Below are 103718 nucleotides of genomic sequence, written 5' to 3' on the forward strand. Positions count from 1 at the left end.
GGGAAATTCACACTTCCAGCAGTATCCTTGTGTTGAAAAATAAAATAATAAAATAAAAGAAATAGAATACAGAAATACCCAATATAACGTGTTGATATAGAGTATTTAAATAGTGCTACATAAAATACACACTGTAATAAAAATTGGGTAATATGCAAATGTGGGGTTGGGGTTTAATGTGGGCTTTTACTCCCCCAGGTGGCGTTAAAGAGCCTCATGGCATGAGGAAGAAATGAAATGAAAATAAATGATCTTCTCAGTCCGTGGAACAAGACTGTGACTGCAGGGTTTAACCTGTCTCTTTACCATAAACCCCAAAATCATTTGGAAACCTGTGTCTAGGGTTAAGGCAACTTCATTGCTAGTATAATATAGCTTGCATTCTTTCAAATGTTGCAAACTAGCTAACATCACTGAAGATAACTAGGTGATACTAGGTGATAAAACTACATTTATTTTTCAGGATATGAAATCCTTGCCATTTCTTTAGCCAGCTGAAAATGATAGTTTTTAAATTTAAATCTTCAGGGTTCGTACACCTTTTTCATGGCCAAATTCAAGCACCTTTTAAGGACTTTCAAAGCCAATTTTTCCAGTACCACTAAAAGAAGGATTCCGGTGTGAATCATGTATTTGCAGATCCACAAATATATATATGTAATTCACATATGCGATTTATACGCGTCAATTATTCGAGACAAATCTCTCCTCATATACAGTGCATCCGGAAAGTATTCACAGCGCTTGACTTTTTCCACATTTTGTTATGTTACAGCCTCATTCCAAATTGTATTAATTTAATCTCTTATCTCAAAATTCTACCTAAAAGACTCCATTATGACAATGTGAAAAAGTTTTTTTTTATACTTTTTTGAATGTATTAAAAATAGAAAACTAAGAAATCACATTTACATAAGTATTCACAGCCTTTGCTTAATACTTTGTTGATCCACCTTTGGCAGAAAATCCAGCCTCAAGTCTTTTTGAATATGATCCCCCAAGTTTAGCACACCTATCTTTAGGCAGTTTTGCCCATTCTTCTTTGCAATAAGTCTCAAGCTCAATCAGGTTGGATGGGAGACGTTTGTGCACAGCCATTTTCAGATCTCTCCAGAGATGTTCGATCAGTCTGGACTCTGGTTGGGCCACTGAAGCCAATCTTTTGAGATCTTGGCTGTGTGCTTTGGGTCATTGTCCTGCTGAAAAATGAACCTTCGCCCCAGCCTGAGGTCAAGAGCGCTCTGGAGCAGGTTTTCATCCAGGATATCTCAATATATTGCTGCATTCATTTTTCCTTCTATCCTGACTAGTCTGCCAGTTCCTGCTGCTGAAAAACATCCCAACAGCATGATGCTGCCACCACCATGCTTCACTGTAGGGATGGTATTGACCTGGTGATGAGCGGTGCCTGGTTTCCTCCAAACATGGCGCCTGGCATTCACACCAAAGAGTTCAATCTTTGTCTCATCAGACCAGAGGATTTTGTTTCTCATGGTCTGAGAGTCATTCAGGTGCTTTTTGGCAAATTCCAGACGGGCTTCCATGTTCCTTTTACTAAGGAGTGGCTTTCTTCTGGCCACTCTACCATACAGGCCTGATTGGTGGATTGCTGCAGAGATGGTTGTCCTTCTGGAAGGCTCTCCTCTCTCCACAGAGGAACGCTGGAGCTCTGACACAGTGACCATCGGGTTCTTGGTCACCTCCCTGACTAAGGCCCTTCTTCCCCGATCGCTCAGTTTAGAAGGCGGGCCAGATCTAGGAAGAGTCCTGGTGGTTCCAAATGTCTTCCATTTACGAATAACGGAGGCCACTGTGCTCATTGGGACCTTCAAAGCAGCAAAAAAAATTCTGTATCCTTCCCCAGATTTGTGCCTCAAGACAATCCTGTCTCTCAGGTCTACAGACAGTTCTTTTGACTTCATGCTTGGTGTTTGTGCTCTGACATGCACACTCAACTGTGGGACCTTATATAGACAGGTGTGTGCCTTTCCAAATCATGTCCAATCATCTGAATTTACTGCAGGTGGACTCCAATTAAGCTGTAGAAAGATCTCAAGGATGATCAGTGGAAAAAAGATGCACCTGAGCTCAATTTTGAGCTTCATGGCAAAGGCTGTGAATACTTATGTAAATGTGATTTCTTAGTTTTCTATCTTTTATAAATCCAAAAAAAGTTAAAATAATACTTTTTCACATTGTCATAATGGAGTATATTGTGTAGAATTTTGAGATAAGAGATTAAATTAATACAATTTGGAATGAGGCTGTAACATAACAAAATGTGGAAAAAGTGAAGCGCTGTGAATACTTTCCGGATGCACTCTAGGTGTTGGTTAAAAATGACTGTAATAAGTAGCTTATTTTTTCAGTTGCAGGAAGTTCTTCCCCTTACAATTTACCAGTGGGAAACGCAATCTTATTCTTTAGGGTGGCCCATAATAAATGTCCATAATTGATGTGTATTCCTTGTACTAATACACATTTCATAGTGCCCTGTTAAGCGTAACATGCACCTGTCCTCTTGGGCGCGACAACGCTTCAACGGACTAGGGCATACAAACTAATGCCATCTGCCGTTAATTACGGGGGAAGAAATGCAATAGCAAAGCGAAACCTCCAGAGAGCAGTGTCAGCGTCATTTTTAAGCAGACTCGATGAAAACACAGCAACAATTAAGCATATACAAGCACTTTTCAATCCTTGAAAACACATTAAAGTTTGAGCATTTTCAAGGATTTCAAGCACATGTATGAACCATGAATTTGGCAGAAGATAACTTCTAGAATACTTTTTATGTCAGGCAAAGTGCAGTCATGGGAGGGTGTGCTTTACTTGTCATGAAACAATACAATTTTAGGTTTTTGGTTTTATATATTCAGTCTTAAAGATCTGTCTCATTTTACCTAACAATTTTCAAATTTTCTTTTTTATAACTGCTAAATTTTCACATTATATTATAAATAGTATTCATGCTGAGTATGTATCGTATTACTGTACTGTGCAGAGCGTCTGAAGATGCTGAGCATGGCACACAATTCTTTTGCCTCATGGCAGAGGCCAATTTGAGAGCAAGGATTCTTATTTGGTGCACACATCAGCCCCAAACAAGAGAATTAGTGATCCTACTGTACGATCAAACTTAATGGAGGTCAAGCCAGAGTCATTTTTCCCCCCATAATAGATTACTTATCTATTGATACACATAAAAATGTCCTAATTCATTACACTCTTCAAACACAACAAAGACACTCAAAAGTTTAAAATATTTTTTTTTAATCATCTACCTGGTCATCATCCTTTTGTTAGTCATGACAGGCTTCACACGCCAATGAAACAGATTTTGGTTGGATTCAGTGATTTTTAATACACTACTCACAAAAATTGAGGATGCAGCGGAGTCCAAAACATTTTCAAAATCTTTCCACATTGAAATTAATTGAAAAATAATTATTGGTTCCAGACTGTCTGGAAAAAAAAAACGGTTGGATGAAAAAAAACGGTGTACGAGTAGCTAATATGTAAAATAAGCCAAGAAATGGTTCATTCATGCAAATGTACCACAAAATAAGAAAACCAGGTAGGACCAGGGCAGTGCCCTGGTGGGGGGAAAAGTGGGGCGAAGCCCCCCCCCGGAGCTCATGGGTTTTTTTAAGTACTTTCAATGCACTCAGATGACAAAGAAATAGACAAGACAACAGCATAAATTTTCAATGTATATTGAACTATCCCATATAAAATTACAGTTTAAGTCAACTCAAAATCAGTCACATTAAAAAACATTTCCCCAACGCCACTATCTTAATTGTAAAGAAGATGGTTCCAGTGGCAAGGGAGACCCTAGACGACCGGCATCTTTCTACAACTGCAGGCGGCTAACGGGATCCAGGTCTGTAGGAAACCGCCTCAAAGCGTGCCGCCACCAGCTTGTGAAGAATATCTTCTCATAGATCCTCTGCTTCCTCTTCCTTCCTTCCTCAGTCATGTTCTTTTGGCCTAAAGCTGATTGTATGTCTTTGAGTTTGGCTTTGACTTCTCTTGAAAGATCCTTCTTGTGGTAGATGGCCATGATGGTGGGAAGATAGAGTTCTTTATCTCCTCTGCCAAGAAATGCATAGTAGAAGATGGTAAAGACATCCATGAGGCGTAAGGTGGACATTGAAACATTATAGTTTGAAAGCCATCGATGGCTGACAAATCTCTCTGGCATGGTGAAGGTGATGCCTGTCAGAAAGCAAATTTCTTGAAGAGCTTCCTTCAGATCGGTTGACCACTTGAAATCGTTGAAGAGATCATTATGGAGTCCTTCAATCTTGTACTCAAATGGCTTGCAAAAATGCTTAGAGGCGTTGTGGATGTGGTGGCAGGTATCCCCATCTATGTCAAGGAGATGTGGTGCTGGTCCCTCTCGCAAACGCGTCTCAACTCCAGATTTGGAACCCCGCATCACTGCACATGAGTCCATCAACACAGACACCAAATTGCTCCAGGGAATATTGTTCTTGGTCATGAGGGCTGAGAGTTCATCAAAGAGAGATTTGCCGTCAACTTTAACAACACTCAAAGATGCTAAATGTTCCACCACAACAGACTTTGTCGACGGGGAGAAATAGCTGACGAGAACACACAGGACACGGTGTAGATTGTTGCTGGTGGACTCATCAATGTTCATTGAAAAGTGGGAGGATCTTAAGTTTGTTAAAGTCTCATCAAGCATAGTATGGGCAAGGCCATACTTTGTTTTGTAGGATGCACTGGTTCTATCCATGGACAGTCCATTCAGAGCTTTTGGATCCCTTGCCAGTTCCTTTGACAGTGTGATGAGCTTTGGGGCCATGGTGAACGGAAGAGAATTTTCGGCCAGCACTCCCAACAGCATTGCCTGAAGAATAAAAGAAATTTAACAATAATCAGTAAACAATTAAATAATTTAAATAATTATTTGAATTATAATCCAAAATGTCATGCGACCAAAGTAAATAAAAAAGGATTTAGTCTAAACTTTCATGCACATTCACATGTCAGAGTATTTATTATGGTGACAAAAAAATGTTGAAAATTAGCTACAAACCATTGGAAATAATATTTACCATGCAATAAATCATTTAATCAATCATTCTTAATACATAATGGATAACAAAAACATAAAATACCTCATGCAGCAAGCTCTGATAAAAACACAATCATGCATTCGACTAAGATCATCTCTGTAACTGCATACATCAAGACACTCAACATCTTGAAACCTAAAAAGTGCAAACATGCAGCATTCATTTGAGTTTGTGTCAATGATTAACCATGTTATTAATATTAAGTAAATTATGTACCATAATAATATCGTGGCCATTAAGAAAATCAATGGTAGAATATCATACAAGTACTTAATTTAAAAAATATAAATACTGACAATAGTTTTGATTACTATTAGGCTTAATAATATTTTTAAATTTCCTAAATCATATTTTAAATGTAATAATTTATTTCTTTAATAGCAGCGTATCCAAGTATTTGATAAATGAAAGTACAATAAGTATAGGCCCTACAGTAAAGTGTTGGTGTAATGTACACATGAAAATCTATTATTGTAATTGTTAAATATTTATGGCCATTTTTATTACGTTATAATATTTTCGAAAAAAATGGGAAAACTGTCAAATAAATTTGAAAAGTTTACCACCTACCTCAAAATTCACGACTCTATCAGCAACTGGTACAGGTTGTTGGGGTGGATCACGTCTCTTTATTACCGCTTCCGATTGTGATGTCAATAAGGGATGGAGGCCGTAAAGTTTTGGAGTTTTCGTTTGGGCACCGAAACTTCCAGCGATGGAATAATTTGTCGTTCTTGACTGGAGTTCTTTCACGTGTTTTTTGCTCTTTGCGTGACTTTCAAGAGCTTTGAAACCTCTCCCACCATAGTCGATGGTATCATGACACCAAATGCAAAGTGCTTTCCCGGCACGATCGATCTTCCGAATAAAGTCATTGAACAAATTCGTCACAGTCTTCTTTCCAACATTCGTAGATAATTCCTTCTCCAACCAGTCCCATCGAAACTTGTTTTTTACAATCTTATCAATTTCTTTAGCTCGCGGAGCATCTTTGCGTTCGATCACGGACATCTTTCTTTAAACACCCGGCAAAAACGTGTGAGAAATGAACAATGGCACACTCCTATAACAAGCGCGTTTATTGGTCAACACGAGACTTCAACCAATCGCAAGTACGTTTCATTTCAGTTACGGAAACACTCAAATGGCATGCTGTCGAGACGAAATCGTTTTTTTTTACCAATTAAAACACCGGAAATTTTAAAATTTTATTTTTGGAGATAAAAAAAGCGGAATTCCGCGAATTAGCGGAAAAATCACATCCCTGATATTAAGCAGGCCAACGCTCATTTAAGATTGAAATGCATAGAGGATACCAGCGCCAAAATAAACCTCCATCAAAGCGCTGACATTCCTTTACAAAATTAAGCAAATACAACAATTCTATCAAATTCTTTGGAAAGTTTGTGGACAAGCGCCCTTGATTTCTATGAAAACACAATTCACAAAATCCGTCTTTCCTCATTGGAAGTCAATGAATCCCAGCCCCACTCCAGGAAATGTTCAGATTTCAAAGTAAAGCGTAATTATGTACAATAATAACATTGGTAAGAATTGATTTGAAAAACAGAGTGAATGACCTCATCTGTGTTCATTCTTTTGCGAGTGTCAGACCGAACAGTTAAACATTATTCTACTAGATGGCAGACGGGACAATCGACAAGCTTCCACCATCTCAATGTTAACTGAAGAAGCCCAATGTTCTACATTGAATGAGTCGTTTTGTGAGTAAATAGAGACAGGACCTTCCTTATGTTACTCAATTGGATATCACGTACTAATGACTCTTGTTAGGTCACAGGACAAAACGCTCACCTTGATAAGTATTGTTTGTGGTATAGAAATGTCAGACGCGGTGAGGTAAGAACCGGGTGGCAAAGGGTTGGAGAATTCTGGTAGATTCCCACGGAAATTGAAGTTGGTGAATTTTGGAAATTTAGATGGCGATTTAGTTTACTCGGAACTAAATGATTCAAGAAGAAACACAGAGAATGATTGGCTGCAAGTAGACAAAAAGTCGTCTCCAATTTCTTAACGTACCGTAAATTCTGGACAGCAAGCAACTACATTTTGAACACTTCAGCTTACAATAGGATGCGGCTTTTTGTTTTTTCTAGGCCAATGGTGTCCGGGGCGACTTTGGCCAGATGCGGCGGGTTGCCTCGGCCGGTGTGTAACGAAACAATGGGATTTCTGCTCAGTGCTCATGATGTTAAAGTGAAGAAATTCAATAAATTTCAGGAATAACTAACTACCTTGAGTAGGCAAATCCCTCATCATCTAGTGACACGAATGAATTGATAAACAAGATTCCTACTCTCCTTATAGAGTAAGATTGTCAAAATCAGCGGGGAAATGTCTAGTAAAGAAAAGTAACGTATAGTGCCACAATCAAGACACTTGTTTGACGTTTGTGCCTGCAGCTGTCAATCTTAATCAACTAGCACAGCAGTAAATAATACTTAAATTGGCATTAACACATAAGTGTGTGACAAAATCATTCTCAAAACAAAAGTCAACAATACTGACTAAAATTCAGAAGCCCGATTTGATTTTTGTATGTAGTAGTAGTAGTAGCAATACTTGGTCTCCTCTCTATCACTTTGTCATAAGCGCAAGGGAGGAGAGATCTTAAGATCACGTGACTCCACATAAAAAAAAAAAAATCAAATCGGGTTTCTGAAATTTCGTCAGTAGTTTTGTTTTGAAAATGTTTTGGTCACATTACTGCGTATATGTTAATACCAATCTATTCAATATTGTCTGCTGCGCTAGTTGAGAGTGACAGCTGGGGACACAGTCCACAAATGAGTGTCTTGATCACAACACAATGTGGTTACTTTTCAGTACAGAACATTTCCCCGCTGATTTTTCTTTTTCAAAGCAAGAAATGGATGTAAATGAGTTTACAATCTATTGTGGATTTTACAAAACAAAGTTGAGTTTCTTCCTTAAATTAAATGAGGTACAGTCCGTAGCCCGGAATTTACGGTACAATGACCGCTATTGATGTGAAAAAGTCCATTTTAACTTGACTTATTTATTTTTTTTAAACCCCCACGCCGAAGCACAACAACATATTGATGACGGAATACCTGACTGATGCAGTGGAGCCTCACACTTTGTTTTGGCTTCAAGAACTTTTCTTATGGTATTTTTAAATCCACCTTATGGAATTACCAAAAAAAGTGCCTGTCCCTGTTTTTTTTAATGGGACTAGAAAGTAAGAGCTAGATTTGTGTCAAGTTACTTAAAACCTGACTAGCACTTTCAAACTTCAACTTTTTCCTTGAATTCCCATGGAAAGTTTCCAACATTTATAATTCCTGGATTTTGAATAAGATCCTTGCCCTCTCAACGATTTTCCAGTCGGTTCGCGAGGGCTCCGTCATCGTAGCCTGAGCTCGCTTCGGCACAGAGTGCTGTCCACGGATAAGGCAACGAGCACGCGGGCGCCGTGAGTTCGCCCTTTGAGTGTCAAAGCTCGTCTTTTTCCATTTGTCGAAAGGCCTCCAGGTCGTCCCGCCAGTCGGCCAGCAGCTGGTCCGCAGATTTGCCGGCTTCGGGCTCAACAACGTGGTCCTCGTCCTTTCCGAGGTCTTTGTTGGCCTCCGATTTCTCAATGTCGTCACCTCCGCCGTCCCGTGCGACTTTTGCCTCCGACACGGAGACCGTCGTTTCTGCTGTCTCGTCTCGGCAGTCCTCTGCCGCCTCGTGAACATTGGCACCTGAATAGTGAGGTGAGTGTTGGGCAAGGACACAAAAAGATGTGAGACGCTCAAAAATAAACCATCGTGACATTTGCAGACAATTCATAGCATTAAATTTGTCTTTCTCCCCCTCCCAAAAAAAAAAGAGAAAAACACAAAAGGTTATCTGGGGAATCTGGCAGTATTAATATTCCCCTTGTTTTCTTTAACTACACAAGAGTACACACTGATCTAGAATCACAAGGTTGTTGCCAACTCTACTTTCATTCGAAATTAACAGCAATTAAACACACTAAATCAAAATAAAATGAAATGTGGTCCCCTCTCAAACACAATCGGGACAGCACAGATTGACTCAACAGGCAGAAGAGATTGGGCGAGGTGTGAGCATGAGAGCACCTAATGGGTGGCTACCACCCGCTTATGATAATTTTGTTTTATGCACATTAACCGACTATCAGATTTCAGTATCGTATTTTATTGTTCTTAATCCGGCTTATATGAGAGTAATGTGTGTATTCATGTATAAAACGCTTCCCCCCCAAAAAAAGTACTCAAAGTTTGAGTGCGCATTATACAAAAGGTCTTAAGGTTGTATGTAAGCATATTTGTGCAATGGTTGATTCGTTTAGAGAATATTGCTGACCACAATCGCGAAACAATGATTGCAACCACATCTCTCGACTCACAAGAAGCTTAGTTTATTTTTACTAACAATATCCAAATCACTTGTGTGGACATAATAGTAATAAGTACAATAATGATTGATGGTTAGTGCGCAGAGGTGAGGCGCCTCTTCATTTCTAACCTTAAAATTTTTTAACACTGAAATGTGTGTTAAGCCTTGCCGTTTTACGCAATTACCAATATCTTAAGTTATACAGTTTCAATTCAGTCTCCTTTACATTATTCAATTATAAATCGGCACCCGTTAAATTGCAACTCAGGCTGCGTAGAGCAAAGATTCTGCATATGATGCCTCTGTCAAGCTCATTCTTAAATTCATAGAACTCAAGAAGCTAACTGAAAACTCACCATACCAGAGACAAATGTTGGAGAATGGGGAAAAAAACAGATAGTCATCCATAAAGATATAAATCAAACCAAAAAGGCACTATAAGGGAAAAGACTCTTTGGTATATTTGATGATAAATCGGTCATTGAAAATTAAAAAAATATTGTAAATTTTATGTTTGTATTGTGTTCATAGCTTAAGTTGTCAATATATGTTTTTATCATGGCTGCACATATTCGACAACATTCGTCACAATGCTTAGTTTGAATTGAAGAAAAAGTGAAACAACATTTTATACTAAACAGAAATGAGGAGAGCCAAGACACACCAGCACACATCATACACAAATAAAGATGATAAGCAGACTGAGATGACGAAAATCAAAATAAATAAACAATGCTAATAGTTGTGGCACTTCGTCCAGACTTGCAACTTGTGAACGCTTTTGATTGGTGAGAAGCAAATAGAAAGAGGCACAAGAGAGTAAGAAATGTGAAAGGCAGCCCGGAGGGAAGATCACAGACAGCACAATTGAAAATGTGTGGGCAGAGAGTAGTCTGAAAAGAGCGGGGGTGAGAGGGAGGAGAAAATAGCTTTGCTCGTCTGCAAAGCCGGTTTCTTGTGAACTTAAATTCATTTTTGTTTACAACTATAATGTTTTTTTGCTTCACTTTAAACGGACACTGTGCAGTGACTTCTTTGGCCATGCATACAATCCCTGTAAATCAGGAGTCTCCAAACTTTTAACATTTAATGGCGAACATATAACCAAAACCACTACGTCTTGCATTTGTTGGGAATGTAATACAACTTAAACCATTCCGTCTTTGTATTTGTTGTGAATGTAATTGAACAGTAATGCACGCCGTATACAAATCACTTTTGAGCAGGTAACATGTTTATTTTGCCTTTTTCTATTCAAATCGCTCGTATTGAAACTGTTATGCACTCTACCATAAAGCTTATTTCTGCATAATAAGCTTTACGGTAGAGTGCATAACAGTTCTCAAAAGTGATTTATATACGGTGTGCATTACCGTTCGATTACGTTCACAACAAAAACAAAGACGGAATGGTTTAAGTTGTATTACATTCCCAACAAATGCAAGACGAAGTGGATTTGGTTATATGTTCGCCATTACATTCCCTAAAAGTGATATAAAAGTGAGATAAAACGAGGTAAAAGTGGTTGTAGTAGCAAGGGGATGCAAATCTCGGCAGGGATGCATTTCTCGGCATAACACCGGGCTGTAGAAATCATAACCGCTCAAGACACAGTCCCGTGAAGATCAAGATTTCAAGCTATGGCACCAAGCCAATATGTTATTATTGTAATAGTTTTTCATTTTTATTTTATTATCTTGTTATGAAATGAAAATAAATGTCAAGAAATAAAAATGGATTATGACGAGCTCACTACGGTGACGGGAATCCATGTCCACTCCTTGACATCTCGAGCACAACTAACGTGTGCTCGGCAAATCGCGCTGTATATACGCGGAGAAAGGCGTTTGACCGTCACACGCGTAACACGATAATTTCACATAACACCGCGATACAGGCGCAGAACATGCTGTGACCGTGCTCCACCCACGATTACCCGCTGAAATTTCGCGTCCTACCCACGTGTAACCACGCTCTGGCTCCGGTCATAGCACGTCGTTCCGCGTCATTTCCGCGTCATTACCTCGTGTGCCGCCCGGGGTTAACATTTGGTCTAAAGTTTTGAGCAGCGCAAAACTTTTTCGCGCTGCCAACCGCGTGTGAATTTCCGACCGCGTGTAAAGCACTGCTGTATCTCGTCTATATGGCGATCTCAAAGCGTCCAACACAGTCTGCTTCACGGGCAGAAATTTCTGGCCGTGATTCAGCCTCGATACGCCCGTGAAAGACTTGGTGACCGGGCCCTAAAGTTTTGAGCAGTGCAAAACTTTTTCGCGCTGCCAACCGCGTGTGAATTTCCGACCGCGTATAAAGCACTGCTGTATCTCGTCTGTATGGCGATCTCAAAGCGTCCAACAGCGTCTGCTTCACAGGCAGAAATTTCTGGCCGTGATTCAGACGCAAACGGCTGTGTGACCGGGCCCTTAGTCAGTATGTGCAGAGGAAGAGTTACTCCACTGTTTATTATCAATTACCTCTTTCTAGTAAAAACAATGGAGCTTGTAAGCAGCGCGGCGGCTGAGTGGTTACCGCGTCCGCGGCAAAATTCTGATTTCATGGGATCAAATCCAGCTACCAGCCTTCCTGTGCGGAGTTTGCGAGTTCTCCCGGTGCCTTTGTGGGTTTCCTCTGAGCACTCACACATTCCAAAAAAATGCATGTCAGGTTAATTGACCGAATCTAAATTGTCCCTAGATGTGAATAAGAAAGTGAGTTGTCGGTCCATGTCGGCCTCTGGCAACCAGTTCAGGGTTTCCCTTTCCCAGTGCCTGAGGACAACCAAGATGGGCTCCAGCACCCCCGCTACCACACTGAGGATAAGCGGTGCAGATAATGGATGGATGGACAATGGTGCTTGTTTTCCCATGCACGGGAATTCCAATTAAGTGTTAACGCACGGGTATCAAAGGTTTTTCTTCTGACTGCCAAGTACAGAAAAAAAAACAGTATTAAAATAGCTTTCAAATTTATTAATTTGAGTTAAATTGCTGATATGTACCTACCAGGAAAGTAGTGACATCAGTTTCCCTATCAATTTTTGAAACTGTTTCTAAAATGTCATCATGGTTAGTTGTGAAAATATTGTTGGTCGGTCTAGAAAAAGCTTCGAGTTTATAGAATTTTAAGTAAAACTTTTCCCACATAAACAAGCGGTTTCTAATTTAGATAGCCTTGCAGTCTGTTTGGATTTCATTTTTTTAACATGCTGCTGGCCACTGACACAAGACGCATGGCAGCTTGCAAATAAGCTATAAAAAAAAAGCTGACTTTTGTTTAAACAAAAAAGAAACAATTATAAAAGTGCATATATCTTTTTATTCAAGTGATACTTAAAAACAGCTTGCGGCAAGCAAGCTTGGCCTCTTATTGGGTAAATTGCGCAAGAAAAATTGAGAATTTTTACTGAGGAAAAATGTTTAAACTGTAATATTACGCAAAATATAAGAAATTTCATTTATTTGGTGTAATTAAACAGGGTGCACTTTACTGTTAAAAAGAAATTATGGGATTGGACTAGCAAAAGAAAGCAGAGAGGAATACTTACTGCCCTCAAACAGACTTCCGGGAAGAAGTTTACCTTTGAAAATGTCAGCTGTTTGTCCACAAAATGAGAGGGTCAAGTGGGGTTGGAAAAGAGAGGAAAAGGCAAATGAGCAAGCAGAGGGGGAAGAAGTGTCGGCTCATATTGATCAACCGATGTAAGCGCAGTCAGCGGCTTGGAAGTGACTCAAAAATTGCTGGGAATGGCGGCGGCTCATCTTTAATTCACGATACCGAGAGGTTAGGAGTGACGAAAATGAGCAGCACTGAAGAGCTATAACGTGACGCAGACAAACAAAAGGGAGGGGGGCCACCCACCTCGGTCTCGGGCTTTGTCGCTGAGCAGAACCTCCACTTGCTTGTACTCTTTCAGTGCCTCCCGCAGGATGTTGCCCTCCTTGTGAAAGAGGAAAAGGAGAGGCAGAGTGATGTCGTCCGTGTTGCGGCCGTCGCCGGCCATCTGGAAGAGTGGCGCCGTGTCACTGCTGCTTCCCTCATTGTCGTCTACAGGACAAGGCAATTGGACTTTTTCAGGCATTTAACAATCGATGAGACCTAGTGAAAGTACCATATTTGCCACAATATAAGGCCCACTGGATCACAAGTTTGCACAAAATAATAGTAAAGAAAATAATAATACCAGAAGTAAATGGAAGGAGAGTAAAAGGAAGATCGCGGTTGACATGGATGGATGGTGTTATGAGTGCACTGCAGGAAAGAGGTCTAAATCTAGTGGAAGCAAGAGCTCTTGTTGGTGATAGAAATGAGTGGAGAGGTGTTGTAAAAGGATGGTGGGATGTTTGGACGCGTTCTAAGGGATGAAGGGAAAGAAAATGATACTAATTTAGTACAAATTCAGTTAAATTAATTCATGTTTCTGCCTTGCAACTAGCTGGTAACTAGTTCAGGATGTCACCTGCCCATTACCCAAAGATAGCTGGGAACCCATTCCCCCCGACCCTAATGAAGACAAGCAGTGCAGAAAATAGATTGATGGATGGATAGTTAATGTTTCATCGCTTTTTTTTTTTTTTTAAATGACAACCAGAGTAGCATTAGTGGCTTCTGCTGTTGAAAATAATTGTCCACAAGTCCAACACAGGAAAAACCTAAGTAACTGCTCGTCACACACAATTTATCTGACCGTCTGCCTTGGAGCTAATCCGTTTAATCAGCGGCTAATCTTATCAGCGGGTTCATTTTCCTCGTTACACACTCACCGACGACGATGCCTCCAATGGCGCCGGCATTTTGGATGTGCCGCGCCTTCTCCGCAAACATGCACTGGCCCCTCTGAAGCAGAGCGATGTTGCCCTGGACGTATTCGCTGTTGGTGATCTCAGTGCAGCCAGTGTACGGTTCTGCCACGGTGACAAAACCTCGTACCTACGCAAGAGAGTAACTCGTTATTTTCTTATATGCTTGCATTAATGCGTATCTCTAAGACTTTCTGTAAATGCAGGTTTCTTTTTCAAAACGTCAAATACTTACAGAAATATAAAAATGTAAGTTCAGTCAAGGGACATAAAACATTCTGTAAGTTATCTGTTGCAAGATTCAAATCACATTTTAGCTACCATATACACTCGCATATAAACAAGCCCCCCCAAACTGCTTTAAAATAGCTAAATACCGTAAAATTCAGGTTGTAAGCCGCGACTTTTTTTCCCAAAATTTCAACCCTGCGGCATATGCAATGATGCGGCTGATTTATGCATTTTTTCCAACGGCCGCCAGGGGCGCCTGAGCAGTAAAGGTAAGAGTAAGACGGGTGGAATATATGTACCAAGGAAGACACAAGTTTAAAATAACTTAGCGCTTCGTGCATTTATAAAACTAGCATTGACAGACCCTCGTCATGGAAAAGAGCTCAATCGAAAGGAGAGGGCTAACTACTATAATGGGGATAATTTTACTAGATTTGCATACTGAAATAATGTGGCTAAACGAACGGACTACAAGACAAAGCAGAAATGTTTTAGGTGGATTTATCTAATGGCATTATCATTTGTTTTGGAGTAAATATTTTACACAGTTCGATTTTATGGATTGTCCTTGATGTAAAAAATAATTTTCCCGGACATTCAAAGAAGTTTAAGGCATCCACGGGATGTAATAGTGAGTTACGCCGGCTTTATAGTTTTCAGGTATCTTGTTTCCAACTGATCGTGATGTTTCTCAGATTGGTATATTTAGAAATATAAATGTATCTCATATCTCGAATCCCAAGAGTTAAAGCTTTCCAATGATATGCGGCATGACATGTATCAGTGACTGGTAACATCGTACGGACACGTATTTGTTTATCAAAAGTCCGGCGGCCCACCGGCGGGCTGTCGAAACGATAAGGCGTTACGGTACCAGGTTTTTAAAACTATTTCTGTCTACCGTTTTCTTTGTAAATATCTCATGTTTCAATGTGTGCACATGCGGCTTATCGTCAGGTGTGGCTTATGTATGTGCAAAATGTTTTTCCTTTAAAAATTGGTGCGGCTTACAATCAGTTGCGCTCTTTAATGGTGCTTAAAAAAATACATAACCAAACATTAAAGAAACATGTACCTAAAATTATTTAAATGTGTAGATATGGAAGATGAATATACTGAAAATAAAGCTAAAATAAAACAATTAAAAACCATACTCCGTATATTTAAGCAGACACTGGTACAACATTTTCATATTTTGCTGTCAGTTTATTCTTCGAAAAGATCGTTCTTGTCACCGTTTTCCACCTCTCCAAACCCTTATTGTTAACTTTTTGGGACCCATTATTATGTGCTAGATGGCAAGAAAACAAACTAAATGAGAATATGATGTGATCCCTTTCAAGCACAATAGGGACAAAAACGATTGACTAAACAAGAAGAGATCATGAAGGCCACGTAATAGCCATTGGGTGGCTATGCCTGTCTTACGCCCCCTTGTGGTCATTTTAATGCACATATAAGCCTACTCCGATTGTATTTTTAGTTCTAAATTCGGCTTATATGCAAGTATATAGGGTAATTCAAGCTGTGTACTTTAGGTTGAATTATGGAACCAGTTATACTATAGCTTATTCCTAATCAGAATTTAGTATGCATTGTAAAGATATTTTCGAATCCAGTACATCCAGCGTACGAAATATTTAAGTGAATGGAACTAAAGTCCTTTCCTAGATTTCTCAATTAGGGCAATTTTCAAATAGTCGTTTTTCAAAATGATGACTGAATTAAATAATTCAGCCCTATTTCACATCTTATTGTAATAGCCAAGCACGGTCTCTTTATCAGGGGTCACCGACCTATTTGATGAGAACTACATGTAATTACTATGTTGTTACTATTTTATTGCCAGGTTGTAATTATTAGAAGCAGTTAAAAGACAACCATTAAGACACCATGCCAGTTGGAAATCACATTTCTGAGAAAATCAAAATGACCCATCACTTACCCATGTCCACGGGCTACTCAGGTGTTCTCAGGGGGCTACTTAGTGCCCATGAGCACCATGTTTGAGATCCCTGCTCTATGTATTGAAATATTATTTTACATAACAGCAGCTCACCCCTGTGGAGCTTTTGGATAAGTCCATGCCGAACTGCGCAGGGCCGGCAGTCAGAACCACGCGGCCGAAGAATGGATGTGAGACGATCTGAATGGCTCTGGGAGGAAGCTGCTCCTTCTGCTGCTGGCTAGAAAGCTCCATCATTTCCTGCATGAAGCGGACACCGTCCTCCGCAGCAATAGGACTCACCGCCTACATGTTATGAAAAAGGCACAGAGTGAGTAAAACATTCTGGTCAGTGAAAAGAAAAATATACATATTTGTCAGTGTTACTTGGACTCGCAATCCCGTTAAACGAGACTATCACTTTGTCAAGTCAAATCAACTAAAACATGTCTTGAAAGGCATCACAAATCAAGTGTTAACAAGATTCAGATGTCATCACCACCAACAGTGAATCATTGTTATCCAAATAAAGACGATGAGTGAATCATGACTCATAGCAGTACGGGAACAATATTGTTAGTCTCACAAGAGCGTATTCTTCTCTATACCTGCGTGGCGTGCTGCACTAGTTGCACCCTCCCATCCTTCAGGTGGATGAGGCTAACCCCCATCCTCCTCAGCAGCTCCAGATGTTCTGGGTTGTTTGCCATGAAGTCTTGGGCTCTCAGAGGTGGGGCTCCCATGCCGGGTTCCCTGCATGAAAAATCAAACAAGCAGCTAAACAGTAAACCCATGCCCTCATGAGAAGCTTAAAATGATGATTAATGAATTGTCAAAGGTATTTGAGACAATGACCTGTACGTAACAGGTCGTGGGCAGCTCTTGTCCACCGCACTCCGAATGGGTTCCCTCAGGTTACGTGGGAAAGCCGGGTCGGGGAACAAAAGGCGTGTGTTGGGGCAGGTCCAGTCAAAGTTAGAGTCGTCCAGCTCCTGTTCTGACTGAGGTATCTGTAAAAAAAGATTTGGATTAGTAAGTGATTCATTTGTGTGTAAATTTTGCTGATGGAGATGATGACCGTTCTATTTGGGGGAACAGCTGAGAGATGAGGTGCTGTGGAAAGTGACAGCGGCAGAAGGTGTGCTTCGGTTGTGAAGATGTAGTCTTCAACATCAAAACGCAGGTCTTCCGGATCAGCGAAAAGCAGGAAAAGGTACTTGAACATCTCAGCAAGGAAGAAAGAGTCCATTCTATCAAGAAAAATGTCAATTGTTGAGTTTATTATTGGTAGCCTTGGAAAGTGGCACAATTATAAAATTAACCAATTATCTTTTCAGGATAAGGAATCTGTTTAAAGGACACAGTGTAATATTTGCCACCTAGATTTTGTTGTATTGTGTGATGCAACAGAAAATGAATACTGCAGAACACAAGGAAGAATACAAACTACGGGGACCCATGGTGACCAAGCAGTGACATTTTTCTTCCAATTTTTTCGTCTACCTTTTCGTCACAACATTTTTTGTTTTTTGGGGGTACTCAAAGCAGCAGGATGGCGTACAATCATGTTACATAGAATAAATAAAAAATAACATATACACATGGATTTTTTACTTCATGGATTTTTGCCTATTATACAAATCAATATTGTTTTTTCCTTTAAACTAATAAACGTTTATACCACGAGAAAGCACACAAAAAATACACAATGCCCCATCAACATAGCTACTAGTGACTTATCGTTCTCCCCCCAAAAATATATTTGTTTATATGTTAATTTTTATTTAAATTGGTATTTCCAACCACTAATATTGCCATGACCAAGTTTTTTTGGGGAGCTAACCTACAAAAATAAAATAAAAAATGCAGTATAGATCCAGGCTCACCGGTCCTCGTGGCTGCCTGTGCGCACATCTTTCATGGCAGCAAAACCACACGGGACTCGTGCAAAGCGGTTGAGATTGTCCATAATGGTGCGACCTGCTTCAAGGTAATATGGATCTCCTGTGGCCTGGAATAACCGAACATTTAGAATTATTTTTGCGTCATTGTTTTCTTTCATTTATTTGTCCATACAAAGTGTCAATTCAATATGATTATTTTCAAACACCTAAAATAAAACAATTTTCAAATTAGTATATGTTATCTTTCAAAAGCCACTCAACAAAGCAACAAAAAGAATTTGCCTCTGACAGGGTTCACAGCTATCAAAGACTATAAAGAAGACCTGGACTAAAGCTATTATGACATCGCTTCTGAAGGTTTTTTTTCTTGTTACCTTGTAAAGGAAATAGGTGCTCTCAGCAAACTCTGGCCTGAGAGGATGCTGGGCCCAATGTACCCTGAAATCAGTAGTGAAGGCCTGCGGGGAAGACAGCAGAAGAGTCAGTGCACTGTTGCGGCATTTTAAGAGGAGCTTAAGCTGGAATGCACCAAAAGCCTGAGGCTTTTAGGTGTAATGTTTCCATGCAAAGACATAGGATGATAAAAGAGTGTTCCTTTCCGGGACGGGTTATGGTGTGTGTTGGCCTCATCGGCTTACACAGCTGCTAAAACATTTGACACTTACATTTTGTCAACAACTTTACATTTTAAACTACTCCAGGACAAGTGCTAACATGCATTGATTAAGGTATGCAAAAATGTTTTGGGAAACCTTATCTAGGGGAGCTTGACTACGATGACATTGATTTGCAATGGGATGCAATTGATTTAGTTCATCTTGTTCCCCAAGAGAGGACTTTAAAATTGCAGTTTTGTTTTCAATCGTCAGAATTTGTTTTGAATTAAGGCAAAAATGTGTTCTACCTTAATCTAACTTGATTGGTGTAGACTGTACTTTAAAGCGCTATGTAAGAAAGAAGATCCACCGGTTCGTCTTGTTTACAGTTGATGAACACAAGCTTTTGCCTTCAGTGTGGCTCAACTTAAAAGACTATTGTCTGTGCACCCAGAATAAAGGTCAATTTGTTTACCTCTGGAAGGAAGTTGTGTTTTTTGGTCACTTGATACAACATTTCATGAGTCTCAATGGCTGGGCGAATGTCTCCCTTCAACACCTGAGAAGGGAACCAAAGAAATAATAAATGTAATAGCGGAAAAAAACGAAGAATATTTTTACAGGATCGAATAAGACCTGAAGACCAGGGAAGAATGCTAGAAGGGAGTCCATCCAGGTGCGGGCAGGAAGCAGAGGTTTGTGGATGTGCACGTCCAACAGAAGCGGGGGTTGACTTATGTACTTCATTATGGATGCATAGTGCTGAGTAGAATGATACAGAGATTAAATTTCTCCCTCCCAAAATGGAAAGAGTCCCATTAACATGGGTGACATGTTTCCTCAAAATTGGCTGCGCAACTACATTTTCTTCTTTTGGACAAAAACATTGTCTGATTGTTATTATGTTCCACTCTAACTTTCGTCAGGCAAAATGATTGTTGAATGTAAATAAACTTTTCTTCCATGTTGTTGCATTTGGAGGAAAATTTACACACACAAAAATGTACAAATTAATGTTCCCCCATTTTACTGGTTTGTAACATAAGAAAACAATGGTCTAAGTGCAAAGTGTCTATCTCTGTGTTTACAAGACCACCTAAAATATGTCAAAAGTCATAAAAACAGCAATAAAAAAATCACTATAGCAATGTTAGTACACAAACTAGAAGACATCTATAAAACCTAAATAACCCAATATTTAACATGCAAGTGGCATATATGTTATGCACTTACAATATTAAAGCGCTGAAGAAACTGATCATCTCCCAGAAGTACGTAGGCCTTGAGCAGATATTCATAATACGAGTCAATTCCTGCTCCTACTCCGCTGTCTAGAAACAAAGCATACGTCAATCTTAATGTGAGTCATCGCACCCAAAAAAATATATATTTTCAACTCCCCCGCCCGTAGTACAATGTAATCTTCTCATCTGTTGTCCTTATTCTGCCACCGTCTACTTTCCACTCAATCTACAACCCTGGGCGGTTCCCTTACCCCGGCGGACCCACTCTCCTGAGTGAATGTTGATGGTAGTTCCCACCAAGTTGCTGTTCCTTTGCCTCTTGTCCCAAATAAAGTCCAGAGCTCTTCGGGCATGGGCCTGTAATTGCAAAGATTTTTTTCATGCTATAGACTGAATGTGTACAGAATTTTCAAACCCAGTGAGATATAGGGAGTCTTGCTATATTGTCTACATATTTTGCTACTCTGTTAAAATCATCTTGCTCGAGGCCTTACAACGCACCAAATAGGTCCTATTGTGTGTAAAAGTTTAACGGGGTTTAATTTGACACAGGCTTTTAAAAGAAAGCAGATATTTTTTAGGAAATCTTTAGTATTGTTAAACAATTTGTAACATCTATCACACCCTGAGCTGCAATTCTGCATTTCATTAATAGAACAGCCATCATTAAATGGCCAATAATTGCTGATGTGAATCAAACCTCAAACACAGGATCCCCAGTGAAGCGACTTAATGCAGCAAATTCCAGAATTATGGTTCCGGCACATGCCGTACAGGTATCAGTTTCTGTACCCGTCCGAGTCTCAGGACCCCTGACACCATACTTCAGGTTGACCTGTGAAAAACGGGCTCAGAATATTGGTTCTTCAAAAAACAGCATAAAGCTAGAGGAGAAAAAGGCCAGATTTGACAAAAGCTGGCATTTCTTACTCTAGGGTAAGGAAGGCCACTACTCGTGTTGAATGCTGGTAGCAGTCGTAAACCGAGGTCTTTGGCCATGTGCAGCAGCTCATCCTCGTACCACCGCATGTGTTGTCCTTCTTCCTTAAGCATCACAGCCATCGAGTGGCCACCTAACAATCCCCTAAAATTTTTAATAAAAAGAATTGCATTACTTATAATATGTTCCCTTCCGTACCTCACGAAGAAAATATATTCTCCAGACAGGAACGTTTCTCTTACCCAAGGACTCGAATGTTAGTTTCAAATACCGACACAACAATGTCATTATCCAATCTGACGTCTGACAGGACTTTTCTGACAGCAGCTTCAAATTCCGCCGTTTTGTTCAAAAGCTGGCAGTAGAAAACAATAAACGGCACCATGAAATATACATTAGATCTTGGTCGGCTCATGATGCAAAAGAAAAGATGAGTAGGGCTAATTGTTCAAGATGCATACGTCTCAAGTGTTTTGTCTTTAATGAACAAACAAAATGAGAAATATATGAGACCTGTGCTCACCACAAGAGTATCCAGCGTGTCAATAAGGGTCAACGAGAACCTACAAAAAACAGTCGTAAAAAAGGAAAACACAACAGAGTTGAAGTACTAAAAACAACAGTTTTCAAAATATTCCTTAATTCTTACTTTCCAAGTGCATCGTCAACATCACCCCGACTGGGTTCCAGTCCACGTACTCTTCCTCTGCATGTTAGCGGCATCAGCTCATCAGCTGGGTAAGCGTGATTCTATGGAAAAGGAAAACCTATTATGTTTTGTATGATTTCCTCTGACACCTTAATAATTTTTGTAATTTTACATTTAATACATTCCCCACTCAAAGTCTAAATGTCAACTTTTATTCTGAATAGTTACTATAAATTCATATACAATTGAAAAAAAATCTTCAAAAATTCCCATCACTTCAGATCGATATTTGTATTTCGGCTACTTGAACACAATAAGTGAGAACTTACCATGTAATTCTGGTACGCGTGGTCAAACATTTCAACCACTTGATTCCTTTGGAAATGAAAAAAAAGGTGCACTTCATAAGCAACAGTTGCTAATGTTGATTAATTCATAATTTGTCCTGCACTCACCTCAATTTCAACTTCTCATCCCGTGACATAGCTCGTCCCAAACTACATAACGCCGCCAGCAGCATCAAGGCGATGAGTGCTGGTGACATTGCGACCTTATGTAAGTGGCAATGTATATCAAAAAATTACGATCAGTCTCTCAGCATTTTGCCAAAACCGCCACAAAGCGTCAGCCATCTGGACGCCATCTCCCTTGTCAATAAACGTTTCACAGCACTGCCATGTTACTGGTTACAGGTAATACTTGTTTACCTTTCCATGCTGTCACCCGGATCTACTGGAAGCAGGATGTGTGTGTGACACGTAGCCCAAATACATGGACTTAATTTTGCCGTGTAATGAATACTTGTAGGTGAGGATGGGACAACTCGCATTGGAAACAATTAAAACCCACTGTCACTTACTGTACACGTCATACTGAAAACATAACGTTGTACAGTGAAACTCATTGCACACACTCAAATAAATAATGGCAAATACCCTGTGTTCATGTTTAGCAGTTTTTCGTGGCGCTTCCAACAGTCAACGCTGTATCGCTCAATCGGAAATGTTAATGATTTACAGACCATGACAAGCTTGTTTCGTCATCCCTGTCCATAACCGTACACTTGCCAAAGTTTAATAAACCCAGCTAGCTTGTTGCTAGCCGGTAAGCTAACAAAGCACGGATAAGGCAAACTAAATGTCACAGGACAACTGTTTAAAATATTCCATATGGCAAAATGATGATACTGGCAGCGTGGTGTTAAATTTCCTAGGGAAGGTTTTAAGAAAATTAGGTGGTTCAATTCGACCGTCTTCTGTTGCTTTTCCTCCTTTTCTGTTAGCCTACTGCTGCCATCTTGAAAAGCCTTGATGACTTCCGGTTCCCGTTTAAAGTTTTACCCGAACTTTGACTTCAAGGTATACGTGATCATCACCATCATCAGTGGGAGGGTTTTTTTAAGGGTTATTGTTCTATCTTCTTTATTCATTATCCATTATCCGTTATCGGTCAGTTCATAATACGCTTCAAAGCCTAGGAGCCGGGACTCTTACTCTCAGCCAAAAGACCAAGCTAAGGTCCTAGCCTTAAAGCCTTGCTGCGATCATTGCGAGCGTATGTGATGTTATTTTTTAAAGTATTGCTAAATATTCATGTTTAGCTATAATTTGCACTTCATCATCAATTCGAGTCATGTTTATTTGTATCACAAATAGTCTCAAATGGCTGCACAGACCACAGATTATTGCAAACCACAGACTATTATCACACCTTCCCCTGATCTAAAACCTACATGAGGGCAAGAAAAAACTCCAAAACCTCAACATGAGGAAAATGAAGAAACCTTAAGAGGGGACTGCACATGAGATAATCCCCCTTCCAGGATAACCAGGCTGCAATCGATGTTGGAATAAAAACTAATACACAGATATCATCAACAGGAAATATAGATCATTCACAAACTATAGAATATAGGTGTGTTTTAATCCTAGATTTAAACAGTTCCACCGAGGTTGCAGATCGAATCTAGGGGGAAAGAGCATTCCACAACATCGGGGTACGAATGGAGAACGCTCTCGAACCTGCGGTTTTCTTGGCTCTTGGGATCACTAGTAGACCAGCATTTTCAGAGCGTAGACTTCGGACCAGAACATAGGTGGAAATTAAATCTAAAAGATATGAGGGAGCAAGTCCATGCATGATTTTGTATTCTACCAACAGAACCTTAAAATCACATCTTAAGCATATAGGAAGCCAATGCAGGTTAGCTAAAATTGGGGTAATGTGGTCAAACTTTCTTGTCTTAGTTAGTAGCCTCGCAGCAGCATTTCTTACCAGCTGCAGGCTCTTGATTTTGGACTTTGGGAGACTGGAGAGTAGTGCATTACAGTAATTGAGACGGGAGGTAACAAACGCATGAATTGTAATCTTCGCATCGGACCGAGACAGCATAGGGCGAATTTTAGCAATCAAGTCAATCCATATTTATTTGTTATAGACCTCAAACACAAAAAGACTCGTGGGCTTCACAGACCACCATTACAATCGATTTACATAAGCAAGTAAACATATCAGGTCCCTGACAAACTAGTTGAATAGCATGTTCTGTCGCCGAGGGGCACAACACAGACAATTCAAATGCTCAAAACACTTTCCATTAAAACTGTGTTTTTATTCCATAAAGATTCACATTTCTCACAATTGTTCATCCTCAAACAGTTAAATAATATAAAATTCAATGATGAATTTCGGCCCGTCTTCAAATCGATGTTTAGTATATTTCATATAACACAATTGAGTCTAACCAGTACAGCTTGAGAATAAGTCGTTTTGAAAATTAATCAATGAATCAAGTCAAATTTTAATCATATTTCAAAACCACTCCTTGTATTTATTATTTTGTTTGGTCTGCTCTGTGATTAGCGTTGGCCCGAGGAGATAAAACTACAGGTCCCACAAGGCTTTGCGGCCTCTTGACTCATTCACGTGAGAAGGCACATCAACAAACTCTTCAGCTGAAACATTTAACATGATCGTCATCCGCACCAGGCTTCCCCAAAAGTGCAGGGCTTAACTTAAACACACAAAGGGATCGGACGCGTCGGAACAGGTAGGAGGTAGTTTGCACTTGGATGAATATTGTTGATTTCCACTTCCTTACAACTTGACATTCGATGTAAACATTTGCGTACGCGATCATAATGGTTGCGATGTTTTTCATTTGGATTCCATTCAAATCAATCTTAAAGTGCCAACGCACCTAATTTTACATCTACATAGACTGGTTGTTTGCTAAGAAAGACACAAGTTTGGAAAAAGTGTGTTTTTAAATGTCTTTTAACTGTAAATGACTGTTGTTTTTAATGCGTTTTATTTTTGTATTTGTAATGTGGATCGATCAGCAATGGCGGACTCTGTAAGGAAGAAATTGACGGGCCTGGTTGCAGCCACATTCACTCCATTCACATCTCAAGGGTTTGTTTAAAACTATACTATATCATACTATACTATACTGTACTGTACTGTACTATAGAAAGAGTACCCAAAAGTTAGAAATACACTTTTAAGCTCTTTCTGTTTTGAGCTATACGCCAGAACTAGAAGATATCAACAGTACTGTATCCAAAAATAATTATTTTTTTTGCCCAAAGGTCACCACAGAATATTCATAACTATTGTGTTTTTTGCTTACACCTCCCATAGAAGAATCTGTCTCTTTGTTTGGTGTTGGTAGTAGTAAACTATGTGGTTTTCCAAGAACAGACCGTTATTATGACTCCTGCCCTACTTAGTTAAAAATTGTTCTACACTTTGGAACAGTATGACACTTAGGGTGTTCCGCCCAAACTGCTTCTAAATCCAGAGCAAATTGCCATTGACCTTACGTTTGATAATTAAAATGAATAAAAAGTACATACTGATTTTTTTAGAGACTTTATACATAATTGTGGTTAGCATCGCAAACCAACAGAGTGAGATCTGAGGAAGTACAAAGAAGCAAATCTAGAAAGAACATGTCAGCACTGATATTTGCAGAGTAAGCAAGAAGTTGTTTAGTAGAGGTTCATGTTCGGCAATGGTCTCCAATTGTCAGATGTGGTATTCCTGTTCATTTTTTGCATATTTTGCCAAATGTGTGCGGCGGGGGCTGCATGTGTTTTTTTCAAACCAGTGAAGTCAACCTATCAGAGATCGGACCTTATATTGACTACTTGACAGAGAAGCAAGGCGTAAATAGCGTTTTTGGTAAGTTTATGCATAAGTTGTTCCTTGAAGTACCTGTTTGGTATGCGTGTTTATGTTTACTTCACCACATTGTCATAGCTGTGCTAACTACCTTAGCATAACCTGTTTTCTTGGTTTTCTTGGGCCTTGAATGGGGACTTACTAGACTTTTTATTTCAGTTTTCAATACCTGTCACCTATTGATGGTAGGATTACCACTGTACAAAAAAAAGCAATACAAGAGTGTGCTTTTGTAGCTATTTAACACACACACTATATATATAATATATACTGTATATTATTCATTCATCAGTAGGGTCGTGGGGGTGCTGGAGCCGACCCCAGCTATCTCCAGGCAGTGGGCAGGGGACACCCTGAACTGGTTGCCAACCAGTCATATCGAAATGTTGCTGCGTGTGGTCAAACATGCACAGAGTCTCTGATGAGGTCTGTTCGCCGTTTTAATAAACATAACAGACGGTAAAAAACACATTCAACAAGGGGCTACTGTTGGCCGCAAATCACACCCGCTCGTCCACACACAAACTGAAAACACAGAGCAAAACTTTCTCCATGTCATCTTCCTCTACCCTGACATCATGTCTCCCATAAAGGTTTCATACGTGAAGTTAAACTCAAGTTATTAAAGCCACATACATTACACTGCCTTTCCCCTTATGAAGCATCGCCTGAGGGGTTAATAAAAAAATCCTCTAACCACTGTGGTATTTGCCTTAGTCTCTGGGGTCGGCCCTGGGGTGAGCCATGTCTATCCCCCGACAGATGAATATCCTCTGGGGAGCCTGTGTAACCCTGATCCCCAGCCTGTCCTGAAACGTTGGGCGGAGCAGTTCCCGCCTCAAAAATAGGAGCCCCAGCGCCCCGATTTTGAGCCAGTCTTTCCTGATGCAGGGAGAGTCACGCTCAATACACTACCTCTTCCACCCACTCAAGAACACTACACAGTCCGTCCCAACAATTGTCCAATTTCTTCTGCTTGGGGGTGTACACCCAAACCAGCTTACCGTTCTGGAAGTTACGACTTTTGGTCCACACGTCAAAAATTTTCTTTTGCCGCATGCCGGCCTTGTCCAGCTGGTCCCGGGCCAACGCATGTGCCACTTCAAACCGATCCTGCAGTTTCAGGGAGTACTCCAGGCTGGGCTGGTGCTCTGCACAGCCAGGTGGTCTCCTGAATGCCAGTTCTGCTGGAGGCCGGTGCTCCTGTCCCTACATCAGCAGGGCAGGTGTGGAGCTGGTGTAATTTTGCATTGCCATTAGCACTAGCAAAATGTGGTGGACCCAAACCTGCTGGTCTTCGGAGGTCAGGATAGCGCGCTGCTGCTGCATGGTGTGGTTGAATCATTCCACCAAGCCATTGTTCTCCGGATGTACAGGGATGGTTTATGTTTTCTGGATGTCCAAGCGTTCACAAAGCGATGCAAACACTTTTGGACGGCACTCCTCCCTCTCCACCACTGATGTTGCCAAAGCGGGGTAAGGGGTTGACCTTAGCGCCCCCTTGGCTGCAATCTCCCTCTCCATGGCGAGATCAAGCGCCTCTCCCAGAGATGCTGGATAAGCAAGCTTAACAAGCAGGCACAGGTTATACGGTCTGAGAGCTTGAATAAATTGGTCGAGTATGAGTTCATTTTGGACTGCATTTGGCATCCCAGCATATGAGTGCCGACCCAGACTCTCGATCTCATGTACAAGGCAACAAAGCGTCTCTTCTGGTTTTTGATCACGCTGTCTAAATTCACTACGCAGCGAGTCTTTTTAATTAAACTGTGCATACTACTTTTGGAGCGCCCCTACCAGTGCGCAGTAATCTAGGCTCTTTTCATGGATCAGCAAAAGCAAACAGGATGTGGCGTCATCACTCAGCAACAGCACTAAATGCGTAGCCTTTGTCTTCTTTGACCAACCTACTGCCTCAGCTACCAACAAAAATTGTGCTCCATAAAAATTTTGATCATTCTTAACCATTTCAGCTGAAAAGAAAAAAAATGTTTTCGTCCAATTCAATTTTCTTTAAAATTGGCGATCATTGACAACTATAGTCATCAAAGATACAACTCAGCATTGTTTAGAGGGAATTAACTAACTTGACATTTAGGTCACTTCTAATCACTAGTAAACATTTGTGTGGGTGCTCTCCTGAAGTAACTGACATGATATGTTAACAGATGGCAGGTTGAGAACAAAAAGTAGACCTGCTGCTCATCTTACTCTGCTTTTGTGTGTCAGCGGGTTTGCCGCAGTTATCAGTTAACTCAGTGAGTCAATCTATTTTTAATGCAGTTTAAAAAAAATAAAAATGTAGCAACATTGAAAAAGAAGAAGAGTTTAGAAATTGTATTTTTGGGTTTGATACTGATTCCAAATTACTCTCGGACAACGAATCTAATGGGGAAAATGGTGAAACTGGAAAAGAATCAATACACAAACTGATATGACTTCATCAAAAAGAAAAGGCTTATTTCTCCTTTTAAATAAGATGGGTTGCGGCTTGCAAGCTTACTGAAGAGTATAATTATTGTACTCAACATTTTTTTGATTTCTGCAGTGCTAGCATAAACATGTCCCTTTTCTGGTTGCAGTCACGTGACCCATTCTCCTCGGGAACTTCACGCGATTGTATGAAAGACAATGCTCCCTTGCTAATATAAAAGCCCTTAACAAGCAGAACTTAGTCTTGGCCTAATACGACAAACATAAAGTCCAGGGAAAGTGAAAATTAGGTTGCAATTAATCTACACCGTTACCCAAATATTTGCTTTAGGAATCCCATTTCAAATATCGCTTTGATACTACGGTAAATCTGATTGACTAACAATTCCTAATGGGGTGCCCTATAGTGGTTAATTAGTTGCTTTGGTTTGTCTTACTCTTTTCCTTCACCTCCTCTGTTGATCATAAAAATAGGAGGTATTTATACCAAACTAAATTAGACTTGCCTTCCCTGTTGAGCTATGCTCTGATAAATCAACGCTAGTCTGGAAAAATAACAAGTTGGTGCTTGTTCACAGTAAATGGTACCACTGGAGAGGGCATGTCCCTCAGCATCGCTGAGAGGAAGTTACTGGCAGAGGACTGGTGCCGGAAAGCTAAAGGAAAGTGAGTGTCTTTTTTGTTTAAGAGAAATTGTGTATTATTTGACCACTAGATGTCGCTGTACTGTGTAGTGCAACATAAACCAGTGCTACAAAGCTCAGGGAGGAAGACAAACTACCGATATTCAAAGTGGCCTAAGCGCACCATTTCACTTCTCAAGTTTTTGCCCAGCCTTTTTGAGGTTTTTGGGTATCGGTAGCAGCAACAAGGCAGACAATTATATCAGCTCCCAATAGGTGAATTCATGTTTTGAAAAACAAGTTCTACCTTCTCGACCTACGAGTATTTAAAAAAAATGCATTTTTATATGATAGCTCATATATTTTTGCTTATTATTTAAATCAATATTGTTATTTTTAGTGAATAGAGTATTTTTCAACTTCCTGGATATCTTAAACAATAAACACTGTCCCTTTTCTGATTAGTCACATGACGTTGTAAAATCTAAAATGGCCGCTCCTTGAGATGTATGTATGCAGATGTTTTGTTATTGACAAACAAATACCAGTCAAGTCATGTCTATTTGTATAGCCCTTTATCAGAAGGAGTCTCAACAGGCTGCACAAATGACAAATCATTGCCAGCTACAGACTGAGGTAATCAAAACCATAGAAACTAATGTCAGCTGGAGTAAATTAAAAGGGTAGAAGTAAAGCAATGGTAAAGCAAAACCACGAGAGAGCAGTGTTGGCGTCAATTTAAATCAGACTTGTTAAGAAAGAAAGCAACAATTTTAAGCATTTATAAGCACTTCACCCAAAATTCATGCACTACATTAAAATGCAAGCATTTTCAAGGATTTCAAGCACCCTGTGAAAAATGCAATGTGTACCGTTTTGGCGTGTATGATCTATGGTCAATTTACTTCCCTCTTCTTTATTTCTGTACAGTATGTAGATGAACCTCTATAATTCGGTTTTACTGTATAGGTCAATTTTCAATTTTTACATGTTGAAATGTTATTTAGCTAAATTTGTATTGTATGATTATAATTAGTTTTTCTAGAAATTTATTATTAATCAGAATACTGTGTTTAAAAGTGCGGCTCAAAAAATAACAAAATATTGCTGAACAATCTTTTTTGAAAATCTCAAAAGCATCATTAAAAGTAACATTTATTTCATTTCTGATTGAATGTCTGCTACACAGAATATCTCTTGAATACATTTTTAAAAAATATCCTCCTATGCTCTATTATTATTATTTTGACAGATTGGAGCAGGTGATTGTACACGTTGGCTGCACCAGTCTGAAAGATTCCCAAGAGCTTGTGAGTTCCCTTATAACCGCCAAAGGCGAGGTGCCTGTCTTTCCCTTAAATTCCTTGAATTTGTACTTCCTAACGACATTCCTTTTTAATAAAGTAAAATATCATAAAATGGGTTGTGTGAATTGGAACACATTCAATATATTAAATATTACACCAAAGTGTTGACATGGTAACACTTGGCATCTGGCATCCACATGCATTTTGAAAAGTTAAAGCAGCACAGCAAACTGAAATTCTTAGCAATGCCTACTGTAGATTGAATGAATGAATACATTAATTAATGAATCTACAAATTTACATTGCCTCTGTGAATACACAGTCTCTTCATTGTCATCATCATCACCATCACTACTTCCATCATTCTTTTTAACCATCATTATCACCTTTGCTGTCTTCATACATTTTAAGCATATTATATAATTAGAGTATCTGTTATGATACCAATAGTTATCTTGGGTGCCCATGGTGAAACTGACCGATATGTGCTGTGTGTTGTCCGTCATACAAGTATCTTTGGACCTGCTACCTTAGGGGGTCCGCCCCCAGGCAGCAGGACCACCCTCTCTTGAGTGTCCTGATCTGTGTGATAAAAAGACAAGACATGGGCGCTTGAGCCAGATGCCTCCAGCATCAAACTCCCACTTGTCTGCCCTAACTATGAGATGTGAAGATATGTCTGTTTTGTTAAGTCAAGTCATGTTTATTTGTATAGCCCTTAATCACAAGGAGTCTCAAAGGTTCTTTTTAAGATGTATATCTATGTGATTGTATCCCGATTTAATTAGTTTTTGTTTGTTTTTCACCATCCTCACCAACACATATATTCACTTCATAGTTTCTTGTTTATAAATATAGGTCCAGATTGTGATGGATTTGCATAATATGATGGTGACAGTTCTATAATAACAATGTTCAACAATAGAAATAAGAATAGACATATAGTTGATCATGATGATAATAATAACAATAACAATAATAAGCTTATTTATTAGTTTGACTTATCTATTGACTGTATAATGATTCTGCTCACTTACATTATTTGGATACCAATAATACTAATAATAATAACAATAATTGTCACATAAATATAATAATAATAATCTGAATAACAGTTATAATAATACCAGATTAATTTAGTTTTACCCATCTATTAACTCTTTAATGCTAGTACTCACTAAATATCATTCAGACACCAATACTGACAATAATAGCAAATGATGGCCGTTATAATAATTATACTAATTATTATTATAATATTAATATAAGAACAACAATAATAATAACAATAACAAAGTTAATTTGCTTACATCCTCCATTTGCTTTATCATTCAGATGCCATTTTCTTCCTTTCTGTACTTTGCCTATATTGTTTTTTTGTATTTGGATTTGAACAGGTGAGTATTTGGACATGGATTGAGATCATCCTGTAATTTGTTCCCAAGTTTAACTCCATATACAGACACACACCTACTTTTCCTGGTGGTTATCCCCGGTTTGATCTTAAAGTTATTCTGATAGAAATAATAACATCATGTTTTCTATTCCATGAGAGTTTCAGTGTCTCTTAATTATTTCCGCTCAGGCTTGCCATGCGGTGGAGATTGGCGCTGACGGTATTGCAGTCATCGCTCCCTCCTTCTACAAGCCACAATCTGCAGGTAAGAAAAAAACGATAGGAAGAGAAAAAAATCAAAAGATGCGTCCATTAATTTTCTCAGAGTCGCTAAGGATGTACCTCCAGAAGGTGGCTTCTGTTGCCCCGACTGTGCCTTTCTACTACTACCACCTCCCAGCTCTTACTGGGGTTAAGGGTGAGTTTTGATTACACTTGCCGCAAAAATTTGAGGTTATCAAGGCGAATTCCGACCTCAAATGCATAAACTTATTTGTTGGTAGGCTTAAATTCAATCCCATTACTCCCCCTTTCCCTCCAATTTGCTTCTTAGTCTAAAGATGAGTGTTTACAAAAAGAGAGACTTTCCCATACCTCCACAAAGCATAAGGGTAAGACACAAGGAAACACAAGTCTTCTTTCACAAGGATGGTTCAGGAGTGTACTTTATTGTTATTACTGACGATATGGAAGCAATAGGTCAAGAACCAATTGACATCTTTATACTTGTTTGTTTTGTTGTGTTATGGAACTTAAATTCCAATAGAGGTTGCTGTAGGACTTGAAAAACGAGGCATGCATGAGAGGACGTTGCAGGCAGAACAGGAACAATAAACTAGAGTGAAGCGCAAAAGAGTAAAGCGCAATGGTTTTATGGCGGCATACTGTTAGTGTATAGTAAAGGTCTGTGACATTATAAATCATAAATAAAGGAATTACCAGTTTTCACAACTGGTGCAGCTGAAAGTGATAAGATGGTAAGCAGGCAGTACGTTCCTAATTTCACATTGAATGGAAGTAAAAGGGGGAGGTGGAAGATAAACAAGACAAAGTGCATAGGTGAAAGGGATTGGGGCAGAGATTGGCCCTCTGTTAGATGAAAGCACTCACAATGAGGAAAGTTTGGATATAAATTATCGTACTTAAATCATTTGTGTCTAGAAGAAGAAAAAATATCTTTGAAACCGTGTACTTTCTTTTCCAAGTGCCCGTGAGTGACTTGCTGGATGGCATCGAAACGCTTATCCCCTCGTTTCGAGGGGTGAAATTCTCGGGCAGCGACCTGATGGATTTAGGCCAGTGTGTTAGTCACATTCCACCCGACTGGACGGTCCTGTACGGCGTGGACGAGGTTTGTCAGTGCTTAAGTCACGCGACAGTTGCATCAGTCATCGCTAATTTCTCAATTTCTCTCAACCTTTCACGCAGCAATTGCTCGCGGCCCTCGTTCTGGGAGCCCATGGAGCAGTCGGAAGGTCAGAAACAATAGTACATGAACTGTAACCTTCACAGGACAAATTTGTTTTATTTCCTTTGGTCTCTTTGCTAAGGTGCAAACATATTATTGTCCTATTGCTACATTAATCAAGTGATTGGCAACCCAGAATGTTGAAAGAGCCATCCACCCATCCATTTTCTGCACCCGTTATCCTGACTAGCATCGCTCAGTTGAAAGACCAGTGAACCAAGCAAACACACACATATATATATATATATATATATATATATATATATATATATATATATTGGTAGATGTTAAGAATGGTTGTGTCATTTTTGTTTTCAGACAGAAACCTTATCATTTAAGTATTAAACATTTTTGAGAAAGCAACAGGGGGAAGCGTCAAAGAGCTCCAGAGCCGTTTGTTTCTGATTCTCGCATTAATCCAACAGAAACTTTATAATAAATGCTCTTACAAAAGTCTACCAGCTTGATGCAAATACACTGGCTAATGACAATAGCACCAATATTTTGGTATCATAACCCAACAAGCAATGGTTTTAAGAGGTAATAAATGGAAATTTTCCTGATTTTTTTTTTGCCAAAACCAGCACACATTAAAGCTTACTTAGCAGTTAATTGTTTCATTAACTGTCCATACCTATGTTTATATATCATGTAAATCAGAACGACACAAAATTCAATTTTGGTAGGTGTTTTACAAAGTGGACTAATGGCAACTCAATACGTTTTAACAGGGAAAAATACAATTAGATTCTGTCTTCTTTTCAGCCCTATTTCACAAACATGCATTACACTCCCTGCAGCACATACAACTACATGGGAAGTCACATGAACAAGCTCCTGTCAGAGTTCAAGAGTGGCAACCTTGCACAGGCCAGAAGCCTTCAGGTATTTGTTTTTTTTCGTTTTTTTTTTTACTTGTGTTTCTAAAACTGGTGGTCCTCATTGCTAATGCACCTTCTAATGCCAAACCAGAAGAATTACAAAGAAATGTTGGAGACCAGTGCTTGTGTCCAGATACTCACACTAAACACTATCAGTTAACCTGATTCCAGCTTGTGATGTCACTCAATAGGGTCTGCATTTCACAATAATATGACACTTTAATTACACTTTTGTAGACATTATTTTGTTTGCTTTATTTTTGTTTGGATTAATTATTTAATAACAATGTGTTAGTATGAGCTCTCTAAATGCCATATCACTTTTCATTGAAAATATTTTTTTCAAACAGTTCAACATGCAAGAGCTGATAAGGCATGCTGTTAAAGTTGGTAAGTGGATTTTTTTTCATAAACCTGAAATGTTCTTTAGTAACGACTGCTTAGATTTTTTCCGTCTCGGTACAGGTGAACACAAATACCAGCGTTATTTCTCCTTTCTCCTTTGTATTTTCTGCTTTTTTTGGCCATTAAACGACTAGGAATCTGAAATTAAAAGAATGGCCAAATTCTATGAAATAAATGCTTTATGTTGGTGTGTATTTTAAAGGGACAATGTGTAATATTTAGTGCATCCTAGTGGTAACAAAACCTAACTGATAAAAAACAACAACAATATGAATTAAAATAATGAGCAAAAATACATGAACCATCACATAAAAACATTTTTTTAATACTCGTAGGTCCAAAAAAAATCATTTTACATAAAATGAGCCTCACATAGAGCTAACATAATGGTCCGCCATTTTGCTGACAGTGGTACCAAAAACCCTAGCAAAAGGCCAGGTAAGAAACAACAAGAAAAATAGAGCGGCTTGGTCACTTTGAATCTCCGTAGTTTGCATTTTTCTGTGTGCTTTTTATCATGTGTTTTGGTTGCACTATGAAATGATTTATTCTGGTCTTCCATGAATTCGTGAATATGTCAAAAACAAAAGCAAGTCCTTAGGTCATTTCTACCAAAGTTATGATTTTTGTAAATAAATGCAAACCAAATGTTCTCTCTCTGGCCGCTTGAGGGCAGTGTTGAGTTTGAATTGTGTGGTCAAGACAAGTCATATTCATTTGTATAGCCCTTAATCACTAGGAAACTCAAAAGGCTGCGAAGACTCCTGATTATTGCAAACCACAGACTATTATAACACCATCCCCTGATCTAAAACCTACATGAGGGCAAGGAAATACTCAAAGACCTTAACATGAGGACAATGAAGAAACCTTGAGAGGGGACCGCACATGAGGTAATCCCCCTTCCAGAATGACCAGGCTGCAACGGATGTTGAAAAAACAAATAATACACAGATATTTTCAACATGGAATATAGCTCATTCATAAGCTATAGAATTGTGTTTTTAGCCTAGATTCAAACAGTTCCACGAAAGTTGCAGATCGAATCTCAGGAGGCAGAGCGTTCCACAACATCGGGGCCCGGATGGAAAACCCTCTTGGACCTGCGGTTCTCTTCTTGGCTTTCGGGATCACTAGTAGACCAGCAATTTCAGAGCAAAGGCTCCAAACTGGAACATAGGGAGAAATTGAATCTGAAAGATGTGAGGGAACAAGTCCATGCATGATTTTGTATACTACCAACAGAAGCTTAAAATCACATCTTAAGCTAACAGGGAGCAAATGCAGGTTTGCTAAAATCGGGGTAATATGATCAAACTTTCTTGTCTTAGTTAAAAGCCTCGCTGCAGTATTTTGTATTATGTGCAATTGCTTCAGGTATAAAACTGCATTCACTCAACTGTTAAAATAAATCAGTTAACAGACCCAATGCCTAACACAAACACTTTTCCCCCATTGTTTGTGAATAAACGTATTGTGTTTAGAAACGACCCTTTGTCATTCTTGATTATAATATGTAGGGTAGGTTACTAACTTACTAATGTGGGCTGAATGATATAGCATAATAATGAAAAACAAGGCCACTGGTGAACATTTGGAGTTGACATTCTTTTACTGATCGCGCCAGCCTCAGAACAAGAAGTCTGAATCCGGCCCGAGAGTCGACTTAGTTTGACATCTTTCCTATAAATATATATTATTATTTATTTGCAAAGAGAAGAGAATTTCATGTACAAATGGTATTGTTTTTTTTTGTATGAACACTCTTGATTTGGGTATTGAAGAAAAATAGCAGTATAGAATATGCCTATTCTTGTGTATGGGTGATTCTTAGATTGCATTTTGGTGTCATAATTTTAAAAATAACATCCTATGTTTCATGTTTTTATGATTTTATTACAATGCTAATATGTTTAACACTGAGAAATAAATAGAGGTCAAGGATGGATACAATCATAATTAAAGTTTGTTTTCTTAAAAGGCGTTTCTGAATGTTTTCCACCCTGCCATTTCCTAACAAATATTTTACAACGAAGCTTTTTTGTTGTGGTTCATAAACGCATGAATATATATATATATATATATATATATATATATATATATGAAGTTAATATTGTTTTAATATTAATAATAGAGTATTATTATTGTTATTATTATTACTCCCTAGCCTAATTTCCCCCCATTTTTTTACCCAATAAACATTTTCCATAATTTGCCATAACAGGTTATAAGTTTAAGAGTGCCTAATACAAGTATTACACATTTGAAATAATATAAAAAGTAAGGTGGGTAAAATTTGAAGCTTACCTTTTTCCAGAATTGAACTTCCGCCAAAATCAAATAATGTAATTTCTTTAATTGGCTTTTATCGAATTGTGGTCTTTTTTTGGGGGCAGTTGAGCGCATTCTTACAGGGTGGATAATTACTACTGGAACATGTAGAATTAGAACAAAATAGCTTGTAAAATTATGAGTTCATAACATTTAATTTATCCGATTGTCAAAGGAAAAATTTATAAGTTTATGGCCCAGGAAGTCGATTGCCTTGCAACGCAAACACATGTGTGTCACCAAAAAATGATCTAAAATACAAAATGATATCTGAAATTTATTTTCCACCCATCCAGACATCCATTATCTGCACCGCTTATCCTCAGTAGGGCCGCGGGGGTGCTAGAGCCCATCCCAGCCATCTCTGGGCAGTGAGCAGGGGACACCCTGAACTAGTTGCCAGCCAGTCACAGGGCACTCATTCACAGCTCGGGACAATTTGGACTGGCCAATTAACCTGAAATGCATGTTTTGGGGATGTGGGAAGAAACCGGAGTGCCCGCAGGAAACCCACGCAGGCACGGGGAGAACATGCAAACTCTGCACAGGAGGATTTGATCCAATGACCTCAGAATTGTGCAGCGGCCGCGCTAACCGCTCATCCGCTGTGCCGCTCAAATGTATTTTATTTAATTTTAAATAATTACAAACAGGCGGCATGGCTGATGGGTGGTTATCGCGGAGGCCCACGGTGCGGAGATCCGGGGTTCAATTCCAGCTACCACATTCTCTCCATGTGGAGTTTGCATGTTCTCCCCGTGCTTTCGTGGGTTTCCTCCGGGCACTCCGGTTTCCTCCCACATTCCAAAAACTATGCATGTCAGGTTAATTGGCCGTTACAAATTGTCCCTAGGTGTAAATGAGGAAGTGAGTTGTCTGTGACTGTGTGTCTTGAGGCAACCAGTTGAAGGTGTCCCCTGCCTACTGCCCGAAGATGGTTGGGATGGGCTCCAGCACCCTACTGAGGATAATCGGCGCAGAAAATGGATGGATTGATGATTGCAAACAATTAAAGTGAACAATTAAAATACTCTTTGTATGCATTTTGCAAATTTTAGAGAAAAATCGGGGTAAGAGAAAGATGCCAACAGAGCAACACCCGTATACCTGTGTATCCCCCTAAAAGTTCTCTCCGACTGTCAGGGTTCGACGTGGGCGTGAACAAGCAGCTAATGAACGAAGTGTCGGGCCTGCAGCTCGGCCCACCGCGACTTCCCGTCATGCCGTGTCCTCAAGAGCACGCCTGGTCCATCATGCAGAAGTACCTGCACCTCTTTAACAAAAACTGATCTCACCTCAACAATATATCCAAGCAGCATCTTTTCACTGTATCTGCCTTTTTACTGCACTGTTACAGAAATAAATAAGGGATCTCTTTTTATATTAGAATTATAATTGTCTTTATTGTCATTGATATCAACGGTGTGAGAAGTCACATGCGACGAAATTAAACATGGCACTCCATGGTAAGACATGTAATATTGAGACGTTGAAAAGGAGAAAAAAGATAATCAGGATCAATGGGCAAGGTTTTGGGTGCTCTGAGGAGAGTGATGAGTAACAAGAGTATGAATGTGGATGTTAAGAAAGGACCGTATGAGAATGTGATTGTACCGGCTGTGTTGTATGGTACAGAGACTTGGAGCCGGAATGCAGATTTGAGAAGGGAATCAACTGTTTTTGAGATGACGTGTTTGAAAAGTATGTTAAGAGTGACAAGATTGGATAGATTGAAAAATGAAATTCGTTATAGACAGAACTGGAGTCGTAGTGGAACTGAGCAAGCGTGTAGATAAGAGAGTACTCGGTTGGTTTGGACACATAGAGAGGATGGATGAGGAGCGAATGTTGGAGAGGATGGGTGAGGAGCGAATGTTGAAGAGAATCGGCAGAGCAGAAATGAATGGAAGTAGACCAAGAGGAAGGCCGTGGTTGACATGGATTGTTGGTGTTATGAGTGCACTGCAGGAAAGAGGTCTAAATATAGTGGAAGCTAGAGCTCTTGTTGGTGATAGGAATGAGTAGAGAGGTGTCGTGAAAGGATAGTAGGATGTTTGGACGCGTTACAAGGGATGGGCAGGGCACCTGTATGATGCGGCAGGGGTAAACCAGTGAAAGCTGTCGGGCCCTGCTGTTGAACAGAAGAGTGTGTTGTGTCACCCTGACCCGAGTGACATCAGATTCAGATTCACTTTATTGTCATTCGTGTACACGTGTATACAGAACGAAATGTCGATACATCTGACCCGCACAGGTTCTTTGAACGTCAGCCGGGATAGATAAGATTAACCATGTCTTCGTCAGAATTTTAGCGCAGCAGTTGGTCATCTCGCGGTTCGATGCCACTTCCAGTTGTTAAATGGTCCAGTTTATTGTCCAGAGAGCGAACGTTGGAGAGCAAAATGGATGTTAGAGGGGTTAGCCTTTAGCCTAGCTGTTAGCCCGGCCCGCTTCCTCGTCATGCCGCTGTCTTGCCACTCTGCTTCGCTGCTTTGTAGGCCGCTGGGTCTTGTTGACATAGCAGTCCGTGGCTAATAAACACGGCCGCTTTCTTGTGTCCCGTTTCATTTGGAGGGACGAAAGTATTGCCAACTTGGGTGCCGAGGTGCTTAACTTGTTTGGGTGTTTGGGCATTTGGGTTGGCCATGGTCAAACTTTTTATGTTTTTTGCTACTTTATCCTTTTGTCTTTTCTTTGTTTTTGTGTATGTGTTTGCCTTGCTTTCGGTCACGCCTCTCGAGGAATATGACCAGGGTAGATAAGTAGATAGATATATTGTGATTGTATTTTCAGATAATGTATTCTTACATAATGAATGGTGTGTTTTTTAATTTGAAGGTCTTTTTTAACAATACATGCCAATTTTCCAGTTTATGTTTCACTTATTTGTTTATAAACTTTATCCCTTTAAACTTTATGAAAAACTGCAAATTTTGCAGCTATTCTGGCAAGCTGTTTTTTTCATTAATTTGATGATTTTGATACTGGATGACAGCCAGTTCAGGGTGTCCCCTGCACACTTTCAGAAGATAGCTGAGAAGGGCTTCAGCAGCCCCGTGACCCTACTGAGGATAAGCGGTGCAGATAATAGATTATTTTGACATGTGGGGAACTGAAGGTTAAAGTAGAAATATAGCGGCCTTGGTTATGTTCAGGTACTGGCACATTGCAACCAAATATATATTTTAGAGACACAGTAAACTTTAAAAAATATTTGTCATCAAAAACATGACCTTGCCAGAAACAAAAGTATGGCATGATTTTTTGGTACCTGGCCAACTGTTAAGTCAACTTCTATCAAGTGGCAAAAGAATTTGAGACAATGTTAAATAGTCGTTAAAAATTTTGAACCTAAAGGGACCGTGTACGGTATATTGTTTAGCGCCTCATTGTGGTAATTAAAAACTTCATACTGTATACTATACTAAAAAATACAGGGTGTCCCAGAAAATGTTTACACGCTTTGACTAACAGAGTGCACAAATAACATTATTTAAAAGAAAAAATACAGTAATCACATTTTTTTTCTATCGATCCCTTTTAAATAAAAGGAATAAATAATTCCTTGTATCACGATCAAACGCCGGCATGACGCATGTTAATCTTTTTGTGATGTAAGAAATGTAAACTATTTGAAAAATGTAAGTTTTACTCAGCTAAGCACGAGAGGGAAAACATGGGCGGAACTTTTCTCTCGCAACCAAGTTCCGTTTGGCAGTTGCCGGAAGAGTTAAGTTGACGGACCCGTTCGAATCGGTGACGCTTTTCCGGCCAGCTCAGCGTCGTCACGTCATCCGTCCTGGTGCTCCTCTTTCCACTTTGGTTTTCTCCAAACTGTCATAAAGCAACAAAAATCTGAACAATTGCGTGATTTTGGCGTAAAAGATGGTGCTGCTGACAATGATCGCCCGGCTGGCCGATGGCCTGCCGCTGGCCGCTTCGATGCAGGAGGACGAGCAGGTTCTAACAACATTGCTTGTTTCTCGTTACATCCTATTTTTGTTGTTAATAACTATTTTTTTTGTCGGGAGTTTACGCAAAAAACAGTTGCAGTTTAGTCAATTTCTGGTAGAAGCTTTTATGTTCATATGTGCATTTGGAAAACTATGAAAATGCTAAATAAAAAGGACACAAATAATACCAATATTAAGTGTTGTAATGATCAATTGGTCTGTTTCCGTATCGTCATAAATAATTCTGATTCAAATGTGCAATTTCCACATGTCATAAAACACAGTGTTTTAAAAAGAATTTGACGCGTGCAGTGAAATATCGTACAGTGGTCCTCAACTGGTCTCACCCGAGGACCCACTATCCCACCCTCATGACAAGCTGTGACCCAAATCAAGGGGGAAAAAAAATCAAATTCTCAAATGTATTGAATAAAAGGATTGTCCTCTGAAGAGCCGAGATACTACAACATGTTCACCTTTTTTCCCCAAATACAAAATGAGCATCAAAATCAAAATGACTACATGTAGAATTTTCCCTTTAATGCTTAATTAGCTGCATTTTGGATGAAGTCAAAGCATGTCTTTTAAAATAATAAAATCCATCTCTCATATATTCTCAGTTGCATTTGCTTTCAGCCATGCTCAACGCGTGTAAACAAATTTCAGCTATTTTTTAATGTGTGAAATGGTGCGTGTCAATTCTACAGGACATTGCCTTCAACTGTTGAAGAGTGGGCAGCACGGCGGCGCAGTGGTTAGCGCGTGTGCGGCACAGTTCTGAGGTCATGAGATCGAACCTCCTGTGTGGAGTTTGCATGTTCTCCCCGTGCTTGCGTGGGCACTCCTCCCACATTAAAAAAACATGCATGTCAGGTTAATTGGCCGGTTCAAATTGTCCCTTGGTGTGAATGAACGAGTGATTTGTTTGTTTCTTCTCTGTGTGCCCTGCGATTGGCTGGCAACCAGTTCAGGGTGTCCCCTGCCCACTGCCCGAAGATAGCTGGGACGGGCTCCAGCACCCCCGCGACCCTACTGAGGATAAGCGGTGCAGATAATGGATGTTAAAGAGTGTAATTAACCATTAGTTCTTTTTCATGGTTTTTTTTATATACCACAGCCATATCCCCCTAATGGGAGGTGGCTAGAGTTATTTCTGACTGTTTTTGGGAGATTGATTCAGAGGAGGGGATTCCCAGCCCCCTCGCACAGTCATTAGGTGACCCCTAATGACCCCCAATTCCAACCCCTAATGCTGAACGCCAAGCAGGGAGGCAACTGGTATCAATGTTTAAGTCTTAGGTTATGACTCGGTTGAGGCTTGAACCACAACCTTCCCGTATCGGGGCGGGCGCCATACCTCCAAGGCCACCGAGCATTTTTTATGTTTACTTAGCATTATCTTGCTAAGACAAAGGCCCGCGACACACTAAAAATGGCCCGTGACCCATCCGTTGAGAAACACTGGTCTAGTAGGTTTCCTGACAAAATATATTACTACTCATTTGTCTAAAAGACATTATTCTGAAAAAAGGGAGATACATGTGATTTGACTTGACAAACTGCCTTGGGATAAATGTTTATTAGGAAACTTACATACTCTATACTTCGTTTTCTCATCAAACCTATGTCCAGGATTATATAAATCAGCTTTTCCATAAAAGGCTCGCCTAAAAACCTTCCACTGTTCTCAAATAATTTTTTACCACGGAGAAGGAAGTCGCCTAACTGTTGAAGCTCATCTTTCAAAAGTAAGTTTAACTCAACTTTATTTATCTTTATAGAGCATATTATTTAATGAAACATATATTTTTCTAGTACAAAACAATACAGGTTACTTATACAAGCCTTAAACAGTAGATATACAAAATATAGCACTGAAGCAACTTACGAACAAATTCAACTTATGAACGATCGTATGGGACCTAACTCGCTCGTAGGTGGGGCAGCGTCTGTAAAAGAAAAATATTCTTGAGCGTTTAAAAGTCAGGCAGGTTTTGGAGAGGACGTCGATGGGCGTCGCCCCAAAACATAAACTGAGCCGAGATATGACGGAAAGGGAACATTAATTTATTCAACACATTCATCAACATACAAGCCACGTTTAAAATCCGTCTCTCAGGCGCCGGGTTTTCATACTGTGTTCAACAACATCAGTGAGCGTTGACGTGATGTTTTTCTCTAACTGGACAGTGTTTTTCCCGCCTTGATTTGGCTCAGTCAACATCTTGGTATTTCCTGTATCAACATTGTTTCATAACATCCAGATATTTTCCATCAAGCTGAAAGTTAATCCACAACACAGGCAGCATCCCAGTTGAAGTTGACACTGCTCCTGGGTTGTGTTTAAGGTCGCTTCACATTCATTTATTTGCTGTGTGTTGCAGTTGGGACGGAATCTGCAGCATTATCAGAGTCAAGCCAAGCAGCTCTTCAGGAAACTCAACCAGAACAGTCCAACACGATGCACTTTAGAGGCTGGCTCCGTGTGTTTCCAGTGAGTTGTTGCCAAAAAAGGAATTACCATACCAAAGTATTCGTACTTGGTGACTTGCAGGCACGGTTCTTAACATTGGTTGTATTTGAATGCAGCTATGTCCTGGAAAAAGGTGTTTGCTACCTGGTACTGTGCGATGCCAGTTTCTCTAAAAAGCTGGCTTTCGCCTACCTGGAGGACCTGCAGGCAGAGTTCCACGAGCAGCATGGCAAGAAGGTGCCCACAGTCTCCCGGCCGTACTCCTTCATCGAGTTCGGTAAGGGCAAACTTGACAGGTGTCTTATTGGGATCAATCATTGGGCTTGCTCATGTAGATATCCATTTTGACTGCGACTCGGGTGAATAAAGGGGAAGTCAACTCAAACAATTTTTTCTACAAAAGTTGTTGTAACTCTTAACACGGCATCTTCAAATAAGATCGTGATTTAGGAATATGAGTTAAGATGCAATATTTTCATCATGCATTCGGACACATTTTGGTCCTGAAATGACTCCCAAGTTGCAGAGGGCTCAGACAGCTGATCATGGTTATTTTCAGACTCTGCCCTACTTACGAATGATAGTTGAATTTGTAAGTTGCTTCAGTGCTATATTTTGTATATTTAAGGTTTACATAAGTATGTTTCAGATTCAGATCTACTTTATTGTCATTCTAGTACACGTGTATACAGAACGAAATGTCGATACACCTGACCCGCACAGTTTCCTTGAATGTACAGATATAAATAAAATGTATTGAGTACTAATAATATACTAAATAATTATGGCTATGTATAGTATTTTACAGTAGTGCAAATAGTGCAAATGTTGAAGGCTTGTATAGGTAACATGTATTGTTTTGTACTAAAAAAAATAAACATTTCAAATAATATGCTCTGTAAAGATAAATGAAGTTGAGTTTAACTTACTTTTGGAAGATGCGTTTGGAGAAAAAGGAACAGCACATGATTCAAAGCACACCACATCATCTGTGAAACATAGTAGAGGCCGTGTGATGGCATAGGCCTGCATGGTTTCTAAGGGCACTGGGTCACTTGTATTTATTAATGACATAACTTATAAAAGTATAGGGATATACTTTTTGCTCAGATTCCGCAAAATGCTGCAGAGTAGATTGGACGACGCTTCATAGTGCAGCTGGTCAATGACTCAAAGCATACAGCAAAAGCAACCGAGGAGTTTATTACGGTAAAGAATTGCAAAATTCTGCAATGGCCAGGTCAATCTCAACCCAACATCATGAGCATGTGTTTCACTTGCTCAAGATGAGGCTTAAGGCATCAAGGAAGGGGAAACTTATAGTTTGGTTTTGTCAATGAGTTCCAGATTTCCAGTTCTGGGATTGCCTCAAAATAATTTACAACAAAATAGTGGGCTCCCAAATATTGATCCCCTAAAATGTGGTGTGTTTGGGGGAAAAAATCAATACAATTCCTTCATCTTCAGTCAAATGTTGTTGTTCAAACACTTCAAATTAACTTTAGTCTGCACTTCAATTCAGGTCAAGATATTTAGAGTCACACGTGGCTGCATGGAGCCCAACTTGTGAAAATTGTGTTTGTCCAAATCTTTTCTGGCCTAACTGTATGTGTGTTTCAGACACTTACATTCAAAAGACCAAGAAGGCTTACATCGACAGCCGGGCCCGGCGGAACCTGGGTAGCATCAACACTGAGCTGCAGGACGTGCAGAGGGTCATGGTAGCTAACATCGAAGAGGTGCTGCAGAGAGGAGAGGCGCTCTCAGGTAGATCGAATCGTTTTTTTTTAATTAAAACTTTAAAATCAGTCCAACATTAATTTGAAAAATGAAGTGACGTGCAATTTATCATTCTGTAAATTTACATCTTCTAAATTTCTCTTGCTTTCTCCTCTCCTTCAAGCATTGGACTCCAAGGCCAGCAATTTGGCCAGCCTGTCCAAGAAGTATCGAAGCGATGCAAAGTACCTGAACACGCGCTCCACGTATGCCAAATTGGCGGCCGGCGGCGTTTTTTTCATCATGCTCATCGTCTACGTGCGCTTCTGGTGGCTTTGAAAAGCCATGACAGTGACGTCATCCAAATTACGAAACGATACCCTCCTCCCACCAAGACTTTTTTGGAAGCAATTGCACTTTTGCAGATTGATTAAATAAGGCATGTTTTTGGGCATGATCAGCTTGACGCCAGAAAAGTGAACTGGGACTGTCTTAAAGGTCTGCAAAAAAGAAGAAAATCCAAAGGGCCTTTGGTATTTATCTATCCCGTGCAAATGCTGGTTAACATTGCCGTAATTAATACTGTGTAGTTAACACCAAAGTGGGTTTTTGGCATATTTCAAAGCTTGGATATAATCAAACCCTCACAGTGAGATCTTTGATTTGGGGTAGTTTGTTTCTACCAGTGGTTGACAACAGAGTCCAAGACACACCTAGATTTAGCGCTGCCATACCCCCACACAATGCATCATAAACTTTATATCTTGTACTAGGTTTACTCGTGTATATTTCAAAGTTAGTCCTTGTAGATTCAAAGATTGCTTTTATTTCTGGCTGCTGTCTATTGGGAAAAACAACGGGCTTCACAGGCATTTTTTTCTCATCTAGTCCAGTCCCTAAAACATACGACTTGACTGCTGTCTCCAGAAAATTACTTGAGTTGACATTTGATTGGACAGTTTTGTTATAATTGAATCAAAATGAAATTTTTTAGAAACAATTTGAATTAAAGCATAATTTATCAATCCCAGGCATCTTCGAGAAGTTGGCAGGGGTAACCCTGAGCTGGTTGCCAGCCAGTCACAGAGCTAAAGCATAATTTAGATTTGTCCAAAATGACATCTTACAAAAGGAATGTACACATTCCGACTTGGAGGAGATATGCTTATAACACTAGCTGGAAATTTCACTCCCTTCTTGCAATTGCAGCTAAATAAAAGCAAATAAGGATGATCTAAATGGCTTTCTCTTGCTACTAGAGCTAACAATACTGGAAATGAAAGACAGGTTACCACTATTGCGAGATCTTGAAATAAAAATCTGAACGCATTGTTTTTTGGAAATGAAGTTAATAGTATGAAGCTATTTGCTCTTTGGAATTAGAAGACATGGGTTGGTTAAGTCTGTTCCAATGAAAAAATAAAAATGCATCTTAAAGAACAGTGGTCTATATGCTTTATGTGTATCAACCCATGTCATATCCTCTGAGAGGGGTGACCGACAGCAAGACAAACACACAAAAGCCAACCCAAATGCCCAAACACCCAATCAAGTTAAGCACATCGGCACCCAAGTTGGTCATGCTTTCGTCCCTCCAGATGAAACGGGACATAAGAAAGCGGCCATGTCACTCGGGTCAGGGTGACATAACACACTCATCTGTTCAACAGCAGATCCCGACAGCTTTCACTGGTTTACCCCTACCGCATTATACAGGTGCCCTGCCCATCCCTTATAACACGTCCAAACATCCCACTATCCTTTCACAACACCTCTACTTATTCCTATCACCAACAAGAGCTCTAGCTTACATTATATTTAGACCTCTTTCCTGCAGTGCACTCATAACACCAACCATCCACGTCAACCGTGGCCTTTCTCTTGGTCTCCTTTCATTTACTTCTGCTCTGTAGATCCTCTTCAACATTCGCTCCTCATCCATCCTCTCCATGTGTCCAAACCAACCGAGTACTCTCATGTCCACACGCTTGCTCAGTTCCACTACTACTCCAGTTCTGTCTCTCACAATTTCATTTCTCAATCTAGCCAATCTTGTCACTCCTAACATACTCCTCAAACACTTAATCTCAAAAACATTTAATTTCCTTCTCAAATCTGAGTTCAGTCTCTGCACCATACAGCACAGTCGGCACAATCACACTCTCATAGTCTCCTCTAAACATCCATACTCATACTCTTGTTGCTCGTTACTCTCCTCAGAGCACCTATATCTTTGCTTCCTTGATATAATATCTCGCACTCCATTCCACCAACTGCAGCCACATCACAACCCAAGTACCTAAAGCTTTCATTTCTTCCAGCACCTGTCCATACAACCTTATTTGCAACACCATGCCCACTCCATCACGTGAACACTTCATCACCTTACTCTTGCCAACATTCACACATAACTTACACCTGTCAAACACTCTTCCAAACTCCATTTCTAACCTTCTCAATGTTTCCTCAGAATCAGCCACAAGCGATGTGTCATCTGCAAACAACTGACCTACCTGTGAAGTCATATACTATTTTATACACCGTTTTATTTTACCTAAAATCAAATATACTTGTCGTGAATCTGACTTCAGCCTTCGAGTGCAAACTCTGGCAGAAGGGTGTCGTAAACCGCGCTTTGCGTTGGAATGTGCCTTTTGTTCATTTCTTTGCAGATAATAACGATTTATCACCTCACCTGGGGGGTTGGGGTGTGTGACTTGCCCCATTCTGTCCGGAGGGCGATGACCAATCACCCCTCCTCCCATTCTTCAAAGGACGATTGGGAAGTCTGCATCGGCAACAGCGCTGACCAATCGGCAGCAGCTTAGTCATAGGGCGTCGGCAGCAGCTTAGTCATAGGGCGTGAACAAATCATTGCCATGTGTTATAACATGGGAAAACCCTGGAACCCCCTGGGCTTCTCCACACGACTGTAATTTGGCAAGGCAGAAAGATCTGATCCGTTCAACTGTTCGATTAGGCTAAATAAATTACCAGTAATATGTGGACCATCCTCGTCGCTCAGCTGATTAAATTTCTACGACGGTTTAGACAGGACACGTGAAGTGTCTTCGGAGTCAGATTTCCTTCTCATAAATGTTAAAACCTTACACCTGCCACAACGTTCCATTGTCATCTTTACACCTCTGCCAAAGACTCATGCATTTACCTGTCTCACCACACCATCCATGTACACATTTAACAGTCATGGCGACATCACAAACCCCTGTCTCACACCAGTCAACACAGGAAACCACTCACTTGTCTCACTCCCTTCTCTTAAACATGCTTGCAAAAGGAACACATTAGGATAGAAAAAAGGGAAATTCTAAATTGTTTACCCCGAGTTCAAATGTTATTAATGATCGCCTTGGACGAAAGACTGGCGTTCGTCCTGCCAAGATTTCTTGGCAGGGAGCAGGCCAGGTCAAACCGACCCAAAACATTTCTTGGAAGCCGACCCCAAAACAATTCGTGGACGTTATATAAAAGATTGAAAAACAATCAGTCTGGTGGCTTGCATGTATATGCAACTAATACTGCGGCAGTAGCTCAGGAGGTAGAGTGCTCGTCTTGGGATCAAGGGATCCCAGTTCGAATCCCGGCTCGTCCGTGTTACATGTCGAAGTGTCCTTGGGTAAGACACTGAATCCCTAATACCCCCAATTAGCAGGTTAGCGCCTTACATGGCTGCAAGGCCGCTATTGGGAAATGTGGAGCACATTGTAAAGCGCTTTGGGAAGTCATTAACTCGAAAAGCGCTATATAAATGCAAATCATTTCATTTTTTTCCTGCGGGGCGGCGGTAGCTCAGGAGGTAGAGCGCTCGTCTTGGGATCAAGGGAACCAAAGTTCGAATCCCGGCTCGTCCGTGTTACATGTCGAAGTGTCCTTGGGTAAGACACTGAACCCCTAATACCCCCAATAAGCAGGTTAGCCCCTTACATGGCTGCAAGGCCGCTATTGGGAAATGTATAGCACATTGTATAAAGTGCTTTGGGAAGTCATTGACTTGAAAAGCGCTATATAAAAATGCAGATCATTTCAGATCAATCCCAAGGGGCAACAAAAAAGGACTAAACAAACTGGAAAGAACAGTTGAAAAGAGCCAATTGCTGAAGTTCCTAAAAGTTGGTGTAAGTGGCACGCTTAAGAGCAAGGGTCAGTAACACTTTTGACCCACTAGAGAAGATTGCTTTAAATTAATGTTTCAGAATCCGATTACCGATTCAGCCAGCAGGTGGTGCTCAGTTTTCCTCACAAATTAATTCGAGATGGTATCAATCCCAGGGATATAGTATTTATCGGATCCAAGTACTTGCGTAGTATCAATATATGGATCAATCTGACCGCCCTTACGACAAAGCACAAGGATTTAAAACTATGGACACTCAAAGGGACTAAATATCTTCTCAAGTTGTTTTGCATAGCCTTTCACAATGATTATGGTTTCTACAGGTACTCGTAGCAGCAAGATGGTGGCGTTATTTAGCTCCCTCTTGGTGAGCAACACGTTGTGTGAAATACAAATTTTTTGACCTGCAAGTATTTTTTTCTTTAATAAATGTTTGATACGAGTACATTTTGCTTGTTGTTTACAGCATTGTTTTTTTTAAATGAATTAAGTTTTTTCCCACTACAAGGTGCTAAATAATGCTCAATGTCGCTTTAGGTATTTCACAACTTTGACTTACCTCATTGTAACATCCGTTTGTTCTAAGTTTGGTCAAAAAGGCTGCTTTATCAAATGTGACGAAAACCCAAAGTAGAGTACAAACGACATGCAAGTTGTTTTTTAAAAAACATTTATTTAAGGCATTTCAAAATGGGCAATAAGTGTAAAACGGTGTATTGCAAACAACATTACTGTATAAAAGATAATGCATACCTGAGCGGATGACATTTTAGAGAGGGATTCAACCTTATATCATGTTGAGGTAATGCACCAGGGATTCAAAAAACATCATATGCTAAACACATTTGCTGCTTTAAACCAGATGATGCGACAACAGTATGAAACTAGTCTTACCATTCTCTCTAAACTAATATTAAACACAGGATAGTATTATTCCAGGTATTAAAAAACATTAAAATTCATGCTAACTCAATTCAGAACTCTAAACCTCATAGAAATTTATAGTTGTGAGCAAACGATTATGCCAGGCTATTTATATACAAATGCATATTTACAAGCGCAAACGACAGTAGCCCAAATATGCTAGTGCGGTACTTTAATGTCCAATAAACAAGGACATGGATTGGGCAGAATGTTTTGTTTTCTCAGGACATTGAGAGGTTCAAAATAAACTTCAAAGACCTAAACAATCTACTTTTGATTACATCTATAAATTTTGGCTCAGAGGAGTCAATCCGAACAGCACACTGCCTAATTTGGAGGTAATTAATTAAATTATATACGCATCCCGAATACCGTAGTGTTAAGCTTCAAGTAACACATTTCACATGAGTCCAGGGTGAGCAAAACCAAGGAAAGTGCTGCAAGAACAAAGAAGCTGGAGAAAACGACCGGAACCCAGTCGAAATAAAAACTTCAAACCTGTCCTGCCCTAACACTCATGCCAAATGAATCCGTAGCATCTGCAGCCAATAGTAATTCTCCCTCTAAAATACTTCATAACCAGAACCTCAAACCTTTATAAAATACATTGGACATTAAGTAACAACGTTTCGATTAAGAACAACAACACGTACATTCCAGCAGTACGCGTCGCAATAAAAGACTTATTCAAGACGGTCATGTTTGTTGACCTCTTGCCCGTGTAGATCCTGAACATGTTTCCTCATAGCCTCAGGAGAACCGAACTTCTCGTCACAAAACTGACAGGTGAAAGTTTTATCCTCTCTGTGCAGTGCCAAATGTTCAGTCAGGAGACTAATTTGGTCAAACTTACTATTACAATGAGAACATTTTAAATTCTTTTTGTGTTCCAGGTGTTTGTTTTTTCTAGACTTCTTTTTCTTGCTGGATGCTTTTGATTTCCCCGGCCCGTGAACTTGCATATGGTTCTTCAAATGAGAATCGCTGGAGAATCCTTTGTTACAAAGATGACAAGTAAATGGTCTCTCCCTGGATTGTTTGTCGGCTTCGGACGTCTTACTACTAGGCAAAGACACACTGCTGTTGTCATCGGGATCGACTTCGGAATTCGACGTTATGTCGGAAAAGGACAACGGGGCGTAGAGGCTATCTGGCTCGGACTGGACATCTTTGTAGTTTTCACTCATTTTTGCATCTTGATTTGAGACGCCGGAAGCTGCCGCCTTGTCATCAACGTGAACTTTCATGTGCATTCCCAAGTCGTTTTCAGTGGTGAAGCTTTTCATACAAACTGAGCACGAGAAACCGTTGACTTTGTAGAAGAGTTTGCTAACACTTGGGGAATTGGAAGGTTTCTGCTCAATATGTGTTCTCTTGTGTTTATCCAAACGTTTTTTGGTCTTCAAAGAGTCTTTAGCATTTTTATCACAGTCCGAAGAGTCTGACGTCATGTCCTCCTTGTCTCTTGCTATTAGCAACTTGTTTGGCTGTGTGAGATTTTCTAAACTGGAGGTACTGGGAAGCAGCTGTTTTACTACAGGATGGACTTCCATGTGTGACATAAGGTAGTCTTTACTTGCAAAAGTTTTCCTACAAATTGTGCAGTTTAAACTTGGATCAGGGCTGGTTGTTTTAGTGACTGGTTGCAACACGATAGGTAGCGAAACAAGATTTTGTCCTTTAGATGCCATGGTTAAGGAGGCCTTCAAATTTACTTGGGGTAGTGCATTGACGTGCACTTGTTGCGTGTGTAATTCGAGAAAATTTTCAGTCGTGAAACTTTTTGGACAGAATTTGCAGAAGAAAGCTTCAGTATTGGGGAATTTAGTGGCTAAAATAGACTTGTCTTTTTGCGACCAAAGATTTGTACCTGCATTTTGACTAGAGCTAAGGCAGGCAGCTGCTTTCACCTCAGAGTGTACTCGCATATGCATTGTGAGTTGGTCTTCTTGGGTGAAACATTTTTTACATATTGAGCAATAGAAACCTTTAGCAGTGTCAAGTGGTTCACTAACTGCAGTCGACCGAAGATTCTTATCTCCTGGCCCTGCAATTATGCTTAAAGTAATGGAGGATAGTTGTTTCTCCTCAGTGTGCACACGCATGTGCGATGCAAGAAAGTCTTCAGAGGCAAAAGTTTTTTTACAAAAGCTGCAGTTGAAAGATTTGTCAGTTTTGATTAGTTTAATGGCAATGGTCGACTTCTCTGGGTGTGACTCGGAATGTTTTCCTCCAGTCGCTGCAATTTGAATTGAGTCAGGCAAGGCCAGTGGTTTCGCCTCGTTGTGTACCAACGTGTGCGATTTGAGACCTTCTTCATTGGTGAATTTCTTTTGACAGACTGAACAGTCGAAAGATTTAGCAGTGTCAAGTGGATTACTGGCAGGAGTTGAACCTCCTGGTCGAGGTTGAAGATTTTTACCTCCCGTCACCACAATTTGACTTGCCCCAGGGCAGGCCATTAGTTTTTCCTCACTGTGTACTTGCATGTGCGCTTTGAGAAAGTCTGTAGTCGTGAAACTCTTTTTACAGTATGAGCATTCGAAAGATTGGACAGTTTCAGGGGTTTTGGTGACTGGATTGGACTTTGTTGGATGTGACTGAAGATTTTTACCTTCAATCACTTCATTTTGACTTGAGTTGAGGGAGGCCACTGGTTTGTTCTTATTGTGTTCCTGCATGTGCGCAGAGAGAAAGTCTCCATGGACGAATTTTATTTTACAAACTGGACATTCGTAGGTTTTGGCAGTTCCGGGTGGTGTAGCAAGTGGAGATAACCTTTCTGTATGAGAGTCATCTTTCTCATCCTTTGTGACTGCATTTTGACCTAAGCTGTTGGAAGCCACCGTTTTTCCTTCAGCGTGCCGTCTCATGTGTGATGTGAGTAAGTCTTTACTTTGGTAGCTTTTTGTACAAACTGAGCAGTTGAAGGACATACCTTGATGGGATAATTTAGTGACAACCGTGCTGCTCGCAGATCTTTTGTGTATGTGAGTTTTCAAATGTTTTTCCCAATCTTTCTGGCAGACAAACTTTTGACCACATCTTATACACTCCACTTTGAACTCTTTTGTCTCCAGATGTTTGGTGTCGTCACCATGATGGGAGTCAGAAGAGTGAGCTGTCGTTTCATCCTTAACCGATTCTGAAGACACGTGTTTTGGTTTTGAGTTCAGATCTTCACCCTGTGAAGAGTGAGCTGTCGTTTCATTCTTAACCGATTCTGAAGACACGGGTTTTGGTTTTGAGTTAAGATCTTCACCCTGTGAAGAGTGAGCTGTCGTTTCATCCTTAACCGATTCTGAAGACACGGGTTTTGGTTTTGAGTGAAGATCTTCACCTTGTGTTCCATCACTGCCAGTTATCTCTTGACTCAAACTCCTAGCAAGTTGAAGTTTTCCCTCAGTGTGTGCTCGTATATGCAATATAAGAAGGTCTCTACTCTGGAAGATTTTGGTACAAACCGAGCAGGTAAAAGATTTGTCGGCATTGCGCCGTTTACTAACTGCTGGGGAATTCGACTGCTTCTCTTTGGGGTGCGTTTTTGCATGCCTAGTCATATTATCTTTTTTGACAAACATTTTGGGACATTGGGAGGACTTCGAATCCTTTTTCGGGATCAAATGTTCCTTGGCTTTGGGCTCAAAATCACTGTCAGAGTCTGAATTAATGTTTTCCATGTCAGATATTGGCGCTAAGTAGTCTGGTGGGGAATGGAGATCTTCAGTGTGTTCTCCACTTGCTTTTGTTGCCTTGAGCTGACATGACCGTAATTTTCTACCCCGCTCACTCTTCTTTTTTTTGGTTGGTGGCTCTTCCTGCTCGCCAGAAGTATCTTCTGAATTCTGCAACACATCTTGTAGACCTACATGACAGGAATGAATGAAAAATGCACAAATGAGAATAGATTGATAAATGTGGAAACTAAAGTTGATTTTACGAACAAAAGAATAAGGGATAGAGCTGAACAATTTTGAACCAGCCCCATTAAATATTGCAATATCACACCTTACTTTGTGCATTGTTTAAATTCTATTAAATAGGTGGTTAACTTAGTGTGATCACACTCTAAGGAATTCCCTTCCACAGCCACAAAATACCACCAAGAAAGTCATCCGGGGTGGCTGCGTCAAGAAATGTCAGGGTATTACTCCCTAATGTGCTCGCTTTTCTTTAATACATCAATTACTCTATCAGGCTATATATAACAGCCAATTTGTCAAATTAGTTCCTGATCAGTCCGCACTTTGTCATTGTTACATTAACTAAGTTTAATAATTGCTCACCACTATTTTAGGATTGACAAACCTCCATAATATTCTTTGTTGTAGTAATTATGGTCTTAGTCTTCATCGTCTTCTTTGTAGTCGTCATCATTGACATAGTCTTCTTCGTAGTCGTCATTATTGACATCGTCTTCTTTGTAGTCGTCATCATGGACGTCGTCTTCTTCCATGGAGTTGTCTTCAAGGTCATTTGTTCCAACATCTGCTTTCACTTGATTGTCCCCATATTAGTGACATACAATCGACGCCAAGAACACACTACTTACTACACCAGGTGTAGCACAGGAGACGGAGCCAAATTAAAATCGGGCATATACAAGAGGTAAAGACCGCATATACAGGACTGTCTCAGAAAATTAGAATATTGTGATAAAGTTCTTTATTTTCTGTAATGCAATTAAAAAAAAACAAAAATGTCATACATTCTGGATTCATTACACATCAACTGAACTATTTCAAGCCTTTTATTATTTTAATATTGCTGAATTTGGCTTACAGCTTAAGAAAACTCAAAAATCCTATCTCAAAATATTAGAATATCATGAAAAAGTATACAAGTAGGCTATTCAACTAATCACCTGAATCGTCTAACTCGAAACACCTTGCGAGGGTTTCCTGAGCCTTAAAAACACTCAGCTTGGTTCAGTAAACTAAATCACAAGTATGGGGAAGACTGCTGATCTGACTGCTGTCCAGAGGACCATCATTGATACCCTCCTGATGGAGGGTATGACACAAAAAGAAATTTCTCAAAGAGCAGGCTGTTCACAGAGTGCAGTTTCAAAGCATATCCACAAAAAGTCTGTTGGAAGGGAAAAATGTGGCCGGAAACGCTGCACAACCAAGAGAGATGACCGCAGCCTTAACAAAATTGTGAAGAAGAGCCGCTTCCAGAATTTGGGGGAGCTTCAAAGACAGTGGGCTGAAGCTGGAGCCCAGGTATCAAAAGCCACAGTTCACGGATGTGTCCGGGAAATGGGCTACAATAGCCATATTCCCATGGTCAAGCCACTTCTGAAATCAAGACAACGGAAGAAGCGTCTGACTTGGGATATGGAGAAGAAGCACTGGACAGTTGCAAAGTGGTCCAAAGTCCTCTTTTCAGACGAAAGCAAGTTTTGCATTTCATTTGGAAGTCAAGGCGCCAGAGTCTGGAGAAAGGCTGGAGAGGAGCAAAATCCAAGTTGCTTGAAATCCAGTGTGAAGTTCCCAGTCAGCAATGGTTTGGGGAGCCATGTCAGCTGCTGATGTTGGTCCACTGTGTTTCATCAAGTCCAGAGTAAATGCAACTGTGTACCAAGAGATTTTAGAGCACTACATGCTTCCATCTGCTGAAAAGCTCTATGGAGATGAGAATTTCATTTTCCAGCATGATCTGGCACCTGCCCACAGTGCCAAAACCGCCAGTAACTGGTGCACTGACCATGGCATCACTGTCCTTGATTGGCCTGCTAATTCCCCTGACCTGGACCCCATCGAGAATTTGTGGGGTATAGTTAAGAAGAAGATGAAAGACACCAGACCTACAAATGCAAATGAGCTGAAGGCCGCTATCGAAGCATCCTGGGCATCAATAACACCTCAGCAATGCCACAGGCTGATTGCCTCCATGCCACGCCGGATTGATGCAGTAATCCGTGCAAAAGGATTCCCAACCAAGCACTGAGTGCATCAATGGACATTTTCAAATGTTTGATTTAGTTTTGCTATTATAAAATTATTTTTTTTCTTGGTCTGAGGAAGTATTCTAATATTTTGAGATAGGATTTTTGAGTTTTCTTAAGCTGTAAGCCAAAATCAGCAATATTCAAATAATAAAAGGCTTGAAATAGTTCAGTTGATGTGTAATGAATCCAGAATGTATGACATTTTTGTTTTTTAAATTGCATTACAGAAAATAAAGAACTTTATCACAATATTCTAATTTTCCGAGACAGTCCTGTATATTGTTAACAAAAACTGAGATACTTTTCCCCTCCACATGACAGCCCCATACATCAGGCTTCATTTTTGACCAAAAGGACCTTAAAAGCCGCAAGGTCGGAAAATAGTCATGTCATGTTTAGTTTGTATAGCCCACAATCGCAAGAAGTCTCAAAGACCTGTACAGACAATACACAGACATCATCAACAGGTAATATAGGTAATAACAGAATGTCCGTTTGCCAGCTTCCTGAGACTCAAAATAGGAACCAAGAATTCAGTTTGCAGCCAACAGAAAAACCTGGTAGGTCATCCGATAAGCATGCAATGTTTAAACTTTGTAACTCTTCGGTGAAGGAGTAGGAGCACAAGTTTCGCTACACTTGATTCCCTCGGTATGCACTCCCACACTTGAAACGCATTGCAGTTCCATTAGTCATAATGAAATTGCCCCTGCCAGGCTGTGGTCTTTCAATAATGATGACTCCTGTAAGGGATGAAAATCAGCCTCCTCTTGTGCTTGTTTTAGCAGTTATTTGATATTTCCCATCAATTGTTAACAAAAGGGGCATCACTGACAAGTCGACAGGCCTATTAGAATGCCCACACCACTGTCCATTATTTTTTTTATTGGAAATTGAATTGTTATTTGTGGCAACTGTAAGGGAAATTATGATTTAAATGTGCTTTTTATTTTTTGTATACTCTTATACATTTATACTCTGATATCTTTATTTTTATAATATACTCAATAAGTGTGTGGTTTTAAGTTTTCACTTGGTGTTGGTAATCTAAGAGTGCAATTCGGCTTGTTTTTGATGTGCTTGCTTTTCTTTAATAAGTTTGTTTGTAACTCAAAAAGAGTCTCTTATTTCACCCTAACAAGGTTTTGAACTTGACAGTAACCACCTGCCAGAGTAATCCTGTTTTGTACATTATCTTGAGAATTCATGAACTAACTTCAATCACAAAAGCACCTTGACAGGTAAATGCTATCATTTGAATATTTTCCTAAATGGATACTCGGAATTTTTTGCTCACCTATTAAACCATTTATTTATTTCTCTCCCCTAAAAGTAAATTTTCTTGGTCAATGACACTCCATTGTAGGTCACACGCCACAAACTGACACAACAGAGAATTGTATGGGGGACAAAATGTGTAAAGTTGATGTGAACACTTTTAAAGACTGAAAGTATCTGCTACGAGCAATATTAATACAAAATAGGCATGCTCTTTAAATGATCGTTTGGTTGACTTTAGTAGTCTAAACCCCCGAACATTAATGCACAAAGAAAATGTTAGGATTTTTAAAAAATATGTGTAATGTACTGCAATGTTGAGGGGTAAATCAAATTGCATAATTTTTCAAAATTGGTCAGCCCTAACCTACAACATAATTGGACTGACACAAAATCCACTATTTAGAACTATTCAGGATGACTGGGGTACCCGGTGAACTTTACAACTAACTTGCTAAAGACCAGAACCAGCGAGAAAAATACTGGGGCTGCCAGGTAGACCTACCTTCAACGTTTTCCTAAACTCTGTGCCGTTTATTGGTAATTGAAACTTATGTCTGCAGAATGTAATAACTTCCTCTCGAAAGACACAAGAATATATGAATAACACAAATGTGCATGTTTAGGTTGCTTTGTGCAGTCACAATATGTACGTCCGTCATCTCATGGAGTTTACAAGTTGGCAAGATGCCGTTTAGGATCAAAATTTGGAGTAGTAACAACAGTTTACGCCATGTACAGTTTGGTTCAAAATTATCTACCCCCTACAGTAAGTGAGTGTTTTTTTTTGTAGCCAAAAATGAGCTCGTTGTCAGTTTCTGATAGAAGCTGATACAATGGGTCTCTGTGAGAAGAAACATAAGCTTTCGACTTGGAATGTGGGGATGTGTTGGGATTGTATTTATCCTACAGTTGACATTTAATATGTTATATGTGTTCTCAGCCATTTTGAAGAGTTCTCAGCCTGTAAGCTGCTCTTCAAAGCCATGAGTTGTTTTTCGATGTACAGACTGTGTTTTTGTTCTCACATACCAACGAATACATCCTGACCTGGCATCCCATAACTCAAGATTGTTCTTCACCAAAGAGCCTGGGAAAAAGGAGGGGAGTTTCCCAGGACAAAGGTCACCTGTCATCATTGGATGGAAAGCAGGCCTTCGAAAGAAGACTAATTAACTCTATGTAGCAAAGGCAAAAACTGAATATTAGAAGGGAGGTTTTTCGAAGAAGAGCCAGAGCCAGAGCCGAGCCAGCCAGCAAGCAGGGCAGAGCGAGCCCAGCGAGCCAGAGCAGAGCGAGCAAAGAGATGTCTAACAGCAGGATCTCGGCGGCCCTCAAAATGATGATTAATAAAGTAACTAATTATAAAGAACCGATTCTCTTTGTCCTATATTGCAGAGCGTTTTATTATAAATGTTGGACACTTGAACCCAACAGGATGTCAAGGTCATCTTGATTAGCCAGATAGCAGGCTTCATCGTGGCTTTAAGGTGGTAGCTTTTTTATCAGGGGGACATTCTTTTGGAGACAAACTCTTTTGGCTTGGGAAACTTATTCCCTTGACCTCAAAGGTGTTTGCGAAATCGTAAAACCACACACTTATTGAGCAGTAAAGATATAGAAACGTATAAAGGTATAATAAGAGTATAAAAGTATATATTGGATAAAATATATTATAAAAGGCACATTTAGACCATAATTTCCCTTACAATTTTTACTCAGCCTTAGGACCAACCTCCCAGTATTAAATTTATTGTCATCCATTAACATACTTACCAACTCTAACAATTTATGCGTTAGACTACTGATTTTCTCTCCTTAAATTTCAACACGAAAAAATCTTGACTCAAAACTAGTATTTTGGACTATGCCTTCTTTATCTCGAAGCAAGACTGAGTTTTTGTGCGTGCATAAACTATTCCAACAATTGCATTTGATTTGTTTAACTGTTCGCCACTTCTGGTTTCAAAAAGCAGATGTTGTAATATTTTTAATAACACGGAGACAATTTGTGTTTAGTGCATAAAAATAGGATACGCAATAATATTTACTGCATTTTAATGTCAAAAGGATAGTATGTTGAAGGGATTTAGACTGCGTACTTGTGAATTTGACGCCATTATTCTTTAGCTCATGTGTGTCCAGGGTATTCTGTAATAAAACTTTGAAAAAACTCCTTATCTTAATATTTATTTTGACCGTCTGAAAACCCAGATATAAAATGAACTAGCTAAGAGAGAAAAGCCTCTCTTCTCTAGTCAACTTAGTAACAACGTATAAAGCAAATAAGCAAATCATACTGGTGGCCCTTCGCACTATTCAATGACAAAAAAAGTATCTATGAGCTTTATAAAAGGTTGGTGCATAAACAGGTCTCGACTGTTAAAGATTATGTAACTGTCAGGTTCAACCCAACACTTGTAACAACAACCTGTATACAAAAAGGACAGAGAGAATAGTTTATGATTATCCGCAGGGAAGCAAACGGGAGACCGCTTTTTATCACAGTGCCTCCAACTCACTTCGAAGCAGTCTCCCGCCACCCTGCCTTTTATTCAGAAAAAGGTATTTCCTAATTACAAGGTGGTTTCAGACTGCTAAACAGAGGAATGCATTTGAAAGTTAAATTCACAGTCGAAACCGGTTTTCGTGCAAACACTTGTTATTTGAAATGTGAATAATTAACTCTGTTTAATTACTCAAGAAGAGATCCGTGCCCCTTTGGGTCAAATCTGTAACTTATTCACACCATTGGTTCTCTCTAGAGTGCAATGGGAAACTTTGCTTGTGAGAACATACTATTTCGTAAGCACAATATTTCAAGCAAACATATAACACACATAAATGATAGTGAAATTGAATAACTTATGTACATTATTCCAACAGTAACATTTCACATGAAATGGTCATTGAAATGTAAGACAATGTTACTGTGCCATTAAGGTTGCTATGATTACTCAACGTTGTTGGCAAAAATTAATAGTAGAAGAAGTGTTGGAGTATGAATTCCCTTGCCGACTATAGTTGCCAGACACGTTTTTCCAACAGAGTGAAGCTTCTCTACTTGATTATAAGGTCTGCTGAATCATTTGTTAGTGACCATCTCGGGCAGTAACATGTTATGTGTTAGCCTATACAAACGCAGCCCTACTTGCAAACGAGGTTCCGGACGATCGTTCGTAAGTTTAATTTGTTCGCAAGTTGCTTCAGTGCTTAGTTTTGTATGTTTAGGGTTTGTATAAGTAAGTTTAAGGCTTGTTTAGGCAACCTGTATTGTTTTTTGCTAAAAAAATAAACATTTCATTTAATAATATGCTCTATAAAGATAAATAAAGTCAAGTTTACCTTACTTTTGGAAGATGGGCTTCAAGAATTAGGCGATTTCCTTTTCTGTGGTAAAAAGTGCCCCCCTCCCAAAAAAATCCACCCTAATTTTCTCAACAGCTTCAAGCTTCTATATTACACTTTCATTTCAAATGAAACGTCTCGCCTCTTCTTTACGCTTTACACTAACCATATTGAACAGATGAACGCGTCATTAAACAATAAAAATATCAAAGTTCTTAGCGCGCTTCAGATACAGTATACAATGTTCACACACGAACTAGGAAGAGGAAGCTGGATTTCTTCTTCGGGATGGATGCTGGGTGACCTCTCACACCACCACCACACGCTGGTAGCGGCGGAAAGAAGCACTACATTACTGTCCTCTACTCGGAAAAAGGTGCACACAACAGCAATGTCCGGATAAAAAATGTCCAGATAAAAAATAAAAAAGAAGAAAACTACCGTTTTTCACAAGTCAAATGATTGTAAGTAGGGGAGCGTTTGTATAAATACATTTCTCTCTTAAAGAGAGCTAGGCTGTGCCTGACAAAGGTATTGAAAAGTAAATGCAGGAAATCCGAAGAACAAACGTCGGTAGTTAAAACGTTACAAAAGATTAAAGTCAGTTGTTGAAACAGTTTGATTACAAACTGTTGAGAATTGTTAAAGTTGTTTTGTTATATACTTTGCAACTGACTGCTAAATGTACACCACATGTTTTCTTTGCTTTTCTTACTGCTGATAATTAGCCCATACATGGTTCACAGGGATAATAATGTTTACTTGATTGAAATTATTTAATTACCTGTACCTAAAAAAATTTGGAAAGAGGTTTATTTGTGGATTTATTTCTCTAGTGACAGAGCACTGTGTCTAGATATTCTTTAGTATGAAACCAACAAATGTTCATTGTACCCACTTTCTTATGTTCATTGTAATCGTCCACATAATTAAATCAAATTCATGCTAAATATAAGAATGACATTGTTACGATTACGATTATTGGACAAATGATTGCAGTCCTATGTTCCATGATAACCGCTAAAATGGGTGTCCGTTCCGACAAGGAGTAAAGACCCCGCGTTGCGATTGACATTAAACCAAACTTGTGCCTATTCGGGTAGTGAATCAATTATAAAGTAAACAAAAGGTATATGTAATTACATCACCCCATATTTCGAAAACAGCACAACCATTGTCTGTTTTTATTTTAAACAGAGGCACCACAGATGAATGTTAGCTTATTGCTAAGTCAAGTTTGTGTCATCGATCTTCCGTTTTTGCTTAGTTTTACAATAAGTGTCAAACGTTCTCACGAATACGACGATGATGATTACTATTATTACGAAAACGATGAAGTGGAAATAGTCTTGCACCTTTTTTCAGTCGAGGACGAGGTTTGAGAACAGCGTCCTGCTCCACACGATGCCGTTTTTCGCGCTTCTCTAGGTTTTGACGGACCTCCTCCTCATAGTCCGTTATTGTCTTCTCGAACAATTCTAAAATCTCTTCGATGGCGACGTTTAACTTTTGCTTCACTGAATCTCTTAACTTTGTGACTTTCAGCATGTTTCGGGTAAAAGTTGTTCCTTTTAACATCCGTGGAGGAAAACAGGCCTGGAAAGCCACAACCCAAAAGGTCGCCACAAAAAATTGAACTTAAATCATTCGCGTTTTCTATAGAGGCTGTAAACATACAACCATAGCTCACTACTGCCACCCATTGCTCTATCAAGTTCACTGCATAGGGTTAAAACGCCAACCTTTTAAAAAGTTTAACGATGTCCATACGTATTTTAGAGAATCACATAACCGTCACTTGGAACTTGTTTGGACTGTGTACTCTAATGTAGGACATTATGAAGGAGCTGTGAGGGTGAGTATGTCGCGTGATTGCCTCTGTTAGGATTGAGAACTTTGACTTGTGGCTCTGGTATCAATCTGTTTTAAGAGGCACATTGACCACTATCATATTGCATCCTTTCTGTCTACGATATACAGTGGAACCTCGGTTCTCGACCACAATCCGTTCCAGAACCCTGTACAATGGCAATCTAGACCCGTACGCCGCTCAGCATCGCACCCTAGCGTACCGGCGTTCGAACTCCGATTCTTTGAACGAAAAGCGAAGCAAGAATTTCTCGAAATTTTTGGTCGAGAACCGATTTGTTCGAACTGAGAGGCGTTCGAAAACCGAGGTTCCACTGTATTGCGTTCCCAATAGCAAAGTAAAGCAGCCGAGTCCTGCCATTGGCTGGCATTATGCCGGCGGGCGGAGACATAACTGCGTGCGATTCCTGTTCAAAGATGTGGGAGCTGATTCCGAAAAAAGGTCAAGGCTGGATTTTTCGAACTGGTTTGTTCAAAAGTGCCTGAAGTTTAAACTGGAGGAGATATATTGCATTATAACCTTGCCTTTTGCCAAGGGCTTTGATGTAAGTTTTGTAACGGCGGCTCTTTTGCAAGAGTTTTGGGATCGCTTTGAGGGGGTGAGGCCCCAGTTTTCTGGATTTATAGTGGAGAAGCTGACTGATAATGCTAGCAAGATAGTCATTGTCAGAATGTTTAATGAGGTGGTGAATGCAGATGACATCTGTTTTTGGTTGAGCAGATACGGCTCGATAAAAGGCCAAGCTATGAAGATGAAGGATGAGAGCGGCATTTGGAATTGTACCTGGAGGATACCCATCCAACAATGGAAAGACCCTCAGGGCTTTCAGGGACTGAAACACCCCCCGTCGATGATAAGGACAACCAAAACTCTGCCGCAAATGTAGTGAGCATGGGCATCTGGCTGAGGTATGTGATCGAATTATTTGTGGAAAGTGCAGGACAATTGGACATTCTTTTGAGGAGTGTACCAATAGCAGAAAATGCAACCTCTGTGGAGAAATGAACCACCTCTATAGGAACTGCCCAAAATCTTTGCTAACAAGTTGAAAGCTAGGAAGGCAGGTAACAAAGACAATAAAGACAATGAAATGAATAAAGATAACAAAGACAATGAAATGAATAAAGTTATGGAAATACCCAATGAAAATGAACAAGAAATGCACAAAGAAAATGGACAAGACAAACTAATTGAAAATACAGATGTCCCTCCCAAAACCCCTTGTCGGGAAGGGCCTGGAGGAGAGGCCAAAGAATCAAATTTGAGTCAGGAAGGACCTGGAGGAGAGGCCAAAAATTCAAATTTGAAGAAGACAAACAAATCGAAAAGGCGAATGTCTCTCCCAAAACCCATGCGGCCACTGGAAAGAGGGGTAAATATAGGACAAAATTGGGTGGGGTGAAAACACCGGAAACAAAGATAAGAGATTTAGAGGAAAGCCGATTGCTGATAAAAACGCCCACAAGGGAACTGTATGAAGTGGAGCCGGAGGAAGTCGGGGAAGAAAAAAATCTGATCTCTTGTGGGCAGGGAAGTAAGAAACCCCCCGATAGGTCCTCTGGCCCACCCTATAACCCAGGAAAAAGGGGAAGACTTGGAACCACAGACAGAGAGTCAGAGGATTCCAGAGTTTTCCCCGGTGGGTCTCCAAATGAGGTACCGTTCTTAAGTGGTGCTTTGTGCCCCAATCAGGAGTCCGACACAGGTGACACTCTCAATGACCACCAGAGAATGGACTCGGATCCCCCGGTTTCGTCTAAGTAGTTTGCATACTTTAACAACACTTCTGAACATTACCTTCTCTACTATCAATGTGAGAAGTGTGAGATCAAAGGTTGAAGCTCACAGCGTTTTATCGTTTTTAAAAACCATCAAAACGGATGTGTTTTTACTACAAGAATGCTGCATCCCCTTTTTAAAAAATCATAAACAGTGGGAAGAGATTTGGCCATATCCTTCATTATGGAGTGGCTCAAATGAAAACCGTAACGACAGGGTGGCCATTTTAATAAACAACCCTCAACTCATCATAAAGGGGAGTGCTGTGATGAGAGACGGACGCGCAATTTTAGCAAGACTTTCCTATATAATAGGGAACGATTTTAACCTCATTAACATATACGGCCATCCTGACAAACAACTCAGGTACGAACTCTTAGAAGACATCCAGTCACATATGCTAGGCCATCAACCATTAATCGTGGGAGGAGATTTTAATTGCATCCTAAGTAGAAAGGATATTAAAGGGGACCGATGAGTTTAAAGTAGATGAAACATCAATTTTATTACAGGACATGTGCCGGACGTTTAAACTGGAATACTGTTTCAAATCCATACATCCAGGAGAGGAGGGCTTCACCTGGTTCAGTAGTGACTATGCCAGAGCCTCTCGAATAGACTACATATTTACAAGGTGTTTAACACTGAGTGATGCCAGATTAATTCCTGTCTTTTTTTCAGATCAGTTGCTACTGTCCTGCTCTCTCTCACTTCCTTCAGGTATGACTGTTGGGAGGGGTCTGTGGAAGTTTAATTGCTCCCAGCTGGAGGATGAGGCCTTAACCGCACAATACAGGGAGCGGTACAAGGACTGGCAGACCCTTCAAGACTTGTATAATTCACGAGCACAATGGTGGGAGATGACAAAGAAACGAACGCAGATTTTTTTTTTTTAAATGCAGGGAAAAACAAGAAACTTAAAAGATGAAACGCACGTCGGGACTACAAAGAAGACTCAAACGCTATTTTACCTTCACACAAAAGGGGATGGACTTTAATGATGAAATCAGAGAGATCAAACAAGAACTAAACGCTTTGGCGGAAATAAAGAGCAAAGGCATGATAATAAGAAGCAAAGAAAGAGAAATAGAAGAAGGGGAATAATGTACGCGCTATTTAAAAAAAACGCACAATACAGGGAGCGGTACAAGGACTGGCAGACCCTTCAAGACTTGTATAATTCAAGAGCACAATAGTGGGAGATGACAAAGAAACGAACGCAGATTTTTTTTTTTTAAATGCAGGGAAAAACAAGAAACTTAAAAGATGAAACGCACGTCGGGACTACAAAGAAGACTCAAACGCTATTTTACCTTCACACAAAAGGGGATGGACTTTAATGATGAAATCAGAGAGATCAAACAAGAACTAAACGCTTTGGCGGAAATAAAGAGCAAAGGCATGATAATAAGAAGCAAAGAAAGAGAAATAGAAGAAGGGGAATAATGTACGCGCTATTTAAAAAAAAAAAAATATGAGCAAAAGTGAGGGGCTTTTTAAACTCCAAAACGAAAATGGGCTAATAACAAAGGAAAGTAGTGAAATAACCAAATTAGTCGAAGACTACTACAAAAAATTATATGAAAGGAAAGAAACACATGAAAATGAAATGGGGCATGTATAGATCATATCTCAAGATCAGTGCGTCAAGACTCCTTTTTAGCATCGGACTTTACCCAAGACCAACTGAATGATTGCATAAAGACTTTTAAAAAAAGGCAAATCACCCGGAGAGGACGGGCTCAGCCTCGACTTTTATCGGACTTTTTGGGATATTTTAACACAGGATCTGAATACTGTTTTAACGAATTTTCCAGTCGAGACAACATGCCAGACAGTTTCAGAATAGGGATAGTGACTCTATTGCACAAAAAAGGAGACAAAACTGACTTAAAAAACTGGCAACCCATAACGCTTTTAAACGTGGACTGTAAAATCTTCAGCAAGCTTTTAGCAACACGAATGTCTGTAGTCTTAAGAGACTTGGTTGATCTGGACCAAACCTGTGCCATCGTGGGAAGGAAGATCAGCGACAGTCTCATGCTGATCCGTGACACCATCTGTTATGCGAGAGACAGAAACATGCGACTAGCGGTCCTAAACCTAGACTTTGAGAAAGCCTTTGATCGAGTCTCGCACCAATACCTCTTCAGGGTACTGCAAAAATGTGGTTTTCCCCAAAAATACATCAAGTGGGTGGGACTGCTATATCGAGACATCTACAGCAATTTCATGATTAACAGGAATTTATCGGAAGCAGTAGAGATCAACTGCGATGTACGTCAGGGTTGCCCTTTATCTCCCCTTCTCTATGTTCTTTGCATAGAATCTTTGGCACAAATGTTAAGAAAAGATCGATTTGTCGAAGGGATCAATATCCCAGGAAGTGGGGGACAAACTACTAAGTGTGTTTTGTACATGGATGATTTTAATATTTTATGTACTGACCTCTTATCCGTTAGAAGAGCCCCTGACTTGACTGACCTGTTTGGGAGGGCGTCTGGGTCAAGGCTCAATAGAGAAAAGTCACAAGCGAAGTTTTATGGACCGTGGACAGAGACAGAAAAGGCAGGACTCCCACTGACGGTGTTAAAACAGACCAGAAAATTCTAGGGATAAAATTCAATGCGAATGGAGGAGGCGAGACCAACTGGGACGATGTGACAAGGAAGGTTAAGCAAAGACTTGGTTTTTGGACACTAAGAAAACTGACAATAGAGGGGAAGGTCCTAATCATCAAAGCGATCATACTCCCATTGCTTTTATCAATCAGTTTAGTTTTAATGCCCAAAAGAAACGTGCTTTTACAACTGGACCGAGCCATCTTTCACTTTATCTGGGGCTCGAAGTGGGAAAGGATAAAAGCGATACAATGAAAAAGAAAAAGGGGTAAAGGTGTGCCTGACCTCCAGCTCTTCCTGGGGAGCAAATATGTCTCCCTCCACTTCCAAAACGCTATGGGCCCACCCAACAACCCGAAAAGTCAAGCGAGGTTTTGGATGGGCTCGTACTTACCAGTGTCCTTTAACTTGCTATCAACACATCTCTTTATTCGGGACTTTTTAAAGAAATTTGATTTAGAAACACAAGAATGTCACATTTTACAAAACCACAGGGCCCTTATTGCTATTGTGCAGGAGCGAGCAACAGTGAGTTCTGTGCAGGGGCTTGCGTTTGGCGAGCCTACAACGGTTTGGAGCAACGTGAATCATCCTGCCCTCCCAAACAGACTACGGGACCTGTCATGGATGGTGGCTCATGAGGTTCTCTCAGTCAGAGCCGTAATGCACCACCGAAGAATGTCAGCGATTTCAACATGCCCTCGACCTGGCTGTGGCGCCCAGGAGTCTGTGAGGCACCTTTTTTGTGAGTGCAGCGCTGCCGAGGACCTGTGGGCAATGGCCGGCCACCTAGGAAAATTCCCGGACTTGCCAGCAGGGGAGGTCCCTGACGCACAGTACGTGCTTTACGGGGTGAGTCGGTCGAAAAGGTCACAGGACGACCTCCAGAAACCTGTTGGTAAGGAGCTTATTTTTTCTACCCGGTTAATGGGGACCAAAACCACCCGCGAAAAGTGAAAATCTGCGAAGTAGCAACGCCCCTTCAAAAATGCTTAAAAAAAAAAATGTTTAAAAAAAAAAAAATTATTCTATTATTATTTTTTAGACCTGCGAAGCTCTGAACCCGCGAACGTGGAACCACGAAGTAGCAACGCCCCTTCAAAAATGCTTTAAAATTAAAAAAAAAAATATATATACATATATATTTATTTTATTTTATTATTATTAATTTTTAGGGCCGCGAAGCTCTGAATCCGCGAACGTCGAAGCGCGAAGTAGTGAGGTCCCACTGTATTGCCCTTAACTCATTGGTTAACTGCTGTTAAAAGTGTTGATAAAAATTGTTCAAACCTCATATTGTTAGAATATGATATAATGAAATTGTGAATGTATTTAATTGCTGTTAATAGTGTTGATAAAAACTCATACTGTTGGGATATGATATAATGAAATTGTTGTTTAATTGCTGTTAAAAATGTCGGAAAAAATTGTTAAAACGTCATATTGTCAGATATAACGAAATTGTGAATATGCTTAATTGCTGTTAAAATTGTCGAGAAAAAATGTTCAAACCTCACATTGTTTATTTGCTGTTAATAGTGTCAATAAAATTGTTCCAACAAAAAAAAAATTCAGCTCCTAGTAGTAAAAAAAAAGAATATTAATTTCAATAATCAGAAAAAACGCATGAACTATCATAAAAACATGAATTTTAAAAAATACTCATCTCATCTCATTAGCTGCATTGCTTATCCTCAGTAGGGTCGCGCGGGTGCTGGAGCCCATCCCAGCAATCATCGGGCAGTGGGCAGGGGACACCCTGAACTGGTTGCTAGCCAATCGCAGGGCACACATGGACAGACAACTCGCTCGCTCATTCACACCTAGGGACAATTTGGACCGGCCAATCCACCTGAAATGCATGTCTTTGGAATGTGGATGGAAACCGGAGTGCCCGGAGGAAACCCACGCAAGCACGGGGAGAACATACAAACTCCGCACAGGAAGTCCAGTAGCTGGATTTGAACCCACACAGGAGGTTCCCAAGACCTCAGAACTGTGCCGCCGTGCTGCCCTTAAAATTACTCTTCGGTCAATAAATTTGTGTTCTACATAACATGAGCCTCACCCAAAGCACCGATTCTCAAATGGTCTGATTCAGAACTCACTATTCCACTATTGACAAGCTGCTATCCAAATCAAGAAAAAAAAAAGACTTCTTAATTTTATCAAATATAAGGACTGTGCAGTTTGAAGCAGGGATTTTAAAAAATATTTAGATTTTTTCCCCAAAAAAATAAATGACCAACAAAATAAAAAAAACTTCAAAGACCGTAGATACTGTACACGCATATAAGCCTACATTGCAGATAAGCCTACATCGTATATGAGCGACCCCCTAAAACGGTGTCAAAATAGGCACATACTAAAAGGAATTCAAAATATCAATAAAGAGTGTACCTAAACACCATTTATTCATTCATTCATTATCTGCACCGCCCATCCCAGCTATCTTCGGGCAGTGGGCAGGGGACACCCTGAACTGGTTGCCAGCCAGTCGTGTTGTAGAAAGTACTGGACTGTCTCAGAAAATTAGAATATTGTGATAAAGTTTTTTATTTTCTGTAATGCAATTAAAAAAACAAAAATGTCATACATTCTGGATTCATTACACATCAACTGAACTATTTCAAGCCTTTTATTATTTGAATATTGCTGATTTTGGCTTACAGCTGAAAAAAACTCAAAAATCCTATCTCAAAATATTAGAATATCATGAAAAAGTATACAAGTAGGCTATTCAACTAATCACCTGAATCATCTAATTAACTCGAAACACCTTGTGAGGGTTTCCTGAGCCTTAAAAACACTCAGCTTAGTTCAGTAAACTAAATCACAAGTATGGGGAAGACTGCTGTCCATAAAACCATCATTGATACCCTCCATCAGGAGGGTAAGACACAAAAGGAAAATTCTCAAAGAGCAGGCTGTTCACAGAGTGCAGTTTCAAAGCATATCCACAAAAAGTCTGTTGGAAGGGAAAAATGTGGCCGGAAACGCTGCACAACCAAGAGAGATGACCGCAGCTTTAACAAAATTGTGACGAAGAGCCGCTTCCAGAATTTGGGGGAGCTTCAAAGACAGTGGGCTGAAGCTGGAGTCCAGGTATCAAAAGCCACAGTTCACAGACGTGTCCGGGAAATGGGCTACAATAGCCGTATTCCCATGGTCAAGCCACTTCTGAACTCAAGACAACGGAAGAAGCGTCTGACTTGGGCTATGGAGAAGAAGCACTGGACAGTTGCAGAGTGGTCCAAAGTCCTCTTTTCAGACGAAAGCAAGTTTTGAATTTCATTTGGGAGTCAAGGCGCCAGAGTCTGGAGAAAGGCTGGAGAGGAGCAAAATCCAAGTTGCTTGAAATCCAGTGTGAAGTTCCCACAGTCAGCAATGGTTTGGGGAGCCATGTCAGCTGCTGGTGTTGGTCCACTGTGTTTCATCAAGTCCAGAGTAAATGCAACTGTGTACCAAGAGATTTTAGAGCACTACATGCTTCCATCTGCTGAAAAGCTCTATGGAGATGAGGATTTCATTTTCCAGCATGATCTGGCACCTGCCCACAGTGCCAAAACCACCAGTAACTGGTGCACTGACCATGGCATCACTGTCCTTGATTGGCCTGCTAATTCCCCTGACCTGAACCCCATCGAGAATTTGTGGGGTATATTTAAGAAGAAGATGAAAGACACCAGACCTACAAATGCAAATGAGCTGAAGGCCGCTATCGAAGCATCCTGGGCATCAATAACACCTCAGCAATGCCACAGGCTGATTGCCTCCATGCCACGCCGGATTGATGCAGTAATCCGTGCAAAAGGATTCCCAACCAAGTACTGAGTGCATCAATGGACATTTTCAAATGTTTGATTTAGTTTTGCTGTTATAAAATTATTTTTTTACTTGGTCTGAGGAAGTATTCTAATATTTTGAGATAGGATTTTTGAGTTTTCTTAAGCTGTAAGCCAAATTCAGCAATATTCAAATAATAAAAGGCTTGAAATAGTTCAGTTGATGTGTAATGAATCCAGAATGTATGACATTTTTGTTTTTTTAATTGCATTACAGAAAATAAAGAACTTTATCACAATATTCTAATTTTCTGAGACAGTCCAGTATATGCAGAGAGGAGATATGCCAAAAAGGGAACGCTCTTTATTGCATTCGAGACACGGTCATGATTTCCCTTTCGTTCAATAAATGTTCATCGTTCTTCTTTTCACGTTGGCCTTTTATACTGTGCTCAGAACTATTCATGATGGTCGCCCGCCCCGGCTCACTCAGCATGATAGCTCGTGACTTCCTGCAACAACATCCTTCCATGACTTCCGCCAGATGTCTACACACAATAGGCTAAACCTAAACATCACTGATTATTTATTTATTAAGCTATAAAGATGAATATATTGCGAAAAGCTTAAAATACAACATTTTTATACCATTTACTCTACCTTTCAGCAGCTCTGTAATGACAGACACTCATACACCATTTTCATATTTCGCAATTGTTTTGTTCTTCCACTCAATCATTGTCACTGTTTTCCATGATTAATTCCCTTTATCACTAGCTCACCGAGAGCCCATTATTATGGGCAGAAAAAAAAGAGAAAAACAAATCACAATAAAATAGGATGTAGTCTCTCTCAAACGTGCCATCTGAGTAAAAAGGAAGAAGAGATAGAGCAGAGCATTTTCCACATCCACTGTTAAATATTGTGATTGACACTCAGTTTTTTTCTTCTTCATAGCATTATTCTGCCAAGGAAAAGGTCTGCGACCCACTGGAAACAGCTCCATTCATTGATGTCAAAATGAAGCCCCATAAAGCAGTGAAGCCCTGCAGGAAATGCTTCAAACGCATGTAGGGGCTTCAATATGAATTATTTCCTCGATTACGCCATCATGTGGACAAAATGAAGTATAGCATGCTCGTTTTAAATCATCCTCTCTCTCTTGCTTGCTCTCTCTCTCTATATCTCTCTATCTATATATATATATATATATATATATATATATATATATATATATATATATATAGGGCAGCACGGCGGTGCAGTGGTTAGCGCGTGTGCGGCACAGTTCTGAGGTCGTGGGAACCTCCTGCGTCAGTTCAAATCCAGCTACCGGCCCTACTGTGCGGAGTTTGTATGGTTTGCCCGTGCTTGCGTGGGTTTCCTCTGGGCACTCCGGTTTCCTCCCACATTCCAAAGACATGCATTTTAGGTGAATTGGCCGGTCCAAATTGTCCCTAGGTGTGACTGAGCGAGTGAATTGTCTGTCCCTGTGTGCCCTGCGACTTGCTGGCAACCAGTTCAGGGTGTCCCCTTCCCACTGCCCGGAGATGGCTGGGATGGGCTCCAGCCCCCCGCGACCCTAATAAGGATAAGCGGTATAATTAAGAGATGAGATGAGATGATATATATATATATATATATATATATATATATATATGAATAAAGTTATGACTCACAACACGTGGTAAGCTTTCTCTCCTGGCTTTGATCCTTTTGATCTCCGGCAAAACTAACACAAAATGCGACAGAAACAAAATGAAAACAATTATAACCAGCTCGCCAACATCATTTTTGCCGTTCCATGTGTTCCGTTACGCCCCAAGCCTGCACAAAATCATGTAATTTTATTCATATTTAGTTTATTTTGTCTTTTATTAGCATATTTAGTATTGGAGTAATCCAAAAGTAATTGACAGTAATCAAGTTAAAGTAACCCTACCCAACCCTGTAAGTATATATATAAAATCAACTTTGTTTTATCCTCCAGTGTTTTACAGTCAATTTAATATTTACTCATTAGTAATTTTGGTCTTACACGTGTATTCCATTGTTCATCTAATGTTTTACTTGCTGCCAACTTGAGTGGGACCTTTTCCTTTTGTAAAGTGGTTGCCAGTTTCAAATTGGACTGTTTCACCATCACTGAAAAACAAATCATGTGACTGCTCAAGTTTCACATGAATCCAGATAAAAAGGCCAACTCCCATCCAACTCGGTGCATTCTCCACCCAAGTGTGAGGACAACGCCCGTCACCTGAAGATTGGTTCCAAAGAAGAACACTTAGTGACCTTTCGGTTTCTTGCTGTAAAACAAAACACTCAACTATAAAATCTATGTGTCTTGTCGGTTTATTGTGTCAAACTAAGAATTTTTTCATATGTTTGATTCAGTGAACGTAGGATTATTATATAATTGATGTGCCTTTTCTAAGAATCTACAGGACTGTCTCAGAAAATTAGAATATTGTGATAAAGTTCTTTATTTTCTGTAATGCAATTAAAAAAACAAAAATGTCATACATTCTGGATTCATTACACATCAACTGAACTATTTCAAGCCTTTTATTATTTTAATATTGCTGAATTTGGCTTACAGCTTAAGAAAACTCAAAAATCCTATCTCAAAATATTAGAATATCATGAAAAAGTATACAAGTAGGCTATTCAACTAATCACCTGAATCATCTAATTAACTCGAAACACCTTGCGAGGGTTTCCTGAGCCTTAAAAACACTCAGCTTGGTTCAGTAAACTAAATCACAAGTATGGGGAAGACTGCTGATCTGACTGCTGTCCAGAGGACCATTATTGATACCCTCCTGATGGAGGGTAAGACACAAAAAGAAATTTCTCAAAGAGCAGGCTGTTCACAGAGTGCAGTTTCAAAGCATATCCACAAAAGTCAAGTCAAGTCAAATTTATTTATATAGCCCTTAATCACAAAAATGTCTCAAAGGACTGCACAAGATTACAGTTACAAAATTACACAATTACCTGATCTTAAACCAGCATGCGGGCAAGGAAAACTCAAAAACCTCAGTGTGAGGAGAAAAGAGAAACCTTGAGAAAGGACCTCACATGTGGTAATCCCCCTTCCAGGATTGACCAGGGTGAATTACAATTAGCATTACTGTAAAAAGTCTGTTGGAAGGGAAAAATGTGGCCGGAAACGCTGCACAACCAAGAGAGATGACCGCAGCCTTAACAAAATTGTGAAGAAGAGCCGCTTCCAGAATTTGGGGAGCTTCAAAGACAGTGGGCTGTAGCTGGAGTCCAGGTATCAAAAGCCACAGTTCACAGACGTGTCCGGGAAATGGGCTACAATAGCCGTATTCCCATGGTCAAGCCACTTCTGAACTCAAGACAACGGAAGAAGCGTCTGACTTGGGCTATGGAGAAGAAGCACTGGACAGTTGCAGAGTGGTCCAAAGTCCTCTTTTCAGACGAAAGCAAGTTTTGCATTTCATTTGGAAGTCAAGGCGCCAGAGTCTGGAGAGGAGCAAAATCCAAGTTGCTTGAAATCCAGTGTGAAGTTCCCACAGTCAGCAATGGTTTGGGGAGCCATGTCAGCTGCTGGTGTTGGTCCACTGTGTTTCATCAAGTCCAGAGTAAATGCAACTGTGTACCAAGAGATTTTAGAGCACTACATGCTTCCATCTGCTGAAAAGCTCTATGGAGATGAGGATTTCATTTTCCAGCATGATCTGGCACCTGCCCACAGTGCCAAAACCACCAGTAACTGGTGCACTGACCATGGCATCACTGTCCTTGATTGGCCTGCTAATTCCCCTGACCTGAACCCCATCGAGAATTTGTGGGGTATAGTTAAGAAGAAGATGAAAGACACCAGACCTACAAATGCAAATGAGCTGAAGGCCGCTGTCGAAGCATCCTGGGCATCAATAACACCTCAGCAATGCCACAGGCTGATTGCCTCCATGCCACGCCGGATTGATGTGGTAATCCGTGCAAAAGGATTCCCAACCAAGTACTGAGTGCATCGATGGACATTTTCAAATGTTTGATTTAGTTTTGCTGTTATAAAATTATTTTTTTACTTGGTCTGAGGAAGTATTCTAATATTTTGAGATAGGATTTTTGAGTTTTTTTCAGCTGTAAGACAAAATCAGCAATATTCAAATAATAAAAGGCTTGAAATAGTTCAGTTGATGTGTAATGAATCCAGAATATATGACATTTTTGTTTTTTTAATTGCATTACAGAAAATAAAGAACTTTATCACAATATTCTAATTTTCTGAGACAGTCCTGTATTCTTTTTTAGAAAGAGGCAAATAATCTAGTGCTCCCTGGAAATCACAGGTTTGAAAAAGCCAAGCCATGTTGCAGTACCTTGTACAGAAGTTTTAATCTACGGACTTTGTTCTTTTATCAACACAACGATCACCCTTACAAATGTTTTTTATAACCTAATATTAATCAAGCCTCCTCACCTCTGACGACCAAACCCTTTGGTGCAAACAACTGTATGCTTATATGTCTTCATACATGGCTTACAAGAAGCACGGACTTACAATATATGTGTATTGGTAGTGGCATTTTCCCCATGAGGCAAGTAAAAAAAATGAAATGTCCAGTAGAAAGACACTGAATAAAGATCTTGGATTCTCATATTATACTTTCTTTGTTCGTTAAATTTCGAGTGAGGAGAATGTTGGTCGATTAAGAAGCTGGATATGAACTGCTCTATTGGCAGAATATATTTTGGAGACAACAGCATTACAAGTCTTCAATCGGACAATCTTAGCAGTAGTCTCTCTTACATTTGGAAGCAAGATGTGTATGCCTTTTTTGAAGCTTGTATGGGTCAACAGGAAAACGCAACTTCAGTTTTCTGCTTCCCAGTTTTTTGTTATCAGCCAATTCTCAAAGTTTCAGTTTGTCTTTCTCAAGGCGTTGTATCGGTCAACAGGAAACCGCAACTTCAGTATTCCGCTTGCACCTTGGTCTTTTGACATTAGGGTGAACTTAGTTCTTTCACTCAAAAATCCTGACGTTAGTTTGAACTTGTTGTTTGCATTGATAATATCCGTTTATAATAAAAGCTGATATACATCATGTACAATAGGTCTATAACACCAATGCACATGAGGCTTGTTCAGCCTAATGTACTGGTCGGTAATAAAAACGACTTTATTGTCTTAGCTCAAGAGGTTAGAAAAATTACTTTATTCCATGTCAAAAATACTGCTGATGTCAACTCATTTCAGAAAAATGGTGGGCCTGTCAAAAGCGTAGCAGGGCTTATGACGTGACGAGATCAAATGCTCCAAATACAGTAATACACAACCTTCAAAGAGTAAAATAGATTTCTCAATGGTCACAAGGACAATCTTCACAATAACAATCCTTCATATATGACAGAGATGATAAATTAGGTAATATTTGTTTTGTGCAAAGAGTCTGGCAGATGTTGTGACTTTAAACTTTCTTTTTAGTGTGAGTTATCATGTGTGTTCTAAGATATGACCTTTGAGAGAACTCTTTATCACACTCGGAGCAGGCAAAAGGTTTCTCTCCAGTGTGGATTCTTATGTGGTTTATCATGTCGTACTTCTCTTTGAATCTTTTATCGCAAAAGGAACAGGGGAACGGTTTTTCCCCAGTGTGAATAGATGTGTGTCTTTTCAAGTGAAGCTTTGTCTGGAATTGTCTATCGCAGTATGAACACGCGTAAGGTTTCACTCCAGTGTGCAACCTCATATGCGTAATCATATTGCCTTTTTGGCCGAATGTCTTCCCGCATTCTGAGCAGCTGAAAATCCGTGACGCGTTCCAAGTTGCGCCGCTGCTCGGGTCGTAATGGACCGCCAAATGGCTTTTCAACTTAGCCTTTGAGGAGAAGCATTTGGCACAAATCACACAGCTGTGAGGTTTATCCTTGCTGTGCGTTGCTAGATGTCTATTTAAAGAGCTTTTATGGATAAACGCTTTACCACATTCAAAGCATTTAAAGCGCTTGTTGTAGTGATGAGTCTTATTGCCTTGAGATGTATTTTTAGCCTTTGACAGTTTTGGGGTTTGGTCAATTTGAGCAGTGTCAGGAAAGTGTAACATCATGTTGTTTGTATTGCACAGCAGAGCTAATTTATCCGGCTCAGAGTTTAGGCTTTCATAGCTTTTTCTTGCTGAGAGATGTTGATCCAAATTCTCTTCATTTTGAATGTGATGAAGATGCGAGGACTGAGCATTGTCCTCTTCATACTTTACATTTACATCAGTCAAAATGTACACAGTCACATCTTTGTTCTCCTGCGTTTGATTGCTCCACACATCCTCTTCCTCCTTTTTGATATGGGTCGGCTCTGCTGGTGCTGATTGACACAAAGAGGGAACTAGTTCTTGTTGACGCTCTGAGGGAACCAACTGTTTGTCTGCGAGAGAAGGAGGATGACATATTAACATAGGTGACATTTTAGAAAAAAAGAAAATGGGAGGGGTAAATGCGGAGGTAAAAAATATCAAAGGAAAGTGGTAAAATTGTGTCAACAAATAGGTTGTGAAGATGGAGAGAGCTTTGTCCATCTTCTGCGTGCTCAAATCAACAGCCAGGTTCCGCAAGATTTCAACGATTGAAACAAGAGATGAAGACAAGAAGTTCTTTCAAGGTTTTCATAACAGTAAAACAAATTACAAAATGATATCTTGGCTTGAGCTATATATGCAAACTGTTTGTGTGTGTTACAAGGACTTTCACTAAATAGCACCAGTGTTTATAAAACAGATGCTGGCTCTGAGAACAAATCTTGAAGAAGGGGCGGGCCATTACAAAGACAAAACATTGGTTGGTGCAAAATCTGACAGGATCCAGGACAAGTCTTAAGGGATTCTTTGATAGCATACGATATATAATTTGAAACCATGAGAAGACTGACTGAAACGTCAAATGACAACCATAAAAAGTAAACACTTATCTCAAATACTTAATGAAAAGGTGCATTTATTGCATCTGAATGAACAAAATGATTAAAATAATTATGCTGTAATTAGAAAAATAATTAAACGGAACGTACTAAATTATCAATTACGCCCTTCTGTAATGTATATATGCAGTGACATATTTTTATATTGAATGAATGAATACAGTTTATGCAGGCACAGCAGATGATTCAACAGTAGACAAAAGGAAAGAAAAATATAATTACCCATCAAAAAACTGAAACAGGGGAAGGGGATTTTCTCAAGTTTGAGGCATGGTGGAAAAAGATGAGTTTTAAATATGTTTCAAACAGGGGCAGAGCTTTAGGGGTGCTGAGCAGAGAGTCTGGCTGGTTAAAATAAACGACATTTCGCTTAAAGTGATTTAGGATAATTCAACAATGTTCTGGCGTGTCACCGTCATACACCGAAACACAGACTCAGCCGCTATGCCGCACGGGACACAAGCTGGGCAAAAGAGGAGCCGGGAGAGGGTGAAAGCGGTTCTAGGAATCAAATGGACTGAAGCATTTCAAGGTCGGGGAGTATTTCTGATGCTGTGCTGTTCAAATTGTTTTTGATTCTTATTTTTCTTTAATCTAGCAATTTTCATCACTACTAAGCCTATGTCCTTTAAGGAAAAGATCATTTTTAAAATGCTAAAATTTTGGGGGGTTCTTGGGTTGAATTCGGGGGTCCTTGAGAACCCCAAAAAACGGTCTGGTTACGCCCATGGTTTCAAAGCATTTCTATCGTGTCACTGAGGCGAACCAATCAAATACGAGACTCGCGTTTAAAAATTGTAAAAGACAAATTGAGTAAATCGGATAAAATGGCAAAAACGATTCAAAGACTAGAGCATTGACATTAATCACTACTTTGATCGATCTGTTGAAAAGGTCAACCCCAAAACATAGAAACATGATTAACCTGCTTCATCGTGCACAACGACGTGAAGTGGGTCAACGGAATTCAGCAATTGACGCTGTCGTTCGTTCTCCTCTTTTGCTCGACAAAGGTGAACCTCGTAGTCAGCTATCGTTCGCTCAAATATTTGCATTATTTCTTCAACTGCTACGTCAATCCGTTGCCTAAGCAACTCTCGTAAAAATCGGACTTTGCACATTTTCGCTCGACGATATGCGGCAAAGAAGAGGGGCGACGTAGTATTTATTACTGCGCATGCGTGAAATAATGTCTACGGGATGCATTTGGGAACAAAAAAAAATTAGAATCTAATAGAAAAGAACGCAATGGTTGGGTGGAACCACTAGTGTCGTAGGGCCACCAATTCTCTGTGGTGTCTTGGGCAAGACCAGCCTGGTGGCCTCATTCCGCTCTAGTACACGGGCCCCGGTGTTGTAGGTTTCTCCATTTTCCTCACGTTGGGGTTTTTAGATTTTCCTTGCCCTCGTGTAGGTTTTAGATCAGGGGATGATGTAATAATAGTCTGTAGTTTGCATTAATCTGTGGTCTGTGCAGCCCTTTAAGACTCTTTGCGATTAAGGACTATACAAATAAAAATGACTTGACTTGACAAGAGAAGTCTTTGTTGTGATTGACTTCAATGTAGTGAAACATTGTATGCAATGAGGGTAATATGATGTGTCGGACACAATTGCACTTGAACATTGGCTGATTTAATTATGCTGCTTTTGTTAATTTTTATGGTACCCTGCTTCAACTTTTACTTTGAATGCGTATATTGGGCTTTCTATGTGTAACAAGTGTAATATTAACTTTTGTTTTGTTTAAATTCCTGCTGAAATATGTTTGTATAGTGTGTGTATGTTACGTCGCTCATTGCAGGTAAATTGTTTCCGTTTTTTATACTCGTTATTGTAATTATTTCTATTTTCATAAATATAAAAAAAGGATGATGTTGGTTACAATTCAGATTGAAAAATATGTCGAGTTTAATTCATTGTAAAAGTTAAAACCACTATACTGTTAAAAGTATCTTGTTGAAATGGATGTAAAAATTATTGTCATGGTTGATTTTCTGAACTTGTATTTTATCTCAACTGTAAAGAAAACTATTTGATATGCTTTGAACAGTCTCCACCGCGCTGCTAACGATGTTGAGAACCAGCGGAGGTGCTAACCACATGTCTCCAGTGCGCTGCTAACGTAACTGAAATAAAAGCCTCATCATCCAGTCCAGCCTGAATGTGGATCCTTGGTGGGACGGGTACACCGCTGTTACATATGGGTATTGAATATTTATTCTGAAGATCGGAGCGTGGTCAAATGGGCAAAACGGGTCGAAAGCCAGAGCGGGAGATCAGAGCGTGGTCAAATGTACAAAACCGGTCAATAGCCGGAACGGGAGATCAGAGCATGGTCGGTGGTCAAAAACGGATCAATAGCCGGAGACAAACAGGAAATCAGGAACAGACGAGTAGGATATGGATGAAGACGGGAGCCTGAGTCAAAGTGCTTGCCTTGCGTATACAGAGGTTCGCTGACGGACTAACAGGGAGTGACTGGAGTACTGAGTTTAAATAGGAGGTGAATCAATCAGGCAACGAGCAGCAGCTGGCGTCAAACGAGCAGGCACAGGTGAGGGCAATGAGTAATCATGACATTTAGGGCACAACAAACAGGAAAAAGATTTCTCCACAGTGTGTATTTGCACCTGTCGGTCCCTGGGAGGCTTTAGAGAGAATATTTTCGGGCAAAACAAGCAGGCAAAAGGTTTCTCTCCAGTGTGCGTCCCCATGTGTCTGTTCAGAGTTCCTTTCCAGCTGAACATCTTGCCGCACATTTCGTTGTCACAATATGTTCAACCCATTTTGTAACAATGACAATAAAGGTATATTCTATTCTATTCTATAATTGAAGAATTGGAAGTTGAGATGATTGGCAGAATCACCTTTGCCATATTTGAAACACTTTGAAAGCTCTATGGTGCAATCGCTGCGATCCGTCTCGGACAACGTGACATCACAAAAATCCATATCATACAGTGGAGTGTGCGCTTGTTTCTTTTCACTGCACTGATGTTCTCCTCCGGATGACTTCTCTGAAGCTGAGAAGAGTAAGCTCCCTTTTCATCACGTTCATTTTTCACTTGGCAGTCAGCCGGTGAAGAGGTGGTGAGATCGCTCCCATTCGGTCCTCGAAGATGTTTGTCATTCTGACTGTTCCCCATGGTTTCTTCCTCTTCTTTAACATGGATGGTTTCTGAAGATTGGTCTTGCTCAACACAGGAGCTCCAATTAAACTGCTGCTAATAGGGAACCTCTTCAAGATGCTCGTTGTCAACAAAACAGTATCAAAGGAATACTATTGTAAAATACCAGCCTTGTTCCAATATATCGGGTACAACTTTTAAAGCATGTAGTTGTTTTGCCTATCTCGAGTCTAAGGGATATACCTGTCATGGTCGCCTTGGCGACCGGTCTGCCCCGCCCCCTGGGCCCAGCTGAAGCAGTTCAACTAATCGAGTGTCTGCTATTTAGGGCTGGATTGTGGGCTTTGCGGGTGCGGGCTCATTACATATACACACTCCCGGTCTGTTATGCCTTGTCCTGTTTTAGTTTAAAACATTGTCCGTTCTGTTATGCCTTGTCCTGTTTAGTTTAGTTGGAAGAATCAACTGTTTGTTTCGTCATGTCCCAGAGTTTTGGACAACTTTTATTTTGTTAAATAAAACTTTTGGATCGTTACGCAATTGAGTTCTCCCTTCCTGCCTCCTGCCTCCATTCTGGTCCGATCACGCCTTCCACTCCCCACCACGCCTCGTGACAGAATGAGCCCGCCACGACAAGAACTCAGCGAACGATCCCAGCGCGACTTGGGGAGAGCTGGAGAACGCAGTTTGGCAAGCGCCCACTGAGGTGGTCTTTCCTGCCCGTTCGAACCACGGCCCCGCCCGTCGTGGCCATTGCTGTGCCTCGAATGGGGTCCCGGGAAGAATTGATGCCTGCCTGTTCGACTCTCATGCCTGCCTGCCCGACTCCCGTGCCGATTGCCTGCTATTCCGTCTCCCCTGCGTGCCAGTCCGACTCCGACTCCGCGGCCTGCCAGTCTGACTCCGTGGCCTGCCAGTCCGACTCCGACTCCGCAGCCTGCCAGTCCGACTCCGACTCCGCGGCCTGCCAGTCCGACTCCGACTCCGCGGCCTGCCAATCCGACTCCGCCGCCTGCCAGTCCGACTCCGACTCTGCCGCCTGCCAGTCCGACTCCGACTCCGCCGCTTGCCAGTCCGACTCCGACTCTGCCGCCTGCCAGTCCGACTCCGACTCTACTGCCTGCCAGTCCGACTCCGACTCTGCTGCCTGCCAGTCCGACTCCGACTCTGCTGCCTGCCAGTCCGACTCCGACTCTGCTGCGTGCCAGTCCGACTCCGACTCTGCGGCCTGCCTGCCTGTTCGACTCTCCGGTCTGCCTGCCTGTTCGACTCTCCGGCCTGCCTGCCTGCTCGACTCTCCGGCCTGCCTGCCTGTTTGACTCTCCGGCCTGCCTGCCTGTTCGACTCTCCGGCCTGCCTGCCTGTTCGACTCTCCGGCCTGCCTGCCTGTTCGACTCCCTTGTTTGTCTGTCTGTTTTCGCCTGTCCAGTTTGCCCGCCGGACCCCCCCCTGCCGAGCGCCGATTCCGATCCGCCCGACCCAGATGGCGCCTGCCTCTCCCCGTTCCTGCGTGTTCGGAGGAGGGAGCGGGGTTGCCCCAATCGTGAGCGTCGAACCATTCCGGGGCGCGAGGTAGTAATTTTTTTTTTCTTTTTGGGACCTCGGGAGCTGTCCCTTAAAGGGGGGGCTCTGTCATGGTAGCCTTGGCGACCGGTCTGCCCCGCCCCCTGGGCCCAGCTGAAGCAGTTCAACTAATCGAGTGTCTGCTATTTAGGGCTGGATTGTGGGCTTTGCGGGTGCGGGCTCATTACATATACACACTCCCAGTCTGTTATGCCTTGTCCTGTTTTAGTTTAAAACATTGTCCGTTCTGTTATGCCTTGTCCTGTTTAGTTTAGTTGGAAGAATCAACTGTTTGTTTCGTCATGTCCCAGAGTTTTGGACAACTTTTATTTTGTTAAATAAAACTTTTGGATCGTTACTCAATTGAGTTCTCCCTTCCTGCCTCCGTTCTGGTCCGATCACGCCTTCCACTCCCCACCACGCCTCGTGACAATACCAGGCCATTGCTTGTAATTTTTTTACTCACAAGTAAACCTTGGGCTGTCAAGGTCAAAAAGCTACAAAGTTGTAACAATATGAAAACCATGTTTATTAAAATCACATGTTTACAAAAGCTGTCTCATTGACCTGAAACGTGAACATATAATATGGGCTGTAGAACACAAATAATAAATACTACTCTCTTATTAACACAATTGAAAATACACGTTCCCAGCAAGCGATCCTAAAATTAAGAGGACGGCAATATGAAGCCCCATAAAGCACTGACGCCCACAAGAAAAATGCTCCACACACACGTAGGGGGTTCAAGGTGATTTATTACCTCGATACGCAGTAATGTGGACAGATGAATGTATAACATGCTTGTGTAAAATACGCCCTGAATAAAAAATATATATATATTTGAAAATGTATTAAGAGAGTAACAGAGTAAAAGTAAATGGTCTGCATTTATATAACGCTTTTCAAGTCAATGGAGACCTCCCAAAGCGCTTTACAATGTGTTTCACACTTACCCATTCACACACACACTTACACACCAATAAGGAGTCAGCCATGCAAGGCGCCTAAGTGAATCATGAATTGTTCTGTATTACTTTGTGCTTGAATGAATGAATGAATGAATGAATGAATGAATGAATGAAAATTTTATTTCGAACATAAAAATAAAAACAGGACAAAAACAATGAGTCAACAACGAAATAATGTCCCACAAAATGTTCGAAAAGGGGTAGTCAGAAGCAGATGCTTATTTTTCCTACCCCTTTATCTTCCCTATTAAATACATTTTATAGATAGCTCCCTCTTGTGTACAATACAACAAAATCTCATGGATATACTTATTACATAGGTCAGATATCAATAATTATAAGTTACAATAATCACATATTTTATACACTAATCTTCGCAATACCCGTCCCTCAACGTCATAATGCGCATAATGTCACTGCGGCACCAGTGATAATATCAATAAAAATAAACACAATATTTATAACAGTTCTGATGTGATAATAGCACAATAACAACAAGTTAGCCATGGTTTGAAGTGCAGTATTCCCAGTCTCCCTCATATCCCATTTTCTTCATCTCTGTATTTCGCCAGTAATGCTTTTTTGTATTTAAATTTGAACACATGGATATTTGGACATTGTTTGATTTCATTTTACAAATTATTCCAAAGTCTGACTCCACACACAGACACACACATACTTCTCCTGGTGGTTCTCACCTTTGGGATTTTGAATTCACCACAGCCCCTCAGGTTATAATTTCCCTCCTTCCGAGTGAATAATCTTTGTATGTTTTCTGGCACTATGTTTTTGTTGACTTTAAATAACAGTTGTGAAGTGAAAAATTTTATTAAATCATCCAGTTTCAATAAATTGGACTGCATGAATAAAATATTGGTATGATCCCGATATCCTACCCTGTGTATGGTTCTTATTGCACGTTTTTGAAGGATAAAAAGGGGCTGTAGTGAACTTTTGTAATTATTTCCCCAGACTTCTGCACCATATGTTAAATATGGCAGAACGAGAGAACAATATAATAAATACAATGCATTATAATGTAAAAGAACTTTGGTTTTATTAATTATTGAAATGCTTTTAGATACCTTTGTTTGTATGTGTCTGATGTGTGTTTTCCAACTTAGTTTATTGTCTATTATGACCCCTAAAAACTTAATTTCTGATACAATGTCTATTGTGACACCATCCATTTTTACTTCTAAATTTTGATTTGCCTTACGATTACCAAAGAATATTACTTTGGTTTTATTTAAATTTAAAGATAATTTATTTATATCCATCCATACTTTTAGGTTAATTAGTTCACGATTAATACAGGTTACCAAATCCATATAGTTATCATTTGAATAGAAAATGTTAGTGTCATCTGCAAATACTACTATTTTCAATAGTTTTGAAACATTAAAAATATCGTTAATATATAAATTAAATAGCTTTGGTCCCAGGATAGAACCCTGTGGTACTCCACAACAGATGTCCAAATATTCAGATGAAAACTCTCCCATTTTTACATATTGCTTCCTCCCCGTCAAATAACTTTGAATCCATTTCAAAGCCACTCCCCTGATGCCATATCTTTCCAGTTTTTTTAATAGTATATTATGATTAATGGTATCAAATGCTTTTTTTAAGTCAATAAATACCCCGACTGCGTATCTCTTCTTTTCTATACTGTGGGTGATTTCTTCTACTGCATCAATAATTGCCATTGTTGCTGATCTGTTTGCTCTAAAACCATATTGACTTTCATTAATCAATTTATGTTTATCTACAAATTGTTCCAGTCTATTATTGTAAAGTCTCTCTAATATTTTAGAGAACTGAGGAAGCAGAGATACCGGTCTATAGTTTGTAAAAATGTGCTTGTTCCCATTTTTGTATATTGGTATAACTTTTGCTATTTTCATTTGATTTGGAAATGTGCCTGTTAGAAATGATAGATTACAGATGTAGGTCAATGGTTTCACAATGCTGTTTATAATTTGCTTAATTAGTACCATATCAATGTCAAAACAATCCATAGACGTTTTGTTTTTACAGTTGTTAACCACGTCTAAGATTTCTGATTCCGTAACCCCAGATAAAAACATGGTCTTGGAGTTCATTTTTATTAGTGACTCAAATTGTTTACCACTGCACTCTGGGATATTTGCAGCGAGCTCTGGTCCAACATTTACAAAATAACTATTGAAATTCTCCACAACTTGATTTAAATTATAATTTTCACTGTTCTTATCAATAAAATAGTTTGGATATGCATTGCTTACATTCTTTCCTTTTATTATACTATTTAATATATCCCAAATACCTTTGATATTACTTTTGTTATGATGTAATAAATTGGTATAGTATAATTTCTTGCTTGCTCTTAATATTCCTGTCAATTTGTTTTTATACGTTTTATACCGGGTTTCGGCTTCCTTAGTTCTTAGTTTAATAAATTTTCTATATAAGTAGTTTTTTTTCTTACAAGCATTATGTAAACCCTTAGTTATCCATGGATGATTTACAGATTTATTCTTAATATTAATTTGTCTCATTGGGCAATTTTTGTTGTACTTGTTGGTGAATATTTCCAAAAATATGTCAAACGCACCATCCACATCATCTGTACCATATATAGCATTCCAGTTTTGTTTAACTAAGTCATCATACAGTGATATAATAGTCACTTCAGTTCTAACTCGTTTGTAAACATAATCCTTAATTGATTCTTGTCTAGTAACCTTTTCATCATATACTGTAAATACTGGTAGGTGATCAGAAATATCACAAACCAGTAACCCGCTGACATTTGTAAATTCCATATTATTTGTAAATATATTGTCAATGAGTGTTGCACTGTGTGAAGTGAGTCTACTAGGCCTTAATATAGTTGGGTACAAAACTCATACTGTACATCATATTAGTATAGTGCTTATGCAACAAGTGAAAGAAGGATGTTAAATGAAGTGCTTATTCATTTGTATTTAAAGCAATATTTTTTTCAGTTTTTGGACCCAGGGGGTTTCTTTTTTGAAGAAAAGTTCCCGTTTTTGAATAAAACTATTTCACAAGGTTCAGATGAAGCAGGGGAGCATAGATGTGTGAGAACGAGTTTGTAAAGAAATAGAAGTGCATATTTCAGTGATTCCCAGTACTACAGAGCACTTTCAACTCCGGGGGGCGTTTTTTTTTAACCACACTAAAAACTAGCGAATCCTTTCCTGAATCAGTCGCGCGATACACCTGCTTCGCAATTACGCCATCAACACACACCTCGACTCGCGGTTCATGAACCACTCACCTAAAATATTTGGCACACGTTCCAAAGATTCGATTCGAGGCGTACATCACTGGCCGGAATGGTTGAAAAGAGCAGACTGAAATTAAATTTAAAAAAAAAACGCTCATTTTCCACTTTCGATCGAGAAAGTTCATCTTCGTACTCAGCTATCATTTTCTAAAACATTTTTAATAGTTCTGTCATTGCTTCATGAAACTCTCGCAACATTCGCACTTAAAACATCGTTGTTTTCGACATTCGGCGACGTGATTTGAGTTTCCGGTTACTTCTTCGGTCCTGGAATAAGTAGCAAAACTGATTACTTGTCGTACTAGCAGGATTTATATTAAAAAACTTTTGCCATGCAGAATGAGGATTGTGGTTAAGTATGACGCATCTTTTTCTAGTTTTGAAGCAATTTATTGACGCATCAAAATTCACCATACAAATAATTCATATTGCGTTTCTTCCTGTCCAAAATTGTCCCTTCCCTCTTTCCGTTGCTTCACAATCATTGGCCAGTGGAAAAAATGGCGATGCCTACTCTCTAGCAACAACAGACAAGTTTTCTTTTCATATCATCTCTGGATGTAACGTCGGAATATAATAGGTGAGATTGTTGCTCTCAGGTGAGTAACCAAAAATTCTACAATTAGTTTTATGTAAGCGATATAATTCCGTTATGGGTCTTGTTTCCATTGCGCAGCCTAAACGATGCCTGCCTTTCGGCAAGTGGGAAACAAGCAACTCCCCAACCCTGTGTTATGCATGGCATGGTCACCCAAAAGAGATCTAATTGCTCTGGCCATTACAACTGGAGAGGTACTCTTCATGAAGCATAGCTCATGACCCCTGTGGGGCTCTTTTGCTTCTATATCCATTCCTGTCTCTTATTTTCGTTATAGTTGTTGCTACATCGCTTGACCAGCTTCAAGCGGGTTTGGAGCTTGGCCCCCAGCGAAAACATTGGGAAGCAGATCACCGCCCTTGCATGGAGACCTGACGGAAAAAGTTAGCACCACCCCTGTTAATATGCTTTGAACAACATTTTCTCATTTATAGTTCAGATATTGTTATTGTTGACATTGTTGTTAACATTAACCTTTTTCCTCTTATCTTGACCGATCAGTTCTGGCCTTTAGCCTGGGAGACACAAAGCAGGTGGTGCTGTGCGGTGTGGAGAAGGCGGAGATCCTGCATGTGTTCCACATGCAGAACCCTGTCAGCTGCATGCACTGGATGGAGGTGACAGAGGACTCGAGGTAGGCAACTTTTCCTTTAAATTTACATTTTAGCTGCTTGCGAATTTGTGTGTGTGTTCCAGTGCCCTTGGATCCTTTTATCAATCAGAGGAAGAATCCAAGCTGTTTTTGCCCAAATTAGCTTCCCTCCCAAAGAGGTAAGACAAACAGGAACGTAACTTGGGGAAGCACCAAAATTAAAATTTGGGCCCAAACGAAAGTGTGAAAGACTTTGCTGGAAAAAAAACGTAATTAAAATACTGATATAAATAGAGAACATCTCTTCCCCCCCAGCTACAGCACAACATCAAAACTCTTCAGGTAAACCTATATTTCACTCATTTTTAAGTCAAATCAAAATCCTCAAAGCCTGCATTTTTTTATACAGTGAAGATAAGTCTGATGAGATCATGAACCTCCTTGGAGAAGTCAGGTAAGTGTGCATGGATATTCCAACTGTAGAGCGTAGCAGTGTTGTTTAATCTTGTGTGCGTTTGAAAAAAAAACACACTTTTTTTTATCCCCCATTTTTAGGCTAAACATACTCGTCCTAGGAGGAGATGCTGACCAGGTGGAGCTATACGCCTACGGAATGTACAAGATTGCTACGTTATCTGGAGTAAGAGGTTTTAAATGAACATCAACTAGAATGCTTGTCCTTCTCCAACTTGTTTTCCCAGACTTATTCAGTGCGATTGATGATGATGATTGATGATTGAAGAAGTAAAAGATTAAATTTAACTTCAGTGGGAACTTTATGGTTAAGGTCTGCAGATTAATTGGAAGGTGGTACAGGGATGGCAAAAATATTTTATTTTGAAAACAATGTTTTGACATAGTTTTTGGCTTGATTTGTGCAGTTTTCAGGAAGCTGTCGCACACTGAGCCTGGCTGGTGATCTCAAGTCTCTGGCCATCATCACTGACGTGAAGTCAGCGGAGGACCAAGCAGATATTTGTTTTGTTCAGGTAAGACAGTTTTCAGGAAGAAGTGTAATGGATTTTTTAAAAAAACCCTTGTTTGACAGTCATATTCCACGTTTGAGAAAGTCTCGAAGTTGCTTTGAAATATGTTTTCTGAACAAGGTCTCTATTTATGGTTAATAGTTGTTGGTTATCTGGTTGTTGTAGCTTAATGTTATTGTACTATGTTTTATTGCACTATTGTTACAACTTAGCCCAGTCTCCAGCCATTATCTGTAAATAATTTTGCCTATTTAATGTTGTTGCAGACCAAATTCATTACGTTGTTATAATCAACAAAAGAAAAATCAAATTGAAATGATGGTAATCACAATATTGATCAAATGTTCGTATTAAAGTCCATATTCAATTTTTTCCGCATGATGCAGCTTGACACGGGCTTGCTTTCGAACTGCCTTCCCGAACTGACCAGGATGGCTCGCAAGTTCACTCACATTTCCACGCTACTGCAGTACCTCCACTTGTCGTTCACGTGCATGTGCGAAGCCTGGGAGGAAATCCTCATGCAGATGGACCTTAGACTTACCAAATTTGTGCAGGTCTGCCCTAAACAAGTTGCATTTTTCTGTTCTGAGACAAGAAGAACTATTACGTTTAGTTTTAAATTACAGGAAAAGAACACAAGCACGCAGTTACATGATGAGTTCCTGGAGCTTCTTTTGTGGGGACAGTCAAGGTGAGGACACCGGCAAGACATTGCACTCAAGGGTTCAGTCGAATGCTAAAATGATGCTTCTACTTTCCAGTCCTGAACTACAAGCTCTTCTTATGAACCAGCTGACTGTCAAGGTGAGTGTAAGAAGTCCCGAAGATCGGGGGAAAAAATATACAGTGAAGAAATTATTTGAAAACCCTGCTATTTTGCTATTTCTCCCACTTAGAAATCATGGAGGGGTCAGAAATTTTCATCATAGGTGCATGTCCACTGTGAGAGAGATAAACTAAAAAGAAAAATCCAGAAATCACAATGTATGATTTTTTTAACAATTTATTTGTGTTAAATAAATATTTGAACACCTGTGTATCATCTAGAATTCTGACCCTGAAAGACCTGTTAGTCCACCCATTAGAAGCCCACCTGCACTCCATGTATCATCCTGAATCAGATACACCTGTGTCAGAGCTATATATTATATAAACTCTCTGTTGGCAGAATTACTCAGATGAAATCACTCATTAAGTTTTAAAATCTCCCTTGCGAAGGAGCCAGCACTGTCGGGAAGCCATCTCGCCAAAATCTCTCCGACAGTACTGACTACATCCGGTCAGGAGGTGTGGTTTATTTTGACTTTACACATAAACAGGAAATGGAGTCACACGCGCGACTTCACAATAAAAGGAAAAACGTATAAACATGAAAAATGAAATTAGACTGATGTTTGAAACGTGACTATATGTGTGAGTGTGAGAAATTGTTTTTATATTTAGGAATATGAAAACAGGTTAATTCCATTGCATTGAATTCTGAGAAATGCACATATCTCAAAACAGCCAACTTTACACCTGTTTGAGGATGTTAGCTGCATAAAGACACCTGTCCACCCCATACATCAGTAAGACTTGAACTTGTAACGTGGCAAATACCAAAGAGCTGTTTAAAGACACCAGAGACAAAATTATACGCCTCCACAAGGCTGGAAAGGGCTACGGAGAAAATGCCAAGCAGCTTGGTAAAAAAAGGTCCACTGTTGGAGCAATCATTAGAAAATGGAAGAAGCTATACATGCCGGACAATCTCAATCAGAGTGGAGCCCCATGCAAGATATCACCTCGTGGGGTCTCAATGATTCTAAGAAATTTTGAGGAATCAGCCCGTAACTACACAACAGGAGTTGGTGAATGTCCTGAAAAGAGCTGGGACCCCCATTTCCAAGGTTACTGTAGGTAAAACACTAAGACGTCATGGTTTGAAATCATGCATGGCACAAAAGGTTCCCCTGCTTAAACCAGCACATGTCAAGGTCCGTCTTAAGTTTGCATATGACCATTTGGATCATACAGAGGAGTAAGGAGAAAGTTTTGTGGTCAGATGATACAAAAATAGAACTTTTGGGTCATAATTCCACTAAGCGTGTTTGGAGGAAGAAGAATGAAGAGTACAAATACAGTACAAAATAGCAGGGTGTTCAAATACTAATTTTCTTCACTGTATATTTGGGTTATAACATAACAAAAGGACATTACTTTACCATTGGATGAAGTCTGTTAACTGATATACATGTTATGCATGCTTGTCATTTTTTTCAAAGTATTTGTTAAATATCTATATGTATTTTACATTTAAAATTACATTTGAAATTGGATTTTCACCAAATTCCTGTCGATGATCCAATTTTTGATGTATTTTTTTTCTGACCCAAGCTATCATTTTTAGGTCATATGGTTGTCCATATGACCTAAAAATGATAGCTTGGGTCAGAAAAAAAATACATCATACATTTGACTCGGATATTTTTTTAAACTTTTTTTTCTATAGATATTTATAATTGTTATTTCAAATAAAACTCTGTTCTTGCATCACATAATAGTCTTATTACTAATCTCGCTGTTTTTGTCCACACGAAGAAGTAATTTTGTGGAGTCACACTCTCCCTCGATTAACACTGGGTCTATATCAGTGTATTCAAACCATTGTGCTGGGGTACACTAGTGTGTCCCGAGACCTTGTCTACTGTGCTGCAGGAAGTCGCCCAATTTTCTCATTGCAAAAAAGCTCGCCATTATTCAGTATATTTCCTTCCTTCCAGCCATCAGCAAAATAATTTTAACATTCACCCACATCAATAGGTGTCAGCAGATAACTATTTTTTTCTTTTTATGGAATAATTGTTTGCCCATGAGGCAGTACAGGGAAAATTATTCTTTGTCTAATTTTATTTGATGAAGCTGTTTAAGATTGCACTGCCAAAAATATCGAACCCAAGTAAAAATCTTTATTTTAATGATGATGTTCTATTTTTACCAAAAAAAAAAAAAAAAGATCGAACATAGTAAGAAAAAAAGTTTCCCCTGGCGGATAACTTAACCTTATTTTAAAGGTATTTTGTGTATTATTTGATGTAATAGTTTAAAAAAACTATTGATTTTCAATGATAACTTGTAGGTCAATTGCTTTGTATGTCTCATTACATGAGATTCATCTTGGGCATGGGTCTCTGACGGCTGAGGTACCTGTGGACCTGTTCTATAAATAGCTCACTAGTGCTGGGTCATTGTGACTTTCTAGTACAAAGGATTCCTTTCGTTGACTGAGTCTATTTAACCATACTTCCAATAATTTACCTAGTAACAACACTGTAATGACATAAGTTGTCGTTTTAGAAATACATATCAAACTGGATGCCCTTCGTGATAATTGCTAGCATAAAGTAGCTCTTACTTTGATAAAGGTTGGAGATCCCTGATCTAGTGGGAGCTGAAGTGATTGTCCACTATCTTGCTGCTAAGGGTACCACAAAAAACCTTGTGAAAGACTGGGCAAAAAATGAGCAAAATGGTAATTTGTAATCTTCCTTGTGTTTTGTAGCACTCGTTTTTGGTTGCACTACACAATACTGGGACATCTAGTGGTCAGATTCAGATTCAGATTCAGATCTACTTTATTGTCATTCTAGTACACGTGTATACAGAACGAAATGTCGATGCATCTGACCCCCACAGTTTCCTTGAATGTACAGATATAAATAATGTTGTATTGTATTTTGGCTACGTGTAGTATTTTACCATAGTGCCGATAGTGCAAGAAGAGTAGCTAACCAGATGTGCAATATGGGCAGTCAGGTTAACAAGTCAGGTACACAGTAACATTAACACTGTAACAATAACGCTGTAATTACAATAGTGCAGAGAGCAATGTGCAAGGAGTGGCAAGCTATAAAAAAAACTGCCAGTAGTGCAAAAGTCAGATTAGCAGCCGTTTAGATTTAAGTTAACTATATGTTAGCTTGACCATTTAACAGTCTAATGGCCAGGGGGACTAGACTATTGCGGAGCCTGGTGGTCCTGCACCGCACACTGCAGTACCTCTTCCCAGAGGCTAGCAGAGTGAACAGTCCATGATGGGGGTGAGAGGGGTCCCCGGTAATGTTTTTTGCATGGGATAGGCAGTGCTTCTGGCCAATGTCCTGAATGGAGGGAAGTGTAGTCCCGATTATTTTCTCTGCTGTCCTCGTTACCCTCCTCACACTACCCCAGTCGGTAGCGCTGCAGCCTCCACACCACACAGAGATACAGCTGGTCAGGATACTCTCTATGGTGCCCCTGTAGAATGTAATGAGGGAGGGTGGGGGCAGGTGGGCTCTCCTCATCCTCCGCAGGAAGTACAGGCGCTGCTGTGCCCTCTTAACCAGTGATGCAGTGTTTACGGACCAGGTGAGTTTGTTTGTAATGTGCACCCCTAGGAACTTGATACTGCTGACAACCTCCACAGCCTTGTTGTTGATGCAAAGTGGGGCATGGTTGGGCTGGTTTTTCCTAAAGTCGACAATGATCTCTTTAGTTTTGTCGACATTCAGGACCAGGCTGTTGTCCCTGCACCAGCCCACCAACTGCTCCACCTCCTCTCTGTAGGCCAGGTCGTTGTCATCCCTGATGAGGCCCACCACTGTTGTGTCGTCAGCATACTTCACGATGTGGTTTGTGGCGGACCTAGGGACGCAGTCGTGTGTCATCAAGGTGAACAGCAAGGGGCTTAGGACGCAGCCTTGGGGGGAGCCCGTGCTGAGGTAGATGACATCTGAACTGTTCTGACCTATCCGCACTGATTGGGGTCTGTCACAGAGGAAGTCCAGCAGCCAGTTCCGCAGGGGGGTGTTGAAACCCAGGAGTCTCATCTTGTCTACCAGATGTTGTGGGATGATGGTGTTGAATGCTGAACTGAAGTCCAGGAACAGCATCCGCACATGGGTGTTCTTCTCCTCTAGATGTGTCAGGCTCAGGTGAAGCGCAGAGGAGATGGCATCCCTGGTGGAGCGGTTTGTCCTGTAGGCAAACTGAAAGGGGTCGAATGAGGAGGGGAGACTGGAGGTGATGTGCTCTTTAACCAGTCTCTCAAAGCACTTCATTATGATAGGAGTCAGTGCAACGGGCCGGTAATCGTTGAGTGATAAGATCTGGGGTTTCTTTGGCACTGGGATGATGTTGGCAAATTTGAAGCATGATGGTACTTTGGCTTGGTCTAGCGAGGTGTTGAAAATGTCTGTTAGTACACAAGCCAGCTGGTCAAACATTAGTGTACCTTTTAAGTATGATTTTTGTTATTTTTAGGGAAAAGCAAGATAATAATATACTCAAGCTTGAAAAACAATGAATATTGTAAAATACAAAATTACTAACCAAAATGAATAACTTTCTGAACCATAATTACCACAACAATCCAAGCAATGTGTCCTAAGTTTAAGAAACAAAATTATGAAACTAATGCTGGGAATTTATTTTTGACGAACATTGTGCCTTAAGAATCTTTATAGAAAACAGTTACCCTTTGTTCAAAAAAGCGTGAAGAAACATTGGTCTTAGTAACCTATTTTTGAGAGCCCTCGGTCGCCCAAATTTTAGATCTTTGGTGCATCCTTTTGCACGAGTAAACACGTTAACTCCTCCGATTTTTGTCTCAGGGTTTGAAGAAACTTGGCCAAACCATCGAGTCGTCTTATTCTAGCATCCAGAAGCTGGTGATTAGTCATCTACAGAGGTAGGAGTAGCACCCTTTAGTGTCTTTTTCCATTTGGAGCCATTAAGCAAAGCCTTCTCTTGCTTGATTGTTAGTGGTTCGGAGGCGCTGCTCTACCACTTGAGTGAGGTGAAAGGTATGTCCTTGTGGAAGAAAAAGTTCGAACCCCTCGGCCTGGATTCGTCTGCCATAGAAGGTGGGGTGCCTCTTTCGTGCAGAAAGTGGGTAGAAATGTTTCATCCAGTTGACTTTTTTTTTGGAACAGAGGCTATCAAGGCTGTTGGATCCTTTTCCTTAAAGACCAGTGAACTCCTGCAGTAAGTTCATTGATGAGAATTATTTCGAAAGTCTAAATTTAAAGATTTACTCTTGATGATGTGCAATCAAATTCTGATATATAGGGTGATCGACAAAAGCATGAAGAACTTCAAAGCCTTTTTCCGTTGGCTGTACGTGGGTATGAACCTTTACACTCAAATTTACAAAAATTAAAATAAATATTTGTTGTGTATGTAAGGTTCATTGTGTAATATTTGACCACAAGATGTTGCTGTATTGTGTAGTGGAACCTAAAAAAAGTGTTTAAAAGCACAAGGAAAAATACAAACTACGCAGACATTAAGTAATCAGACAGAAGCATTTTTCTTTCCACACCCTTTCACAAAGTTTTGTTTTTTGGGGAAGATTTCAGACAATCATGTGAGGTGTTCATGTTTAGGCGAGCCGCATGTTAAATAAATACAAATTTCTCAACTTTCCAGCATTCAAAAAAATGCATGTTTAGAATGATGGGCACCACTTGCCCAAGACCCAACCACTGTAAAGGGTGCCCCTATGACTGTAGTGGTTAAGGAATCCAACCAATCAACCAGCCATGTTTTTTTTTACCATAAGAAGGCGCTAAATAAATCACAATGTCCTAGTTCATTGAATCTGCTATTATCAATCCATCCATCAATTATCCTCAGTAGGGTCGCGGAGGTGCTGGAGCCCATCCCAGCCATCTTCAGGCAATGCAAACACTTAATAGAAATCTCCTTCGATGTGCTAGCAAATTAAAGGCATCTTTTTTGTGTTATTACTATAGAATCATTTAAGAAATATGCGTACGATCAAAGAGTGGAACAACATAAGCTGGTAGACAAAAAAATAATCTTGACTCATTTTTTAATCTGAAGAGCAATTACTCTCAATATATATATATATATATATATATATATATATATATATTTTTTTTTTTTTTATTTTTATTTTTTTTTAAATATTGACGTTGTTCTCTCTCTTTGCAGCAATGTTAAGAATGTGTGATGAGCATGTCCCTCCAGAACTCAACAAGGTGAGATGTGTAATTTACTCATGAAAGTTCCTATCCCGAGTCCAATTTCCACATGAAATCAATTTTAAAACTTGGTAAGCAGGACTGGTCTATCCTGAGCAGAAACGTTTTACCATTAACAAAGACGGATTTGAAAAGACATAGAAAGTCATCGCTTGTGATTTGAATCAGTCATTTAAATTAGCGTGATAAATGTTGACTATATATTACCTAGTGTCCTTTAATTTCATGCTATTTTTATTGTGCTTCCTCAGATGACGCAAAAAGACATCGCCTTCGTTGCTGATTTCCTTTCTGAACACTTCAGCGAGGTGGCAGCGTATAAACAAAACCTTTTCTAGATTTTGTTACGGGTTTCCAATGCTAAATTCTATCCACAGAACGAACAGCTCTTCGATCGGAAGGGGAAATACTTCAATGTAGAGCGTGTCGGTCAGGTAAATCGTCCGTATTACTTTCTATGGTGACATCAGTCTAAACATTAAGTAAGACCTTATGTCTTGGATATCAGTTTGATTTTGACCAGTGGTTTGGTTACTGGCCTTTTTAGTACCTAAAGGATGAAGATGAAGACCTCGTATCGCCACCAAATACCAAGGGCAACCAATGGCTTAAGTTTCTACAAAACAGCACACACTTGAAGGGTGCGTTTCTTGATCTCATTTATTTGCACACTTTTTTGGTTAGCCTCTTTGCAAGACGCTTATATTGTGTTTGTGTGTATTTAGACAGCCCTTTGTTGTTTCCTTCCTACCCACAAAAGTCTTTGCATTTTGTCAAGAGAATGATGGAAAATGTGATTGAGCTCTGTCTCCAGAAACCGGCGGTGAGATTTTCTGACTAAGTCGAGCTTCCTGGTGGAATTTGACTGATGATTTTTGTTGTTTTGGGGATTCAGGAAGTTATCGGCAAGTCAGTGAAGCAGGCTGCTTTTCTGTCACTGTATTCCGCACCTCTGCGGTACGTTCCTTGGCCTCTGTGTTAACAGTGCTTTATCTCAAATTCGTCACTCATTTTCTATTTTCCCTTGTTCTAGTTCTGAAAACATTCAGCGACTTTTGGAGCTTCCATCGTTGTAAGTCAAATGTGATCACTTTTGCATTTCCAGATCTGACATTAAATTTCGACTCTGAAAAGAATCGTTGCTAAATTGTCTTTGACATTTAATTTGATGTTTATTTTTGTAATATCGAAACATAATCACAGGTTTTGATAGTGTTGTGGCACTAAGAGTATGTCTGTACATATTAATTATAATATTATTATAATTATTTTTATAATTTATGAGAGAAATTTGTTTACTAGATAGATAGATAGATAGATAGATACTTTATTCATCCCCATAGGGAAATTCACACTTCCAACAGTATCCTTGTGTTAAAAAATAAAATAAAAGATATAGAATACAAAAATACCCAATATAACGTGTTAATAAAGAGCATTTAAATAGTGTTACGAAAAATACACACTAATAAAAATAGGGTAATATGCAAATGTGGGGTTGGGGTTTAATGTGGGCTTTTACTCCCCCGGGTGGAGTTAAAGAGCCGCATGGTGTGAGGGAGAAATCTCCTCAATCTCTACTACTACTGCTACGAGTAGTAGTTATCCAAGAAAGCTATTTGTTACCTTATAGAAGTGTTTTTCAACCAGTGTTTTGAAGCAAACTGGTGTGCTGTGAGAATTTGTTGAGTAGGCCCGCAAGAAATTGCCCAGTTTTATCCATCCATCCATCCATCCATTATATGCACCGCTTATCCTCAGTGGGGTCGCGGGGGTCCTCGAGCCAATCCCAGCTATCCTTGGGCAGGGGACACCCTGAACTGGTTGCCAGCTAGTTGCAGAGCACACAGGAACATACATCTCACTCGCTCATTCACACTTAGGGACAATTTGAACCGGCCAATACACCTGAAATGCATGTTTTTGGGATGCGGGAGGAAACCGGGGAGAACATGCAAAGTCCACACAGTAAGGTTTGATCTCATGACCTCAGAACTGTGCCGCGGACCTGCTTACCACTCATCCACCATGTCGCCCCTGCCCAGTTTTAACTTCAATCATTAGTCGCTCTAAAATCAAAATGCAAAAAAGGAACAATTTTGGACATAATTTTCTTGATTCCGATTATTAATTTTATATTTCACAAAAAAATAAAAAACTTCTTTTTCATTTTAAGTATTATTTTGGTATAGTTCTATAAAAGACAAACATGTGGTAACACTTGAAAAAAATAAAACAAATATATAGTAAAATATACAAAAGATTTATTCTAGAAGGAATAATATGCATTTCCTCCTGAGCCATGATGACCACAAGCACTAAAAGACCACAATGATTTCATTCTGTCAATTCAGGTAACCATTTAAGCTTTAAATAACATGGATCTGCTGCCAGAAATTTGTAAACGTTTTCACAACACTTTGTGCTCCAAGATTTTTTAATGGAAAAAAAATGTGCCTTTGCTCAAAAAAAGTTTGGAAACAGTATTGTATACTATAAATGTAATCCGACTAATCTATTTTTTTCCTTTTTTTGTGTGTAATTTAGTTTTAACCCCCAAGTTCCATAATCAATGGGATGCAATAAGTACACCATGTCTGAATGTGTGTTTATTGTTTCACAGGTGGAATGACAATAAAGCCAAAATGCACAATGTGGTGTTCTGCATGCCTCATATTTTGCCCCACAAGCTCTACTTGCTACGCAAAGGAACAGACCCTAATAGGTGGAGTTTTTATTTTCTGCTGTACAGTGACACTGTCACTCGTTCAGACTGCCTGATTTTATTGATCCAAAAAAAAACAAAGGTAGGCCCAGCTGACTTCTGTGAGAAGAAATGTACCTTCCGTGTCTTCCGCAGGCACATTCCCAACTGCATTACGTCCCTTGACCTGAGCCAACATCTCGACTCCTCAGATGACGAGAATGCAGATCCGCGGTGGGTGCGCAGAAAAGAAGATATGTCTTGACCCAGCAAAAGGAACTTTTATTCGATCTCTACAATCCATCATGTTTTCCAGCCTGCAAAACAACTATCGCTGCCAGGATGCTTGTTTCTATAGTGACGAGATGCTGACTGTAGTCCTATGGGGAGCAACCGAAAACATTTGTGTCCTTGCGCAGGTCCCCCTTTCTTTACCTATAAACTGTGAGAGGGAATTCAACTGGACGCCCAATATGAGGTGTGTTGAGAGAGCAACATTGCGCCCACTGAAAAACTTTCAACATTTTCAGGATACAGTTGCCCCTCTACATACGGGTTACGAGAAATTAGAGATCCGAGATGTCTTTAGAGCAAAAATCTTGCCTGTCATACAAGAGAAAATCCAAGTTATGATAATTTCCAGGCGCTAACACTTGAGACTGCTCACCACCAAGTTAGCGGTGTGTTTCGCGCCACACAGACCTGATTGCATTCTTGTTTTTTTACATTTTCTTGTATCTCCCGTGCTCTCTCACTCCCACCGCTGGTAAGTGCTCCTAAATAAACTCAAAATTGTATTTTGTTGATATCTTCTTATTAATCTTATTCATGTATTTTTCTGTTCAATTACTATTTGAATGTGTTTTAGTGATCAGGAAAGTGTGTTTGTAGGTATTGAGGGATAACTTTGATCATTTTCGAAGGCCAGAAATTGATTAATTGGTTTTCACTTATTTATTATGTGAAGATTTGCTGTAGATACAAGCTCTATCCAGGAACAAAAATAATCTTGTATGTAGAGGGGCCACTGTACTAGCAGACAAGCATCCAAAATTGTAAGTTTTGAAATTCTGTTAAGAAATATTGTATTCAAAATATATTTACTTCTCTCTTCAGGTTGGATCAGCTGAGTGACGCCATCCCATGCCAAGGCCTAGTGCTTGGAAATAAGTGGCGAGAACTGGAAGGCATGAAGGCCCAGTTTGTTGCAGTCAATGGTATCCGAGAAGTAGCATGCGTGGTAAGGGTTAAACTCATGTGCAGTACAGTATTCCTCTGCATAGTCGAGGGCTCCCAGTAAGCCCATTCTTGGCTTTTGGACGTATTTGTATTTCCAGTTTGTACTGCAAACTTGTCTTTCACTCTCGCCACCTTGCAGCTGAGTGAAAATCTAAGGCACCTCCGCGTCTTCGAGATGGACGAAGACGACGAAGGCGGCGAGCTTCAGAATGACACTGCTGATCGAGATACACTCGACACCTCCATGACCAGCCAAGGGGACGAGAGTGCAGAGGCTGAAAACAACAAAGCGGGGAAATCTGAGGAGCTCTTGGAGTCAGAAGATACGTCTGAACTGTAAACAAAACCAAAATTCCTTGTTGAATTTAATTTGTTTTTTGTTACTTTTTTGTACAAAAGATAAAAGCATCGTCTAATATCTACCTCATTGGCTCATTCATCCTTAGCAATTGAGGCAATAAACTATCATAATAGCACCTCTGCATCAACACATGCAAACTCATCTGGGAGAAACCTTTCGCCTGCTCGGTTAGGCTGTCCGCCAAAAGGTTCTTCAGTAAGGGAAACATCATGATGCACACTAGTGGACAGGGACACTCATGGGAGAAAAGGTTCACCTTCTTGTTTTTCAATAAGGGCTTAATAGGCACAGGGGACATTATGAGACACCGACAGGTCCACACAGGCTCGAATACTTTGATCCCCAGGGCTAAGAAGATTACCGCTGGTTCATGAGCCTTCTTCATTTGGGCCTCGGTGCTGTAGAATGCTCTTCCCCCTGAGATTCGATCTGCAACCTCAGTGGAACTGTTTAAATCTAGGTTTAAAACACACTTCTATTATACAGCTTATGAATGACATATATTTCATGTTGACAATATCTGTCTATTATTTTTGCTACATCTGTTGCAGCCTGGTCATCCTGGAAGGGGAATTACCTCATGTGCGATCCCTTCTCAAGGTTTCTTCACTTTTCTCATGTTGAGCGTTTTGACTTTTTCCTTGCCCTCATGTAGGTTTGAGATCAGGGGCTGGTTTAATAATAGTCTGTGTTCCTTGTGATAACGGGCTGTACTAATAAACATGACTTGACTTGACTAGAATCCTAAAAGATTCACTTGAAACTGCTTTGTAAATAAACTCAAGTATCATGGTGAAAACAATGGCAATTGACAATAAGGAAATACCAAAGCCCTCGCATATCTCAATATCTTAGACTATGTGATATAAGTGTGTCATTTTTGGGCAGTATTTTATTGTGTATCAAAGCCGCCTAGTGGTAAAAAAAAACGTAATTAAATTTTATATATATATATATATATATATATATTGAATTGAGATATAAATGTGCCTAATTGGTTATTCTTGTTTTACAGGATGCATTTTATATGTATGTATGTAATCAATAGGTGTTTCTTTAAAAGTGTTTTCGGTGGGGTTTATTTTTTAAAAACGGAATTGTAGTGATAGAATTTAAAAAATATGATTTAAATGTGCCTTTTATACTCTTGTGTTTTTATATACACTTAGACTTTTGTACTCCTATGTCTTTATTTTTATAGTATACTCAATAAGTGTTTGGTTTTACGTTTTCACTTGGTGTTCAGAGGCAAGCCTCTTCAAGGTCAAAAGATGGCCCTGCCTCCCACATTCCTTTCTTCTTACCGAGACTCGTTGTTTTTACAAAGTTTTGTTTTTGGTGCTGCGTGGCGCTTGAAGGCTTGTCTCCCACATTCCAAGTCATCCTTATTGCTCATTTACTATACTCTCATGCCATATATCTATCTATCTACCCTGGTCATATCCCTCGAGAGGGGTGACCGACAGCAAGACAAACACATACACAAAAAGAAAGAAAAGGAAAAAGTAGCAAAAAAACACAAAAAATTGACCATGGCCAACCCAAATGTCCAAACACGCAAACAAGTTAAGCACATCGGCGCCCAAGTTGGTCTTGCTTTCGTCCCTCCAGATGAAACGGGACACAAGAAAGCGGTCATGTCACTCAGGTCAGGGTGACACAACACACTAATCTGTTCAAAAGCAGGGCCCGACAGCTTTCACTGGTTTACCCCTTCCGCATCATGCAGGTGTCCTGCCCATCCCTTAGAACACGTCTATGCATCCCAGCTTCCTTTTACAACACCTCTCCATTCATTTCTATCACCAACAAGAGCTCTAGCTTCCAATACACTTAGATCTCTTCCGTGCAGTGCACTCATAAGACAATCCATCCATGTCAATCTTATCAGTGTGAATGGTTTGTAACGTCTTGAAGTGATAGTTACATTTGTTGAGCTTTGTGCTGTCTGCTGCCAAAAATAGGGCCAAAAACATATTTTACAATGAAAGTTTATTCCAGCTTTCCATGGCTCTATGGTAAGGAGTTGAGTGCATCCACAGGCAGCACAATAAATAATGAATAATAAATTTATCTTCGGCTCCATCTGCATGTACTGGAAGATTCTGATAGTGTGACCTGGCTAAATTAGGCTCGTATCTAGTCTTCTGTCAATATCTGTGTTGTCCACTGCCCGATAAAAGCTGGAATGGGATCCAGTACCCCTGCGACCGTACTGAGGATAAGCGCTGCAGAAAAGATCGCTCCTTGATCTTGCGCATGTGTCGATGCATTTACGTTACATGAACCCATCTGTAACGACCCTCAATCATGCGCGACACAAGGTTCACAGTCACTCGGTTTATTGCCTGCATTCAGTAAACAAAACAATACAAAAGTCAGGGCGTCTGTGCACGACTGCAATCATCTAAAACATTAACAGAAATACAAAAACGGGACATCAATCAACATGCTGCACATCGAAGAGTGGTTGCATATAAACATGTTGCATCACAGTAATCATCGTTTTAAGCTGCATTACTTTTAATTAGTGCTTATTTCATACATCATTTAGAACAACTTATACACATTTATATACAAAAATAGTTCGTGAAAGCAGCTCCTATATTTAGAAAAATATGCATTTTTACCCAAACTGATATTGGGCACAGTTTACCTTCAATACGAAGTGATTTGAGCTGAAAGTACGGTAAGCGCAGAAGCCCATAAAGTGCCAAACGAAAGACAGTCGCAAACGCCCATGGCTTAACAAAGAATGCGGTACCAGAAATTTAACAGTAATGCAACAAAAACACAGATTTCGTGAGAATTCAAAAAAACTCAAAACAATCAAATTTCAACTCTGTTACCTATCACTAATGTAAATTATAGCAAGCAACGAGAACACTTTGCAAAAACACACATTTGTAGTTAGGGGAAAACAACCGTGGTACTATTATGATTGTGGGGAGTGACAATACTCCTGAATGTACCGTCAAAAGGTGAATCCAAAAATTGTGTATTTTTACGTAATGGCGTTGCTTACTATTTCCTGCATATAGGCATACCCACTATTTGTAAGCGAGTTCTCTCCGACCCCTACAATTAAAACAAATAATTAAATGTGCTATTTAAATTGACACGCAATTTAAAGTGACGTCACACATGGCCTCGTAGCGTGACGTAGCGACGGCGTTCAATAACAAAACGTAAAGCGGCGCCATTTTAAAAGGGGGCGAGTGATTACCATTGTCGCCCAATGGGCGACCTCACACATATTTGAAGTGTATTGCTCTACAGAATGCAGCGTGGTTTGTTTTCACACATAGAAGAGTTCGGACACTCTTTATGCAGTTCTTAATTTTCTCAGTGAGAGGAGGAAAGAGAAATAGCTGAAAGCTATCAATCGAGCGACGGCGAAAACAGACGGTATGATGAATAATTCTTGCCCGTGGGACCCTAAATCCAAATACTGTATGCAGATTTCGGTGCATGTCACTTATAACCCATTATTCCTCCTCCCGCCATCTTGTGCGTCAACAAAGTAAGTCATCCCGCGTATCCAGTGCAAACAAAGCGATAGCCTTAAGCTACGTTGCAATGGTTCGCACATGCACGATATGGGGCTGTATAAATCTTGCGAATACGGGCCAGAT

At 40.0% G+C, this 103718-nt stretch overlaps 7 protein-coding genes across 11 annotated transcripts; 3 read left to right on the top strand and 4 right to left on the bottom strand.

Annotated features, from left to right (window-relative positions):
- Positions 1 to 3700: 3700 nt before the first annotated feature.
- On the bottom strand, positions 3701 to 6377 carry LOC148354885 (uncharacterized). Its single transcript, XM_088348878.1, has 2 exons — positions 5679 to 6377; positions 3701 to 4879 (listed from the first exon to the last, which is right to left on the bottom strand). The coding sequence occupies exons 1-2, from the start codon at positions 6117 to 6119 to the stop codon at positions 3857 to 3859; spliced, it is 1464 nt and encodes a 487-aa protein (XP_088205004.1). The 5' UTR covers positions 6120 to 6377; the 3' UTR covers positions 3701 to 3856.
- Positions 6378 to 6381: 4 nt separating this feature from the next.
- On the bottom strand, positions 6382 to 23105 carry edem3 (ER degradation enhancer, mannosidase alpha-like 3). Of its 2 annotated transcripts, XM_088348876.1 has the most exons (21): positions 22258 to 23105; positions 22132 to 22177; positions 21803 to 21903; positions 21677 to 21716; positions 21396 to 21508; positions 21144 to 21297; positions 20914 to 21048; positions 20465 to 20570; positions 20203 to 20300; positions 19606 to 19731; positions 19445 to 19528; positions 18748 to 18831; positions 18356 to 18480; positions 17548 to 17719; positions 17325 to 17479; positions 17078 to 17222; positions 16584 to 16775; positions 14258 to 14423; positions 13356 to 13541; positions 13042 to 13089; positions 6382 to 8836 (listed from the first exon to the last, which is right to left on the bottom strand). In XM_088348876.1, exons 1-21 carry the CDS (start codon positions 22344 to 22346, stop codon positions 8586 to 8588), a joined length of 2616 nt encoding a protein of 871 aa, XP_088205002.1. In that variant the 5' UTR covers positions 22347 to 23105; the 3' UTR covers positions 6382 to 8585. The 2 variants fall into 2 exon arrangements, with proteins under 2 accessions (XP_088205002.1, XP_088205003.1); XM_088348877.1 differs by lacking the exon at positions 13042 to 13089.
- A 159-nt stretch (positions 23106 to 23264) lies between these two features.
- Positions 23265 to 38226, top strand: npl (N-acetylneuraminate pyruvate lyase (dihydrodipicolinate synthase)). Of its 2 annotated transcripts, XM_088350059.1 has the most exons (13): positions 23271 to 23356; positions 24665 to 24851; positions 25144 to 25216; positions 25914 to 25987; positions 28999 to 29086; positions 30296 to 30353; positions 31936 to 32011; positions 32072 to 32164; positions 32952 to 33097; positions 33175 to 33221; positions 34015 to 34099; positions 34446 to 34485; positions 37975 to 38226. In XM_088350059.1, exons 3-13 carry the CDS (start codon positions 25146 to 25148, stop codon positions 38118 to 38120), a joined length of 924 nt encoding a protein of 307 aa, XP_088206185.1. In that variant the 5' UTR covers positions 23271 to 23356; positions 24665 to 24851; positions 25144 to 25145; the 3' UTR covers positions 38121 to 38226. The 2 variants fall into 2 exon arrangements, with proteins under 2 accessions (XP_088206186.1, XP_088206185.1); XM_088350060.1 differs by lacking the exon at positions 25914 to 25987 and having other exon boundaries at positions 23265 to 23356.
- Positions 38227 to 40578: 2352 nt separating this feature from the next.
- sec22bb (SEC22 homolog B, vesicle trafficking protein b) lies at positions 40579 to 46418 on the top strand. The gene is made up of 5 exons (XM_088350167.1): positions 40579 to 40791; positions 43169 to 43278; positions 43374 to 43534; positions 44878 to 45024; positions 45161 to 46418. The coding sequence occupies exons 1-5, from the start codon at positions 40717 to 40719 to the stop codon at positions 45313 to 45315; spliced, it is 648 nt and encodes a 215-aa protein (XP_088206293.1). The 5' UTR covers positions 40579 to 40716; the 3' UTR covers positions 45316 to 46418.
- A 3346-nt stretch (positions 46419 to 49764) lies between these two features.
- Positions 49765 to 62259, bottom strand: LOC148354889 (uncharacterized). The gene is made up of 2 exons (XM_088350207.1): positions 61970 to 62259; positions 49765 to 53900 (listed from the first exon to the last, which is right to left on the bottom strand). Exons 1-2 carry the CDS (start codon positions 62190 to 62192, stop codon positions 50719 to 50721), a joined length of 3405 nt encoding a protein of 1134 aa, XP_088206333.1. The 5' UTR covers positions 62193 to 62259; the 3' UTR covers positions 49765 to 50718.
- A 13579-nt stretch (positions 62260 to 75838) lies between these two features.
- Positions 75839 to 78807, bottom strand: LOC148354890 (uncharacterized). Its single transcript, XM_088349623.1, has 2 exons — positions 78541 to 78807; positions 75839 to 77066 (listed from the first exon to the last, which is right to left on the bottom strand). Exons 1-2 carry the CDS (start codon positions 78734 to 78736, stop codon positions 76114 to 76116), a joined length of 1149 nt encoding a protein of 382 aa, XP_088205749.1. The 5' UTR covers positions 78737 to 78807; the 3' UTR covers positions 75839 to 76113.
- Positions 78808 to 86488: 7681 nt separating this feature from the next.
- On the top strand, positions 86489 to 100144 carry anapc4 (anaphase promoting complex subunit 4). Of its 3 annotated transcripts, none has more exons than XM_088349620.1 (29): positions 86489 to 86931; positions 87068 to 87174; positions 87252 to 87367; positions 87451 to 87556; positions 87675 to 87807; positions 87870 to 87944; positions 88081 to 88107; positions 88175 to 88219; positions 88321 to 88405; positions 88647 to 88754; positions 89138 to 89308; positions 89381 to 89445; positions 89516 to 89558; positions 94385 to 94461; positions 94536 to 94636; positions 94706 to 94757; positions 94842 to 94897; positions 95730 to 95776; positions 96031 to 96087; positions 96157 to 96213; positions 96327 to 96420; positions 96505 to 96602; positions 96675 to 96736; positions 96813 to 96851; positions 98403 to 98504; positions 98640 to 98717; positions 98800 to 98961; positions 99600 to 99723; positions 99862 to 100144. In XM_088349620.1, the coding sequence occupies exons 3-29, from the start codon at positions 87260 to 87262 to the stop codon at positions 100060 to 100062; spliced, it is 2373 nt and encodes a 790-aa protein (XP_088205746.1). In that variant the 5' UTR covers positions 86489 to 86931; positions 87068 to 87174; positions 87252 to 87259; the 3' UTR covers positions 100063 to 100144. The 3 variants fall into 3 exon arrangements, with proteins under 3 accessions (XP_088205746.1, XP_088205748.1, XP_088205747.1); XM_088349622.1 differs by having other exon boundaries at positions 87068 to 87155; XM_088349621.1 differs by having other exon boundaries at positions 86489 to 87155.
- Positions 100145 to 103718: the final 3574 nt, after the last annotated feature.

Source organism: Urocampus carinirostris, chromosome 12, assembly GCF_059441175.1.
Source record: "Urocampus carinirostris isolate Australia breed hairy pipefish chromosome 12, RoL_Ucar_1.0, whole genome shotgun sequence".
NCBI lineage: Eukaryota > Metazoa > Chordata > Actinopteri > Syngnathiformes > Syngnathidae > Urocampus > Urocampus carinirostris.

What these genes read in the sequence shown, in the direction of transcription:
- LOC148354885 (XM_088348878.1), bottom strand. Translation starts at nt 6,119, where the DNA reads ATGTCCGTGATCGAACGCAAAGATGCTCCGCGAGCTAAAGAAATTGAT. An exon ending in ATAGAGTCGTGAATTTTGAG is followed by an intron (nt 4,880 to 5,678) that starts GTAGGTGGTAAA and finishes TTTATTCTTCAG; the next exon opens with GCAATGCTGTTGGGAGTGCT.
- edem3 (XM_088348876.1), bottom strand. Translation starts at nt 22,346, where the DNA reads ATGTCACCAGCACTCATCGCCTTGATGCTGCTGGCGGCGTTATGTAGT. An exon ending in CCACGACCTGTTACGTACAG is followed by an intron (nt 17,223 to 17,324) that starts GTCATTGTCTCA and finishes TTTTTCATGCAG; the next exon opens with GGAACCCGGCATGGGAGCCC. An exon ending in CGGAAGTCTGTTTGAGGGCA is followed by an intron (nt 8,837 to 13,041) that starts GTAAGTATTCCT and finishes CTCACTATTCAG; the next exon opens with GTGCCAATGTTCACGAGGCG.
- npl (XM_088350059.1), top strand. Translation starts at nt 25,146, where the DNA reads ATGGCGGACTCTGTAAGGAAGAAATTGACGGGCCTGGTTGCAGCCACA. An exon ending in TGCCGGAAAGCTAAAGGAAA is followed by an intron (nt 29,087 to 30,295) that starts GTGAGTGTCTTT and finishes TTATTTTGACAG; the next exon opens with ATTGGAGCAGGTGATTGTAC. An exon ending in CTACAAGCCACAATCTGCAG is followed by an intron (nt 32,012 to 32,071) that starts GTAAGAAAAAAA and finishes TAATTTTCTCAG; the next exon opens with AGTCGCTAAGGATGTACCTC.
- sec22bb (XM_088350167.1), top strand. Translation starts at nt 40,717, where the DNA reads ATGGTGCTGCTGACAATGATCGCCCGGCTGGCCGATGGCCTGCCGCTG. An exon ending in GCTGGCTCCGTGTGTTTCCA is followed by an intron (nt 43,279 to 43,373) that starts GTGAGTTGTTGC and finishes ATTTGAATGCAG; the next exon opens with CTATGTCCTGGAAAAAGGTG. An exon ending in GAGAGGAGAGGCGCTCTCAG is followed by an intron (nt 45,025 to 45,160) that starts GTAGATCGAATC and finishes CTCTCCTTCAAG; the next exon opens with CATTGGACTCCAAGGCCAGC.
- LOC148354889 (XM_088350207.1), bottom strand. Translation starts at nt 62,192, where the DNA reads ATGTTAAAAGGAACAACTTTTACCCGAAACATGCTGAAAGTCACAAAG. An exon ending in TCGTCCTCGACTGAAAAAAG is followed by an intron (nt 53,901 to 61,969) that starts GTGCAAGACTAT and finishes CCTGTCATGTAG; the next exon opens with GTCTACAAGATGTGTTGCAG.
- LOC148354890 (XM_088349623.1), bottom strand. Translation starts at nt 78,736, where the DNA reads ATGTGCAAAGTCCGATTTTTACGAGAGTTGCTTAGGCAACGGATTGAC. An exon ending in CGTTGTGCACGATGAAGCAG is followed by an intron (nt 77,067 to 78,540) that starts GTTAATCATGTT and finishes CTTCTCTCGCAG; the next exon opens with ACAAACAGTTGGTTCCCTCA.
- anapc4 (XM_088349621.1), top strand. Translation starts at nt 87,260, where the DNA reads ATGCCTGCCTTTCGGCAAGTGGGAAACAAGCAACTCCCCAACCCTGTG. An exon ending in TGGCCATTACAACTGGAGAG is followed by an intron (nt 87,368 to 87,450) that starts GTACTCTTCATG and finishes TTTTCGTTATAG; the next exon opens with TTGTTGCTACATCGCTTGAC. An exon ending in AACCTCCTTGGAGAAGTCAG is followed by an intron (nt 88,220 to 88,320) that starts GTAAGTGTGCAT and finishes CCCCATTTTTAG; the next exon opens with GCTAAACATACTCGTCCTAG.